The sequence below is a fragment of the Cydia amplana genome, chromosome 16 (assembly GCF_948474715.1).
Source record: "Cydia amplana chromosome 16, ilCydAmpl1.1, whole genome shotgun sequence".
Taxonomy (NCBI): domain Eukaryota; kingdom Metazoa; phylum Arthropoda; class Insecta; order Lepidoptera; family Tortricidae; genus Cydia; species Cydia amplana.
In genome coordinates, this window is record NC_086084.1 from 15,226,246 (window position 1) to 15,370,424 (window position 144,179).

General features: G+C 38.8%; 4 protein-coding genes across 5 annotated transcripts; 1 reads left to right on the forward strand and 3 right to left on the reverse strand.

Moving 5' to 3' along the window:
• Window positions 1-48,844: 48,844 nt before the first annotated feature.
• Window positions 48,845-89,721, reverse strand: LOC134655473 (nose resistant to fluoxetine protein 6-like). The gene is made up of 14 exons (XM_063510937.1): window positions 89,650-89,721; window positions 87,597-87,736; window positions 70,653-70,814; window positions 69,523-69,685; window positions 65,036-65,150; window positions 63,900-63,984; window positions 62,701-62,867; window positions 61,665-61,743; window positions 61,063-61,166; window positions 60,501-60,674; window positions 56,703-56,853; window positions 54,911-55,097; window positions 49,467-49,609; window positions 48,845-49,027 (listed from the first exon to the last, which is right to left on the reverse strand). The coding sequence occupies exons 1-14, from the start codon at window positions 89,714-89,716 to the stop codon at window positions 48,845-48,847; spliced, it is 1,920 nt and encodes a 639-aa protein (XP_063367007.1). The 5' UTR covers window positions 89,717-89,721.
• Window positions 50,847-53,260, reverse strand: LOC134655081 (uncharacterized). The gene is made up of 2 exons (XM_063510543.1): window positions 52,703-53,260; window positions 50,847-51,844 (listed from the first exon to the last, which is right to left on the reverse strand). The coding sequence occupies exons 1-2, from the start codon at window positions 53,005-53,007 to the stop codon at window positions 50,935-50,937; spliced, it is 1,215 nt and encodes a 404-aa protein (XP_063366613.1). The 5' UTR covers window positions 53,008-53,260; the 3' UTR covers window positions 50,847-50,934.
• Window positions 89,722-106,983: 17,262 nt separating the features above from the next.
• On the reverse strand, window positions 106,984-125,961 carry LOC134655066 (nose resistant to fluoxetine protein 6-like). 2 transcript variants are annotated; one of them, XM_063510529.1, is made up of 14 exons: window positions 125,888-125,961; window positions 123,035-123,174; window positions 120,195-120,376; window positions 119,138-119,283; window positions 117,770-117,887; window positions 115,169-115,256; window positions 114,771-114,890; window positions 114,319-114,365; window positions 113,633-113,818; window positions 112,343-112,516; window positions 112,112-112,265; window positions 109,505-109,691; window positions 108,229-108,371; window positions 106,984-107,140 (listed from the first exon to the last, which is right to left on the reverse strand). In XM_063510529.1, the coding sequence occupies exons 1-14, from the start codon at window positions 125,949-125,951 to the stop codon at window positions 106,985-106,987; spliced, it is 1,905 nt and encodes a 634-aa protein (XP_063366599.1). In that variant the 5' UTR covers window positions 125,952-125,961; the 3' UTR covers window position 106,984. The 2 variants fall into 2 exon arrangements, with proteins under 2 accessions (XP_063366599.1, XP_063366598.1); XM_063510528.1 differs by lacking the exon at window positions 114,319-114,365 and having other exon boundaries at window positions 114,724-114,890.
• Window positions 125,962-126,270: 309 nt separating this feature from the next.
• Window positions 126,271-135,682, forward strand: LOC134655474 (cytochrome P450 CYP12A2-like). The gene is made up of 5 exons (XM_063510938.1): window positions 126,271-126,287; window positions 133,342-133,529; window positions 134,027-134,241; window positions 134,871-135,042; window positions 135,528-135,682. Exons 1-5 carry the CDS (start codon window positions 126,271-126,273, stop codon window positions 135,680-135,682), a joined length of 747 nt encoding a protein of 248 aa, XP_063367008.1.
• Window positions 135,683-144,179: the final 8,497 nt, after the last annotated feature.

Here is a 144,179-nt window from a genome sequence, read left to right on the forward strand (position 1 = left end):
CAGGGTCTGAGCCTAGGGCGGCAAAGACTCCAAATCCGCCACTGATCGGAGGAGCCGTTGCCGACTCTTGAGAACCCTAAATACCCGCTTCTTGAAGAACCCCACATCATAACGCAAAAGAAATTACCTCCGGAGTTTAACATTCGCATTTGCGTAATTTTCGCCTTTCATTTATGGGCCCGACAGGTCCGAGTCCCGACACGAATAATGACATTACTTTTAGGTAATGTCATGATTAATTACAGTGTAGAGATTGGAATGAAGGAATGACGGTGAGTAATGATAACAACACACACTTGTTAATTTAAAAAATAAATTACCTCGGAGAAAATTCTGGAGCAAAGTACCTAGGCACATTTCACGGTAGGTGCATACCTTTATCTAGACCAGCGGTCGGCATGCGGCCCGTGAACCTGTCTCTTGCGGCCCGCGAGCCTCCCTGGCTATTTTGTATGTAATATTGACAAACGACAATGTCTGATAAAATCATAAATATTAACAAAGTGCTGCCCGCGTCTACTTTGTTAACTACTATTTGGCCCTTGGCTGCTAAAAGGTTGCCGACCGCTAGTTAAGGTTTTAAGTAACAAAAAAAGGTCGAACCTTTTTTTGCTTGATTAAAGCATGAAACTTGGCACAGTTGTTCCTTATATCAAAATAAGCCGATTAAGATCGGTAGCCCGAGGGACCCCCCGCTTAAGCCCGAGAGGGGGGGGGGTCAAGTAGCGCCCCGCCCGGCTTCATTCTAAAAATTCTAACAGGCCCCGTTTAGCTAATAGGTCATATTTGGTATCAATTTCGGATAAATCAATAACGTAGAATTCATTTCTGGTATAAAAAATTGCAATTTGTTGAAAAAAAAATAAAAAAAACACAAAAAATCTAATTTTTCAAGTGTAATTTTTGTTTTTTATTTATTGTCAAAATTAAACTGCTTGGTTTTTCTACATACAAAAAATATGACAATAAAGCCTATTTAATGCAGATTTTAAAAACATAACTTTTACTAACCTTTATTAAAAGGAAATTGCATTAAAAAAACATATATCGTCCCGCGCCGGTGAATATCTTGTTACCGACATAGGCATCGATATAGACAACATCCGAAGTACACACTCTGGAGACCGACTAAATGTGTTGTTTATTATTGTAGATCATATATTAAAGATAGAAAGCCGTACATAATATTTGATTAGAAAAAAAATGTGTCGTTCAGTGAAAAAAGGGACCTTGGAAAAATTTATCATAGAGCCTCTCTTTTGTATAGAAGCATAGTTAATTCCAACCTTCCCTACGAGGCAGCGGATCCAATCACTGGGCAACTGAGGGATCTTGCTATCTACGGCAGCCAGGTGAACACCGACCTGGTCATCGGCTGCGACGCAAATGCACACCACGTCATCTGGGGGAGCTCAGGTGTCAACAGAAGAGGGGAGAAGGTACTGGATTTTCTGGTAAGCTCCTCTTTACAAATATTAAATAAAGGCAATGAACCGACATTCGTCAATGCGAGGCGGGGTGAGGTTATTGATATAACGCTAGCGTCCAACAACGCGAGTAATAAGATCAGCTCATGGCATGTCTCTGGGGAGATTTCTTTATCGGACCACAGATATATATGCTTCAGGTATAAGACTAAAATCGAATTAGGAACTATACGCAAACGGAATCCCAGAAACACCAACTGGTTAGCGTTCAAAAGCGACCTGAAGGTGGAACTGGGAGACCCTAAAGGCAAGTTAAACTCTATTATTGACATAGAACTTGAAACAGACAGAATAGTACAAGCTGTCTGCACAGCTTGGTCAAACAACTGCCCGGAAAAGAAAATCCTGGCGAAGAAGGCGCCTTGGTGGAACCCGGAGATTGCTAAACTCCGGAGGGAAACCAGGGCTGTCTTCAATGATGCTAAAAGGACCAATGACTTTGAGCATTACGCGCAGAAACTCACGGAATACAGCAAAGCCGTGAGGAAAGCAAAAAGGAAAGCATGGATGAACCATTGCGATCAAATCAGGTCCATACCGGAAGGCATGAGACTCACAAAGGCACTAGCCGCAACGAAGTCAGTCCCACTTACTTCCATTAGAAGAAGTGACGGAGGAATGACTGAAACGGGGCTCGAAACCCTTAAAGTTATGTGTAACACACACTTCCCAGGCTCGATAATACATCAGAGCGTAACGGACGATGTAGTAAACAGTGCAATGGAACAATCCATTAGCACAACCAGGTACAACTGGGACACGTCTAAAAAGGTAGTAGATCACGATAAGATACAATGGGCACTATCCACATTTCAACCATACAAAGCCCCGGGGCCAGATGGAATCTACCCCATACTACTACAAGAGGGCGCCAATGTACTAATACCGCACTTAGGTAGATTGTACAGAGCGTGTATAGCCTTCGGACACGTGCCGCGTGTATGGAGGATGGTAAAAGTAACGTATTTGCCTAAACCAGGCAAAGCAGATTACACAGAAGCCAAATCATACAGGCCGATAAGTCTGTCATCGTTTTTCCTCAAAACACTGGAGAAACTGGTAGACAGACACATAAGGGATGGTCCTCTTAAGAGGCATCCACTGCACCAATTGCAGTGTGCGTACCAGCCGGGTAAATCGACTGAAACGGCACTACACCTGGTGACAACCAGAGCGGAACAGGCGATAGAAAACAAAGAACTATGTCTGGCTACTTTTCTAGACGTGGAGGGGGCATTCGACCGCACCACGTATCAGGCAATCAGTATTGCAGCATCTAAACATGGCATAGAGCCGACAATCTGTAGATGGATTGGTACTATGCTAAATAGCCGACTAATAACATCCTCCCTTATGGGAGACGAAATACTAGCTACGGCTACGAAAGGTTGCCCACAGGGTGGGGTTCTCTCACCAACTCTCTGGAGTCTGGTAGTTAACTCACTGTTGGAAGAACTAAACAAAGGCCCAATACATACGGTAGGGTATGCAGATGATTTAGTGATTCTTGTAAACGGAAAATTCCCGGGAACAGTATCGGAAATCATGAATAAAGCACTGAAGCAAGTGGAGAGATGGTGCAACTGTCATCAACTCTCCATAAACCCAGGCAAAACAGTGGTAATACCGTTTACCAGGAAAAAGACCCTTAATGGCATGAAGCAGCTGAAGCTTTATGGAAGGGTCCTGGAAATGTCCAATGAAGTGAAATATCTAGGCGTAACACTTGATAAAGAACTGAACTGGAGAAAGCATGTCGAACTCACAATCACCAAGGCACTTAGAGTGTTTGGAATGTGTAGATCGGCTTATGGCAAAACGTGGGGTCTAAACCCCAAGGTACTAAGATGGATCTATACCATGATGGTAAGACCAATCATCTTGTACGGATGCCTGGCATGGTGGCCAAGGACACTAAAGAGAACATGCAGGGATGCCCTTATGAAAATACAAAGAACGGCATGCATGGCTATTACTGGTGCGTTTAGAACGACGCCAACCGCGGCGATGGAGGTACTGCTAGACCTTCCACCGTTACACCTAGTGATACAATCTGAGGCGCGGAAATCGTTACACAGGTTGGCCCTAACAGGCCTCTGGAGCGATAGCAAGCCAAAGACCAAGCACACAAACATGGAATGCGACAATTTCGTGAAAAGGATTACGAACATGGGCTGCGATAAAATGCAACCCAAGTTTGTATTCCATAAGAATTTTAACGTTAAAATTCCAACAAGGGCAGAATGGACCGAAGGTCTTGAAGCACCAATCCCTGATGAAAACGACATCATATGGTACACAGATGGGTCTAAGACAGAATCTGGTACGGGAGCAGGCATTTATGCAAATGACTTTAGTAGTAGTATAAGCATGGGCAATTACGCCACTGTCTTCCAAGCTGAGACTTTCGCTATAATTGCCTGCGTGCATGAGAATATAGTTAGGCAAACCCAAGGGAAGAATATCTATATACTCAGCGACAGTCAGGCGGCACTCAAAGCGCTTGAATCGCACAGAGTGGACTCTAGACTGGTATATAATGGCGTCCAAGCTCTGAACCAGCTTGGAAGGCAAAACAGAGTGCAACTGGTATGGATCCCAGGGCACGAGGGATTCATAGGCAATGAAAATGCAGATGAACTTGCCAGAACCGGATCTGAAAGCAACTTTATAGGTCCGGAACCATTCGTGGGGCTCTCACAGGGAACCATCACAACGGCTATTAAAGACCATGCCAAGACCAAACATCAGGAAGAATGGAACAGTCTGACGGGTCTAAAGCATGCAAAGCTCTTCATGCAAGGAGTAGACTCCGGCTGGAGCAAAAAGCTTTGGAAACTTAGCAAAAGACAACTCCAAATCATAACGGGGGTGTTCACTGGTCATTACGGGGTCAAGGGAATTCTGACCAAGATGGGACATTCTGACAACACCGATTGTCGTATGTGTGGCGAAGAGGAAGAGACAGTGAAACACTTAATGTGTGAATGTCACGCCCTCGCCAGACAAAGAATGAAGGACTTTGGAGCAGGATATCTGGAACCAAAGGACTTTAAAACGCTACCCATGAGCTCCATCATCCGACACATGGATATGGTGGGAAAAGCTCTTGAGTAGCTGACGGATCTTCTCCAGGGGGTAATTGCACAAAAGATCCCTATGGGTCGAAGTGTATCCGTAAGGGCCCCCGAAAATAATAAAATAAGATAAGATAAGATAATTCCAACCACTCCATGGACTCCATGGTCCCTGTTCTCAATGAATAAGAAGTAAACTGTAAGTATTATTTAATCTACTTACTTATTACATTATAGAATAATTTGCCAGTAACTGGCCGCTTTAATAACTAGCCGCTCTAAACTAAAAATGAATTCTATTCACCTATAAACAGAATTCATTTTAGTATAAGGTTCCAAAAACTGGCCAGCTTTCAATAACTGGCCACTGGCTAGCCTAAAATGAATTTTTGGTTTTGGGTGGCCAGTTACTAAAAGTGGCCAGTTACTGGCGAATTACCCTACCACATTTTAATTTTGCGTCTTGTGTCGTAATACAGTTCCTTCCCCAGACACATAAATGCGTACATTTCATCATTCGTGTAGTTGCATCGCGTTTTTTATTCCGGGTTGCATTTACTTCTGGTCAGTTTCAACCATATTCTGACCAAAGCAGGTGTCAGACCAGTGTGGAACCCGTCGTCTGCTTCTTACTTCCATTCCCAAGAAGTCTGACGGACTGAGCAAGTTTGACGACGAACTGACGTCTGAACCTAAACATCAACCCCTCGGTACACTGTGCGTAATAGGGCATTTATATGGCTCCCTTTTGTTAGAAGTAGGTATACATTATGGAATTTAATAATAAAATAACTTAGCAGTGACTTAATCTCATAGAACAGGTATAACATTATACAACTCTTCATTTCAATATCCCGGTGTAACTTGCCTTCTTCAATATTGCACTTATTACCGATCATATAATAACATTTTAGTATTTTAGGGGAATGCTTTTAGCCACTGCTATTGCTCTATCTTGTAAGAGCTTGAATCCTTGTAGTGGTTTGGTTGAACTCTGAACAGATTCCATGCTTCGAATTCACTTTTTCTCCCCTTTCCAGTGAATGCTCGAAAGAGGGGTAAGACTTCCGCTCTTTTAGGGTAAATAAAAGATAGTTCACTTAGCTTATAGAATAGATAATTTTATTAGCTTAAAATATAATTCCCTGACCTGGATGCAATGGTGTGTCATGTGATATAATTGTGTTTTCCACTGTGTCAACGTGAGCCCACAATTCCTGTAGTTGGGGAAATATTCGTACGCATGAATCTAGTCTAGCTGCTATGACTACGTTCGTGTCTACTGTGCGTATGACTGTTTTACAGCATCTGCAACTAGGGCCATCATATTAAATGAATCGGACTTTTCATGGTTCTTGGAGTATTCGGAATCTCACGAGGAACATTACTTGTGACATGTTTCTCTACACAATTTCGCGATGGCATAAATAAGGACTTTTAACTCTTCGAAGTTTTGTCAACACAGTGTCTCAAAATGATTTACCTAGTGGTAAAGAAATGAGTTTCACTAAAAGATCAGTGGTTATAAGTGAAGCTTACCGTCATGGTTGATTAAACTCTAATTTATTTCTATCGGGCCCTGAAAAACCAGGAGTCCTCGTACGTAAGGAGTACTCGTATTCCAAGCATTCTCTCGATCGACCTTGTAATACTGTAAGCTCAATAAGACTTGTGATGTGGGTACTACATGATATATATCATATATATTTGATACATACACTCAAAACATCCATAGGTAATTCAGGAACAAGTATTCACGATAAACAGACAAATAAATGCCTTCTAGAATTTGAACCCGGGTTCCCCATTTAATATAAGGTGTATAAAAGTGAGATCTAAGCATGGACCCTTTTTAGCCTGGCCGATACAAGGATTCAAGCTCCTACAGGATGGAGCAATAGCAGTAAATAAATAGCATTCGCCAAAACTTTATTATACCTTTATATGATGATAGGTGAAATAACCTTGTAAAGCAAAGTAAAGTGATACTTACAGATAAAGCCGTTGCTAAATAATTAAAAAATGCCCGAAATAATTCTTTACATGAATCGACTACTGAAATAGAAGCAGCCTTATCAGGATAGGATTATATGTTTGGGGTCAGACTTTAGTTCCTCTTTAAACTTGCTCAGTCCGTCTTCTTGGGAATGAAAGCAAGGAGCAGACGACTGTTTCCAAACTGTTCTGACAACCCTGCTGTGGCCAGAATATGGTTGAAACTGACATATATACGTGAATGACGAAATGTACCCATTCTTGTGTCGGGGGAAGGAACTGTATTAATACACAAGACGCAAAATTAAAGTGTGGTATAATGTAATAAGCAAGTATATTAAAGAATACTTACAGTTTACTTCTTATTAATTGAGAACAGGGACCATGGAGTCCATGGAGTGGTTGGCACTAACTAAATACGAGTATGCTTCTATACAAACACGAGGCTGGCTGTGATAATTTTTTTAAGGTCCCTTTTTCACTGAACGACACATTAAAAAAAATTGTACGCTTTTCTATCTTTATAATAGAATCTACAACAATAAACAATACATTTAATCGGTCTCCAGAGTGTGCACTTCGGATGTTGTCTATATCGATGCCGATGTCGGTAAAAAGATATTCACCGGCGCGAGACGATATAAGTTTTTTTTATGCAATTTCCTTTTAATAAAGGTTAGTAAAAGTTATGTTTTTAAAATCTGCATTAAATAGGCTTTATTGTCATATTTTTTGTATGTAGAAAAACCAAGCAGTTTAATTTTGACAATAAATAAAAAACAAAAATTACACTTGAAAAATTAGATTTTTTGTGTTTTTTTTATTTTTTTTTCAACAAATTGCAATTTTTTATACCAGAAATGAATTCTACGTTATTGATTTATCCGAAATTGATACCAAATATGACCTATTAGCTAAACGGGGCCTGTTAGAATTTTTAGAATGAAGCCGGGCGGGGCGCTACTTGACCCCCCCCCCCCTCTCGGGCTTAAGCGGGGGGTCCCTCGGGCTACCGATCTTAATCGGCTTATTTTGATATAAGGAACAACTGTGTCAAGTTTCATGCTTTAATCAAGCAAAAAAAGGTCATTTCACTTAACACCCTCACTACGCTGATCTAGACTAAACAAATTAATTAAATTAATTTTTCGAGTTTTACAAATAATAAACAGCCTGGTGAGAAATTAACATAACGTGTTTGCAAAAAAACATCAGCTAACGTAACCTTGAAAATGACCATAATACTCGTATGCAATATGCACTGTCATTATGACGATCATCTTCGACTAAAGGAATTTTAAAGATAATATCCTTCAACCACCCTTCAACTAATAAACCAAACAAGGTACCATATCTAATTCCATAATCACTGTCGTATTGTAAATAGAAAAAAAAATCGGCCAAGAGCGTGTCGGGTCATGGTCAGTGAGGGGTCCCTCGTCTTGAAAGACCGCCGTACACGGCGGGAAGAAGTTGATAACTCGAGATATTTATAAAATAGGGAGTATTACTGGAATGTTCTGCCGACAGAGTGCAGCACTAGCACCCATCGTACAGAGGTTGACTGACGTAGCATGACAAATACGAACGTTTCCGAGAAAATACGATGGAAAACAATTATGCATAATACATAATTATATTAGGACATTTTTTGTGCTTAAAATTTCACATAAGTTTAACTTTTTATATTTTCGATTAGGCTCCTAACTTAAAACTATTCGGTGTGTAGATTGCAAAAGATTTACGAGTCATTTGACGCGCACGATCGTTTTTTTTTTTTTGCTTAATGATGGGCAAATAAAATTACCAAATCACACGGATAACTAGCAGGGCTGCAAAAATATTTAAATAGTTATAAACTGACGTAGATTGTTTAATTCATATAATTATACCGTTGTAGGTATTTTTGGATTTAGATGTTATATATTAAAGAAAAAGTGACGAAGCCCTCCAGTGGCGAGTGTAGTGTATAGACGTCTCGAGCGCTTACCTCATGGTGACGTCACTAACAGTTAGGGTCAGTCAATGTCATACTGCGGGCAGAGCGGGTCGTACCGGGTGATGTTTGCGTTGGCGAACCGTTGGAAATACATTACATCGTATGATTTACTGTTTTAAATACAGTACTTTACAGTGAGGGCCTGAATTCAGAGATGGGCGCCGACTCCTTAAATCGCGGCGGCGGCGCGCCGGTAAATAGAGGCGTAAAACTTTGACTTTTGTCTGTTTTTTTCCAACTCGCAGCCAAATGAGGATGCTGATTTTTTTAAGCAACTGCGCCGTTTGTTAAGGATTATTTTACAAAAAGAAACATTCAAAAAAGGTCAATCGTTTTTTTGAAATAAATTAATTGGTTCGCCCCGGAATTTCTTAACAAAAGTTAAATGTTCAAAAATTCATAACTCGAAAACTACGAAAAATCGGCTAACATACATGGGGTATACGAGGGCTGTAATAAGTACCCGTTTTCCAAATGTATTAATATCACGGGCCGAAAATATGTATACAATCGTTTTAAGCCATTTTTCAGAGGTGGGAAAATTAAAAAAAAAAAACAGCATTCTTTTGTTTTTTTCTCATTTGACAGCGATTCAGTGAAAGCGTGAACTTAAAATTGTGAGAATGGAGAAAGAGCAGTATCGGTCTGTAATTAGATTCTTGTTTTTGGAAGGAAAAACATGTGATGAAATAAAAGTAAGAATGCAAGCGGTTTACCATGAATGTGATCCTTCTATGACAACCGTCAGATACTGGTTTAACGAGTTTAAGCGGGGGAGAACAACCGTCTTTGATGAGGATCGCCCAGGCCGCCCAATTGAGGTGACTACAGACGATATGGTTAAGAAAATTGAAAATATCGTTTTAGCCGACCGCCGAATTGAACTTCGAGAAATCGTTGATGCTGTAAATGTTCCAATCGAGCGGGTACAAAACATATTAGAAGAAAAATTGGGTATGAAGACAGTATCGGCGAGGTGGGTGCCGCGTTTACTCACGGAGGAGCAAAAACGGAACCGACTGACTACTTCGGAGCAGTGTTTGGCCGTGTTCAAACGTAACCCGAAGGAGTTTCTGCGTCGTTTCGTGACCGTGGACGAAACGTGGGTCACCACTACACCCCGGAAATGAAAGGGCAGTCGAAGCAGTGGATTTTACCGGGTGAACCTGCGCGAAAGATAGCAAAAATCGTTCCATCGGCTGGAAAGGTCATGGCGATCATTTTTTGGGATTCGCAGGGTATTATACATATTGAGTTCTTAGAAAAGGGGAAAACGATAACAGGGCAGTACTATGCCAATTTATTGGATGAATTTGAGGCTGTGTTGAAGGACAAACGACCCCATTTAAAAAATAAAAAAGCACTGTTTCATCACGTCAACGCACCAGCTCATTCGTCTAGAGTTGTGATGGCTAAATTAACACAATTACGCTACGCCCTATTGCCTCACCCCCCGTATTCTCCAGATTTGACCCCATGCGATTTATTTTTGTTTCCCAACCTGAAAAAATGGCTCGGTGGTAAGCCATTTGGATCAAATGACGAAGTCATTGCCGCCACAGAGGCCTATTTTAATGACTTTCCGAAATCATACTTTTTGGATGGTTTATTGAAGCTTGAATATAGGTGGAACAAGTGTATAGAGTTAAAAGGAGACTATGAAGAAAAATAAATGCATATAAACAAAAACAACTCATATTTTTTTTTCATAAACGGGTACTTATCAAACAGCCCTCGTATTCTGATAGCCCACGATATGAGGAATCTAAAAAAACTTTTGGACGTCGAGGTTTGGACCAGCCTGTATATGTATACAGGGTGGAACGTCACGAAAGCCCTTCCCGGAAATATAGCGTCGTTTAAGTGACATAGAATAGATTAGTAAGGGCCAGAATCATGAATTAAATAAAAATTAGAAATAACAAATTCACTACTTTTTAACTATGGCGATAACCCTATACCATGGTGTGGTTAGATTAAAGGAATCGCTGTCGGGATAACTCGGCGATTATCAACGTTTATAGTACTACTTAATAAACACAAAATCTAAATATTTAATAAAATTATTTGATTTGTTCCTAAAGTTGTGTATTTAAATAAAATAAAAAAATAGTTTGATTATTGTTATTTTTGGTTAAATATGTTTTATTAATGTTCCGGTGATTTTAGGGTTCGTTACTAACAGCAACAGTGTCAGCAATGTTTTTATAGAAACTAGGTACTTACAATAATACTTGCCTGCTAGTTAAATCAGTTCCAGTTCCAGTTCGAACTATCAAAACGATTAGTACGGTTACTTCACAGACCTAGAATTTTCGGGTTACCATCAGAGCCCGTACCATGAGTCACTGACAGTGTCAAAACTGACATATTAAAGACGAATATGCGAGTGCGAGCGAGATGTATAGAAAGTAAATTACGTTCTCGACGGCGTTTATGTCAGTGACAACAGTACGGCTACCATCAGTTTGGCACTGACATAAACGCCGTCGAGAACGTAATTTACTTTCTATACATCTCGCTCGTACTCGCATATTAGTGCGAACGAGATGTATAGAAAGTAAATTACGTTCTCGATAGCGTATATGTCAGTTTTGACACTGTCAGTGACTCATGGTACGGGCTCTGATGGTAACCCGAAAATTCTAGGTCTGTGAAGTAACCGTACTAATCGTTTTGATAGTTCGAACTGGAACTGGAACTGATTTAACTAGCAGGCAAGTATTATTGTAAGTACCTAGTTTCTATAAAAACATTGCTGACACTGTTGCTGTTAGTAACGAACCCTAAAATCACCCGAACATTAATAAAACATATTTAACCAAAAATAACAATAATCAAACTATTTTTTTATTTTATTTAAATACACAATTTTAGGAACAAATCAAATAATTTTATTAAATATTTAGATTTTGTGTTTATTAAGTAGTACTATAAACGTTGATAATCGCCGAGTTATCCCGACAGCGATTCCTTTAATCTAACCACACCATGGTATAGGGTTATCGCCATAGTTAAAAAGTAGTGAATTTGTTATTTCTAATTTTTATTTAATTCATGATTCTGGCCCTTACTAATCTATTCTATGTCACTTAAACGACGCTATATTTCCGGGAAGGTCTTTCGTGACGTTCCACCCTGTATACATATACAGGCTGGTCCAAACCTCGACGTCCAAAAGTTTTTTTAGATTCCTCATATCGTGGGCTATCAGAATACGAGGGCTGTTTGATAAGTACCCGTTTATGAAAAAAATATCAGTTGTTTTTGTTTATATGCATTTATTTTTCTTCATAGTCTCCTTTTAACTCTATACACTTGTTCCACCTATATTCAAGCTTCAATAAACCATCCAAAAAGTATGATTTCGGAAAGTCATTAAAATAGGCCTCTGTGGCGGCAATGACTTCGTCATTTGATCCAAATGGCTTACCACCGAGCCATTTTTTCAGGTTGGGAATATGCGAGTGCGAGCGAGATGTATAGAAAGTAAATTACGTTCTCGACGGCGTTTATGTCAGTGACAAACTGATGGTAACCGTACAGGTATGCATATATAGTATTACTAGCTTTTGACCGCGACTTCGTCTGCGTGGAATTAGTTCCAGCAGTTAGAGTAAGTATAGCGCGTATTAGATAAAATCGAATGATAATAATTTTGAGCATAATAATTATGCTTAATTGAATTCACCTATTAACAAGCAATTCATTAATTTTCTCATTTCCACCCCCAGTTCACCCTCTTTGGGGATGACTTACGACAAAAAGACTAAAACTATCTGATATCTAAATCGGTTTAAGCGTGAAGAGGTAACAGACAGACAGATGACACACTTTCGCATTTATAATGAATACAATTATAAGTATGGATATAGTATAGTCACTATGGAATTTGTATGAACAAGTGACGTCACGGTCAGGTTAAGTCTTTATCTTTATAGATCTTTACGATTTATTAAATAAAAATTGTGTCAAAAAAAATATAACTGATGTTTTTCTTGTAATTTTCTGATGCTTTATTTCGTGCATGGTGTTTTTTAACCGACTTCAAAAAAAAAGGAGGTTCTCAGTTTGACCCGTATGTATGTATGTATGTATGTATGTATGTATGTATGTATGTATGTATGTATGTATGTATGTATATTTGTTCGCGATTATCTCGCGTTTGGCTGAACCGATTTTGATGCGGTTTTCAGAAAAGTGTTTGTTACATTCTGGAGAAGGTTTTAGTATACATAGATCTGAGCTGATGCTGAACCCTGGCTGTACCTAGTGGAACTCAGGTTTGGTACAACATAGGCCCACGCTGTTTTGGTCATCCGACACCCCTTGATGAGCACTTGGGTGAGCAGTACCCAAGATAGAGCTGATGCTGAACCCTGGATGTACCTAGTGGACCTCAGGTTTGGTGCAACATACGCACACGCTGTTTTGGTCATCCGACACCCCTTGATGAGCACTTGGGAGAGCAGTACCCAAGATAGAGCTGATGCTAAACCCTGGATGTACCTAGTGGAACTCAGGTTTGGTGCAACATAGGCCCACGCTGTTTTGGTCATCCGACACCTCTTAATGAGCACTTGGGTGAGCAGTGAAAAGCAGGTGAAATAAACATAAAGAAACAAAAAATGCCCCGGAGATTAGTGACTTAAAAATAAAGGATATAAATGAGGAAATATTTAATCAGGATATCATCACCATTACAAAGGCATTGGAAAGTTGCATGAAAGGTAACGTGTCCGAAATGGTGCAGGCCTTCAATGCGCACCTACTTTTGCTTTTTGATGTCCATGCTCCTATCAGGCGAACCTATATTAAAGATCAATCCTATCCATGGATCACCTTTACTATTAAGAAGATGATGAAATTGCGTGATGACGCGCACTCTAGGAGCAAACTGACGAAATTAGATGCGCATGTAAAATATTATAAAGATTTAAAACGAATAGTTAACGTTGCAATGCATCGCGAAAAAACGGCTTATTTTAATCGAAATATAAATTTTATGAAAAACCCTCGTATATTATGGAAAAACATAAAAAATGATATTGCAAACTTTAAAAAAAATGACTCACAGCTGCCATCCCATCTAAGTAACCCTGAAAAAATTTACGAGCACTTTCTGAACCTTCCGTGTAATAATAATGTTAGTATATTCCTTTTGACATTCTATGAATATCACAAATTTAACGACCGTATTTTCAGACTGCAGCCCGTAAGTGAAACATTAGTATTAAATATAATTAAAACAATTACAACAAACGCACAGGGTGACGACGGTCTCAATATAGGTATGATTTCGCTTACTCTGCCTGAATCTTTAGCAGCAATCACAGCTATTGTCAATAACTCATTAGAGACTGGTACATTCCCTGAGCAGTGGAAAGTGGCAGTCGTAAAACCAATTCCTAAAAACCAAAATCCCAATGACTACAAAGATCTTCGTCCCATTAGCATTCTTCCTGTCGTATCAAAAATAATGGAAAAGGTTGTTTGCATGCAGATGACTGATTACCTTGAGGCAAACAACATCCTGCCGAAAAAACAATCAGGCTTTAGGAAATCTCGTAGCACTGCAACCGCTCTCCTGGATGTTGTCGATGATATTTTGGCTGCACAGGATGCTGGTGAGGCTGCTACATTATTGGTCCTGCTTGATTTCTCGCGCGCATTTGACACCATTGACACCTCTCTCCTCCTATCCAAAATGGCTTTCTACGGATTTGACGATTTATCATTAAAATGGTTTCACAGCTATCTCTGCGGTCGTAAACAATATGTAACAATTTGTGATGATGATGGCACAGAGATGGTTTCTAGAACACTGCCGGTTACCAGAGGTGTTCCTCAAGGCTCGATCTTAGGACCCATCCTGTTTAGCTTATATAGTGCAGATGTCATCAATCACATAAAACACTGCAACTGTCATATATATGCCGATGATATACAGCTGTATGTATCGTTTAAAGTAAATGATACCGGTGTGGCTGTTCAAAACCTAAATGACGATTTGAATAACATAAACAATTGGTGTGGCCAAAATATCCTACTGTTAAACCCGTCAAAATCAAAATTCATGTTGCAGCACTTGACCCTGTAGTTTCAATAAAAGATGCTCGTCTAGAAAGAGTCGTTGAAACTCGAAACCTGGGTCTTGTGATGGATGAATGTCTAAGGTTCGAAAAACATGTTTCTGAAACGATGCGTAACTGTTTCTACCGGCTTAAAGTGCTGTACAGGATTCGCGAGTGTTTATCTGTTGATGTGCGCATTAAGTTATGTGATGCCCTTATTTTGTCAAAACTAAGTTATGCCGATGTAGTGTTCGGCGAGTGTTTACTAGCTAAGACAAAGAAAGTATTGCAGCGAGTACGAAATGCATGTGCACGGTTTTGTTTCCCTGTCCCACGACGAGCACATGTTTCGCCGTTTCTAAACAAGCACAATCTCCTAAACATGAATTCACGTAGACATCTGCACTTTGCCACATTGCTGTTTGGAGTCATGAAAAATAAAGAACCCTCATACTTATATGAAAAACTCAACTTCTCTCGGCGCGCCATAAGACACGCATCACGACTCACAATTCCTCCACATCGCACGATTGCCTTCCGTGGCAGCTTTCGTTTCGCTGCCACCAAGTGTTGGAATGATTTGCCACCACCAGTACGAAATTCTACCGTGTCCACCTTTAAAATTCACCTCCGTAAGTACATACTGACCAAACAAAAATGCAACACTTAGGCAACCGTGCACACACACACACACCAATCACATAGACATTTACATACATACACACAAACATACAGATGACTTATAGGCTAATTTCTAATTTGATTTGATTGTTAATGTTTAATTTTAGTTTTACTTAAGTTTTCCCTTATTTTTGTACATTGTGTCCATTACTGAGTGCCACCTAGTCCATCCACTGGGCCTTACTGAAAATCAGCGTCGCGGAGTGTGCCATGTGGCTCATACCGTGACACCTAGCTGAGTGAGGACCATTTAGCGCAACCTCTCATTTTGTGTTCTCTTTTGTTAGTTTTTAAATTTGTTATTGTGCTAATAAATGCTTTTTCTTTCTTTCTTTCTTTCTTTCAGTACCCAAGATAGAGCTGATGTTGAACCTTGGCTGTACCTAGTGGAACTCAGGTTTGGTGCAACATAGACACACTCTGTTTTTGTCATCCGACACCCCTTGATGAGCACTTGGGTGAGCAGTACCCAAGATAGAGCTGATGTTGAACCTTGGCTGTACCTAGTGGAACTCAGGTTTGGTGCAACATAGACACACTGTTTTTGTCATCCGACACCCCTTGATGAGCACTTGGGTGAGCAGTACCCAAGATAGAGCTGATGCTGAACCCCGACTGTACCTAGTGGAACTCAGGTTTGGTAAACCATAGGCACCTACTGTTTTGGTTAACCGGCTCGTCGTCGTGTGCCTATGTTGCAGAGTTACCTAGAGACACCTAGGTATGGGTCGATCGACTTTTTTTTTTCTAACCGCCTTAATAACTATAAACAAACTCATATTTTAGCTCAAAACCTAAAATAGATGAAGAATGAACCTATCACTAAAAAGTAAAAAATAAAAAATAAATTAAACAAAAAAATAATTAAAATTAATAAAAAAAACAACCAAAATAACATCATTTTATTTCTTTTTTAAAAAAAAGGGAACCGCCTTCAAAAAATCAACCCACTGAAAAGCACAAAATAATTTTTATATACCCCACCCCTATCCTTGTCCAGTCCCTAAGCAAATTTCTGCCAAAAAGTAGTTAATACCTAATAATAAGAAAATTAATAGCCATCCGGGTAATTACTTAGTTTTTGAAGTCGGTGCCAAACCAAAATTTTAGAGTCTTACTAACTTAGTTCTTGCACTAGGTACTAACTACTCGTTTTTTATTGTGCTTGGCAGCAAAGAATATTTTTGTTGGTTTGGCACCGCCTTCAAAAGCTAAGTAATTACCCGGATGGCTATTAATTTTCTTATTATTAGGTATTAACTACTTTTTGGCAGAAATTTGCTTAGGGACTGGACAAGGATAGGGGTGGGGTATATAAAAATTATTTTGTGCTTTTCAGTGGGTTGATTTTTTGAAGGCGGTTCCCTTTTTTTTTAAAAAGAAATAAAATGATGTTATTTTGGTTGTTTTTTTAATTAATTTTTGATTATTTTTTTGTTTAATTTATTTTTAAATACAGAAAACAACCATATATACTTATAGGTACCTATAAACTTAGATATAGGTTCATTAAAATAATAGAATAATTTATTCATTAATATGATTGTAATAAATGGATAAAACTGAGGATTCTAAATGTTTTTTTTTACATTTTTCAACCACACTGTCTTGGTTTTTTCGGGTCATATAAATAAACATATAATACACTAGTATCATTGTCAAATTTGGAACTTTTCGGCGACCCCAAGGGCCCGTTTCTCAAAAGCTTGTAACAAAAGGATGTCACTTTTTGACAGCTCTTTGGTTATGTATTACAAGTTACAAGCTTTTGAGAAACGAGCTCCAACTATAAAGAAATCCAGAGCCCGTACCATGAGTCACTGACAGTGTCAAAACTGACATATACACTATCGAGAACGTAATTTACTTTCAGGAATAGAATATCATAAGCGTTTAATTCTTTTTTCCAAAACTTTACACGTTAAATTGTAGTAAAAGTAGATTAATTTGAATGCCAAATTTCAACTCCTTACGTGAATAATATGACGTTTTATAAAGAGTCGTCAGGGCGAGTCGTTTACACATTACGAATGATTTTGTTCATGAAGTAGCCATGTAGCGGCTGGGTGTTCGTTAAATAAATAAATTTTTAACGATAAAAACATACTTAATTATTAATTACCATTCAAATAGTAAATAAACCCCGATGTCTGCTTCAGGACACACACAAAAAGCACTATTAGAATTTTCATATTCACCAATTCTATAATGTTGCAATTTTTTTTCAATTATTATCACTATAATATATTAAGAATGTTTAATAGTGTATAATATACGCATCGCGCGTAAGCTTGTACTCGTATTGCATAGAAGTGACGAGCTTCAAGCGCGGTGCAAATTATGAACAATTGGGGCATTATCCATGAAAAGGGACCTTATTGTCGATGGCGCTTACGCCGCACAGCGTGCGCGGCATTGTATTTACATCGGAGCATCGTTAATAATGGCGTAAGCGCCATCGATAATAAGGTCCCTTTTTATAGATAACGTCACAATTAAACTATAGCGAAACCGGCTAGAGTCTGTGCGGAAAGAGAAGAGTCGTGGAATGTATGGACATCACACGACTTTTCTCTTTCCGAACAGGCCGCGTATAGCCAACATGCCAATCGCTAACGCTCCGTAGCGATCGAAACGCAACTGTCCCTGTCGCACTAATATGGAAGAGTGAGACACAGAGCGTTTTGTTATCGAAGCGATAGCGATTGTCAGCTTGGCTAGACCGGCAGACTCTAGCATGACCCTACTAGTGTAAAATTATATGGCGCGACGTGACGTACGCGTTTGGCAACATTGGATTTTGAGTTTCCAAAACGTCCCGCTTGGCGCGCTGTTCAAAATCCCATACAATAGACATAACGCAAACGCGAACGCTAGTTATACGCTATCGAATGAAATTTACACTAGAGGGTTCCGTTTTGATAGGGTGTGGTTTTTTGCTGATAAATAAAATTATGTATGTTAAAATATTTCATTCATAAAAATCAAATTGAACATAAAACGACAGATTAAGGGCCACCCTAGCACATGATTGGCGCGACAGTATCTCGCGGCGAGATAGACTACCCGTCTTTTTCTAACTATGTTAATAAGAGAGGGACGGGTAGTCTATCTCGCCGCGAGATACTGTCGCGCCAATCATGTGCTAGCCCTGCTGCACCATTCACTAACCGGTTAAACCTGAAGTTACCATGTTTATCAGTACACTTTGACACTGGGTTAACGGTTTAACCGCTTAACCCCGGGTTAGTGGGATGGTACAAGTGGGCCTAAGCAAGGCAGATAGAGTCCAAGCTAAGTTGGCAGCGATTTTGATAGCACAGACTGTGTAAGTGTTATTTAACGTCGTAATTTCATAGGAGTTTGACGTTTAAAATAACACTTGCACAATCTGAGCTGCCAACTTAGCTTGTTGTAACTTTTGGTAAGAACATAATTATATATGTACCTACCTAATTAAATGTGTAAAATATTATTAAATAATAAATATCTGAGAGACCGAGCTTTGCTCGGAAGACATGTAAAAAATCAAAAATGAGCGTTTTCCCAGAGATATATAAGACTTAGCTAGATCGATTTTTCGCCCCCGAAAATCCCCATGTAGCAAATGTTATCCAAATCCTTAGAGCCGTTTCCGAGATCCCCAAAATATATATACCTACATATAAATAAATAAATAAACAATAATCACTCGTTTAAAGGTAATAGATAGATTTAAAGGTATAATTCTGAGATTAAACACTTAAAAGTAACTTTGATATAACCTCGATTTAAATGTCAACGTTTTTTTTAAGTTTTGCAACAAGTTATTAAATAGGTACATAAACAAAACTGCGGCGGTAGCACGGTCGCATTTTTATCGTTTGTCACCATGCCGTCACGTTCTAACAAGTATGTAAGTGCGAAAGTGACGGGCATAGTGACAAGCGATAAAAATGGAACCATGCTGCGCCCGTTGGACTTATTTTATTTAAGTGTTACTTTAGCCATGTTTAGTGTCTTTTTATATGAGGCATTATCTATGAAAAGGGACCTTATTGTCGATGGCGCTTATCCCGCACAGCGTTATATCGGAGCATCTTTAAGACGAAACAGGAGCTGAGATCTAAATATTTTAGGTAAATATACCCGTCTCGCTAACGAAAGCGACTCCTAAAACTAGTGCGATAAGGACAAGGCGAAAAATCCTGCGTAAAAATCTCAAAAATCGAGGTTTCGTACTCGACTGTTTCCTCCTCCAAAACTTAAGCAATCGTAACCAAATTTGGAAATCTAAATGATTATGAAATTATCTGTGTCGGACCGTTTTGCTTTTTTGGCTAATTGATATCAGTTTTGAATACCACGCCTCTCATTGCGGCATAGTCAATTAGGACATTTTAGCCATTTTTGAAGGGCTCTAGCGCCTTAAAAAACAAAAATATCAAAAAAAGCAAAACGGTCGGACACAGATATTGACAATATTAATCTGTGTTGAAGAAATCATTGCTCTAGCTTCAAAACCCACGGAGGAAACAGTCGAGTACGTTTGTATGGAGAAATGACCACTCCTGTTGGCTCTTAATACTGGCGTAACCACCATCGACAATAAGGTCTCTTTTCATAGATAACGTCACATATTTATTTATTACCCATGGATATGGAATAATATGGATACAATATACAATAAGAATTGTAAGAACATTAATTATCTACCTACCTTTACAACAGTGCTAAAATAATTGCCTATGTGAAATATGTGTAATCATATGTGATAAATACTACAAGTATTTCCTGTAAAAGAATAATGCGTTTTCCTTATAATTATTTCATCTGTTCATCGTTCAATTTTATTTTACAAAATAAATTATGGTTTTATGTTTTTAAACCAAACAAAATGTACCTACACATACCAACAATAACTCATTACTATAATACTGGTGCATTTTTTTAATACGTAACAAAGTACTAACCGGAGTAAATTACGCCAATCCCAAAAAATATACATTTTTATGGATGGATGTTGGGGTATGGGAGCCGCACTTAAATTTTTATTTTATTCTGTTTTTAGTGTTTGTTGTTATAGCGACAACAGAAATACATCATCTGTGAAAATTTCAACTGCCTAGCTATCACGGTTCATGAGATACAGCCAGATAGACAGGCAGACGGATAGACGGACAGACGGACAGACACATAGACAGATAGACAGATACACACACAGACAGACATACAGACAGACAGACGGACAGCGAAGTCTTAGTAATAGGGTCCCGGTTTTACCCTTTGTGTACGGAACCCTAAAAATGAACCTCTATCAACCTACCCATAAAAATAAAAGTATACCTACAAATATCATCATGCTAGTCTCCAATGCCAAATATGTGGTTTTTGCTACGTTTTTGAGCTAAACATTGAATTAGTACTATAATAACCATAATGACCTCTAAAGGTCAAATTTCTGATATTATTAGGTACCTATACATATAAGAGGTAAGTGTAAACCAGTTCGTTGAGAAACTATAACATTTTAAACCGATGTTGTAACTTCAATTAAATATCGTAAAACGGGGTCACCAGAAATCACGGGGTGAATAGAGAAATTATGAACTTTTTCTTTCAAGTTGTTATATTGAAAAACGTACCTACATATCTAAACTTTTTATGAGATAGGGTACCTATTATAGTATAGTAGACTGTAAAGTAAGGCCTCACCGAGGTAAGAAATGAAGCCTGTCTGAACCCTGTTCTAACGGTAAAAGTAGAGATACAAACCAAGTAAAAGTTTGCTAACCTAGTAATATTATTATGGTATCTATATTACCTAAAAATAATTTCACTAATTTTCTTTATAATTATGTTCTTTTTTGCAAAAAATAATCAACAAGCAATTTTACGTGAAAAAGGGGTCACCGGACACGCATATGGGGTGACTAGTTACGTCATAGGAGGTGATTAGATACCACAAAGGGGTGAAAAACACGTCTCAGGGGTGAAAAAAACACGAAAAAATAATTTTCTGTCAAAGAACTGTTTAACAGATATACTCGTATATACTATATGCCAATAGAGTATGAATATCATAATAACCAAATTCGATGACCACTAAAACTGTATTTTTCTATTCACCCCTTTCTTGTGCCTATCGACCCTATTTTTAAGATATGGAGAAAACAGGTAGTTTTCTTTGATTTTCTATGAACTAGGGGGTAGAAATTGATTTCATTGATGTATATTTGAAGAACTAAGCATGACTCAAATAATGTTGACAAAATTATTACTTTTATAACTTGGATTCTTAGTGAAAATCCTTGAAGTTGAAAATCGCGTCTATTCACCCCGTTTTACGATAGTTAACAATCAAAAATTAAAACTAATAACATTAATTAATTAAAAATTAAAAAACACGACTGCAGATTAAAAGCGAACTGAAAAGCTAAAAATAATTTTTAGAAAAGTTAGGTACTCAACTTAATGAATATAAAATAGAATATATAAGTGTTCAGTCAGGGTCGTAAACAGCAAACGGAAAAATTTAGGCTCATTTAGGATCGTGACTGTACTTGTATATTTTATTTCGATTGCAGTCGGGGACCTTGATATATTGAAATTTTCCCATTCACAGGTCCCCGACGATCGAAATAAAATTATACCTACAGGTACAGTCACGATCCTAAATGAGCCTAAACTTTTCCGTTTGCTGTTTACGACCCTGACTGAACACTTATATGTGACGTCCCACGGATAAAGGTACCTTATGGCACTTGGCGCTTACGCTATTATTAACGCCACTCCGCCGCCGCGCGCTATTATTATTGCGGCGCTATGCGACGTAAGCGCCAAGTGCCATAAGGTACCTTTTGCCGTGGAACGTCACATATATTCTATATATTCATTAAGTTGAGTACCTAACTTTTTTAAAAATTATTTTTAGCTTTTCAGTTCGCTTTTAAACTGCAGTCGTGTTTTTTAATTTTTAATTAATTTATTTTATTAGTTTTAATTTTTGATTGTTAACTATCGTAACACGGGGTGAATCCCACGAGAAGCTAGGGAAAAATGTGGTCAGTTTCCAGCAGAGCCCCGCTTGCCGGAACAAGGCTAAATACACCTCGAGGTCGCCCGGTATCGAGGGTCATCGTTAGCGACTGAGCTCCCCCTCAGTCAGGATGTGGGATCTATGGTGAGAGACCTAAGCTCAGAGCTAGCGTCAGCATGGGCACACAGGCCTCAATCTTCCAGGCAGAAGTCTTCGCCATCAACAAATGTGCGGAGATCAACCTGGATAGAAACCTGAGACACCAGCATATCTACATCAACTCAGACAGCCAGGCTGCTCTGCTGGCACTAGAATCTCTTGAGTCAAACTCAAAACTAGTCCAGAACTGTAAATCAAACCTAAATGCACTGGCTAACTCCAACAAAGTCATACTTAGATGGGTACCAGGGCACTCCGACATTAACGGAAACGAAGAAGCGGATGAACTTGCTAGGAAGGGCGCAGACACACCCCTGGTCGGCCCAGAACCGTTTTGTGGAATCACAAAACGGGACGCATATTCTCTGCTCAACAACATGGAAAAAGCGAGAGCAATCGATTGGTGGAAGTTCGTCAGAGGACAAGAACACTCGAAAGCTCTAATCAAAGGGTTCAACAGCAAAACTGCTAAGGAGCTTTTAGGGCTCAAAAGACACAAAACTTGCGCGGTGACTAGAATTTTGACTGGACACTGCAAGTTGAACAAACACATGTTCCGAATAGGGAAAAAACAAGATGCGACATGCAGGTTCTGTCAGGAGTCAGAGGAGACTGCTATGCACATTCTCTGTTCCTGCGGACCACTAATGTCCAAAAGAAGTACCTACCTAGGGCGACACATACTGGAACCCTATGAGGTACAGAGCATTACGGCCCAAAGAATCTGGAGCTTCCTGGATTCAACGGGCATCAGTAGTGAACTTTAAAGGGCTGTCACAATAGATCATAGCTTGGTCGAAGCGACACTCAAAGGCCCACAAAACCCCAATAATAATAATAACACGGGGTGAATAGACGCGATTTTCAACTTCAAGGATTTTCACTAAGAATCCAAGTTATAAAAGTAATAATTTTGTCAACATTATTTGAGTCATGCTTAGTTCTTCAAATATACATCAGTGAAATCAATTTCTACCCCCTAGTTCATAGAAAATCAAAGAAAACGACCTGTTTTCTGCATATCTTAAAAATAGGGTCGATAGGCACAAGAAAGGGGTGAATTGAAAAATACAGTTTTAGTGGTCATCGAATTTGGTTATTATGATATTCATACTCTATTGGCATTTAGTATATACGAGTATATCTTTTAAACAGTTCTTTGACAGAAAATTATTTTTTCGTGTTTTTTCCACCCCTGAGACGTGTTTTTCGCCCCTTTCTGGTATCTAATCACCTCCTATGGCGTAACTAGTCACCCCATATGCGTGTCCGGTGACCCCTTTTTCACGTAAAATTGCTTGTTGATTATTTTTTCCAAAAAAGAACTTAATTATAGAGAAAATTAGTGAAATTATTTTTAGGTACTATAGATACCATAATAATATTACTAGGTTAGCAAACTTTTTACTTGGTTTGTATCTCTACTTTTACCGCTAGAACAGGGTTCAGACAGGCTTCATTTCTTACCTCGGCGATGCCTTACTTTACAGTCAAAAAAGTATAAAAATCTGAGTATAAATAGTCTACTATACTATACGTATCTCAAAAAAAGTTTAGAGATGTACGTTTTTCAATATAACAACTTGAAAGAAAAATTTCATAATTTCTCTATTCACCCCGCGATTTCAGGCTGTAGAGCCCTTACACTATGCCTGTACATTTTTTTTATGTCTATGCATGTAGTCTATGGTTTAACTCTCTTCCTTTCTGTCAGCCATAGCGATAGGATCCATATTTCTCGTGTCTAGCTTTTATATAATTTATCATTTGACGCTTGCAAGTTGTACCTACTTTATTCTGAGAAATAAAAGGGCCGCTTCAATATTACGTGAGTTATAATTCCAACGCCTTCAGCCGGCCCCTCGCTCCCATCTCTGTGTCACGCGGTACAGACGCACTGCTAAGACCCAAGGATCTTCAATAGAGATGCAACGGATAGTTGTTTGGCTGGATACCGGATACCGGATATCCGGCCAGGACACTGGCCAAATATCCGGTATCCGGCCGCCGGATATTCGGCCGGCGGAACTATACCTATATTTTGAGTTTTGCAGGTGCGCGTCGTGCAGGTTTCGACCTGTTTCGTAGTGAACGTTCGCGCTCGCGCGGACACATTTCTAGGAGCGTAACGAGTTTTATCATGTCATTACGTAGTAAGTTCGTTTATAGTTACAAGTGCGCGCGCGTATTTTTGTGTAAACAAATAAGTGTATTGTGTGACATTGGTTACGTATTCATTTCTATCTACCGTGTCGTTAGCATTATGACCGTGACTGTTTTTTTAGATTCCATTTTTTACCCCAAAATGTGTTAATTTTACTAACCGGTATCCGGCCGGATAGTAAGTCACTATTCGATATCCGGCCGGATACTAAAATAACGGCCGGATAGGCTGGATACCGGATAGTAACCGGATATCCGGTGCATCTCTAATCTTCAACACGATCGTTACGGAGCGTTAGCGATTGGCATGTTAGTTATACGCGGCCAGTTCGGAAAGAGAAGAGTCGTGGAATGTATTGGGCCCTATACATTCCACGACTCTTCTCTTTCCGCACAGCCGGTTTAGCCATAGTTTAATCGCTTATTTGCACCGCATTTGACGCTCATCCCTTCTATGCAGTACAAGCTTACGCGCGGTGCGTATATTATTATGCACTACTACGTCCTCAATATAGTGATATAATTGAAAAAAATTGCAACATTATAGAACTGGTTAGTGAACATGAAAATTCTAATAGTGCTTTTTGTGTGTGTACTGAGGCAAGCGTCGGGGGTTATTTACTATTTGAATGGTAATTAAGTATGTTTTTATCTTTAAAAAAGTATTTATTTAACGAACACCCAGCCGCTACATGGCTACTTCATGAACAAAATGGGGCATTATCTATGAAAAGGGACCTTATTGTCGATGGCGCTTACGCCGCACAGCGTCGCGCGGCGTTGTATTTATATCGGAGCATCGTTAATAATGGCGTAACCGCCATTAACAATAAGGTCCCTTTTCATAGATAACGTCACAAATCATTCGTAATGTTTAAACAATTCGCCCTGATGACTCTTTATAAAACATCATATTAGGTAAGGAGTTGAAATTTGGCATTCAAGTAATCTACATTTATTACAAATTAACGTGTAAAGTTTTGGAAAATAAATTTAAACGGTTATGATATTATATTCCTGGATTTCTTTATACTTGGAGCTCGTTTCTCAAAAGCTTGTAACTTGTAATAAAAGTGGAAGTCCCATTCTAACAAAAGAGCTGTCAAAAAGTGACATCCGCTTTGTTATAAGCTTTTGAGAAACGGGCCCTTGGTATCGCCGAAAAGTTCCAAATTTGACAAAGATACTTAGTGTAAGTATTATATTATTGTTATGTTTATTGATATGACCAGAAAAAACCAAGACAGTGTGGTTGAAAAAAGTAAAAACAAAAACATTTAGAATGCTTAGTTTTATCCATTTAAGTATTACAATCATATTAAGGAATAAATTATTCTATTATTTTAATGAACCTATATCTAAGTTTAAGTTAAGTTAGTTAAGGTTAAGTTTTTTTGCAAACACGTTATGTTAATATCTCACCAGGCTGTTTATATATGACACAGTAAGATTGTGAACCCGTTAGTTTACAATCTAACGTAGGTTAGGTTAGGTTAGGTTAGTTTATAATCTCCCTACCGTCAGTTTATAATTTAACTAGCGACATTATAAACTGACGAGTGTTTACAATTTTACGGTGACATAATTATAATATACACGGTGCTCCAAACCACGACGTCCAAAAATTTTTTTTAGTTTCCTCACATCGTGGGCTATCAGAATATACCCCATATATGTTAGCCGATTTTTCGTAGTTTTCCAGTTACGAATTAAACTTTTAACTTTTGTTAAGAAATTCCGGGGCGAACCAATTTATTTATTTCAAAAAAACAATTGAACTTTTTGTAAAATTATTCTTTACAAACGGCGCAGTTGCTTAAAAACATCAGCATCCTCATTTGGCTGCGAGTTGGAAAAAAACAGACAAACGGTCAAAGTTTTACGCCTCTATTTGCCGGCGCGCCGCCGCCGCGATCTTAGGGGTCGGCGCCCATCTCGAAATTAGTCACTTTTTCTTTAATATATGACTTCTACATCAGTTTATAACTATTTAAATATTTTTGCAGCCCTGCTAATTATCCGTGTGATTTGGTAATTTTATTTGCCCATCAAAACAGAAAACCGGCCAAGTGCGAGTCGAACTCGTGCACGAAGAGTTCCGCACCATCAACAAAAAATAGAGCAAAACAAGCAAAAAAACGGTCACCCATCCAAGTACTGACCCCGCCCGACGTTGCTTAACTTCGGTCAAAAATCACGTTTGTTGTATGGGAGCCCCACTTAAATCTTTATTTTATTCTGTTTTTAGTATTTGTTGTTATAGCGGCAACAGAAATACATCATCTGTGAAAATTTCAACTGTCTAGCAATCACGGTTCGTGAGATACAGCCTGGTGACAGACGGACGGACGGACGGACGGACGGACGGACGGACGGACAGCGGAGTCTTAGTAATAGGGTCCCGTTTTTACCCTTTGGGTACGGAACCCAAAAAAAAAAAGATCGTGCGTGTCAAATGATTCGTATTTTTTTTTGCAATCTGCACACCGAATAGTTTTAAGTTAGAAGCCTAATCGAAAATATAAAAAGTTAAACTTGAGTATTTGAAATTTTAAGCACAAAAAATGACTCAACATATGTATTATGCATAATTGTTTTCTATCGTATTTTCGCGGAAACGTTCGTATTTGTCATGCTACGTCAGTCAACCTCTGTACGATGGGTGCTAGTGCTGCACTCTGTCGGCAGAACATTGCAGTAATACTCCCTATTTTATAAATATCTAGAGTTATCAACTTCTTCCCGCCGTGTACGGCGGTCTTCCAAGACGAGGGACCCCTCACTGACCATGACCCGCCACGCTCTTGGCCGATTTTTTTTTCTATTTACAATACGACAGTGATTATGGAATTAGATATACGAGTACCTTGTTTGGTTTATTAGTTGAAGGGTGGTTGAAGGATATCCTTTAGTCGAAGATGATCGTCATAATGACAGTGTATATTGCATATGGTCAGTTTCAAGGTGCCGCATTAGGTACGTTAATTGATGTTTTTTTGCAAACACGTTATGTTAATATCTCACCAGGCTGTTTATTATTAGTAAAACTCAACAAATTAATTAGAGTAAACACTAGAATAGTCTAGATAAAGGTATGTACCTACCATGAAATGTGCCTAGGTACTGCTCCAGAATGTTCTCCAAGTTTTTTTTTAAATGATATTTAGTGGTTTGTTGTTATCATTACTCACCGTCATTCCTTCATTCCAATTTCTACACTGTAATTAATCATGACATTACCTAAAAGTACAGTCATTATTCGTGTTGGGACTCGGGACTGTCGGGCCCATAAATTAATGGCGAAAATTACGCAAATGCGAATGTTAAACTCCGGAGGTAATTTCTTTTGCATTATGACGTGGGGTTCTTCAAGAAGCGGGTATTTAGGGTTCTCAAGAGTCGGCAACGGCTCCTCCGATGTTACTTATGTCTAGGGGTAACGGTGATCGCTTGCCATCAGGGGCTTAACTGGTCATTTGCTGACTCCCATAAAAAAAAGATGTGTCTGCGTGCAGATGTCCAGCAAACGCATATTATGCATCGCCCACACTGTTAACTGTACATCGGTGGACCTTAAATAAGATCCACCGATGTACAGTTAGGAGAGCGTTTGTACCAGGGATGTTGCGAACATCCGCATCCGCATCCGCAACCGCGGAACTTCCGCATTATTTTCAACATCCGCATCTGCATCCGCATCCGCATAAAATCGATGCGGAGCTTATGCGGATGCGGATGTCGAACAAGTCGGTACAGAAACGTCTTAGCGGCGGCGTAAGTGCTAGGTAATTTCGTCATTACCTATAATGAAATCGTCTAGATCCAGTAAAGTCGGCCAAGTTACTGTTTATTAAATATAACGCACCTATATTCTTGCTCAAATACTAAACGGTTCGTTTTTTTTAATACAAAAATACTAAAAATGTAATATTTGACGTTTTCTCAGTACCTAATCTTGACATCCGCATCCGCATCCGCATCCGCGGATGTGAGCCTTTAAATATCCGCATCCGCATCCGCTTCCGCGGATGTTAAAAAATCTGCATCCGCAACATCCCTGAGTTTGTACGTATAGATAGGTAGTATTACTAGCTATACACAGCAATGTTAAAGAGTATTTCTTATATTTAGTTATTACCTATCGTTTCAGAAACGGAATACGACCGTCTGCCGCCATTGTTCAAACTAGACGAGTTCTACCAGTGCCTGCGCAGGCCGGGGGACCGCTACTGCTACGTCAGTGCCAGGCTGACTGCCAATGCCAGCAACCATCTGCTTCATGTCATACAAGTTTGTCACTTGCTACCTACCGGGTCCTTGTAATGTCCCAACACTAGCGTCTTTTGAGCGTCGGAGTCTAGTCAGCGCTATGAAAAATGGCGTAAACGTTGCGAGCAGCAAACATGGAGTGGACTAGACGCCGAAGCTTGAGAGACGCTAGTGTAGGGGGTTCCTTAAGGGAGTCCTTTGGTGAATAGGAGTACAGCCTTTAGCCGCTATACTTGATGAGAACCTCGCCAGATACGTCAACGTTTAGACTAAACATAGCAAGGTTCTTCATGCGATAAGTAGGTAATTCTCTACTTAGCTCATGAACTGGCAATGTGGATTGTATACCAACGATCTGGAAAAGGTAGCATTTCCATTGGATAAATTGCTTTGCCCTATCCGGGTTCATGTACAGTCAGAAGCAAAAGTTGCTATGCGGGCGAGATTTTCAAAAACTTGGCCGGTTTTTAATCCTCGTGTACGCTGTTTCAGGAATATTCAGCCAACAACATCACACATTACGATCATACCTTAATACATTGGGGCGTCTGCGTGACGAAGACATGTCGGCAGTACCTCGGCAACCACACAGTTCACGAGGCCGTCGAGGCCTGCCTCAACTCCTCGCTCCAGCAGACCCACCAGCTCCAAGCGCGGCTGGTGGAGGACCAGGTGTACTGCACCGAGTTCGGGGCAACCATCCCCATAGACACCGGGGACATCGTTGTGGCTACAGTTTTGATTGTGATTCTTGCTTTAAACCTTCTTGGGAGTTTTTACGATTTCTGTTTTGTCCCGAACAAGTCTGTAGGTAAATATTTTTTATAATATGTAATTTGTTCCATAATTAAACTTGTGTTCAATGTAGTAGTCTTTAAGGCTTGTATTATTGTATTTTTTGACATGTGTGGAATATGACTTCATGTAAATTGTGACTGAATAAAATTAGAATGGGATTATGTAGGGATTGAAAATACTTACGGGTTCCAAAATTATATCTAATTACCTTCGTTTAAATTTGTACAAATTGTACTATATTATATATATATATATAGTTTGTCAAAGAACTGTCTCATTTCAAACATAGACAGAGATAATCATACTATCTTTGTCTTACAATAGTATTAGTACCCAAAAGAAAAGGATGAGTATAGTTTTCCTGGTTTTTTCCAGTATCCAAGAAACAATAAAAATTCTGCCAATCCGATCCGCATTCGAAAGACAACACCGACTGCATACAATTCTTTGCCTAAAAGTAAAAGATCATTAATTGCAAAAAGCAAATTAAACGCAAAATGTGACAGTTCCGAACAACTGACAGGCCGATATCGTACGGCGAACTGAGGCCCGTTTCTCAAAAGCTTAAAATCTATCTATCTAATCTAATCTATCTAATACCTTTAAACGAGCAATTCTTGTTTATTTCTATATACCTATATATATATTTCGGGGATCTCGGAAACGGCTCTAACGGTTTCGATGAAATTTGCTATATGGGGGTTTTTGGGGGCGAAAAATCGATCTAGCTAGGTCTTATCTCTGGGAAAACGCGCATTTTCGAGTTTTTTTTATTAACTTGTAATACAAGTGGAAGTCCCTTTCTAACAAAAGCTGTCAAAAGGTAGCATCCGCTTGTATTACAAGTTACAAGATTTTGTGAAACGGGCCCCTGACCATCAGTGGGCCCCCTAAGGACGTCGGTTCAAAGACTTCAAAGTTCAAAATGTTCAAATCTGATCCCGGATTGATTGAAGCTTTCATTTTGCAGTTAGAAGAGTGCTGCTATGTTTTTCTGTGAAACGCAACTGGAAGCGCCTGTGTTCGCCGTCGGGGGAAGGCCCGGAGCCGCGGCTGCGACGCCTCAAGATGTTAAACGGTGTCAAGTGAGTGGTATCAACTTCATCTTCATTAGGGTTCCGTACGGAAAGGGTAAAAAACGGGACCCTATTACTAAGACTTCGCTGTCCGTCCGTCCGTCCGTCTGTCACCAGGCTGTATCTCATGAACCGCGATAGCTAGACAGTTGAAATTTTCACAATTATGATGTATCTCTGTTGCCGCTATAACGACAAATACTAAAAATAAATATTTAAGGGGGGCTCCCATACAACAAACACAATTTTTTTTGCTCTATTTCTTGTTGATGGTGCGGAACCCTCTGTGCGCGAGTCCGACTCGCACTTGGCCGGTTTCTTTTATTAATCAGAAACGTCTGCGAACGATGCTATTAAGCTTAGAATAAATTTAAAAGTGGTAAAATTATCTTGGGTGAGACTTGAACTCTCTCGATACTCCTGCGCTATGCCATCTGAGCCACCAAGACCTCATCCATAGGTAGCAAATCTTTCCCCCATATGAAATTTTCCACTAGCGCCATCTACCGTAAGAGCGTTACACTTCTAATAATAAGACAGTAATTAAAATTTTCCACTTAAAATTATAAACTTCGTCTTAATTATTTTGTGTCATCAATTCCATTTTTTGTACAATCTATTATCGCTGACTGTACTTTTGTTTCAACAGGCAAGTAATAGTCACAGAGACAATTATAACAAACCCCAACACGATTAGGTTGCGTTTTATCACAGAGTTCCTGTGACCACCTGCGTTCATCACATATCAAATCAGCTCGATGGTACCATTATATTTTATATTGCATTGTCACGCACGTATGTATTTGAAGTTACAAAAGAAAAGAATAGGTAGGTAATTTTTAATTATACAACACAAAACTCAATCACCTTACCCAGGGCCGGATTAAGCATGTCGGGGCCCCTAGGCAGTGCAATGCTCGGGGCCCCCTTACAGTTAATTCTGCATACATAAGTTCAGTTGTTCAGTACAGGGAATTTGCGGTTTTAATTTCAACCTGTAAAGATAAAATTTAGATTAAGTACCTATTATTTAAGTAAAATGTTGCTATGCCCTAACGGGTGCATGTTGTAACCTAAGATATATAATATAAGACCTACTGTAAAGACATGTATGCAATAAATGATATGAATATGAATATGAATATGAACCTTCAGGTGTCGGTTGAGCCGATCCGAACATGCCGAACGATGTCTTTTTCGCTCTTGCGTGGACATAAAGGTTTTTATATTAGTTTTTGCCGATTCCTCCTTGCGTCCAGTGTGGGTGAGCTCTTTTTTCTCAATAAGTAGTTAAATATTTTGCGAGGCTGAACAGCGATTGTCCGACCATACGAGCCACATGATTAAAATTAACCTAATAATAAATATTTTACATGTGCTTAAATGATTATTCATTAACCAGTCGAATTAGTATGTAAGTACTGAGTAAATCGGTAAAGCAATAAAGATCGCGAGCGCAGCGAGCGCGAAATTTTTTGTGAAAAAATTGTAAAAGCGTGTTAAAAAAGCCTAAAAATCCGAAGTTACCCAGTGAGGCGAGCTTTCATGCGAGGTCAAAGCCGTGCTTCAGGATAAGCTCAGCTAGAGCACAGACGCCAACCAATGTCCATTGTATTAAAAAGCGAGACCGCAGGCCGAGCTTGGCGCAGCGAGGCCAAAGGCTAAGCTGAAGAAGAGATTTGGTAGACGAACCAAAAATTGAGGTAAAAAGTGAGACTGAAGGTCGAGCGTACTTATAACCAGCGAGGTGAGCTTTCATGCGAGGCAAAAGGCTAAGCTTCTGAAATCAATGTTTATATTTGTTAAAAAGCGACGCCGAAGGTCGAACTGTAAGAAAGCAGCGCTCTGATATGAACCAACCATCAAATGTTACTCAACATTAATATATGTGTCATACAAGAGTTACTCGGAGGGCCGAAGTTTCATTAATGAGGTTTTAGGCCCTCGGGAGCCTGAAATTCGAGCTCGATTTACAGACTTTAAAAGCTATAAAATAACATAAAATTTACATAATCATTTGATGATTGTGTGTCTGAGAAACTGATATTGGACATTAGGTATAAGTAGGTATCATAAAAAAATATTTATGAATTTTGGCCATATGAAACATAATTTTTTTGGCGCGCGCGGGGCCGCCGGGGCCCCCTAACCGAGGCGGGGCCCCCTAGCCGAGGCGGGGCCCATAGGCAGTTGCCTACTTTGCCTTAGGGTTAATCCGGCCCTGACCTTACCCTGTTATGAAATAAGTAACCGAGAAAAGATATGCACTGCCTTTTGCCATTAGTCTCGTCCTGGCGGGGGCACAGCCGTACCCCCAGAAAATTGTTTACGTACCTACTACTTTTTTTTCAGATCATTAACGACTTTTCTTGTAGTGTTGGGACACTCGCCAATGGCGGCGCTCATTACCTCAAATAACACACACTTCATAGAGTTGGTAAGAAAATACGTTAATATACTGTCATTTTGTCCCATATATATAAAGAAGAGTACAGCAAGCTGCAAATTTGCGTGGACATTTTATGAAAAAATCTAGTTTCTGTATAATTTTGGTACACAAATCCATATTGAAATTGAGACCGGTTGACGCAGACGTCATCACATTCTCTAGAAACGTTGTTGTTTTTATTACTTTTAAAAGTAACTAACCCGGGAATTAATCGCGTAAGACTTACCTACGTTTATTTATAACCTGACGTTACGTCACGAAACGTCAGGCCATAAATAAACGTTAGTCTTACGCGATTAACATATTCGGCGCACCGAACCGAATCGAATGGCGCAGCAGCGCGAAACCCAAACTTACTGCCAGTGCGTTACGAGTCATATACTTCCCGTATCGAGAAAGCCAAATTTGCGGCACGACCTACATTTTCACGTACCATGTCCTGACTTTAAAGGTTCCTACAGACCTGGAATGTTATCGATTTGAACTAAAAGTCATTCTGATCAATAGACTATATCCTTGTGTATATACAGCTGCCGTCGCCTGCGGATCTGTATAAAATTCCAAAACATATAGGCATTTTTCAATACCCTTAATTTTACGGGAATTTTAACCACCGCCGCACCGGGGGTAAGACAAGCGCAGATAGCTGCCGCATCGGCGGAAAGTCTAATACGGCCAAATGCTTCCCGTAGCGCAGCGAATGTGGTAGTTATAAAATTATGAGTGAGAACCGTGTTAGTTTAAATCCATGTTTTTTTTTTAATATATGTACCTAGAAATATACAGAGAGTTGGTCAGCAGCAACTCTCGTGAGGGGGAGCAGTACTAGTATCTATTTCAGTTTATAATTTATATACAAAAGTAGTTTGACTACTCATAAAACACTAATCAAAACATTTGATAAAAATAATTTAGTTAGTTCGGCGGTAGCACGGTCGCATTTTTATCGTTTGTCACCATGCATGTCACGTTCTAACAAGTATGCAAGTGCGAAAGAGACAGGCATAGTGATAGTCGATAAAAATGGAACCGTGCTGAGCCCGCAGATTTGTAAGGTTTCTCAGGCTGTATTTGAAGGAAGTGGTAAGTGAAACTTAATTTATTAGATAGAACAATCTATTCTGTTTAGTGACGAAGGATGAATAATCAGAATTTGTAATGTTTCTGGAAAATAACGACGTTTATTTTTTTAAATAGGGGATGGGGTAGTTTTGAAAAAAACATAGGAGGCAGTTTTGATTAGCAGTCTGTTCAAAACTACCTCAGCCATAAGAAATGTGCCCCGATATTAACTGACATGTAGGTACCTAAATTGAAACAGTACCAATAATATTTTAGTAAATGCTAATAATGCATTTACCAAAATTCCTTGAACTATACAATATTACAAAATATTAAATTAGTGTATTATAAAATTGCAGGAAATTGCAATTTATTGATTTAATCAAAATATAATAAATACTCATATAATCCGCTGTTAAAACATTATTGTGGTAGTTTTGAACAATGGTGTGTGCAAAACTGCCTCAAGGGGGTAGCTTTAGTAAGATTTCAATACTTTTCAACCACTGAGGCACCTTTGAACACTCCAAAAAACATTAATGTACAAAACTACCCCATCTTTGTTGTAACTGCAAATTATACGATTAAAATGTTAACACGATTATTTTTAGTGACAAACTGTACTAGAGTAAGACCAAAGAAAGTCTGCAGCGCTAAATTAAAAGTAGTTTTTAAAAATCAGTATGTGACAACACCACAGAAAATGGATTTAATACTCTTGATACTCTACTATATTTACCGTCTATAAAAAAATTCAGCTCTGCATTATGGTTAAATAAATTTAATTCCAACAATAGATGTCACTATTACCTAATACGTATACATTTACTAATATTGATAAATAATATTGGGACAATGTGACATTTGCTTCATCAAAATGATTGAGCTTTTGTAATATATATGTAAGAGGGCCTACCGCGAACACCGAATTTCGCAAATTGCGGGCATCTTTCTGCTGCTGGTACGTCTAAATTATAGTCCACTTAGCACGATTTCACTGGTTTTGTTTGCTGTGAAACCTTAGTCTAATCTAAACCTATATTATATTATCTACATATTACATATGGTGCAAGTATTAAAATGTTTCATTCCACTAACCCGTCATCAACTCCAAATTTTGTAAACATTGTCGTTTTTGAGCTTGAATCGCCTCGTGCTGATTTTTTACTAGTGTAAAATTATTCGTCACGCGGAAAAGTAACTCCCGCACGCCGGTTTTGTAAGGTTTCACCATGTTTTTTCCGTTCATCACAAAACACAACAAATATTTAAACCATTTTGACAAACACATACCATAGTGAATGACGTTTACTGACTGCTAAAAACATTGCCATATATAGTTTTTTAATTCGCTGTCAAATTATTGCGCTGCAGACTTTCTTTGGTCTTACTCTAAGTACAGATAAAAAACACTGATATCTCGATATTGTTGCCTTTACAGCCCATATTTCAAACCTGCCCCACGTAAGTTCAAAGCCACCCCCTCTTGGGGCAGTATTGAACATTATTCCTTGAGTTACAAAAATCTAATTTATACTATTATTTTTAGCTTTATATATATTAATAACAAAGGTTGTTGTGTAGAGGCTTAAAACTGGTTTCTGTAGGTAATATTTTGAACTATGACCATTAATGTAAAAAGTGTACTAGGCTGCCCCCCTCTCCCCTACTTATACTGAAATATACTCTATTCTATTCTATTCTATACTTACAGACGTACTACAATGCAGTATACCATATATTCCACAACGGCAACCTGATCGTGCAGAGCTTCTTCATGGTGTCGGGTTTCTTGCTCGTATTCAACCTGCTGGTGGACGAGGAGAAGGTTCAACCAACCTGGAACAGGTTCCTGAGGTGGACCATGCTGAGGTGGATGAGGTAAGATTAAAAATGTAATCTGATTGACGTAAACCGATATAGGGCCATCCACACTAGCGTCTCCCGCGCGTCGGCATCTATAGTCCGTTAAACTAATGTGGAACAAGTTCCCGAAGTGGACCATGCTGAGGTGGATGAGGTAAGATTAAAAATTTAATCTGATTGACATAAACCGATATAGCCACCCATAGTCCAGTCTAGTTGCTGCCTTATCTTTATCTTTTATTATTGCTGCAGGAAACGTCTGAAAGATTATTTTTATCGAGAAATATATTTTAAATTCTCCATTTGCGACATCCGCTTGTATTACAAATTACAAGGTTTTGAGAAACTGGCCACTGGTATTTTTATTTATTCCATTGATTCTTGATTTGCTTTTAAAAAGTGCGTCGTAATAGAAATAGTTGAATCCAAAAACGCCGTGTCATGGAATATTTCTACCAAAAACGTCACTTTTGACACAGACAGTTCGGTATCGTATCGCTGTGACATCTTATGAGCATTGTTCGAATTGGGCCGTCAGCGTGGTCCGACTATTAGAGTCGAAAATAGATTTTTTTGACCCTCTATTAAGAAAACACAAATATCTAATACACGAAGGTCGTAATATTTCTGTTACCTCAAATATTTGCAACGTGTTCGTTTTGCTAAACTCATGTTTGTTCCGATTATACTAATAACTAAAACAATTGTCAATAGTTTTTACAGTTTTATTCTGGATCAATAGTCTTAATTATTTAACTAAATTATATTTAATTTAATTTGTATAGCTGTAGTATTATATTTAATTTAAATTGTATGGCTTATAGTCTGCGCTCTCTCGAAAGGGTTTCCACGGAAGACCAGCGTCGGGGACTACAAAGGTTCCAAGCTGAGTGGAGACCATTACAGGAACGCATTATAACCAATCTATGTCAGTGTTGTTATTAGTTAAGTTTAAATTAAGTGTTTTTGAATAAAGCATCTTCTATTTGGCTGTTGCGGCCGCAATACAGTCGGCATTACTGTCGCGCTGCAGATGTCACTTTTTGACAGTTTTTGTTAGAAAGGGACTTACTTCCACTTGTATTACGGCTATTACAAGTTACAAGCTTTTGATAAACAGGGTACAGGGGCCCGTTTCTCAAAAGCTTGTAACTTGTAATACAAGCGGATGTCACTTTTTGATAGCTTTTGTTAGAAAGGGACTTCCACTTGTATTACAAGTTACAAGCTTTTGAGAAATGGACCCGGTCCAGTTTAATAAGTAACTACCACTTTATTGCACAGAACATAATTATTTGTATTTGTAGGTATTTATTTATTGTATTTAGTTATTATTATTGGTATCTAAAAAACAACGTAAAAGGCAGAGATACTACATTTAACAAAATCTTTATTGTAATCATATTTGCACCTTCGTATACTCGTTTAAGTGTATCCGTAACTACTTTTAAGTTATTTCGCTTTTACTGAAGTTTGACGCGGTGGGCAAAGTTATGTTAAGGGGCAAAGTTTTATACTTCTACGGTATTTATTATTTCAGATTGACCCCACCTTACGCCGCAGTGCTAGCTGTAGTAGCTACTTGGATGAGACGTTTTGGGAGCGGCCCCATGTGGCAGGTACGTCAGTGGAACCTTACGCTGCGTCTTACGTAAGCGAACAACTCGCGAACAAGTCTAGGGCGCGACGGGCCCACGGCGATCGGTTCGCGTTTGCAACGAGATCGTCCACGTAGGACACTTCTATGAGTATCAAAGGATTGATTCACCCCGCGCCGCATCGCTTCGCTTCGCGTTCGCGTATTGTTCGCCTACGTAGTACGCAGCATTAGGGTGTGTTCGTGTCATATTAGCACATTCGCTGCGTTACGGGAAGCATTTGGCCGTATTTGACTTTCCGCCGGTGCGGCAGCTATCTGCGCTTGTCTTACCCCTGGTGCGGCGGTGGTTAAAATTCCCGAAATATAAGGGTTTCGAAAAATGCCTATATCTTTTGGAATTTTATACAGATCCGCGGGCGACGGCAGCTGTATATACACAAGAATATAGTATAGTCTATTGATCAAAATGACTTTTAGTTCAAATCGATAACATTCCAGGTCTGTAGGAACCTTTAAAGTCAGGACATGGTACGGGAAAATGTAGGTCGTGCCGCAAATTTGGCTTTCTCAATACGGGAAGTATATGACTCGTAACGCACTGGCAGTAAGTTTGGGTTTCGCGCTGCCGTACCGAATGTGTTAGAACATTCTGACCTTTTGACCGCCAAAGACGTCTTCTGACGCTCGCGGCTACAGCCCAATATCAACCTTCGTGCATTCCGACAAGGTTCACGTTGACACGCGAGGCGTTCAAAGGTCTAAAGAAAACATAATAGGTAGGCCCTAAAATTTTAAATACAACGCCTACAACGGAGCGGGAGAACAGGGTCTAATTTTTATCGCTTGTCACCATGCATGTCACGTTCTAACAAGTAGGTAAGTGACGGGCATAGTGACAGCCGATAAAAATGGAACCATGCTGCGCCTGGTTAACGAAAAATAGTATGAGCAACGCTTACTGGCGTGAACGCGTGCGCCTGAATTCACTTAAAATGGCGCCCGCTCCGTGCACCCGCGCCGCGCCACCTAGCTCTAAAATCGATGTTGCTTTTTTCAGACCACTGTGGGCGTAGAAGTGGACGCTTGTCGTCGGGACTGGTATTACCACCTGCTGTACGTCAACGACTACGTGGATTACTCGCAGTGCATGCCACACACGTGGTTAGTTAATAAAGATTGGAGTTACTCTTGTCGGTGGAGCGACTTGAATGTATTCGGTCCTCTGCCTTCTCCTTGACAATTTTATTGTGTCGTAACAGCCCTAGTAGCACGGTCGCATTTTTATCATTTATCACCATGCCTGTCACGTTCTAACATGTAAGTGCGAAAGTGACGGGCATAGTGATAGTGGATAAAAATGGAACCGTGCTGAGCCCGCAGGTATCCAAGCATCTTTCCTCTTCTCTCCTCCTTTATTAACCATCACTATCTTGTGTATATGTGAAGTAATTAGCACTCGTAACTATGCTGCCTAATAAATATTTGACTGATAAAGCGATTGGACCATCAGTGTTCCAAAAGGTTGCGAGTTCAAGTCTCGCCTAAAGCGGTGAATTTTTCCTTCAGTTTAAAATTTAGGAAGAAGTTTAGAAGTGCCTAGTATGTTAGCAATATTTTCAGGTACCTGGCAGCTGATTTCCAACTAACCATTCTTGGTCTTCTCCTCTTCTGCGGCCTGCGAAGTTGGCGAGCCAGGAAGATTGCCATTGCCGTAACGTTCGCAGTGGGCGTCGTCACGCCCGCGGCGCACACTTACTTCCAGAACCTGAGTCCTATCCTCATACTTGCGCCTGAGTAAGCATCCTAGCCTTACCACGACTGCCTTATCAGTGTCAAACTGACTTAACCTCCTAAGCGTTCCTGAAATTTGAACCTAAACTGTAGGAAATAGAGTTGATTTTGCGTTGTTTGAAAATTGAACGAAACAAAGCAAAAGCGACTCTGTTCCAATTGAACATGGTTTAAATTACATCGAACTGAATAAGTAGGTACTACAGGTATGACCTTGGGCCTTAGGATATTCGCTTACGTCTGCGTAACTTACTTTCCATAGTCTGTGCAGAAAGAGAAGAATCGTGGAATGTCTGGGGCCCAATACATTCCATGATACTTCTCTTTCCGAACAGACTCTGATACATCCGGCTCGCACTATGCATGCGAGTACGAGCGAGATGCATAGAAAATAAGTCATGCATAGCGAATATGTCAGTGTCATGTCAGTGTCAAGCTGTCGGCAACTTTCCAAAATTATCCTTAAAATGTGTTGCCGAAGACTTTTCCAGCTATATAATATAGGCCCCAGAATTCTCATTGCTTAAAATATTCATGTCTGACAGCGGAAAGTCACTAAGCAACACCCCTAGTCAATCTCTCATGACATAACTGTGAATGCCGACCCTATGTCTCCGCACCCTCGTTGGGTTCTGGCAACCTTACTCACGGGCAGGAACACAACACTATGAGTAAGGTCTAGTGTTATTTGGCTGCGGTTTTCTGTAAGGTTGATATTGTTGATGGGTCTAACCCTACATTGGATCTATAAATGTTTCAGAGTCGCTCGCCACTATTTCGTGGAAGACCCCACCTTCAACAACCTGTACAAACGTGGCCATACTAACATCGTCTGCTACTCCATGGGCCTGGCGCTTGGCATGTGCGTCTACAATCTCATGAATATCAACTTTGACATCACCAAATATAAGGTACGTAGGCGATACGTTTTTCCACTAGTTACAACTATTTTTAATTAAGGTCAGTAATTAGGCGTTACGCCTCGGTGAAAACGCGGTTTCACTAGTTAAAACTTTCCTAAAACTATGGATGCACTTATACCTCGTTCCAGAAATACCGCATCGTCTACTGGTCCACGTTCCCCGCCGGGGTGCTGCTCATCATCTGCGGCGGCATCTTCTACATCGACGGCATCAGGGTCCCGATGGCCGTGCGCGTCGTGTACGCGCCCATCATCAAGGTCCTGTTTGGAATGGTTGCATTCATCCTGACGTTGGGGACCATTTTCAAGTTGGAAAGTAAGAACTATTTCAACCTTGGTCATTCTACAAAAATCTTATTCCCCTGGCCATACCTATTCGCAAATTCTCTGGAAGTTCCGCTTTATTAGCATCTCATTTTTGGTGACTGCGTATAACTCGTGCCAAGTTCCATCTACAGCCAAAACAGCTAAGCCGAATCTCTTGGGAATTTGCGAATAGATATAGCCAGGGGAATGAGAGTAGAATGACTGACCTAGACTTTGACAGAAAAAAGGGTAATTTTAACCTAATTGAGGCTCGTTGTTCGATAGTTGTCATTCTGATTAGTTAATAAATTATAGTTGTGTCCATTGGATGTTGTCCAATTAAAGGTTAAGCGTGATCTTGAACCAAATATGAGATGAGAGAGATGGTAACGCACTAAAGATGATTCAATCCTACCTCCAAAACAGATTTCAAATAGTCAAAATAGATAAAACCCAAAGTTCTAAATTGCCAATAACTTGCGGAATTCCTCAAGGCTCCATTTTAGGGCCTCTGCTATTTTTAATCTACATAAATAATATACACGAAATAGGCCTTAAAGGTCATGTATCATTATATGCAGACGACACATGTTTATTCTACTTTGGCTCCTCGATAGAAGATTTAATAGCAAACGCTCAAACCGATTTAAATAAATTACACTCATGGTTTCAATACAATCTCCTCACAATAAACATATTCAAAACTAGTTACGTAATCTTTAAAGCAAAAAATAAATCTATCCCACCCCACAGCCCACTGACGATAAATAATGTAGCTATTACTAATAAAAAACATGAGAAATACCTTGGTCTCCGAATGGATAGCTGTCTTACGTGGAATACTCAAATTGAACATATAAGGTCAAAACTATCATCAATCACTGGTTCTTTACGACGCATATCACGCTGTATTCCACATAAGCTACGCTATACTATATATAATTCTCTAATCAAACCGCATTTACTCTACTTGATTGAGCTGTGGGGCAGCGCAGCCAAAACCAAACTAACTTCCCTACAAATACTCCAAAATAAGATAATCAAAATTCTTTTTAACTATCACCGTCTAACACCTACCACATGTATATATGCAGAAACTGGCCTAATGAATATTAAACAATTGTATATGTATAGTACCAACATTCTAGTCAGAAAAATATTAAACAGTGCACTCCATACTAACTTAGCCTTTATGACGAAGAAGCAAATATCCAAACGAACTACTCGTCGTGCGAGTTTCATTGTATTACCAAAGATAAGAACACAATTAGGTAAAAAAATGTTTACGTATGAAGGTGCACAGCTTTATAATAAATTACCGTCTGATCTGAGAGGGGCAGGCTCATTCAATGAGTTTAAAGCTAAATTATCGCACTACATTTTAAACCACTACCCACCTTAAAAACAATAGTTGCGTGAGCGTGTACCTCTCGTCTCGAGCGACTTTGTATGCTACCGTAGATATAATTACTTTTACTTTATAACTCTGTTCTCGTGTAAGTGACTTGTATGTCTTTTATGAGAATAAATATCTTTAAACCTAAACCTAAACCTATATGATGTCATTATGATGTCAAATGTACCTACATTCGAATCGGCCTAAATGACTATTAATAATTTATTTAAAGAAAAACATTTTGGATTGTTGAATATTTGTTTATCTCCCACTTATCTCGCTGACTGGCCCTACCTATACATCACATCAGCTTACACTGAGGCATTGTTTAAGCGAGGCTTTTTGAACAACAAGCTTAAAAATGCGTAACCCTTAAATACCTTGTTTCAGCGGTGTATCGCGGCCTGCTGGAATGGCATGGCTGGACAGTATTCGGTCGCATATCCTACTGCGCTTACTTAGTCCACGTCTCCGTGATACGGTACAGCGTGGCCAACCACACGACTCTGCTGCACTCCAACTTCTTCCAAATTGTAAGTCAACTTCAGTTTGGGGTCCAAGCCTGCATCAATGCCGCAGCAGTTATGCTGCTGCAGTCGCCATCCGAACATCAACTTTAAACGACCCTCAGTGTGTAATTTACAATCATAATCGTATATTGCAGCCATGGTATTACAGTTAATTACAGCCATGTATGTTCTAAAATTAGACCTATTTCCCACTAGCTGTTGCCCGCGACTTCGTACGCGTGGATTTGTATATTAGTGGTTATAAATTCTACATTAGCTTAGAACATTATGCAGCAAAAGATAGCAGTAGGAACGGTTAATCATTTGTTAATTATTATAATACAACGCATGAGATTTGTCTTTCACAACCTGGCTCGAAGTTTCAAGCCCCTAACTGAATAAAATTGTTCTCGATATAATAATCTCTCTCAACCCCCAGAAGATTTTCAAGTCCACTATTTAAAAAAACCTATTACCTAACTACCTATTTACGAAGTTTGAAGTTCCTAGCTTTAAATAAAATTTGAACCCTATACCAACTCACACAACGGCCGGGGCCCGTAGCAGTATTAATGTATCGCGGCTGGTCGCGTATCTTAAGATCGGTTTTCCTAGGATAGCGGTGCCGTCATATAGCGGCCGTCTCCATACTAAATAATACGGCTAAATATGGATGGGATGTCGTAGTATTTGTATGGAGACGGCCGCTATATGACGGCACCGCTATCGGAGGAAACCAAAGCTTTAGCTGTATACTTTTGGTTTGTTTACCTATATGATTCTACTAGTTTAAAGTATTATTATTACTTGATTACTTAGTAGTTATTTTAATTATAATATTTTCTTACAATGTTTTAGAAAAGCACTATACAAGCCTTGGCCGGAACAGGGATTACAAGACTCGCTTATCCGGTCTCGTCTACGACTCGGCCGTCTACCGCGATCTCGTCCTGCAATCCCTTACTTCACGGCCTCTGCAGTAATGTACTATAATGTTCCCAAAATGTAATGTGCATCCGCACAAGCAAACGTTCAGAAGAGAATGACATACTTATAGTAAATGTGACAGCTGTCTTAGAAGACTACTTCTATATAGCCAGAGTTACATATAAGAACTCTATGCGTTAATTAATCGTTTTTGAATAAAGCTTTTTCTATTCTATTCTATTCTATTCTATTCTATGTAGGTATGAACTATATTAGACACACGCCAACATCACTGTTGTAATTATTAAAGTAAGTTCCAACAGATCTGATGATGAACACCGAAGGTGGCCATAGGAACTCTGTAATAAAACAACGCAACCTAAATATGTTTGGGTTTGTTAGAAGTATCTCATGTATGTACCTATACCTATTATTTTCCCATTGAAAGAAAATTACAATCAGTAATGAGAGTTGAACCAAAAAAATTCTGCAGCGGTTTTGATAGCACACGCAGTGCAATGTTATTTTAAATGTCAAACTTCTTAGACTGTACTTCTATGCTATAAAAATCGTTGCAGACTTTTCTTGGTCTAATTCTAACAGTTTTTTTTTATTATAAATGGGCTTACTCATGGCCACAGACTAGCCGAGGCGAAGACGTGGCCTACGATGGAGCGAGCCTGCCCAGAAGGTGCCTGTTCACTCTTGTTTGTTGACCTAAAACTTATAATTCCAGCTCTTGACTTACTTCGGTCTGCTGCTGGCGACCTTCGTGGTTGCGTTCCCCTGCTGGATGATGATCGAGGCTCCCTTCAACCAGCTGGTGAAGGTCTGCTTCCATCCAGCTCCCAAAGAACAAAAGGAGTACAAGGAGACGGAGCTGACAGGGACAGCGCATGTTGTGGTTATCAACAACAAATAGATGATTTTGCAGACATGTATCTTAACAAGAGGGGTACAGTACAGACAAACGGATTTACAGTTTTACCTTACACTGTAGTACATATTTTGGGAATGACAAAGTTAGAAGTGTCACGATAAACGTCAGGTACCCACCGAAAAGGATGACTCATGCTAGACCGGGCTGGGGCCCGGAGCTGCCGGCGGTTCGTTTTCTATGGAAAGCACCAGCATACGTGATCATCGATCATGCGTCATAGAAAATGACGTCGGACGCCTCGGCCCGGGCCCGGCCCGTCATAACGTGAGTCATCCGAAAATCATAGCTATAGCTTGCCGTGGCAAATATATGTTCAGAATTTGATTCTCTACCACTTTGTTTCTCTTCATTCATGCCGTAAAACGTGGAACATAGGAGATAATGATAATATTTTGAATTTGTCGCGTTTTTCAGGTTTAATTTCCAAAATATCGATTTTGGGGGAAAAAAGGTGGGAACAAAAATTGTTTAGAATTTGATTCTCTACAAGTTTAGTCCTCTTAATTTATGCCGTAAAGTTGAAAATAAACGAGATAATGATAATATTTCGCATTTGTTGTTTTTTCACATTTAATTTCCAAAATATCGATCCTAGAAGAAAAATTGTAAAAACCAAACTTGTAGAGAATCAAATTTCCTACAATTTTTGTCCTCACGGTTTTACTGTAAAATCAAAAATGGCCGAGTTATTCAAGAAAAACCGTTTTTTTTTGAAAAAAAAAAATCATTTTTAGAATATACGCAGGAGCCTGATTCAGTCTACTGTTTGAATTTACACTTCCAGTGACCCCCCTGAGGGACCTACGAAAAAAAAATCCAAGAAACTAATTATTCACGGGTCAAAATCTATAATGACTGAACTATGTGGTGAGCGTTCCGACTGAACATCTAGCGACCTTCACCAGGGAGGAGTTTTTGCCGAAGGGTGTCAAGTTTCGGCGGTTCCGCGGCCGGCTCCCCGACACGCCGGGGTTGCGTAATGCATCGCAATCATAATGTTATTTTTAGTGTTTAGTTATATTTTTATACATGATATGTAGGTATGCTAGTTTTAAGGTAATAGGGATGTTTCCTGTATTTAAAATAAATTATTTCACACCATGGACGAAATAAAGCACTAAAAAAATATTAGAAAAACCTAGACCGCAGTTATTTTTAGACACAATTTCTATTTAATAAATCCGAAAGAACTATAAAGAGTAGGTAACTTGACCGTGACGTCATTATCTTGTATTTCATAGACATTCCATAGTGGTTAATCGTTTTGACAGTTCGAAAAAAGATACTGATTTGACTAAGCAGACAACTACCCTATTCCCTATTGTGTATGGGCCACGCCACTAGTTGCCTGAAATAAAGATTTAATTTTATTTCAGTTTCATTATTTATTTATTAGCGTTTTTCATCTACGATTGTCATGTTAGCTAGGTTCCCGTATGGCAGGAAACTACTAAAACAAACAAACCTACTACAAAAGGGGTGATATGATGCCATCGGCCGCTTTCTACCACCGCACCGTTTTACCCTTAATCCTTGGGGTTTTGACTAACAAGCCAATTCGAGTTTTAGTTATTCGATCTGTTTCCGATATGTTACTGATCTGTCAGTGTCAAAAGTGAGTTTTTTGGTTTAAATCAGATCGAATAACTAAAACTCTAATTGGTCTGTTTGTCGACCATATAAAGTCGAACATTGTTCGATTGTTTCTAATTTTATTAGACGCTTGAAAACGTATCAATAAGCCAGCGTTACTAAAGACACAGAATAAGTAATTGAACGATTTTTGTTCCTGACACTCGTATCGGCGGGCGATGGGGGGGTTTGTAATACGTATAATGACTTGGCCATCGCACGGCTGCAAAATGACATAAGGATCATCGTCACCTATTAAAAATATTTCTAATTGAACATAACGCCAGCGCTAATTGCAGTTCGAGCATTACACATATTTACGAGTATTACGGTACGAGTAAAGCAATGTGCGATTGCCAAGTCATTATATGTATTACCAATTAAAGATATATATTTGATACAGTTGTAACACCCCCTGGCACTGATTAAAATAACCGACTTGGTTTCACATTACATCTCAAAACTTTTTTGTAGAGAAGCGTTGCGAGACTTGCACCTTTTTACATGTAATGTTTTTGATGGGATCTCATCTCTTTTTATAGGCAGTCCTTAATTCTTTTCGGGTACTCATACCTATACTATATGTATACACATATCATAAAGAAACACATCTTCATTCATACTCACATTGTACATCGTAGTGTACCTTTACTTTACCTACTATTTGTAGGAACTGCAACAGTAACTTTGTAATAGCTAATATTTATATGGGATTACAAACTTACTTATGCAGTTCTTAGATCTTTAAAACGTAACTGATATTGCAATATTTTTAGGTTTTCTATGGCGTGATAAGCTGAAAACTACTTATGTTTAAAATTTGAAACTTGTGGGTATACTAGAAGTACTTACCTTAGAATTATGATGATCGTAGGTGAGTGAGTGAGTGTGTCAGTGTCGAAAATAAGGAACTTTGACGTACAATAATTCTTAAACTACTAGTTCAAATTGAATGTTTTTGAGAATATGGGCCCGATTCGGATTTTGTAATAGATATCTATTAGACATCGCCAAGATACGATAACGATATGTTTAAGATCTAACCTGTCGAATTTGACATTTCCTCGATTCTGGGGATACTTTTGAACGATTTCCACAAGATATTACTTAGAGATCTAATTCACATCTAATAGATATCTAACACGATCTATCGTAAAAGTGACATTGGTTGCCCGAATTGCGCTGCAAAAGAAAACTAGTTGAAATCTAGACTATAACGTATCTAGTACGTGTCGTCTCTTGTGAATATCTCGAAGTTCGGCAGGATATACGGCAGTATATCTTAAGCATGTTTAGCCCTATATATTACTGAAAATTCAGGGTTCTAGCTTCAGCCAGCACAAAATTACAGGACGTCGAAAATGGCCTGAATCGCTTCGAGAAAAGGATGGTACGGTCGTGCCTCTTTGTTTTGCTCGACTTGGCTTGTGCCCCCAGATTAGTCTGTTGCCATGGTAAGTTGGTAACTCATACGACTGGACAGGAGCCCATTGCTCGAACGGTATTGGACTAATATTATTAGTCCACGAACTGTCAAATCGTACGGGTTGTCATGACAACACACTAATAATATTAGACTGATATCGTTCGAGAAATGGGCCCAGTTAGTGGACTAATAATATTAGTCAAAAGGGCTCATTTAGACAGCGCGCGAACTCGTATACGATTTGAGTTACATTGCGGACCATTGAGATTACATCAATTCAACCGACCGATCAAATGACGCAATGTGACGAAACTCGCATGCGAGTTCTCGCACCGTCTAAATGAGCCCTAATACCGTTCGAGAAATGGGCCTGGTCTGACGAACAAGGCATTTGCTGGCCCCAACTGGACGACAGATTCAGACAGGGAGCTCTGGAAAATCTAGAACGAAGCTTTTACCCTACATTTTTCGTGTCGCCATTGAGGGTTCTAGCTAAATTGGACATTACATAATTGGAAGGTTAATTGGAAGATATCCCATACAGGGATAAGTTCGCCTTTGTTGTATTTAATTTACTCTATAACTATGTTTCTCGTGTTTTTATTTCCATGTGCAATAAAGGTACATACATAGCGTAAGTATGAAACAACCAATTCAGCTAGGACCCTAAATGGCGTAACAAATCCCGTGTGGTGACTGTACAATCTACTATTTTGTTAAATATAAAATTATTGATACAAGCTTTTATCGCCGACTGTATTTTTCTTTCAACAGGCAACTACCTAATACTTATGGAGACTATTCTTCAATTAGTTTTATTTTATAGAGAAGTATAGATTTGAAATTAATGTAAAATGATGGTGGCCTAGCGGTAACAGCGTGCGACTTTCAATCCGGAGGTCGCGGGTTCAAACCCCAGCTCGTAGCAATAAGTTTTTCGGAACTTATGTACGAAATATCATTTGATATTTACCAGTTGCTTTTCGGTGAAGGAAAACATCGTGAGGAAACCGGAATAATCCCAATAAGGTCTAGTTTTCTGGGTTGGAAGTTGGAAGGTCAGATCAGATGGCGGTCGCTTTCGTAAAAACTAGAGCTTACGTCAATTCTTGGGATTAGTCGTCAAGCGGACCCCAGGCTCCCATGAGCCGTGGCAAAATGAACGGATTACGCGAGGAAGTAGAAGATGAAATGAGAGTAAAAGAAAAAAAAATCAGTTCTTTTATAATTTAATACAAATCTTGTCATTTTTTCCCTCGCACTGTATAGTCAATTCAGGCTTATGTTCCTTCTTCTTAGGATAGAGGCAGAGCTTCACCAGCTCGCAGAAGGGAGCTTCCACCAGCATCCACAGCGGAGCAGCGATCATGTATGACAGGCAGAGTACGCCCAGAAACCTCATCGCCTGCAAAAAAAAGTTTTTTTATTTTCCTTTTTTAGGGTTCCGTACCTCAAAATGAAAAACGGAACCCTTATAGGATCACTCGTGCGTCTGTCTGTCTGTATGTTCGACCATTCCCCCCTTTATCTCCGAAACCAGTGGGTCTAAAATTTTGAAAAAAAATACACAATAGCTCTTTAACTATAGATGACAGGAAAACCTATTAGAAATGTGCAGTCAAACGTGAATGTGCGGAACCCTTGGAACGCGAGTCCGACTCCCACTTGGCAGGGTTTTTTATACAGTACAATATACAATACAAATACTCTTTTCATCATACTCGCTCAGTAAATGTAGGATTGCACGCAGGCTTAGCGGGAGTAATAGAAAAAGTTTCTAGTACCATACACTAGAGCATGGACGGAAACTAATAGCGCAATGAAATTTGTAACTTGTAACTCACTATCTGATTGACGGAGCTGTATGTCAACACGGCATAGGCGCCAGTCACTGTTCTGATGATGCTGACATGCACCAGGAAGGCCGCATAAGACAGGCGTCCAAGAGGCTCCCAGCCACGCCATTCTAGCACGCCGCAGTACAGATCTGAATGAATGAATGAATGAAATCTTTATTCACAATGAATATACAGTATGTAACTGAACGAAAAGCAATAGGGATGTTGACATGAATCGCGAATATATAACATGTTATGTTTTTACCATAGCAGGGAATATTAGAACGCGGAAAATCATATTTTGCAAGTGTAAATATGCGTAATAAATTAATTAAAAATAATCAAAAGTATTTAAAATAATGCCCAGTATCACGTGACTGCAAACGCCAATCGGAGCGCGTGACGTAATCACAGTGGAATCACCAGTGTCTACAGATTAAGGTCTTCGCACATTATAACAACTCACCGGCGACTCGACTCTATGCTAGACATTGATATTTAAGCCCTGTGTCATATGTTCAAGGTTTAATTTCAAAAAATGATTATAAAGTAGTGTACAACGAGTGGCCTACGCATCGTACACTAAAGGTCAACCCCGACACGTTTGTCACGCAATGACCACACGTCGTCCACGCAACGACTATGCGTTTGCGACTGACGCGTGACGGGCAACCATTTGCCAGCCCACCCGTCCGCCCCGTGCCTTCCCCCCGCCCGCCATCATTCACTATAGAATCGAAGGACGGAGTGCACGTTGATAAGCGGTACACGGTGATATTTTTCGATTTCGATCTCTGATTTCGATCATGCAGAAAGAAAAGTTGATAGAAGAAGTGCGAAAATATCCGCTACTATACGACCTTAGTGATTCGAAATATAGTGACGTACATAAGAAGGAAAAGGCATGGAATGAAATCGCTATTGTATTGTCGCAACCAGGTAAGAATTTTTAACATAATTAATTTCTATTTGTGACGTTTTCAGTGTTGGTATTGAGTTATTGATTTTGCCATAATCTACAGAAATTCAGCTATCGAACCAATAAATATGTGTGATTCTAATAGATATTAAAAATAATGTTAAAACTTATAAGTCATTTCATTAAAGTACATTTTGAGAAAATTTAATTCAACCTGTTACATCCAAAAAGTAGGTATGTTATTGTACAGTTACAGTACCTACGATTTTCTACTTGGACACTCGAAAAATCTTGGTTTATCGTAAAAATTCGTTTTTTCACATACAGTAATATAAAATCCCAGAATTTACTGACATAAAATATTAAATCTACGTCATATATTTTTTATTTTTAGTTTGGGTTTCTGTATGTTATAATAAAGTGCCTTACGTTTATTTAATATAGGTAATCAGTAATAAAATCCCACCTTAGTATAGAAACTTGTTTAATATTCTTAATAAGCCAATAATATTATAACCAACTTCTTATGATTATTACATATTAATTATCCATGATCTATATTAAATGCTGCCACGGAACTCGTCCTTTGGGAGATTGAAAATAAGTTGCAAACATATCACGAGTTTCAAAAGCAGATGCCGAAGATTCACTTATATCTTCTGGAAGTGTACTTAGTAATCTCTGTTCATCATCATTATTGGCCGAACTCTGCCTTGTGTTGACTTCATCATCGGATGTTATATTATAACACCGCATGACATTGTGTAAAATACACGTCGCAAAGACCACAATATCAACATATTTTGGGTGTAAATGCAAATTCTTATTATAAATTCCAAATTTTTGATATAAGATGCCGAACGCGTTTTCAACTACTCTGCGAGCTCGCGATAAGCGATTATTGTATATTCTTTCCTTTTCTGAAATGCCACTTGAACGTGGATATGGTCGCAATAAATTCCTTTTTAAAGGAAACGCTTCGTCGGCTACAAAAACATGTGGCATTATTATTTCAGTACCAGGTAATGGTGTGTCAGTTGGAATATTAAATGTATTCATTTCAATCGCTCTTCCTAATCTTGACGATGCCAAAATTCCGCCATCACTATTCCTGCCATAGGCCCCTATATCGACAGCTATAAATCTGTATCTATCATCGACGATAGCCATGAGGACGATAGAGAAGTGTTTTTTATAATTAAAAAATAGCGAGCCGCTGCTAGGAGGGGCAATTATGTTTACATGTTTGCCGTCGATGGCACCTATACAGTTTGGAAAATTCCATTTTTTATTGAAACCATCTGCGATTCTTTTCCAGTCTTCGGTAGTAGGTGTGGGCATGAACTTCCCCTTCATTGTATTTATAATCGCATTGCACACATCTTTTAATATCGACCGGATGGTACTTTCGCCTAACCGAAAGCTTGAACTCATAGTCCTAAATGAACAGCCACTAATCAAGTACCTGAAACAACCAATTTTTCTTTATATTTATATTATTTTGTTACAGCGTCAGAATGTAAGAAGATATGGCAAAACTTAAGGGAATATCATAGAAGAGCCATTAAAAAGAAAGCAACTAAAAGTGGTCAGAGTGCTAATACTAATAAAAAATGGCAATATGAAACTGAAATGTCTTTTTTATTACCACATTATAAAGAACGGTCTACAGTGACGTCAGTGGACAACACAGATGATGGTGATGATGAAAATAGCTTATCTGCTGCGGAAATTCTTGCCAATGTGACTAATAATGAAGAATCTCAAGACTCGTCAATTACCTCGGAGCGTCCTGAATCTTCGGTGTCTATGTACGAATCATCTAGATCAGTGTTTCCTGACATTCCAAAAACGACAAAACGAAAGAAATTGCAAGAAACAAGTGCATCGGCGGTCTTAATGGAATATTTATTAAAAAACAAAAACGATGAAGATGGAAAGCAGAAAGACGAAATGGATAATTTTTTTTTAAGTATTTCTAGCACAGTAAAAAAATTATCTACCTATAATCAAGCACTTTTAAAAGTCAAGAATTTTTAATTTAGTTTCGGAAGCTGAAATACAAGAACTGCAAAATAATCGAAACTGTTACTATGAAGATTTTTTTGCACCAGGAACTTCTGGCTACACAACTCAAAACCTAAATGCAGGTACTACCGGTAGTAGCACCGCTAGCACCCAACAGCAAAATACAACGCCTATGGAAGAATCGAGGGTTGATGGTTTAACACAACTAAAGTAAAATTGCTTTGCTTTGATTTATCCTTTAACTTGATATATAAATAAATACATATAAATTATAAAAAAGTTTCTTTTTGCTTACCTTAATGTCACTGCCAGCTTTTCTTCCGGTGATACAGCTTCTCTAAATCGCGTGTTTCTTTTGTAGATGTCGTCCTCAATAATATTAAGTACATAATAAAACAAGTATCTCGGCATACGGAAATAGATATAGAATTTTTCTTCGTCATCTAGCAGACGTTTCCGGATATTCCAATATTCCCCTTCTGATTTCCTTTGTCGCAACATATCATGTACCCAATATCTTCTTTTCCTGCTGTTTCGTTCATTTTCATTATCAAGTATAATAGCTATAATCGCCAGTTCACTGAATGTAAAGTTCGACATTTCATAAGCACACGACTTCTTTGGTCAAAATTCAACCGAAAACTGAGGTTAGACGAGTTGTCTGTTGAATAACCCACTCGTTGGGACCGCGTTGTCCACTCGTTGACACCGCGTTGTCCACTCGTTGACACCGCGTTGTCCACTCGTTGACACCGCGTTGTCCACTAGTGACCATTGGGTGGATCAACTAGTTGACTACTCATCGAGAGTGTGAGTAGAGTTGCTGCCGCGTTGGCGTGGAATTGTTATAATGTGCGAAGACTTTTATCGTACCGAAACGCGATCTTGGTGCGGTGCGGCGCATGAATCGATAGTGTGTAAGGTGGTGCGTTAAGGACGCAGCTATAAGTTAGAGCGAGAAAGAAGGTCGCTGTCCGATGCGGTAGTGTGTTAAGGCTTTAAAAAAAAATTGTCAGTTGCCATATAAAGAATTAAAAAAAATGACTGACAGCAGTTTGTTTAAAACGCCGTTACGTCATCAAGGTCACGTGACAGTTTGGAGCGTTTAGGCGCGAAATTTAAACACGAAACTTATTATACATGTTTTTTTATTCAAAATTAATGAATATATTTTTTTAATATTTTTTTCTGTAATTATTACGTGTCTATCTACAAAATGAAACCAGTTCCAAAAAATTGTCAACATCCCTATTACTCAACCCCATTAATGTTTAGGTCATACTGAGCAACTTTTACTATGGGATCGACCCCGAAAACGCGGAAAAAAATTGGATGTTTCATACATTTTGCTGGTCTGATGTTGAAATTTCCTATGGGAGAGTCAATTTTTTTTTCGCGATTTCGGGGTTGGTCCCATAGTAAAAGTTGCTTAATATGACCTAAACATTAACGGGTTTGAGTAATTGCTTTTCGTTCAGTTACATACTGTAATTAAGGTTATATAAGATCTTAATTTACACGCATAGCGTCCTATGATACACAAGTACAAATAAGCAAAAATTTCATTGTTACTCCATTTAGCGTCCTAGCTAAATTGGTTGTTCCATACTTACGCTATGAACGCCCAATATAGCTAGATCCCTATATCGTGTAACAATCACGGAGCGTGACTGTATCGCGGACTTTTCTTTCCACGGGCATCTAATACTCATCGAGAATAGGGAGTATTACTGCAATGTTTGCCGCCAGAGTGCAGCACTAGCGCCTTTTATAAACCATAGAGTAACATATGTATATACTGTGCCTTAAACTGTTTTTGACAAGTTTTCACAGACACTAAAATATGACATTGATTCATCAAGGCGGTTTGTTTACAAAGGGCCTATAGTACGGCCCTTCTGAGGTGAACTTTTCGCTTCAAAACCTTAATCTTTCAAACAAAGGCCATTGTCTCTATTATCGCAAAGCGGCTAGCTCCAGACTTAGCACGTGCCAGTACAACATTCATATTGAAAAACAACCGGCAAAATAACAATGCTTGCAGCTGCATCTTTGTAAATTATTACATTTACCACCGCAAGCTGACCACATAAATGACCACGTTTCATTTTTAACACCACACTAAGTATCAAAATAATATGAGTGCCGTATCGCTTCGGGGCGGTCTATCGTCCTACACTACCAAAACGTAATATCTAGAATATCAGTGACATTAAATTTGAACCTTAATACTATGACGATACCGGTTGTTTTTCAATATGAATGTTGTACTGGCACGTGCTAACGCTCGAGCTAGCGGCTTTGCGATAATAGAGACAATGGCCTTTGTTTGAAAGATTAAGGTTTGAAGCGAAAAGTTCACCTCAGAAGGGCCGTACTATACCAGGAAACGCGAAATCGAAACTCCGTTTGCGGTAGACCCTTAGATTGTGACTTATTGTGGGAGTGGCGCCGCTACGCAGAGTTTCGCGTAATATTCCCTATTAGATGATTACCAACTTACTTTCAAACTTAAAGATCGCGCCATTCATAACCGCAGCAATAGTGAGTCCGTATACGAGTCTTAAAGCGCATGCGTACACCGCCCGCGCCGCCAGTGGAACCTCTATGCCGTCGATGTACAGGAAACTACCACTCGAAATCAGGAACACGGCGAATGGGACCAGCCCGTAGTATAAGGGAACGTATTTCTGAAATTAAGTAACCAAATAATATTTATTTAGCACAAAAATTAACAAAATATAATAACAAAGCTTCATTAAGATGAACAGCGCAGCATGGTTCCATTTTTATCGCCTGTCAACGTGACAGGCATGGTGACATGCGATAAAAATGCGACCGTGCAGCCTCAGAACATTGCGCTAAACGATCCTCACTCAGCTTGAATTAATCAATAATCATCATCATCTTCCTCGCGTTGTCCCGGCATTTTGCTGCGGCTCAGAGCCTGAGCTCCGCTTTGAAACTAATCCCAGCAATTGGCGATTGGCTTGGATTGGATTGGATTGGATTGGTTTTTACGAAAGCGACTGCCATCTGACCTTCCAACCCAGAGGGGAAAGAAAAATTGGGATTAGTCGGTCCTCACTCAGCTTGAATTAATCAATAATATTAATATTAAGCTCGGGAGTCGCTTGCGAGAGAGGGGGCTTGATCCCCGCTTAGGTTTGCCAGATGGTCGGGATTTGGCGGGATTGTCCCGATTTTTAGCTTGTGTTCCCGATTCCCGACAAAGTGATAACTTTCCCGAAAAACAGCTTCACGTTATAAAACTATAATTTCAAGTTCCAAACTGTCGTCGAGCAAGCGAGCGACCCGCGTCGACCCCATCAGCGCGCGCGCGTGGCGAGATTGGGCAGAGCAGCTGACATAGGTAGTGGTAATAATGTAAAATATCGTTGTTTTTAATACAATTACTTTAATTTGAATGTTTTTTTTTTCCCGACTTAAGTCCCAAAATCCCGAAAAATTGATATTTTTTCCCGATAATAGCGCCTTTCGATCTGGCAACCCTATCCCCGCTCCGGGTCATTTGCAAAGGTTATCTATTGCGATTCAACGCGGAAACGCAGCGAGCGTGTTGGGAACTTTTGCGCCTGGAATGACTCGGGGTGGGTTATTTGATTAGTTACCTATAGTACCTAGCTATTAGTTTTATGTAAAGTGACTTGTTTTAAATGTAGTAGTTTTTAAGGTTGATTTGTAAACTATAGTTTCTTAAAAGTATAACCAGTTAAAGTGATTGAACCATTTTTTATGCAGGGAGTGGCACGTGCCGATTTACTTAACAATTGACAAAGGATAAGCCGTTCGGGGCCAGCTTCCAATCTACGAACTATACTTACCTGACATGTAAGACTAGATTTGTCTAGATATCTAATAAATGACTTGGTATAAAAGTATAAAAAAAATATATTGAATAATTTTACGGTTTAGACTCACTTGTTTTAAGTCACTCGCGTGACATGTTTCGGAGAGCCTAGGTCTCCTTTCTCAAGCACTAACAGTACGAGCAGCGTTCACGACGGCCGTGTATCGCGTACTACGGCACGCCGCGTCGCACGCTGCGCGCGCCGAGAAAACCGGTTGTATTGGGGGAGGTCTTCCGCTGTCATTGTAGGCGGGCATATTGGTGTGTTTGGGCTTTGGTCACCTAACACTAAAAGGAGACCTAGGCTCTCCGAAACATGCCGCGCGAGTGACTTAAAACAAGTGAGTTTAAACCGTAAAATTATTCAATGTTAGTATGTCTCACAACAGTTTAAATTCGAAAAAAATTATACATTAAACCTTACCTTATACTTAGTGATGTCGAACTTTTGCTGCTGTAGGTGGTAGACCAGCATGGCCGACGCCAGCCCGACGGCGTAGTTGACTAGATTCGTGTGCCCGCGCTTGTACAGGTTGTTGAAAGTGGGGTCTGTCACGAAGATTGTACGGGCTACTCTGTGAACACGGGTTACCTAATTTGAGTACAGACCAGCTATCATGGTCGCATTTTTATCACCTGTCATGCCATGCGTGACTTTCGCACTTACATATTTGTTAGAACGTGACAGCCATGGTGACAAATGATAAAGAGCCGGCCATCTTAGCCCTACTGAGGGATTCCAAGAATTCAAAAACTGATTTGATTGATACTTTTGACTAATAATTTTTCAAAACACATTTATCGCCGATTTTAATTAAAACTCCCAAATAATTAAACACATTACGAGGGGCGTTCAATATATAATGAGAATGAGATGCAAACTCTTTAAATATTAGGAAAGTAAATACTGGCCGGTAAAGCTAATCTACCTAGCTGATTGCCCTGAAAAAAAAGTAACTGTTTTTTGTTTAAAAAAAAAATACGGCGATTTCTTTGCGATGCTATTGAGTACGTTAGCGAAAATGGAGAAAATTGAACTGCGCGCCGTTATCAAATACTGCCGTTTGAAAATTTTTTCTACGGACCAAGTCAATTTAGATTTACGGGACACTTTAAGGTCTAATGCTCCTCCGTATTCGACAGTCGCACGTTGGTGCGCCGAATTTAGACGTGGAAGAACATCGACCATGGATGACCCCCGCTCCGGACGCCCTACTACAGCAGTAACTGAAGAAATTGTGAAAAAAGTCGAAAACTTAGTTTTGGCGGATCGTCGTGTCACGGTTCGTTTTATTGCTGAAAATGTAAAGATTTCAACGAAGAGCGTGCATAATATTTTACATGAACGCTTGGGTATGAAAAAGGTATCAGCGCGTTGGGTACCCAGAATGCTTACTGACACACAAAAACAAACTAGAGTCGAGATTTGTCAAGAAGCTTTGGACCTGATACAGCAAGACCGGGAACTTTTTTTGGCGCGATTTATAACAATGGACGAAACATGGCTCCATCATTACGACCCTGAAACGAAACTGCAGTCTATGACATGGAAAAGGCCATCATCTCCAACTCCGAAGAAATTCAAGGTGGGCCCATCTGCCGGTAAGGTCATGGGCTCTGTTTTTTGGGATGGTAAAGGGGTCGTAATGATTGAGTATCTCGAGCATGGAGCCACTATTACGGGCTCTTTATATGCCAAACAAATAGCAACATTGCGCAATGAGATCCGTGAAAAACGGCGAGGTAAACTGTCGAAAATTGTGTTGTTCCATCAGAACAATGCACCGGCACACAAGTCCGCCGTTGCAATGGCTGCAATACGTGATGCTGGGTTCGATATCCTTAAGCATCCTCCGTATTCACCAGACCTCGCCCCTAGTGATTTCTACCTATTTCCGAGATTGAAGGAATGCCTAAGAGGCAAGAAATTTGAAGACGACGACGCGGTAGTCGCTGCAGTACAAGATTTTTTAAGTACTCAAGATGAAACCATTTTTAGAAATGGAATTTTAAGTTTAGAAAAAAGATATACTAAGCGTATTATGCTAAAAGGTGACTATGTCGAAAAATAAAATTACATTTAATAAAAGTTGTATATAACATACTCATTCTCACTTTTTATTGAACGCCCCTCGTAATACGGATCTAATGAGATATAACTCAAGCTAAGCTAATACGAGTAGATACTGAAGAGTGAGTTCTACTATGCATCTTTTGGCTTCATCGTCAGATCAGCATTCGTTAAGTTACGACCAGCAGCGGTATCATGGTCGCATTTTTATCACCTGTCATGTCATGCGTCACTTTCGCACTTACATACTTGTTAGAACGTGACAGGCATGGTGACAAATGATAAAGAACCGACCATCTTAGCTCTACAGGTGGTCTAGCATGAGTTGCGTTCTCGCGGGCGAGTCCATATTTGAAGCCTAATGAATATTAAACAATTGTATATGTATATAGTACCAACATTCTAGTCAGAAAAATATTAAACAGTGCACTCCATACTAACTTAGCCTTTATGACGAAGAAGCAAATATCCAAACGAACTACTCGTCGTGCGAGTTTCATTGTACCTATTACCAAAGATAAGAACACAATTAGGTAAAAAAATGTTTACGTATGAAGGTGCACAGCTTTATAATAAATTACCGTCTGATCTGAGAGGGGCAGGCTCATTCAATGAGTGAGCATGGTCTAATAAAACATGGTCTTCTCTTCCCAGAGTGTCACTTGCCTACGTCACAATAACATTGCCACTTTATTTCAACATAACATGTTACATGGGTACAATTATCTATGGTTAATAAGTTAATTTATTTCTTTATAATTTAATAATTTTCATTTATATGTATTTTATCTTAAATTTTACAATAACACGTCATTTTTAATTATTCGTTAGCAATATCTTCCGATTCACGAAAGAAATTTCAGACGTTCGGGTAATTCTGTTTACACTACTGGCAACACAGGATAGCGCTGTCACATTTGACAATCCGCCATTTTGTCCCTGTCCGACCGTCCTTGTCGAACGCGTGTTAATTGTTATTTCCTTCTCGCTCAGTGTCAGCAGTCGCAGTGTTTTCCAAACTTTTCACGTCGTAAGCTTCGTAATTAATGTTTTGTTACGAAAATGGTTGGCTGCTCTATTCGGAACTGTAAGAGTAGGAGTGAAAAGTGCAGTATAGATTTGTTTTATTTTACTATGTTTCTACATGAATAACTTAAAATTAATGCCGTTAAAATAATTTTCACTGTTGGTTAAAATTCTTCCACATTTTAAAGTTTGAGAACCTGTAAACAGCATGATGACGTAGGCAAGTGCCAGTTAGGTCATTCGCGAATCTCGGAAGAGAGTACCAGGCGGAGTATATTATTATACCATGAGTTTAAAGCTAAATTATCGCAGTACATTTTAAACCACTACCCACCTTAAAAAAAATAGTTGCGTGAGCGTGTACCTCTCGTCTCGAGCGACTTTGTATGCTACCGCAGATATAATTACTTTTACTTTATAACTCTGTTCTCGTGTAAGTGACTTGTATGTCTTTTATGAGAATAAATATCTTTAAACCTAAACCTAAGTCGCGCAGATGTATGGAGTCGCGTGCGAGAACGCAACTCATGAATTCTATAGTAATTTAAATTGCATTTCTTTTTCCTTATTTTCTCGTAATGCATGTTAATTATAAGATGTATTTTTTTTTTTAAAAGATGTGTCCCGCCGAGTTTGTTGCCGGTCCCATATTGGGATACTCTCTTCCAATTGAGGGGGGATTTAAATCTTCTCGGGGCAGAGGTGTAGGGTTGGAGCCGGTCTACCTAGCTTTATTTGACGTTCATAAGCGCATTGTAATTATGCCTACTTGAATAAACTATCTTTTATCTTTATCTTTATCTTATCTTATCATGCTAGCAGGTCAGGTAACACAAGCGTTGTACTAGGTAGGGACTAGGGACCATGCATGGACGGGTCCTTTGATTCTTCGGAAATATTATGCGTTGTCCAATCATGATGTGAAGAAATGTATAATTTTAGGCCGAATCAATAGCCAACGTGCTCGGGGTCGGGCACATATGTATATGAAACGGTTACGAACGCTATGAAGAGGTCAGCTTGGCCGCACAAACTGGAGACAAATTACATGTGGTCACAATCCTCTGCCTCATTGCCAAGAAAGAAGAAGAGAGACTGGGAAAGGGGGGTAGAAGTACTACTTACTCAGGCGAAACAAGCAGGATAGGGCTGAGGTTCTGAACGACGACATGGACCGCCGGTGTTATTATGCCAACCACGAACGCGGCGGCGACGGCCATCTTGCGGACCCTGGGGCTGGTCACGAGGCAGAACACCACCAGCCCGAAAACGCTTAGCTGCATATCCGCGCCTAAGTACCTATGGAAATAAACTATGTATGTAATACAAGCTAAACTCAAGCTACAAACTAGCCAATTGTAAAAAAATAATTAAATAAAAATCAACCTTGTTTTGATACTATGTAGTACGATTCACGATGACTCTGAACTTAAGGCTCCTATAATTACTAGTCAAAACTGAGTTTGGGTTACCGACCGATATATATTATCATGCTCTGTAAATTCACAACGTATTAGAGCGTAGTAAAGGATTTAAGTAAGTAATAGATCCTATAAAATCTGAGCTATAACCGCAAAAATTGAAGTTAGCAAATGGCGGGCATTTCTCTGTAACTCTAGCTCAGCGTACTACGTCCCGCAATTTGCAAATTTCGGTTTTCGCGGTAGCCCCTCTGATGATGAATCACCATGTGTGCGGCATGCAGTCCGAATTGTCAACGTAGTTGTTGACATACAACAAGTTGTAGAACCAGTCGCGTCTGCACTGAGCTGCTTCCTTGTGTACCAGGGACTGAAAACCATTTAAAAAGTTGTTTAGGGTTCCGTGCCCAAAGGGTAACAACGCAACCTTATTATTATTGGGGCAAGCATTTATGTAGCTATTGTGACGGCCCTTTAAAGTTCATTACTAATGCCCGTTGACAAAGAAACAAAATGCGACATGCAGGTTCTGCCAGGAGTCAGAGGAGACTGCAACGGAACCCTATCACTAAGACTGCACTGTCCGTCTGTGTGTAACCAGGCTGTATCTCATGAACCGTGAGCTAGACAGTTGAATTTTTTACAGCTGATGCATTTTTTTTGCCACTATAACAAAACATACTAAAACAGAATAAAATAAATATTTAAGTGGGGCTCCCATACAACAAACGTGATTTTTTGCCGTTTTTTTCGTAATGGTATCGGAACCTTTCGTGTGCGTGTCGCTGTTGGCCGGGTTTTTTGGGTTTTTCAAAGAACATTAAAATGTAACATTACCTACTTATGTACTTATATAATTTATATTTACCTTCCATAAAGGTCCACTTCCCAAATGCCTTTGCCACGTGGCCACGAAGGCCAGGACCACGGCGTTCACAGGAGCTAATCTAAAAAAGAAACAAAATGACTATGAAAAACTAAATTTCCACATTGTCCGATACCGGATATCGAATAGAAGTGAAAAGTATGACGGGGAAAATGCGGCTTGATGGCCTATCCTATGGCGGTGGGCGTAGTACCTCGATGTATTAACTTCACAGCTACATTAGTAGGTATGCTATACCAGTGCATGAAATAAACTTTAAGACTCGTTAACGTACTAGTACTAGTGCCTACTATATTTTCGTACTGTTTGCATACTTCTTTAAGTAAATGTACGCACTTAATTGTCTACTGTCTAACTATGTTTACCACTACATTTTGCAAATAAATATCTTTATCTTTATCTTATATCTTTAAGGATAAAAATAACTAAACCTTCTTAAAATGGAATCGGATTCAATTAAAAAAATATATAACATTTGTGTTTTTCTGTATAGGTATGGCAAAAAAAGCAAAAAGCCGGACTTCATGCAACAGGGCCCACTCCCTAACAGGTGCCTTTGTTCTCATATTATGGGCCATCCGGCATTCGGGGGGCATACAGGAACCCACTGATTAACAGTCCGCCGGTCGGCGGACCGGAAAATTTTGACAGTTCCGAACAACTGACAGGCCGATATCGTCCGGCGGACTGTTAATCAGTGGGCCCCTTACCGCGAAAACCGAAATTCGCAAATAGGGAATATTACTTAACCAAACACAGATTAAGGTACAGTATGTATAAATAAGTTACTCTATGGTTTACTAAAGGCGCTAGTGGCGGCAAAACATTGCAGTAATACTCCCTATTGGCCAATTTTGATGTAAGCATTTGAATTTGGAACTTTCTTTTATCTGAGTTCAAGACTTTAATTTTCGTAACTTGTACAAACGCGGGCACTTACTATGCTATCCAAGCATACATAGGGCCAGACAGACAGCGGGCAGCGACTTTGTTTTATACTATGTAGTGATGTCCTCACCTGAGCCACCTGGTGAGTGCACCCTTCGGCAGCATGTCCCAGCTAATTGGTCGTTTCTCCTCCATCAGCAGAATGTTATAGGCTAGAAGGAACCCGGAGATCAGGAAGAAGATCTGGACGATCAGTGTCCCGTTGAAGAAATAGGTGGCTATAGGGTTGTGGTATATCTGGAATGTGGATGTGTGCATGTTAATTATAAGATGTAATTTTTTGAAAAGATGTGTCCCGCCGAGTTTGTTGCCGGTCCCATATTGGGATACCCTCCTCCAATTGAGGGGGGATTTAAATCTTCTCGGGGCAAAGGTGTAGGGTTGGAGCCGGTGTAGCTTTATTTGACGTTCATAGCGCATTCTATTATGCCTACTTGAATAAACTATATTTTAACTTATATTCTCTTATCTTGAAATACGGTAAATCCTCCAAGTCCCAGGGCCTGTTTCTTAAAAGCTTGTAACTTGTAATACAAGTGGAAGTCCATATTAACACATTTGTAGACGGGTGTAACGCGAATTTTATTCACATACCTTTATTACCGACGTTTCGACACAGGTTTCACTGGTCATGGTCGCGGCTAACAGATGTCCCAGCAAAATGTACAGCAGACAGTCAGATCAGCAGATGCAGCAGATGTCAGCAGATGTTTTTCAATTATAAAACATTAGATACGTTATATAAGCCAACTTTGTGGCTGAGATCCCTGGGGAGATGTCTAGTAAAGTATTGTATTGTATTTCTTAATTAGGGTTCCGTACCTCAAAAGGAAAAAACGGAACCCTTATAGGATAACTACTCCGTTTGGTTATATCCTCTAAACTCTAAGCCTATGACGGTTCTCAACCAAAAATTTTTTTATACCAATCTTCACCATCTTCACCTTCTAGATGTGATATATATATATATATATGTCGGCGGCCGATCGTAAGATCAGGCATATCGTGAAATTCCTAGGCATATCGTGAAACGTGAAAATCTTTGACCCGTTCCCTGAGTCGACGGGCTATTTCTGGGCAGTTTGCCCTTTGGGCATCTAAAGCAACCTAACGAACTTATCCTACCTATATATTGGTTTAATGTCACTATCGTCAAAACATTACACAGGAACATTACGATCTACCTGATCTTACGATCGGCCGCCGACATATCTAATATATATCTTGAAGGTGAATATGGTGAAGATGACTCCTTTTGACTGAACGTACGTTTTCAAGGAACTCTGGGTTGCTGGTGGACATTGCGATGTTCATCGGAGAATGTGCCATGATCACTAACACCGTCGTGATAGTCCTATAACAGAAATAAGTTTTTGTCAGACATTTACGTTTTCTTAAAAAAAAATATTAATAAAAAATAAAAATAAAACACGACTGCAGTTTAAAAGCGAACTGAAGAGCTAAAAATAAATTTAGTTATGTACACTTATATTCTAATTTATATTCATTAAGTTGAGTAACTACAACTTAATGAATATAAATTAGAATATAAGTGTTCAGTCAGGGTCATAAACAGCAAATGCAAAAGTTTAGGCTCATTTAGGATCGTGACTATCAAAATAAAATATACAGGTACAGTCACGATCCTAAATGAGCCTAAACTTTTGCATGTTGCTGTTTATGACCCTGACTGAACACTTATATTCTAATTTACATTCATTAAGTTGAGTAACTAACATAACTAAATTATTTTTAGCTTTTCAGTTCGCTTTTAAACTGCAGTCGTGTTTTTTTTAAATTTTTAATTAATAATTTTTATTTTATACATTTTAGTGATCATACAAACTAACTACATTTTTATGATTTAATGCCTTCAAGGAGATTTCATCATGCTGATTTTTGATAAATGTTACCATGAAACGTGCTTGAAAACCTAAATAGGTCGGACCCAAAAACCAGACGTATTGAAAAGTGCTAGAGCTTACTATATCTCTGCAACTACATATTTCCTATAATATCTTTAAGACTGGTTAGATCATTTTCCCAAAATCATAATCCGATCAAAAACATTACATGTAAAAAGGTGCAAGTCTTGCAACGCTTTTACTACAAAAATGTTTTGAGATGTAATGTGAAACCAAGTCGGTTATTTTAATCAGTGCCAGGGGGTGTTAAAACCGCATCAATAAGATATCTTTAATTTGTAATATGTATAATGACTTGGCCAAATGCTAATAGTTTTAGCACAATAACAATTATAAATGCGAAATGAGTTTTATGCGTAACATTAGGTACATTTAGGACAATCAATTATTATGCGACCCAATATAGACCCTTTCCCAGCTGCAATTTTATGTCTGAAATAAATGATTGATTGATTGATTGATTGTAAGAACATGTCTTACTTGAATCCGTTGAAGCATTTCAGTCGTGCCAGCCTCGAGTCCGGGCCGTCGGCCGCCGTCTTGCGCAGGCGATCCCAGTTGCGTTTGATTGAGAAGCATAGCAGCAGTCGGCTTCCTGCGCATAGCAAAGAATTAGATAAGTACAGGCGTGTCCAGACGAGGACGATTTTACGCCCGGGGTTCCGTTGTTTCCCATAAAGTTTTAAGTCAGAATGTATTGTTTGTCATATTATCATTAGTCATAAAACTGAAACCGTTAACATTTCAGGATTTTCGTTATGTTATCCTATAGATAGGTTAGGTTAGGTTTGTTTTATGTCAATCCTGAAAAGTGACGCGTTACTGAATTAAATGAATTATGACTAACGAAAATTCGGGCAAACAATACATTATGGCTTAAAACTATTTGGGAAACAATAGAGATCCTTTTACGCCCATCTGATGAAATTGTCCGATCAAATCAGGACGTACGGACGCAAACGCCAATTTGGCTCGCTGATTTCAATCGCCGATTATGAAAAAAAAAAAAAAAAAAGTCATTTATTGTCGCAAAACACAGTAACAAAATAAAACAAAAGGAAAAAGAAAAAAGACACAATAAGCACATAATTATGACCAATATTGCCGATAAAATGGAGGTGCGGACGCAAGAATACCAATTTGTGCCTCCAGTATTCGCCTTTGGGGGCACCTTTTTTAATTTAGAACGCTCCAATATCGCCATAAAACTGAAATTGGTGATTAAATTGGAGATCGACGCCAATTTATTTTCTGATCAAATCGGTCGATTTGATCATCCCGTCTGGACCCCGGTTACCTCTACTTTCAAAAGTTTCAAAATTGCATCTACTTTTATAAGATAAGTGCGAAAGGGTTTAAATTTTGCGTCCATAAATGCCATAAATTGCAAAAGGTTTTGGCAAAATTTTCAAGTTTGGCACAAGCTTTTATCGCTGACTGTACTTTTTTTATCCACAGGAAAATAAATACTCATCGAAAACAATTATAACAACCCCAAACACAATTAGTCTGCGTTGATTTATTACAGAGTTCTCATAATAGCCACCTCCTGTCAACATTATCAGTAGCTCAAGTCATCATAATATTGCATTGTCATCCGATTTACATTATGTACGCAAATTTACAGCTCAAGAGGAAATCGGGAAGGGGGTCAAATTTAGCTTCCAAGGTTTGACCCACTCTAACAAACCAACAAACTTACATATTGACAGGGCAAATTAAATAAAAGCTTGCAAAAAAAAAGGAAAATTTGAGTGCGTCAAAACCCTCTAGTATGTCTCACGACTCACGACATATATCTTGAGAAGGTAAGTACTTAAGTAGTTCTATACATATATCAAACCAAGCGGATTCAAACTGTAATTTTTTAATTTTTTTAGTAGCCTATTAGTGTGTCCCACTGCTGGGCAAAGGCCTGCCCTCTTTCCCGCCACTTGGCTCTGTCCAATGCACACTCCCGCCACTCCACACTTAGGTACTTAACTTTTATTATTACATAATTATTCCTAAATTTAATTGAATATTAAACTGACATTGTAAGTTTTTATTACTAGTTGTAGGTTGGTATATTATGTTAAGGTCAGTTGATATTTAGGTATATTTATTAAATTTATTTTTTCCAGTTTGTAACTTATATTTTAATTGTAAATAATTGTATTACTTAGCTATATTTTAAATATCGTAAGCCGGAAAGGTACATCATAGCTGCTGCATTGAAAAAACACTAACACCTGTACTAATGTATTTACACCTATGATGACGAAATAAAATTATTGATTGATTGATTATCTGACATAAAATCAGGATTGTAGGTATCTCTGTTTGGACCTGTGTTTGACTGGTAAAGAATGCCATTTGACATTAAGTCCGCCATTTGTACATTGTTGTATATATTTTGTGCAATAAAGATGAAATAAACAAATAAAATTCAAATGACGTTTTACAATTAATTGATAACATGTTTACAACAGCGTGCCTAGTCCATAGCCTATTAGTGTGTCCCACTGCTGGGCAAAGGCCTGCCCTCTTTCCCGCCACTTGGCTCTGTCCAATGCACACTCCCGCCACTCCACACTTAGGTACTTAACTTTTATTATTACATAATTATTCCTAAATTTAATTGAATATTAAACTGACATTGTAAGTTTTTATTACTAGTTGTAGGTTGGTATATTATGTTAAGGTCAGTTGATATTTAGGTATATTTATTAAATTTATTTTTTCCAGTTTGTAACTTATATTTTAATTGTAAATAATTGTATTACTTAGCTATATTTTAAATATCGTAAGCCGGAAAGGTACATCATAGCTGCTGCATTGAAAAAACACTCTAACACCTGTACTAATGTATTTACACCTATGATGACGAAATAAAATTATTGATTGATTGATTGATTATCTGACATAAAATCAGGATTGTAGGTATCTCTGTTTGGACCTGTGTTTGACTGGTAAAGAATGCCATTTGACATTAAGTCCGCCATTTGTACATTGTTGTATATATTTTGTGCAATAAAGATGAAATAAACAAATAAAATTCAAATGACGTTTTACAATTAATTGATAACATGTTTACAACAGTTCCTTAATGACGTAAATCGATTATATTGCACCTTTACTGCGTCAATAAATAAAACAGTGGTCACTGGCCAATTTATTTAATCAATTAGCGACAACTTATTGACACATAATAATATAATTTTAGGGTTCATTAGCCAAAATGGCAACCACGGAAGCCTTAGAGTTTCGTCATCTTTTTCTGTCAATATAATATATTAAATATTGTGCCCCCTCTAACTTTTGATCGAGCATCTGATAATGGAAACAGGATGTCGCCATGGGAACTCTGTGATAAAACAACGCAAACTAATTGTGTTTATGGTTGTTATTAGTATTGTCTCGATGAGTATTAGTTGCCTGTGGAAAGAAAACTACAGTCAGCGATAAAAGCTTGACCAAAACTCTATTTTTTCAATATTTCGCCACAAACTTATTTATATATAGTTTTTTTGGGTACTCAACTTAATGTAGGTTATTTTATTGACACAGTAATATAATAAGTACGCTTCTACTTAAAATAGTACCTATTAAAAAAACATTAAAACTAAACATTAAAACGAAAATAATATTAAATAAAACTAAAAAAATATAAAAGATGTTACCTATAAAAAGAACACCCCTATATAGTTGCTTTTATCTTTTTTATGCAATCCCAGTAGGTAATATAATTTAATTTGACTTATTTTCATCCGTATGACATTGGATTCCCCAGCTTAAATATTTTTAAACTAATTTGCATACCTAACTTATGTTTAAAGTACCTACCTAAGGTACCTACTCAAGGTCGTCTATTTCAATCTGAAAAAGTAAGGTCAAAAGTTTATTTCTAGGTATCTTGAATGTGAAAAATACAGTTATTTTTTACGTTTATTTATGAAAATTCACGTGGCTAATATGCTACGATGTACCGGTGGGGTTGCAGGCATCCAACTGTGGACCCGATTCCGATTTTGAACTAGATATCTATTAGACATCACCAAGATATGTCAGTGTCAAACAAGTGTCAAAAGTGACGTGTTTGTTTGAAGAACCGTCACTATTGACACTTGTTTGACACTGACATATCCAATCCATATCGTTTCAACATCTATACGGCTACCATCAGTTTGGCACTGACATAAACGCCATCGAGAACGTAATTTACTTTACAGTACAAATGGGGCTACTTTTCCGCACTAGTGCGTAAAATAGCACTTTTCGTGCGTATGTCGAAACTTTAAAGTGCCATATGTACTGTAAAACGTTGTTCGATACACGTGCGAATAGGTAATTCGCAACTCGTGTCGATATAAAACACTCCCTTCGGTCGTGTTTTAATTTATCGCCACTCGTTTCGAATTTCCTCTTTTTCGCACTTGTATCGAAAATAACTATTCTATACATCTCGCTCGTACTCGCATATTAGTGCAAGCGAGATGTATAGAAAGTAAATTACGTTCTCGAAAGCGTTTACGTCAGTTTTGACACTGTCATTGACACAGGCCCAGCATGGTACAGGCTCTGGTATTTGACGTACCTATCTTAAGTTCGAATATGGCTATCTGTAACCACCGGGTGCACCACATGCTTGTATACTGTATCCGCCGACATGGTTGCGGTATAACCTGATAAATAGGAGGAGTTTTCTTCTCAGCGGCCAGAACACGAAACGTCAGATACGTAAATCCCGGCCGAAACCCCCCTATAATTAGTTCTGGTCAACTACACTGGACCTGCGATAGAGTTTTTAAAAGTAAATTCGGCTTTGCTAGCCATATCAGAGCTCACGCTCGTATCTAATTAGCTAGGGTCGCCGTTGCCGATTACGGCATGGATAGCTATACTATATACATACATAATAAGAATGTAATATCTAGGGATATATTTGGCTTTTTCCCAATTTGACAAACAATGGCTTACAATCTTACCTATACTCTTATTTCCAGTGCAGCCAACATAATCAATCAAACTGCAAGCCATATTGAGCAGTACTACCGCCAGTATCAGTAGTACCACGGCATAGTCGACCATGTCGTAGCCTGCAGGCTCGTCGAACTTACTGCAATACATGGAGTCTTCCGATACTTTGGTCTGAAAAATAACATTTAAAGGCTTGATGACAAATTTTCATTTATGGTATCAATCAATCAGGTTTGTTTTTACGATCAAATGTCTATATGGGACCCATTGCACGAAAGCAATACAAAAGTCAGAAATGATAGTCAAAGTCCGACAGTCGTACTTCACTCGCGAAACGGCCCTAACAAATCGCTATGTGAACGTGACGTCAAGGTCACTGAGATCGCATCTTGAAGTATGAACAAAACAAGAAAATTGCATTTTTGTCGGTGAAATATTGCGTTTATTAGTTGCTATAGATAGATAGATAGATAGATAGATAGATAAACCATTTATTAGCTTGCCACAATACACACATTGACAGAAAAAACAGAAACAATATATAACAATATCAAACTAAAACTAAAATCAGGAACAATATGTATCAATAAATAATGTGCTGTGTGCGTTGCAGCAAAACAAAAGGGTTCTGGCTCAGTAATACGCTCCACTCTTTCGGGTGAAGCACTGATAATTCTGCTAGAACCCAGATCACGGACAGATTATCGAGTAAAAATTAATAATACAAAAATACAAAAATATTTAGAAACTTGCTATACAATCTTTTTTTGGATAAAATGTGAGGAATCGAATTTCAGATGCTGTATTTTTGTATTATTTCCATATATCTTTTTAATATCTACATAATTTTAAATTGTATTAATGTTAGCTTCTGAGCAGCATAACTGTTATTATTCAGTAGTGGAAACTGTGTGGCTTGTGAATGTGTTATCTGATTTACTATGTGTGTTGTTTTTGCCTGTTTGTTTCCCAAAGGTTTAAATAAATAAATAAATAAATAAATAAATAATTGTGATAAATTGCTCATTTACTAGATTTTGTTATAAAATTCAACATGTGTCATCATCCCTATTTCAACAACATCATGAGGATTTTCGCACCAGTAAGCTATCTTAGAACTTTTTCTTCTTGTTCTTACCTGAAGTCCATGACTCTTGTAAAGCGTAGCATTGAGGCAGGCTTCGACAGCATGAGCCAGGCCTGTGGCGTTGTCGAGGTAATCACGACACGTCTGCGTGACGCACACGCCTCGGTGGACGATCGTGTGGTCGAAGTGCGTTTTGTTGTAGGCCGAGTATTCCTGCACAGAAAAAAACAAATTAGACAAGAACTAGATATGTCTCAACTGATATATTTTGCTCAATAACGGTTAAAGGATGACTCACGCTAGACCGGGGGCCCGTTTCTCATAAGCTTGTAACTTGTAATACAGGGGGAAGTCCCTTTCTAACAAAAGCTGTCAAAAAGTGAAATCCGCTTGTATTACAAGTTATAAGCTAGCCTAGCTTAACCGCGTTTCTCAAACAGAGACGTCTGCGTTGGCTAGGGCATGTGCACAGGATGGAACCCTCTCGACTACCCCGCCGTGTTCTTCTTGGTGCAGTAGCGAATGCAAAACGTAGCGTTGGGAGGCCATTGCTTCGCTTTAAAGATTGCGCAAAGAGGGACATGATTGCCTTCCATATCGACCACCGAGACTGGGAGAGGCTTGCAGAACAGCGGACGGATTGGCGCAAACGTGTTGTGGAGGGTGGCAAGTTTTGTGTTGAGACCTGGTTCGCCGCACTCGCTGACAAGAGACAAAAACGACGACAAGGCGTCTCAGTGCCGTTTTCCGGAAGTCTCTTTTGTCAGTCCTGTGATAGACCATGTCGGTCTCGCATCGGTCTATTCAGCCCAAAAAAGGTGTTTCTCCGGCGTTACACCATAAATCGTCTGGAATAGACGCAAAGGCCAATGATGATGATGAAGCTTTTGAGAAACGGGCCCCGGGCCATGCCCGAGTCGAGGCATCCGACGTGTAATTTTCCATGACGGCTGATCGGTGTACACTGTTCACTGTTGGGAGGAACGTGCGGAGATGAGACCGGAGTAGCGTCGTAACCTGCGGGAAGGTATGGCAAAGCACGACGAGCTCTGGTTGGATCAACTTAAGCAGAAGCGAATTACAGATCTTGTTCACGCGAAACGGAACGCTTAATACGATTACCGGACGAGTAGAGCGACGTCACGGACCAAGTGTCAAAAATAGCTCCACATCATCGTATACCTGTCAATACCTACTCCTATCTCTACAAGACCGTTTGCGTGTCATACACATTTTGTATTTTTTTTATAATTTTAAATTAAATAGTTGCAAGTTTGAATCACGTCTTCTTATTGTTTGTCCCATCGTGGACAAATTTGGCGACCGTACACACGACGAGAACTACAAATTCACTGTATCGGACAACGGCGAGCAGAAGGTCAATTGAAGGGCACTCGCAACTGAATTACCAGCCAAGTCTACAAAGGCCCAGTCTACCACCCTGCTCACCCTGTACCTACACACGAAGAACGATCGAGCTACGAGGCAAACATCGAGCTTATCAATTTCGGAGGACTACAAGGACTATTTGAAAGGACAACTTGGACTCACCGGGACCAGCCGGCCAGCAACGGATTACCAGCACCGCAGCATTGGTTCACCTAGATAAAAAGTGAGACTGTTCCTTTTCTCTCCTTCCCTCTAACTATTGCTTCGATCTGACTAGAATCGAGAACTTAGTTCTTTGCACTTGCTTTGGGCTGTCAAATTTACTTTCACGCAACCAGCCACTTCATTTACATTTCCAAGCATTTTAGCTATCCATTTTCGCCACTATCACTTATATAAATTCACTATTTATCGAACATTTCTAGAATTAAACACGCAAATTTAATTTATACCGTTATAGATCATAGCAAACACTAAGCGCCTATATAGCTAATCTATACGCGTACAAACGATAATTAAGCGATTTCTTATTGTAAACAATTGCACTGCTACACTTCATAACTTAATTATTTCCTTTTCGCTATATTTATAGTGGATTCAAAGTGTTATTTCACATAGTCACTCACTAAACCTGCCTTTCGCACAAACTAGGTACATAACGTATCCTAGATACTCATATATTTTCAACAATCTATTCCAGCATTACTGCACCGCTGGTTCCCTATCCTCGAGCGCTCGCGCAGCGTGCATCTCTCGTCACCGACCGCCTGCTACTAAGGGCCAGTTTCGCCTACCACAGCCTGACTGCAGCATCAGCAGATCGAGGAACGAGCGTATGCCTATTATTCATTACAAGTAAACAACTTTTTTTGCAAGTACTACTTTGTTAATATCATTGTTACTATGAGCGATTTAAGGGAATTGTTGGTAAAACGTAGTTCGATTAAAGGACGTTTAACTAAATTTAAGAATTATCTAACTACATTGCCACTGGACAATACTATTTCACCAGTGGAAATTGGCAAATTAGCTTGCAAATTAAGTAATTTTGAAGCGTTATTTAAGGACTTTGAGGCATTGCAAGATGATGTCGAAATATTAAATGAAGCTACATTAAGCACGGAGTTGACTGAACGGGATTTAATCGAACAAGATTTCTACCATTGTATTGCCGTGGCCCGGGATATTTTAGACAAATATAAGCGTAGCAACCCCGATCGTGATAGTGAGTACGACTCAACCGCGACCAACCCTCACAACGCTGACCGGGATCTTATGGGTTTTCGTCTCCCTGTTATAAAAATTCCCACTTTTGACGGAACCTATTACCGCTGGCTAGAATTCCGGGAAAGTTTCCACTCCTTAATACATAATAACGATAAAATTAAAAATATACATAAATTCTATTATTTAAATTCCTATTTAGAGGGCGAGGCAGCTCGAGTGATTTGTAATTTAGAGGTTTCTGACCAAAATTATCCCGAAGCGTGGAAATTGTTGCGCGAACGATATGACAACAAACGTCAATTAGTCAACAATCATTTAAAATCATTATTTAATTTGGAGCCTATCACGCGTGAGTCTGATAAGAGTCTTAGGTATATTGTTGACCACGTTTGTAAGAACTTGCGTGCTCTCAAGACTTTAGGTCAGCCCGTAGACCAATGGGACACGTTGATAATTTTTATGATGACGTCAAAATTGGACACCGCTACGAGTGTAAAATAGGAAGAGCACAAAAACTCTCTCGCGGACATGCCTACGCTAGATAATTTTCATTCATTTCTAAAAGGTCGTGCAGACGTCCTTGAAACCGTTCAGCGGAATAAACAGGACAAGTCATTTAAGCGCCAACCAGACGTACCTGTTTTACCGCAGCGGTCTAAACCTAGTCAGCCTAGTGTTAAAGCCTTCGTGGCTCATACCAGTGAACCTTCCGGTTCCAAACCACTTCACTGCGTGATTTGTGATGGAGAGCATCGAATTTTCGACTGTGCGTCTTTCAAGGCTAAATCACCCGAGGACAGGCTTGCTCAGGCTACTACTCTAAAATTATGTCACAACTGTCTGAGAGTAGGGCATGACGTGCGACGTTGTAGGTTGCCAGGAACCTGTCGTTCATGTAAACAACGTCACAACACACTCTTGCACAAAGAAACCGAGGCTAGTGATGATGCTATTCAAGCCAACCTTTCTAAGTTGAATGTGCCAACCCCGTCTACAGGCCTACTAGCAACGGCTTTGGTCAATTTGGTAAACCCGACTTCAAAAAAGGTAGTTACCGCGCGTTGCCTACTTGATCCCGGTAGCGAGTCGTCGTTTATCACTCAAGGCATTAAGCAAAAGTTAGGCTTGACTTCTCTCACTCCTAGCAATCTCACCCAGAAGCTTGAAGGTGTATGTGACATTGAAGTTAGTATCAAGGTAGATCGTTGTATTGTCGAAATTCAATCTCCACGAAGTTCTTACAGTGCTATATTAACATGCACTGTCTTGTCAAAGATAACTAAACCTATACCAAAAGTCAGCTTTGACATCAGCCATCTCAACTTAGCTCCCTTCGAACTTGCCGATCCTAGCTTTAATAAATCGTCCCAAATCGATATTCTCATAGGTGCTGACCTCTTTTGGGATATACTAGGAACTCAGAAAAAATCTTTAGGACGTGGCAATCCTACTTTACGGAGCACTAAATTAGGATGGATAGTCGTAGGTCCCAAGCAGCAGCAGTTTGATACTCAATCTAATTCCACGATTCGTTGCAACTTTGCTCGCACAAGCGACCTTCATGACGAACTCGCTAAATTCTGGGAATTAGAGGGCCTACCTCAGAAAAAACAACCTTTAACCGAGCAGGAACGTTTGTGCGAACAAAGTTTCGTCGCAACTACCGAACGTTCAGATGACGGGCGCTTTATTGTCAAACTTCCCCTGAAAGACGAGCCCGACTGCTTAGGTGACTCTTACAATGCAGCCAAGAAAAGATTTTTCCACTTAGAACGACGTTTTAGGAAGCAGCCAGAAGTCAAGGAACGTTATTCCAAGTTCATCCACGAATATGAGGAACTTGGCCATCTTTCTCCTTCGACCATTCCAAGGCCTACCAATGCGTTATTTCTCCCCCACCATCCTGTTATTAAGGAAAAAAGCGAGTCTACAAAACTGCGCGTTGTCTTTGATGCTTCGGCGCGCACTTCCTCTGGACTCTCTATAAATGACCTACAAATGGTAGGGCCTACAATACAAGACTCACTCTTCAACATTCTCATCCGTTTTCGGCAATATCGCTTTGTGCTTTCCGGAGACATTGAAAAAATGTACCGCCAGGTCTTGGTGCACGAGTCCCAACGCAATCTGCAGCTCATACTATGGCGTGATGACGAGTCGCAACCATTGCGAACTCTGAGACTTAATACAGTTACATATGGGTTCGCTAGCGCTAGTTTTCTTAGCACTCGGTGCATCTGGCAGCTTGGTGAGGAGTGTCAAGATCCTTTAGTAAAAACCATCCTCCAAAAGGATTTCTACGTCGACGATCTTTTGACCGGGCATGATAATGAAGAGCAACTTCGCTTTATTCAGAAGTCTGTCTCTCAAAGCTTAGCCGCAGGAGGGTTTCCTTTAAGAAAATATAGGTCCAACTTACCTTCTATACTCACTGCGGAAGCCAGCAACACCGAGGGTAATCTGATGCTCAGTGCTGCCACTGACACCCTTGGTCTTGACTGGGATCCATCAGTGGACGTTCTACGCTTCACTATTGAAATGAACCAAGTCGAAACTCTAACTAAGCGGAGTATACTTTCATCAACCTTTAAAATATTTGACCCGCTTGGTCTCGTCTCACCTTGCACAATCATACCTAAGCTTATCATTCAAGGCTTGTGGTCTTTGGGGCTAAATTGGGACGATCCTGCTCCTCAAGACATACAGTCAACTTGGCAGAAGTTTGCTGACAACATTAGTAGCATTTCTGAGTTGTCGATCCCTAGGCGAGTCTTGATTGACCACTACGTATCTGTAGAAATGCATGTCTTCTGTGACGCCTCTCAAAAGGCGTACGGTGCGGCTGTCTACCTCCGATCTATAGATGCTGAGGGTAGAGTTTTAGTGCGTCTTCTCTGCGCTAAAAGTCGCGTCGCTCCCATAAAAGTTGTCACTATTCCGCGTCTAGAGTTATGCGGCGCCCTTCTTGCACCCCAATTAAGCGTCACAGTGACTGACGCCCTCCGCTGCCAAATATCGCGTCATGTCTATTGGACTGACTCTAGCGTCGTGTTATCGTGGCTAAATACAAGCTCAAACAAATTAAAAACGTTTGTTGCTAACAGGATTAGCGAGATAGGAGAATTAACTGACGTATCTGCTTGGCGCCACGTTCCCACTTTGGAAAACCCAGCAGATCTTCTATCTCGCGGCGTTGAACCGAATCGCATCGGCGGCTGTTCCGCTTGGTGGCAAGGACCTACCTTCTTGCAAGGTCCCGAAGCATCCTGGCCTTCGCTGAGCTCCACCCCCAAGCAGGATCCGCAAGAGTTGCCCGAATTGAAGGTGCATACAGTCACAATCACGGAGCCTTTCATGCAATTCTCAATCTTTTCAAAACTTTGCCGATTACAACGAGCTTTAGCTTTTGTCTACAGGTTCATCAACAATTGCAGACAGCCTACCAACAAATTATCTGGTCCCCTCCAAGTTAATGAATTAAGTAAATCATTTGACACTCTAGTCAAATTTTCCCAAAGCGAATCCTTTGGTACCGAGATAAGGCTATTAGAGGACAAAAGGACTCTTAATCGCAAATCCAATATTATCTCTCTTGATCCCTTTCTTGATACCCAAGGAATTCTCAGAGTTGGTGGCCGTTTGGCAGGTGCTTCAGTATATACATTCGACAAAAGGCACCCTATAATTTTACATGCGAACCACCCCTTTACTAAGCTGCTCTTTCGACAAGAGCATCAGCTATTGTTTCACGCTGCACCACAGTTATTGTTAGGTGCCATAAAGGATCGCATATGGCCCATAGGTGGAAGAAACCTAGCAAGGCGTACTTACCATATTTGTTCTGTCTGTAGGCGTTTTAGAGGCAAGACTCTTACTAATAAAATGGGCAATCTGCCCGCTGAGAGAGTTACTCCTGACTACCCATTTTACACAACTGGAACTGACTTTGCTGGTCCATTCTTAATCACCGATCGTAAAGGCCGAGGATGCAAGATAACGAAGGCATATCTTTGCATCTTCATTTGCTTCCGATATAAATGCATTCATCTTGAAGCTGTCAGTCAGCTTTCTAAAGACGCCTTTAATTTGTGCCTCCAAAGGTTTATATCCCGTCGCGGAAAACCTAAACAAATCTTTTGCGACAATGGTAGGAATTTTGTTGCTACTGCAAAGGAAATCAATGAATTTTTAAAGCTTAATACGGATGGCATCATCGATTTTGCGGCCAACAAAGGTATTGAATTTCGCTTCTCTCCAGCATACGCTCCTAACTTCGGTGGGCTGTGGGAGGCCGGTGTTAAAGCCGCTAAATATCATTTAAATAGGGTCCTAGGCAATGCCCATTTAACGTTCGAAGAATTATCGTCCCTATTCAGTCAGATCGAAGCCATCCTGAATAGCCGTCCCCTTTGTCCTTTGAGCTCATCACCCCAAGATTTCGCTCCTCTTACTCCGGGACACTTTTTGATAGGTAGGCCACTCACTGCGTTACCTTCGCCGTGCCTACTAGACTCCAACACAAATCGCCTCGACAGATTCCAGCGCCTTGAACAGATTCGAGAGCATTTTTGGAAGCGCTGGAGCTCCGAATACGTCCCCGAATTGCAGCAGCGCACGAAGTGGAAGCTCAGATGCAAGGACCTTAAATCCAATGACCTTGTTCTGCTGAAGGAGGATTTCACGCCGCCGCTCAACTGGCGCCTCGGCAGGGTCGAACGAATCTTCCCAGGCACTGATGGCATCCCTCGAGTCGCCGATATTTCCACAGCTCGAGGCACAGTTCGTCGAGCCATCAACCGCATCTGTCTACTCCCGTCCCCAGATGACGCAGAGTCTTGAAAGCTTCAAGAGCTTTCAAGGGCGGGGAGAATGTTCACGCGAAACGGAACGCTTAATACGATTACCGGACGAGTAGAGCGACGTCACGGACCAAGTGTCAAAAATAGCTCCACATCATCGTATACCTGTCAATACCTACTCCTATCTCTACAAGACCGTTTGCGTGTCATACACATTTTGTATTTTTTTTATAAATTTAAATTAAATAGTTGCAAGTTTGAATCACGTCTTCTTATTGTTTGTCCCATCGTGGACAGATCTACTGGACCACCCCAGTTTCAACACATATCTGTGATCGATGCGGCAAGAAATGCCGATCGGCCATAAAGTCGTGGTGATTTCCATAGAAAAACGAAGCGCCGGAAGCTTCGGCCCGGTCTAGCGTGAGTCATCCTTAACACGTAATAGGGATAAACTTTTAGTCGAATGATACTTACGCATAAATATATACTTGCTATACGTGGCGGCATACGTCATTTAAGAGTTGTTCGAATGATTTTATTTTATTTTATCAACTAATTTAAATGACGTACATTATTCGGGAGCCGGTTCTGGCTACTTCATTTCGCATAATATTCATTTGGCAGAAGTAAATAACATGGTGCAATACAAAATTCTAATAAACAACTTTCTGCAACACATTAGTAAACCGTTTGATTGCTTGTTTTTTTTACTATATTTTCCTTAAACAAATTCAGTCAGACGTAATGTAATTAATCAACCTAATAGGTGCGCTATGCGGAGACTTTTGACCTGCGAGCTGCGCCTGCGCTTAATAGGTACATCATTATTACGTAGGTAGTACCTACTAGGTACTCGACAGTCGACACCATAACCCTGAGGTTATGGGGGTCAGGTAATATCATGGTGGCAAACGATGACTTTCAACAGTTTCAACGTCTGATGTGATCTCTCCTTGCCAGTAAAAAAAATAGTGCCACTGAAAATCCACAACATGGCGAAAACCAAATAAAATGTTGTCAAGGTGTTAGATATAATATTTCCATTTATAAATACACCTGCGACCCGCCCGGCTTCGCACGGGTTAACAAATTATACATAAACCTTTCTCTTGCATCACTCTATCTTTTTAAAAAACCTCATCAAAATCCGTTGCGTATAGTTTTAAAGATATAAGCATACATATAGACAGACAGACAGACAGCGGGAAGCGACTTTGTTTTATACTATGTAGTGATGATATGTAGTGATACTTGTGATAATTGATAAATAAATATTAGGCTTCGATCAACACGGGCTTCCGACAGGTCGGAAGGGATAGGCCCAAGCGATATCTTGACATTCAAATCATTCTGCCATTTTTCGCGGGGGGGAACGTGCACACAGTCGCACTTCTCACACACTTGCATACTAAATCCAATTTGTAATGACGACACAAATACATAGAAAATGACACCCTACATAGACAAATCTTGCACACCTCGATCTGTTTTTGTGTACGGACGAGTCACAAGTGTCACAACACGCACACTAACACATTTTCGTCAAGAGATGAGAAGTCGGATTTGTTGCTCGACCGATCCGCAATTTGTACTGGGCGAGAAAAATCGATAAAACCAGCAATTACATGAGACTAAAATATAATAATTGTGTTTAAATATAATTAAACGTATGAGTCGTATGACATGTAAAAAAAATATTACGTGTGAAATATAACACCTTCTTTTTGTAAATTTGATGTCCCCGACCTCTTTTTACAACAAAAAACCGAGCAATTAGGCATTTTTACACGACTGCCCCAAAAAAAGAGTGTCTTGTTTTCAGGGTTCATGTTTGTATGTGGGTATGTAAGTTTCTTTGTTACACCGTAACAGCTAAGTGCCTGAACCGATTTAGGTGTTTGAGATATCATTGGAATCCTTACGTCATCCCGAGTAACATAGGCTATGTGACGTTATCACAAAACCAATATGGCGGATTATGCATTGCAAATTGTGCAACCGAAACAAAAATAAAACTTATAAACCTATCGAGTTGGGTATTAAAATAAAGGATTTTGAAAGGCGATTCTAAAACTGTACACAAAATATGGTTTAAACTATTCATTTGGTAGGACAAGATTTTACAAAATATAAGTATAACGCAAAGATAAATGAATTGTCTAAATCTATTGAATGGGATATTAAAAGAAAGGATTTTTTAAGGCGATCATATGAATATATATAAGTTATATGTTTAATTGTATCGTTGGAGAGAAAATACGAAATGTTCTACATCGCGCTAATGACATTTCTCTTTGCAGCTATATACGACAACGTCATATGGGGCGCTTACGTTATTTTCAATTGCGAAAGTGTCAAATACGAAAGGAACGGTTTGAACGATTGACTAGGTGAGCATTTCTCAAATAATTTGTACATTTCGATCACATCTTAGATTTCTATAAAAATTGGTTTGCTGGTAAAGTACCTACATGAACATTTTTTCTGGTAACCAGATTTCCTTACACATTTGGTAACAAAAAAGGAATGTTTCATACAAACTTTCTTGGACATTTTGGGAAATATGGTGGAAATTGTTCAGCTTCATGTAGGTACTTTACCAGCATACCAATTTTTATAGAAATCTAAGATGTGATCGAAATGTACAAATTATTTGAGAAATGCTCAGGTACTCTGAATAAACATAATATTGTGCTGTTTATTATAAGATTTAACTTGAGACTTTGAATAGAAGACACTATTATCATGACTGTAGAAGGCAGGTCTTTGATGATGATTTTAATTTCGCACGACAAATTTTGCAAATCCCGGAGCACACGTGCTACTGTTGTGAAACAATATTTTACGAGAAGCAAAGACTGGGAGCTTAAGACAGATGGGCTCTTCCTGTGACTTCCACGAGTATTTTAATAACGAAAGCCGAAGGCCGAGCTCCGCGTAGGGCTGAAGGCCCGAAGCGTAAGAAAGGTGCACGCTTTTTGCAGTTTCCCCAAGTTTCTTAATTGTAAATACCGAAGGCTGAGCTTCGCGTAGGGCCGGAGTCTCGGAGCGTAAGAGAGGTGCATGCCTTCTGCAGCTTCCCCAAGTATCTTAATTGCGAAGGCCGAAGGTTCGCGTAGGGCCGAAGGCCCGGAGCGTAAGAAAGGTGCACGTTTTTTGCAGCTTCCCCAAGAATCTTAATTGCGAAGGCCGAATGCCGAGCTTCGCATAGGGCCGAAGGCCCGGAGCGTAAGAAAGGTGTACGCTTTCTGCAGCTTCCCCAAGTATCTTAATTGCGAAGGCCGAAGGCCGAGCTTCGCGTAGGGCCGAAGGCCCGGAGCGTAAGAAAGGTGCACGCTTTCTGCAGCTTTTCCAAGTTTCTTAACTGCGAAGGCCGAAGGCCGACCTTCGCGTAGGGCCGAAGGCCCGGAGCGTAAGAAAGGTGCACGCTTTCTGTAGCTTCCACAAGAATCTTAATTACGAAGGCCGAAGGCCGAGTTTCGCGTAGGGCCGAAGGCCCGGAGCATAAGAAAGGTGCACGCTTTCTGCAGCTCGAAGTATCTTAATTGTGAAGGCCGAAGGCCCGGAGCGTAAGAAAGGTGCACGCTTTCTGCAGCTTTTCCAAGTTTCTTAATTGCGAAGGCCGAAGGCCGACCTTCGCGTAGGGCAGAAGGCCCAGAGCGTAAGAAAGATGCACGTTTTCTGTAGCTTCCCCAAGATTCTTAATTGCAAAGGCCGAAGGCCGAGCTTCGCGTAGGACCGAAGGCCCGGAACGTAAGAAAGGTGCATGTTTTCTGCAGCTTCCCTAAGTATCTTAATTGCGAAGCCCGAAAGCCAACTAATGGGAAATAATTATGTAGTTGCAGAGATATTAAGCCATATCACTTTTCAATACATCTGGTTTTTGGGTCCGACCTATTTAGGTTTTTAAGCACGTTTTATGCTAACATATCAAATATCAACATGATGAAAGCTCCTTGAAGCAACTTAAGTGCCTTAAATCATATAAAAAATGTGGTTGGTTTGTATGGTCACTAAAATGTATAAAATAAAATAAATTAATTAAAAATTAAAAAGCACGACTGCAGTTTAAGAGCGAACTGAAAAGCTAAAAATAATTTTTAGTTGTGTTAGGTACTCAACTTAATGAATGTAAAATATAATATATAGGTAAGTGTTCTTTCAGGGTCGTAAACAGCAAACGGAAAAGTTTAGGCTCATTTAGGGTCGTGACTGTACCTGTATATTTTATTTCGATGCAGTCGGGGACCTGTGAATGGGAAAAATTCAATATATCAAGGTCCCCGACTGCAATCGAAATAAAATATGCAGGTACAGTCACGATCCTAAATGAGCCTAAACTTTTCCGTTTGCTGTTTACGACCCTGAAAGAACACTTACCTATATATTATATTTTACATTCATTAAGTTGAGTACCTAACACAACTAAAAATTATTTTTAGCTTTTCAGTTCGCTCTTAAACTGCAGTCGTGCTTTTTAATTTTTAATTAATTTATTTTATTTCTGCTGCTGTGTTCACTCGCGCGTCTGGACTCGGTCTAGTTAAAAATCCGAGCGCAACTAGTTTTATTACCCGCGCTAGATCAGTTGATCTTGTACCTAGGCAGAGGGGAAATAGTGCGAATGCCGCATCCCTTCCGTGTTGATCGAAGATATTAGGGGACATCTTACACAGATCAACCTTAGTCCCAAACTAAGCAAGCTTGTACTAGGCGACGATATACATACTTATATTATACACACAGGATACACCCGTGACTCAGGAACAAATATTTGTGCTCATCAGTCTCATCACACAAATAAATGCCCTTACCGGGATCGAACCCAGGACCATCGGCTTCACAGGCAGGGGCTGTGTTTTGTGGGACTGTGGAACAGAGCTGACAACCATCAAAAGTTTGTAGGTAAAGAATAATAAAAAAAAAACAACGCGTTGCACTCCGGGAGTGCCGGCAGAAGTAAAAACTCAATGACTATAGTGAAAAATGTCTGTATAATTGAGGTTAACGCCATCTAGCGTTATTTCGTCGCATTACTTGAAACCCCTAAGCACATCACTGTTAGTACTCGCGTTATATTAATACCAGTTAGAGCGAAACTCACTAGATGGCATTTAAATCAGTAAAGAAAAACTCAATGACATTGAAGTAACAGTTTTTCGATCAGGTCACATGTCCGTCTTACGCCTTACGGTCACGTGACACCTGTTACGAGTTTAACATTTTTTCCCCACCTCAAAAAGTGCACAGCGCCGCTAAGGAAGTTTTTACTTCAATTATGGCTTCGCCTTATAACCTTGCATATACTAAATACACTTATTAACATGTAGATATTATAAATTAACGAACCTGTCCTATAATTTTTATATATTTTTGCTAGCGAAAAACCGGCTAAGTGCGAGTCGGACTCGCGTTCCAAGGGTACATTACATAATTTTTAACAATGTATTTTTTATGTGAGTGAAATGTCTATTAAAAACCCGTAGGGGTCAGATCAAAAACTAAGTAATTAAGTCCGACTCACGCTTGACTGTGAGTTTCTAATAGATTTTCCTGTCATCTGTAGGTAAAGAGCTATTATGTGTAATTTTTTCAAAATTTTAGACCCAGTAGTTTCGGAGATAAGGGGGGAATGGTCATTTTTTGCGTATTTTCTTAAATAACTTCTAAACTACCTATTTATTTTAAAATTATGAAAAAAATATATCTGAGATTCTTACAATGAGCCCTTTCATTTGATATATAACAAGATATAGTTTTCAAAACTTTTTTTTCTATTTTCAGTAACCCCCCCCCCCCCAAAAGTGACCCCTTTATTTAAATTTCTATTATTTACTTTACATGTATGTCTTTGGGTTACATACTTACATGTGTGTACCAAATTTCAACTTAATTGGTCCACTAGTTTCGGAGAAAATAGGCTGTGACAGACGGACAGCCAGACACACGAGTGATCCTATACCTAAGGGTTCCGTTTTTTCCTTTCGAGGTACGGAACCCTAAAAATCGTCAAATCAAGTTTGAGACCTGTTAGAATTGACCTTATGAATTTAATAATTTCGGAACTGGTTTTTTTAAAGCTTATTAACCAAATAAATGCACACGTCATGAATTTATTAACCAAATTGTTTATAGGAAAAGGTCACTTTTGTGGACAATACTATAAAACAAAAATTAACGACTCGGGTACATATACAGGGTGACACATAAGACGTAATACAAAATATGTTATTCGAAGTCATTTTCCTGGTGTTATAAGCCCCTGCTAGGTCTCCTGTTGTTAAAGTAATCATTAACATTAAAATCATTAGTTTAATTTTATCTGTAATGTTTAGGCTCAGTATGGTTACCCTACCTAATTAATTTGGAGAAAAAAGTTTGTAACCACTTTCGTAGTAAACACTCACCTTTTTTGATTATCTCGACCAATAATTTTATGAATAAAATGCAGTTTGACACATTATTGAAGTCCGCACCGTACTCCGCGATGTAAAGTACATTTCTGCCATGACAACTCGCTGGATATTTGTAAATGGATATGGAGGAAGCATTATTCATTTAATAACACAAGTTCGCTACAATGACAGGCTAACCAAAATTTGTTATGACAAGCGATTTCAATAATGTGTCAAACTGCATTTTATTCATAAATTATCGGTCGAGATAATCAAAAAAGGTGAGTGTTTACTACGAAAGTGGTTACAAACTTTTTTTCCATTTTAATTAGGTAGGTAGGGTAACCATACTGAGCCTAAAAATTAGAGATAAACTTAAACCAATGATGTTAATGTTAATGATTAACAACAGGAGACCTAGCAGGGGCTTATAACACCAGGAAAATGAGTTCGAAAAACATATTTTGTATTACGTCTTAAGTGTCAACCTGTATATATGTCACGTTTTTCATAATGTCAATTTGACTAATCCCGTCATAGGGGCAGAATTCAGAAATATGATATCAGAATTCAGAAATCAGTATTCAAAAATTAGAATTCAGAATTCAGATAGAGTCTGTGCGGAAAGAGAAGAGTCGTGGCAGAAACGGGAACTAACAATTTCAATTTCATATGGCAATCAAACCTTTGACACCTGTCTTGTAAAAAGTAAACAAACTTCTGTCATTGTATGTTTTTATTAACAAAAACCGCAAGTTTTATGTATAAAATATTTTCAAAACACGATAAAACAGTGCATAAAACCACAAGAAAAATTATATTTAACATTGTTCGGTTTTGTCAGCGGGAAAAAAACAGTTAAAAGCCGACTATTGACTTACAAAAAGTCGCGGAACATGTTTCCGCTATTCACGGGTTGATACAACTATTTAATATTACATAATTACCTATTTAATAAGCCCCCTAATTAATTTGTCTCCGGTACATAATCGGTAAGTATATTCATTCAAAATATATTCATTTTAATAAATATGCAGGTCATTCATGATCTTTAAAATAACTGACAAATAGTGTTGATACTTGCCATTTTATGCATATTTATATGTAACTAGCTTTTGCCCGCGACTTCGTACGCGTGGATTTGTATATTGGTGGATATATATTCTACATTAGCTTAGAACATTATGCAGCAAAAGATAGCAGTAGGGACTTTTAATCATTTGTTAATTATTGTACACAACCGGGCTACGAAGTTTCAAGCCCCTAACTGAATAAAATTGTTCTCGATATAATCCCTCTCAACCCCCAGCATATTTTCAAGTCCACTATTTAGTAAAACCTACTACCTAACTACCTATTTACGAAGTTTGAAGTTCCTAGCTTTAAATAAAATTTGAACTCTCTACCAACTTTCAACCCCTTCTTAAACCTTTTAGAGGATGCAGTTTTAAAAAAGCTGAAATTACTTTTCATTTATTCTAATAATATGCCTTTATACAACGATTCAAGTCCCGCACTCAAATAAATGTTTGACTTCCATACAAATTTTCAACCCCTTTTTTACCAACTTCGAGGAGTTGGTGGCCGGACCCAATATCATCGGCGAAACGAAATCCCACAGACTTCGCTGGTTCGGGCACCTATTGAGAATGGGAGAGGACCGAGCTGCCAAGAGGGCGTACCTGGGAAGACCGACTGGTGGCCGCCCGGTAGGTCGGCCCAGATACCGCTGGGGAGACTGTGTGGAAGCGGATCTGCGTCAGCTTCAAGCCGATATTTGGCAGGAAACGGCGCAGGATCGGGAAAAATGGTGTGCTCTCGTTTCGGAGGCCACAAGATCCTCTTTGGGTCGCTGAGCCGTAATAGTTAGTTAGTTAGTTTTTTACCAACTTGAGGAATGAATTTTCAAAAATGCCGAAATTATTTTTCTTCTATTCTAATAATATGCCTTTATACAAAGATTCAAGTCCCGCACGCAAAAAAATGTTTGATCTCCATACAAACTTTCAACCCCTATTTAACCCTTTTAAGGGATGCATTTTTAAAAACGCTAAAGTCACTTTTCTTGTATTCTTATAATATGCCCTTATACAAAGATTCAAGTCCCGCACTCAAATTTTTTTTCGATCGCCATACAAAATTTCAATTCTTTTTCACCACCTTAGGGGATGAATTTGCAAAAAAGCTGAAACCTGTTTTCTTGTATTTTTATAATATATCTTTTTACGAAGTTTAAAATTCCTAGCTTAAAATAAAACTTGAACCCCATATAAAATTTCATCCCCTTTTTAACCCCCTTAGGGGCCGGCCAAGCCACATATTTTGACTAAGGTGTAGAATTTGTGAAGTTAGGGCTTGTAGAGTTAGAAGCTTGGCTCTACAAGAGATCTGATAACTTTTTGTCAGTGCGAGCCTTATGGTTTCGTCTTGGCAACATTTTACATGAAAATGTTTTTGGTGGGATTTCACTTCTTTTTGTAAGTTGCTTCCATCCCCTAATTTAAAGGGTTGCGCGTGTGATTTAAGGTACTATTAAAAATCCTGAAATACGTACCTCGGGGCATCTTTTATACAATCTGCTTTTTATTGATTCCCCATACAAACTTCAACCCTCCTTTTCCCCTAACGCCTTTTCCACCCCCTTTTCACCCTTACGGGGTGATTTTGGGGTTGAAAACTATTCAATGCCATTCCCCATTACAAAAACTATCTACATACCAAATTTCAACTAAATCGGTTCAGCGGTTATTGATTTCCCATACAAATTTCCACCCCCCTTTTCCCCCCCTTAGGGGCAAAAACTTTCAAGTTTTTGAATTATTTTGTTGTTTGTGTACTAGTACTATCTTACATACCAAATTTCAGCTTCCTAGGACTTCAGGAAGTACACTAGAGGTTTTGATGATCAACAGTGAGTGAGTGAGTATTTTAGACATGAATAAAATCTTAAGTATAAGAGCTATGCAATTGAAATTTTTTACGTTTAATAAGTCCACTATTGACATCATATCCAGAGAATTTTGTTTATCTGGCATAATCCAAACCCAAGTTATGAGGGTTCAAAAAAACGACGAAGCGCTTCGAGAAAAGGTAGGTAGTGCCCTTGCGCTTCGCTTTGCTCGTCTTGGCGGGGGCACTACCGTGCCCCCAGATTTGTATTTGTATTTATTCTGTGACGGTACCTGTATGACAGTGAACAGCTGATTCGTTTCATTGGTCACAAGCCTAGCGTCCACGTAGCAGTACGTGTCACCAGGAGCCAGGAGACAGTTGTGGTAGTTGTCCAAGAAGAACAGCTCGGGAAGACGCGCGTACTCCGAGGCTGAAATAGTTATTTGTTTTACAAGGGGGCAAAGTTGTAAATATTTAATAACATTTATTCGGGGGCAAATTTTGTTTAACCCTCGTGCTTTGAAACCCTCGTCGCAACGCTCAATATTCCATTTTTCGAACCACTTTTGGAATCTTTCGCTTACTCGGGTACCTATCAATATTAGCACGAGCGGTTAAACAAAATTTGCCCCCGAGTGAAACACAACATTTTTCACCACACCAACCCGAAGCAAATATTAAATGTAAAAAATCAAACAAAATCAAACCAAATCAAATCCAAATGAATGTTATTACATATTTATCATCCAAAATCATCATTTAAAAGTCAATTCTACCAGCAAACTTAAGAAAACAACTCAAAATTTGCATTTGATTACTTTGCCTCACATGTGAATAAAATGCAACTTTGCTATCAGTTTTTGAAGTGCAAAGTAAGCCTTTCCGAGCTGGTGTGGTGAAAACGTAATTTTTTGAAAAGATGTGTCCCGCCGAGTTTGTTGCCGGTCCCATATTGGGATATCCTCCTCCAATTGAGGGGGGATTTAAATCTTCTCGAGGCAGAGGTGTAGGGTTGGAGCCGGTGTAGCTTTATTTGACGTTCATTATGCGCATTGTAATATGCCTACCTACTTGAATTAACTATCTTTTATCTTATCTTATGTAATCCAGTGGTCGTGGGTTCAAGTCCTACCCAAGACAGTACATATTTCCACTTTTAATTTAATTTCTAAGCTGAAAACATGGTTACTTCATTGTATTCATCCTACACGTGGTATATGCCAGCCAACTGGTTAAATACGCCAGCTAATTAATCGCCTAACCCGTTCATTAAACGCCGGCATCTAATTAAATGGCTCAAGTTACTAATAACTAACACTAACTGATATAATTCCAATATCATTATAATATCTGTTTCATGTCAGTGCACGTTCGAATTGGCCTGTAATAGGGTAAATCGCCAGTAACTGGCCACCTGTTAGTAGCTGGCCACCCTAAACTAAAAATTGATTCTATTCACCTATAAACAGAATTCATTTTAGTTATTGAAGGCTGGCCAGTTATTGAAACCTTAATACTAAAACGAATTATGTTTATAGGTAAATAGAATTCATTTTTAGTTTAGGTTGGCCAGTTATTGGCCGGTGGCCAGTTACCGGCGAATTACCTTACTTGTGCGGACAAATTGGAGTGAAATTAACGCACGAATGACTCCGAAAAACTCATTGGTACGACTCGTACGAGCCAGGATTTGAACCCACGACCTCCTGTTTGGAAGGCTATTATACCAGGTGACCTCCGCTTTTAAGCTTTTAACCCTTAAATGCAAGATTTATTCTTTTTGCCCAATACGCGTCACGTAATTGTTTACTGATCCTGGGAAAAATAGTTAATAAAATTAACACATCGATTTTCACAGCTAAATCAGTTTTAGAAGGTACATAGGGTAAATCATAATTTATTGAATATACAATTATTGATAAAAGATATATGAAACAAATCATACTACCATCACAAAACACTATTTGTGATATATATGTACCTATCATAAAGTTTTTAAATATACTTAAAATAATTGCAAACCCCAAAAACACCGTTTAATTCACATACCATACCAAATGACATTTTACAAAATTTCCATTATCTTAGACCCGTGTCTCAAAAGCTTGTAACTTGTAATACAAGTGGATGTCCCTTTCTAACAAAAGCTGTCAAAAAGTGACATCCGCTTGTATTATAAGTTACAAGCTTTTGAGAAACCGGCCCACAAATGTAAATTTTTAAAACTAAAATACTGGCCAAACTTGAATACAAAATGGGAAAATTTATCAATTTACCATCAAAATCATTTAAGGGTCAATATTAAAATGACATTAATTAAATTAAATTCCATAAAAAACATACCATTTAAACGATAAATAACTCCTGAAGTTTGTTGCGCAAGTAAAACACAAATCACTAAAGCTTTCATTTTTAAAACTAGATAAAATTTAGTTTAAAAATTTACTGAAACATTTCTAAGTAAATATATTTTATTTACAATGCTAAGAGTCGCAGATTGCTCAATCGTCCTCGGGAGGTCGTTATTAAATAACTCACGATAGCGAACTAGACGATATAACCATCGGTGTGATACTAATTGACTCGACGGACAACATGTTTAGGGTAGATCGGGTAGAAGTGACCTTGTCATTTAAATTCACGTACTTACCGTAAAACGGGGTGAGTATTAGGTTTCGCGGGGAGAGGTGGGTTATGAATGGGGAGAGAAGGTTTGAGAGGGGGGTGAGAAGGGATTTTAAGGCTACTGCTACAAAAATAATGTATTCCAATTTAAAATGGAGCTATAGTAATACGCATAATAAAAAAAATCGATCCAACAATCTTCCAAAATCATCTTTGTATGAAAACCCCTCTCACCCCAAATTTATATGAGGCACTACGGGGTGAGGTGGGTTTTCCTCCTTATCGTCAAAGTTATGAAATGGAACTACCCAAAATAAAATAAAAACTAAAATACAAACGTCCGGAACACTTATTATATACAGTTATACACCATTCAGTTTTCATATGTAAAAATAAAATGTTATCGAGGTTTGAATTTCAGTTTTAACCCTACTCACCCCATTTTACGGTACTTATAAAAATTGTCATTTAAAATAAAAAAAATTTAAATAGAGTCTGCGCGGAAAGAGAAGAGTCGTGGAATGTATGGGGCCCAATACATTCCACGACACATCTCTTTCCGAACAGACTCTATTATGTTTGTGTAACAACGAACTACCTAGAACAATAGAATTTAAATTTTTAAATAACAAATAATTTAAATAACAAAATAAATAAATCATAAATCTAAACCTAAATTAGCCTGAGACATTGTTCTCAGGACGCTGGCCGCGTTCCCCCTCTGCACAGTGAGGCTGAGTTTGTGAGCAAAAATGCGCCAGGCTGGCGCCGCCAGCTCGTAGGTCGCCAGACACCCAGACTAGTTTGGTAGAAATTTATTTTACTATTTTTTTGGTGTCTGACGACCATGGACCGAGAGTTTCAATTGCAAGTGCCACAAATTCATAATTAGTATTCAGGAATGCATATTTGTGACACTTGGCAATTTGGATGGCGTCTGCTGCCGTCCCTGGCTTCCTGGCAGAGCGCCAGACGTGAGATACCTAACTATCCTCTGGGCTTCTTCTAAAATAAATATCGAAAACCCGATTCTTTCAAATCTGGACATTCTGGGGCTCATTCTACTCAGAATCGACAGCACTCTCCATCCTACCATTAAAAAAAGATGTCCCAAAATGTCCATTCCATTACGTCACGTTTTTAGTATGAGAAAAATTTTCACTTGTATGTAACGTGACAAAATTTTGGGACAAATTTTTTTATCATCAGGATTGAATATGCTAGTGATTCTGAGTTGAAAGAACCCAAAAACACCAGGATCTGTGAGAATCGGGTTTTCAATATTTATTTTAGAAAACGCCCCTCTAGCTGCACAGACGTCAAAACTTGCCAAGAAAAATGCAATTTTAGATACAGCGAGGAAATGCTGCCAGTATCTACGGCACCATTCCGCAGGGGGATATTTTGTAATTATTTATTTTAAGTTTAGTTTTATTTATTTTTACACGACTGCCCCAAAAAAAGAGTGTATTGTTTTCAGGGTTCATGTTTGTATGTGGGTATGTAAGTTTCTTTGTTACACCGTAACAGCTAAGTGCCTGAACCGATTTAGGTGTTTGAGATATCATTGGAATCCTTACGTCATCCCGAGTAACATAGGCTATGTGACGTCATCACAAAACCAATATGGCGGATTATGCACTGCAAATTGTGCAACCGAAACAAAAATAAAACTTATAAACCTATCGAGTTGGGTATTAAAATAAAGGATTTTGAAAGACGATTCTAAAACTGTACACAAAATATGGTTTAAACTATTCATTTGGTAGAACAAGATTTTACAAAATATAAGTATAACGCAGAGATAAATGAATTGTCTAAATCTATTGAGTGGGATATTAAAAGAAAGGATTTTTTAAGGCGATCATACGAATATATATAAGTTATATATTTAATTGTATTGTTGGAGAGAAAATACGAAATGTTCTACATCGCGCTAATGACATTTCTCTTTGCAGCTATATACGACAACGTCATACGTGGCGCTTACGTTATTTTCAATTGCGAAAGTGTCAAATACGAAAGGAACGGTTTGAACGATTGACTAGATACATACTCTGAATAAACATATTGTGTTGTTTATTATAAGATTTAACTTGAGACTTTGAATAGAATGTAACAGTTTTCTATGGAAAATGGCTCTTTTGAATAAAACAAGTAGGGCACGTAAAGCTTTCGATAAACGTATGAATGAATCGCCGCGTTCTCGCAAAAATAGGCTAGACAGCGTGAAAGAAAGCATGTCTAAACATTATTCTCAACTGTCTAACGAACCAAAGCAGAGTATTTCCAAAAAATCTGCCCAAAATAGGTATTCCCTAGTAAGGCGTGAAACAGACAACCAAAAAGAAGCAAGTTTAGCTACAAATCGCTCACAAATGTCACAAAGACGACAAGAGGAATCCTTGTCTGCGCGTTCTACAAGGCTGACTCAGATGAGCCTACACGCTTCATTAATGCGTGAGCATGAGTCTCCCAAATCTCGTGATAAGCGTTTGGCACAGAAGCGAGAGTATGCTTCAATGATGAGGGAGATAGAGTCTCCTGCTCCACACGAGGCAAGACTTACTCAGATGCGTGAACACGCATCACTTGTCCGGGAGCTATATAGAGTCTCCCACTGCACGTGACACTAGGTTGACGCAAAGTCGCGAGTACTCGGCGTCAGCACGTGCACAAGAGATACCTTAATTCTTCTCGTGAAGAAAGTCTCTCAGGTATGCGACACTAATATTACCATGACTGTAGAAGGCAGGTCTTTGATGATGATTTTAATTTTGCAAATCCCGGTGCACACGTGCTACTGTTGTGAAACAATATTTTACGAGAAGCAAAGACTGGTAGCTTAAGACAGATGGGCTCTTCCTGCAAATTCCCCGAGTATTTTAATAACGAAAGCCGAAGGCTGAACTCCGCATAGGGTCGACGCTCCGAAGCGTAAGGCAGGTGCGTGCTTCCTGTAAATTCCCCAAGTATCTTAATTGCGAAGGCCGAAGGCCGAGCTCCGCGTAGGGCCGAAGGCCCGGAGCGTAAGAAAGGTGCACGCTTTTTGCAATTTCCCCAAGTTTCTTAATTGTAAATACCGAAGGCGGAGCTTCGCGTAGGGCCGAAGGCCCGGAGCGTAAGAGAGATGCATGCTTTCTGCAGCTTCCCCAAGAATCTTAATTGCGAAGGCCGAAGGCCGAGCTTCGCGTAGGGCCGAAGGCCCGGAGCGTAAGAAAGGTGCACGGTTTCTTGCAGCTCGAAGTATCTTAATTGCTTAGGCCGAAGGCCGAGCTTCGCGTAGGGCCGAAGGCCCGAAGCGTAAGAAAGGTGCACGCTTTCTGCAGCTTTTCCAAGTTTCTTAATTGCGAAGGCCGAAGGCCGACCTTCGCGTACGGCCGAAGGCCCAGAGCGTAAGAAAGGTGCACGCTTTCTTTAGCTTCCCCAAGATTCTTAATTGCAAAGGCCGAAGGCCGAGCTTCGTGTAGGGCCGAAGGCCCGGAACGTAAGAAAGGTGCACGCTTTCTGCAGCTTCCTCAAGTATCTTAATTGCGAAGGCCGAAAGCCAACTAATGGGAAATAATTATGTAGTTGCAGAGATATTAAAGCCATAGCACTTTTCAATACGCCTGGTTTTTGGGTCCGACCTATTTAGGTTTTTAAGCACGTTTTATGCTAGCATATCAAATATCAACATGATGAAAGCTCTTTGAAGCAACTTAAGTGCCTTAAATCATATAAAAAATGTGGTTGGTTTGTATGGTCACTAAAATGTATAAAATAAAATAAATTAATTAAAAATTAAAAAACACGACTGCAGTTTAAAAGCGAACTGAAAAGCTAGAAATAATTTTTAGTTAAGTTAGGTACTCAACTTAATGAATGTAAAATAGAATATATAAGTGTTCAGTCAGGGTCGTAAACAGCAAACGGAATAGTTTAGGCTCATTTAGGATCGTGACTGTACTTTGTATATTTTATTTCGATTGCAGTCGGGGACCTTGATATATTGAAATTTTCCCATTCACAGGTCCCCGACTGCATCGAAATATACAGGTACAGTCACGATCCTAAATGAGCCTAAACTTTTCCGTTTGCTGTTTACGACCCTGACTGAACACTTATATATTCTATTTTACATTCATTAATAAGTTGAGTACCTAACTTAACTAAAAATTATTTCTAGCTTTTCAGTTCGCTTTTAAACTGCAGTCGTGTTTTTTAATTTTTAATTAATTTATTTTTTAGATTTAGTTTTTAAGTTTTGTAGGTTAGTTATTTAATTATGTTTTTTTTCCTAGTTATGTATATTAAGTTTGTATGCACTAATAAATTATTATATTTTGGATTGTCATAACTAAGATTCAAATTAGAATGGAACAGGAGACCTTTTTATAGGTCTCTGAGCGGCTAGAGGCTATTATATAGAAGTCTGACTAGCCGCGACTAGCCGCGAGAACTGGAATTGTGACGCAAGCGACTCAACTGGGCTATAACCGCGAAAATCGAAGTTCGCAAATTGCGGGCATTTTTCTCTGTCACTCTAATTACGCCTTCATTGGAGTAAAAGAGAAAGATCCCCGCAATTTGTGAATTTCGGTTTTCGCGGTAACTCCTCGTACAGTTGTAGTGCATAGTTATTTATCCATCGTATTTTTACGGAAACATAGGAACGTGTCTTGCTATTTCAGTCAGTCTCGGTACAAAAAGTACTGAGGTTGACTGAAGTAGCATGACAAATACGAATGTTTCCGAGAAAGCACGATGGAAAACAATTATACTTCGTAATTTGATAATAACGTAAAATGTTGTAAGTAATTCCGTGCCGCGCAAGAAATTTGACATACTTAAGTATATTATTTTAATTTATTCAACTTTTTTTTAATAGTGAGAAGTTTTCAGTCATATGGCCATAAATAAATAAATAAATTCATTTATTTAAGGACCATCAGGGATCATTTTTTTTGTTAGTACTTACGACTATGCCTATGCATAGGTATATGGTTTTTCGAAGAAATTAAGCTTTCATGCGCACAACGCGATTTGACACCAAACGAGTAAGTATGTTCGGTCGGAATTATATGAACGGGCCTATCTTTACTTTTGAACTCTTTGTTATGCCTACGTCCTGTATTTGATTTGCCGATTGTTTACGAGATCACAAAAAAGGCGAAATTTTTCTACCTTGACATATTTCAAGCATAAAACATTAGCTTTACATATTTTAATCGTCAAGCATAATAAGTAGGTATACAGAAAATAAATCATTAATAATAATTAAAATACAAAAGCATAAGACACACAATGGGACGCTTAGAGGTCATTCTATTAAACAAAGGAAGGTAATTAATTTATGAGAATAGGCAGGCTTTTTCCGACTTTTTTTTTAAGTTGTCTGGTGCCATCTTCTCGTTTTTTTATCACCGCACCTCCCGCCAAAGGAGGAAAGTTCATCCTCACTACTTAGCCTTAACAACGCAAAATCAACTCTACCCATTTCCTACAATTTAGGTTCAAATTTCACTGGCAAATTTTGGATGTTTTGTTTGTATGGCTGGGCCTAATGAGATACATGGCACACCCATGGCCGTCTTAAACTATGCTGGTGCCCCTGGGCACATAAGAATTTGGGTCCCTTTTGGAAAGTAAAGAAAGCTAATTAAATTAACATTTGTCTACTATGGTCTATCTTCTATTTATTATGGGTAATCAAATATACTGTTACTGTCTGTCTTTGGGGGTCCGCTGAGGATAGGGGCCCTGGGCATGGGCCCCGTGTGCCCTTTTGGTAAAGACGGTACTGGGCACACCAAGAATAAGCGCACATCTTGCTCGTTTCTTCCCAGAACGTGCAGAATGTGGGATGAGTTGCCTCCTGAGGTATTTCCTTTGCGCTACGACATGGGGTTCTTCAAGAAGCGGGTATTTAGGGTTCTCAATTTAAGGGTCGGCAATACTTAAGTGGGTCCTGTGATGTTGCTTATGTCCATGGGCGACGATGACCGCTTCCCATCAGGCGGCTCGTCTGCTCGTTTGCTGACTATCACATAAAAAAAGATTAGTAAGTTTTTTATTCGCTTGTCATTTGTTGACCGAGCGAGCGATAGCGAAGATCGCCGTTTCAGCTTGGGCAAAATGCTTTTGTATGGCTACCACCAGTGTGGCTACCACTAGTTTGGCACTGACTTAAACGCTAGCGTGAACGTAACTTACTTTCTATGCATCTCGCTCGTACTATTAGTGCGAGCGAGATGCATAGAAAGTAAATTACGTACCTACCTAGACGTTAGCTTACCTATATGTATTATGATTTGTATGTAAGTATTATGTTTGTACGGGCCAAATCTTGCTAGTTAAATTTGACCCACTTCCCGACTTCCAATGACGCTGAAAATTTGCATACATATGTAAGTCTGGTGACAATGCAATATTATGGTACCATCGAGCTGATCTGATGATGGAGACAGGAGGTGGCCATAGGAACTCTGTAATAAAACAAGGCAATCTAATTGTGTTTGGGGTTTTTAGAATCATCCCGATGAGTATTAGTTGCCGCAGGCGCGGCTCGCCGTAAGGAGCGCTTGTGCGGTGCACTCCCATAAATAATCAAAATGAAATTATACCACCTATTTAATATATTACTATTTAAGATCTATCGTAAAAAACTCAATACCAATCAAATAATAACCTTTATTTATTCATTATAAGTTTATTTTATAGACAGCTCACCACTACCTACCTACTCGGCGTAATTTCATAGAAATCAAAGGTAACGCGCGAAGCGGAGCGCTTTGGATTGCGCTCCTATGGGAAAAGATTTAGTACATTCGATCAATAGGAAATTCAATAAGAGCGAAAGAGAAGTTTCCCCACAGCTCCGGACAAGAAACAGAAAATTTTCTATGAGGGAACAGGCAAAATCGAAGCGGCGCTCCGAGCCCGGTTGACCTTGCGCGCGCATCCCGCGCGCCATGTTGACGTTATTGTTGTCACTTGTTTCTAAACAGACCTTAGTCAATTTTAAAAGCGGGAATGAAATTTTGGCTTTTTTTTCATAATAAATAATGAAACAATGAATTTTAATGTTTCAATTTTAATTTATTACAATAATTAGTAGATAGCGTTTTATGTAAAATTTGCACGTCGTTTTGTGCGGCTGAATACTGTACACCACTTAACAAAACAACATCTATGTATTTTAGAATTAAGTATTCTTGCAAATAAAATATCTTTATCTTTAGTTTAAACAGTGAAAGCACATAATTTGTTTGTTCTGAAGTGTTTAAAAATTAATGAATTTAACGTGAGAATGTGAAAAAGTTTACAAAATCGACTCGAGTTAAATTATGGACGACCTTGAACTTTCGTAACAATGTTAGTCAAAAACAAAGACTTATATATTTTTAAATCAGATCAATATGCAAAAACACCATGGTTGTGTTGTGTGAATGTGATAAAAGTAATTAGCTTATTTTGTTTTTCGTGTTACTTAAGTATATTATTATGTTTTGTGTTTGGCTCGGGCGCGGGCGACGTGCGGTGAGTTTGTTTGGACCGAAATAGGTGTGTTAACAATTTAGCACATCTTTCCATAAAATTTAAATAAAAAAAACATTATATCCATTTGTAAAATGAACTGCAGTTGGCGTCTATCGGTCGTCAAGATATCCGTAATACCGAAAATCTATGAGAGAGTTCAATGACCGGGTGGACGGAAACCGACATCTAGGTACTTTGCGACGGTTAATTGAATGTGTAGGTTTAGTTTTTGTTTTTTATTGTGAGTGAACACCCATAACACATAGCTACCAGCTGCCCCTGGTTGCCTGTGGAAAGAAAAGTACAGTCAGCGATAAAAGCTTGTACCGAAAATGATTTTTTTGTCAAAAACTTATTAGGATTTATGACAGTTTGAAAATTTTGAGGCCCACATTGTTACAATTTTAACCCCAAAAATAACTGGCACGCTCAATATTTGCAAATATATTATAAACCGACCATTAAGGATGATTCACGTTAGACCGGGCCGAGTCCGGGCCGGAGCTTCCCTCTCTTACTTTTCTATGACAATGACAGGTGATCACGTGATGCTTTCCATAGAAAACGAAGCGCCGGCAGCTCCGGCCCGGATACGGCCCGGTCTAACGTGAGTCATCCTTTAGTAGTTCCGTAATCAAAGTCAAACTAGGAACGTCAATAAAACAAGTAAAAATATGTAGTTTTTATTACCATATGTAATTCATAGCATAATATGTATACCTACTAACTAGATTTATATTAATTAATTAATTTTCTTAGGGATACGGGGTGGGAACAATATATGTGCCCTTCGGCGGTCTAGCATGAGTTGCGTTCTCGCGCGCGAGTCCATACTCGTACTTGAAACAGCGCGCGAGAACGCAACTCATGCTAGACCGCCAGGTAAATAATTCATTAATATAACTATGTAGTTATTTAATTTCTCAAAAGATTTTTTGGCAAAATTTACAGTCGGCGATACAGTTCTAATTTAAGCCAAAGTTAGTGCATTGTCTTGAATATTTTTACTTAGGTACTTAACATTTTAATACAATTCAGCTTTCTGCAGCCAACTCTTCAATGGGCTGCCATAATATAACTAATATAATCACCTCAGGGCTATAACCGCGAAAATCGAAGTTCGCAAATTGCGGGCTTCTTTATCTGTCACTCTAATTAAGCTTTCATTAGAGTTAAAGAGAATGGTCCCGGCAATTTGCGAATTTCGCGGTAGCCCCCCCAGTTAGGGCGTAAGAAAAACTCAATGACATTACATGAAAAACTGTTACATGTAATGTCATTGAGTTTTTCTTTATTGATTTAAATGCCATCTAGTGAGTTTCCCTCTAACTGGTACTAACATAACTCGAGTACTAACAGTGATGTGCTTATGGGTTTCAAGTAATGCGACGAAATAACGCTAGATGGCGTTAACCTCAATAGGGATGATGACACATGTTGAATTTTATAACAAAATCTAGGAAAATAAATAGCAAACGAGCAATTTATCACAATAATGTGGATATTAAAATAAAATATTGAAAAATTACCAAAATACAGGACCTGAAAGTTTCAAAATTTAAGTTTTTTTTAACTTCCAAAAACGATAAAAGTAAGGGTACAAGATGGGCTCCCAGAGACCTTGACGTCACGTTCCCTTGCCGTTTTGTATAGGGCGTTTCGCGAGTGAAGTGTGACTGTCGGCCTTTGACTACAATTTCTGACTTTTGTGTTACTTTAATGCAATGGGTCCCATATAGACATTTGATCCTAAAAACAAACCCGATCGATTGATACTATAAATGAAAATTAGTCATGTAGCCTATTATATATAGTGCTGCAGACATTTTGCACTAGTCATTGAGTTTTTTTTCGTTAACCCGCTCACCCGCTCTGTGCAACCGCGCCGCTAATAGCGGACGCCCTTAAACGGTAGATCTTTAATTTTTCACAAACGTATTGAACCATGTAATTTACATATGTTTCTAAATAATCTATATCTTAGTATCCTGGACCCGAGGTCTAGGTTTCATTGCTGCTGAGATCAACTCCTTGGCCGGCGCCTCTACGCACGGCCACAAAATGGCCGCCGCAGGGAAAGATAAGACTATGGTGGCGGCGAGAACGACAAACTGAAACATATGTAAATTACATAACATGTAAGTACTTATAGGTACTTAGGTTTTCATAATGTAATTTTTGTTCTAACTGACAGGCCGATACCGTCCGGCGGACTGTTAATCAGTGGGCCCCTTTAGGGTCGGCATAATCGGCAGGCGATTTTCTATTGATATACTTAGTATTATTTAGCAACTCTCACCGAAATTGCAGGGATTTTATAATTTTGTTTTTGTAAACTTGTTTATCTTATTTCTTCAAGAAAAAAAATTTAAACATACCTGTGGTATCCGGTTTCTTAAAGACATCATAGAAAGTTCCCAATGAATTAAGCATAATCACAGCCAAGAGCACCCCAACGAAGGTATAGTCACTAACATCGTAAGTAACCGTGTCTTCCTCCCTTTGACACTCTTTCAGAGCAAGCACCCTCACTTCTAACTTATACTCCTTCCATATCGTGTGGTTGAGGCAGATTTCCAAGATGGCTGACACGTCATCTTCATTCTCGATGTCTCGATGACCGATGTAAGATTTACATGTGTGTGTGAGGCATACAGCTTTGTGCAGTTGTGTGTGGTTGTAGTGTTTTTTGTTACTTCTGAATAACCCTGGAAACAATGATATGTATTAAAAGACGAAGTGTGGAAATACCTTAAAACCTAATTTTTACTCTTTCAAAATAAAAAGTTAGTTGAATAAACAAGTCAACCGAGTTACTGGGTCAAGTTCAATTGCTGACATTGGTCTTAATTCCCTGCATGGATTTTTCTCTTAGATAATGAACTGATAGATAGTTGTTAGTCAGGTTACTTATGTTATGTAAAACTGTTTTGGTGTCCAAGGCTAAGGCCTTCATTATATTGCTGATGGTAAAATTTGACCCGAGTTTTTGCATATAACAGGAAAAAAATTGCAGATTAAAGAAATCGGGTATTCGATAGTTGACCGAGCGACGACGAAGCATGCGCGAAGCTTTATTTCAGCTTGGGCAATAGTTATTTGTACAACAAGAGATCAAAGTTTGATATTTCTTCGAGTGCTTATTTTGAGTCCCGTGCAAGCGAAAGATTCTATACTAATTTAGAATCTTGAGCGTAGTAAGGGACTCAAAAGCGCACGAGATGTAAATAACTTTGATGTCGTGTAGTTCACAAAACTTTTCACCTCAGCAGTGAGAACATATTAGAGGCCCGAAAAATGTATTCCTTCTTCATTACTTACCTCTATTCACTAATGTTTTCTTAAGATATACCAACAATTAAGTTTTCACCTCAGCAGCTCAAACAAGGGTACTTTGCTATTTAAAAACAGTGAGCAAAAGCGCATTTTGCTCACTGTTTTTAAGTAGCAAAGTACCCTTGTTCGAGCTGCTGAGGTGAAAAATAGTATTTTTTTACAAGGGGGCAAAGTTGTTGTTTAACCGCTCGTGCTAATTGATATCCGAGCAAGCGAAAGAATCCAAAATTGAACCACGAGCGTAGCGAGTGTTTCGAAAAATGGAATCATGAGCGTTGCGAAGGTTAAGCAAATTTTCCCACCTAGAGAAACACAAAATATTTCACCACACCAACGCAAGGAAAATACTAATACTACAGCAATAGTACCATAAAAACGAGTGCCACTCCATTTCTGGGATTAGTTGGCAAGCGGACCCCAGGCTCCCATGAGCCGTGGCAAAATGCCGGGACAACGCGAGGAAGATGATGTTCACAATACTTGCAAGGATCATCTTCATGAGGTCCGACTCCTGGTCAGAGAACAGGTCCAGGTCCACAATGCAGTATGTTCCCCTGGCTCCATGCAGTCCTGGTACTCGTCCATCGTGAACAGAGGGGCCATTTTTCTGTACTCCGTATCTGTGATCAATTTAATCCATTGCCTGTATTAGCTGTGGAAAGTCTAACCTGAGACTCAGAAGCAATAGGGAATATTACGCGAAACTCTGCGTAGGGGGCGCCACTACCACAATTACTCACAAATCTCACAATCTGAGGGTCTACCGTAAACGAGATTCTGATTCTGAACCGAAAACTAAGTAATATTTCTACTGAAAACTTATGAAATGACAAAATAATAATATGTATTTGTAGTATATCTAAATAATAGGTAAATAATATTATCCTTTCCTTGAGTTATCTATAGTAACTACATCCGTCAATTTACGTGTTTTATTAGCACAATAATAAGCAAATATAACAGTAATCTTGTAGTGTTAATTAATTCAGAAGACACAATTGTACCTATAAATGATGATGTCACACGCCTAATCTCGCAGTAAGGATAATATAACCATTTATTGAGAAAGATTGTTTGAAAATATGCGAGTTACTAACCTAATGATTTGTTTATGTATTGTACGAGTATGACATGATCTGTATGTAATTGTTTTATTTTATTATATGTATCTCCTTGGATATCACGGGCCTATAATCCCGGTTTTTTTATAGGCTTGCGTGGGGACACAGATCCAACACGTAGAGGCCCCTTGGAGAGCTTTTATGTCATATAGAACGCCTGCTGGAACCCGTTCACAGGTGCAACAATAGACACCCATGAACCGGTCTCAGCAGGCATTGGGACTATTGTAGAAAAAGAGAACAGTATACCGGTCTATGGATTGAAGTTTGGGTGGACTATTAAATAATACTATTAATAGGCCAATCAAATTAGATTCATAAAAAGGGTTTTCAGGAATTAATTTCCAAACTGGAAATTATTTTAATACCTTCATTTGGTCCTTAAATTCGTAAATGCGTGTAATCCGAGTTGTCGCAATTCTTGTGCAATGTAAGTTCTGCCATCTTGTGGGCTACATTGGAAGCTTAAACTTGACATTAAGGCACACCTCACGCCAACAAACAGGGGGCTCCTGTGTTGCCTCCTACAGTCCATGCGTGACCTCATCTAGGTATATACCTAGGTAGCGTCTAGACACTCTAGCTCATAGACTAGGAATCCTCTAGACGGAGTTTAGAGCAATTATTTCATGAAACCGATGCTGCCAAAAATACGGGGGTGCGGGTACGAGGTGAGCGAATCCCGTGCCGTGATTGACTCTAAGATGGAGTAAAACTACCGTATAAGTGGCAGAGGGGGTAGCGTTACTATGCTCAGTCTAGAGGATGTCTTGTCTGTGCTCTAGCTAGACGCTGACGCTCGGGAGGCGCTAGTGTGGTGTGGCCCTAAGTTTTTGCCGTTAGATTTTTGTTGTACAACATTATGTTCAATAATTTGGTCTTATAATTAAACATGTTGTGGAACAGTATGTATGTTTTGCCAGTAGGCGTACTTTTAGAACTTTCATAAAGTAGGTTTTACTTACTTACTGTACCTATTTATTTGCTTTGAGACATGGTAAGATTGGTAAGTATAGCTTATTAACTTACCTTACATGCATGAATTAGTAAGCTTTTTAAAAACTTAACTTATTCTGTCATTTGTCCAGCGGGCTCAGCACGGTTCCATTTTTATCGACTATCACTATGCCCGTCACTACTACTACTACGTACTTGTTAGAACGTGACAGGCATGGTGATAAACGATAAAAATGCTACCGTGCTACTAGGACAGAGCGTTGGTATATTCTTATAATACTCGTACCAGTCGTACCTATACAGCTACCATCAGTTTGGTATTGACATAAACGCTATTGAGAACGTAATTTACTTTCTATACATCTCGCTCGTACTCGCATATTAGTGCAAGCGAGATGTAGAAAGTAAATTACGTTCTCGATAGCGTATATGTCAGTTTTGACACTGTCAGTGACTCACGGTACGGGTTCTGATAGCGCTTTGACGTCAATAGACGTTAACAGGTTTATTGAAGAAAAATAATAAACCTGTATTATTGGACTATCTACCTATGGGGCTATTCATAAATTACGTCATTTCAAATTAGGGGGGGGGGGGTCTAGACATCGGATGATGGTAGCATGACGGAGGAGGAAACGGGGTCATTCGATCGAAGCATGATTTTTGGATGATTTTAGGGGGGAGGAAATCGTCAAAAATAGATGACGTAATTTATGAACAGCCCCTATGGTCAAAGGTAAAAATCGTCTTTTAAGAGGATACACAAACGTAGTCCCCATTTTCCTTTCTGGATTATGGAAAATGCTTTAAATAACATAATTTGAAGTACTTAAGTATGTTAAGTATGCCCCTATGTTTGACATTTAGAATTTTAACTCTTACAAGCGACCCGCTCCGGCTACTTACGGGTTAACAAATTATACATAAATCTTTTTCTTGAATCACTCTCTCTCTAAAAAAAACCGCATCAAAATCCGTTGCCTAGTTTTAAAGATCTAAGCCATTCTAAGCATACATAGGGACAGACACACAGCGGGAAGCGACTTTGTTTGATACTACCTATGTATAACTCTCACTGTAATCTAATAGTTCTAATACCTTTAAACGTAGTTACAATTCTCGTATATTTATATATTTATTTATTTATATGTATATGTATTTCGGCGATCTCGGAAACGGCTCTAACGATTTCGATGAAATTTGGTATATGGGGGTTTTCGGGGGCAAAAAATCGATCTAGCTAGGTCTTATCTGTGGGAAAACGCTAATTCTTGAGTTTTTATATGTTTACCGAGCAAAGCTCGGTCTCCCAGATATTAATTTTAATTCGAAAAAAAAACAACAAACGGTGTCCAAATATTTAAAAAAATGTTAATACGAGTATCCTGGGTCCCACAGGATGAATCTCTGCGCGTTGCCAAACCTAACTCCCGGCAACCTTTTTGAACTCTGGCAACCTTACTCACCGGCAGGAACACAACATTTAAATGGAATAGAATAGAATAGAAGAAATTTATTCTGAAAACGCTTAAATTTAGGTATTACATGAGACAACAGAACTAATTTATTGTTAAGCGTCACTGAAAAGGTCTCCACTCAGCGTACCTAATGTCAAGATACCATCTAAGGATCTCGACGCTGGTCTTCCGTGGAAACCCTTCCGAGGAAGCGCAACTACACGCTAAGCTACAAATTTTATATAAGTGCAAAAGTTTCAAGTAAATTTAATAAGGCTATAAGGCTATAATTATTATTCAATTAATAACTAAAATAATAAACTACGGTACCTAAACAGTCATTAATCTGGTTTATCTGGCATACAAGGTGAAATAAATTATTTAGCAGGCGTTTGTTCTAGTAGGGATATATGGCACAGGAGTATACCCAATAACTATATGTTTTGTAAGGTTAAAATGTGTTTTTAAATTAAATTTAAATAGGGTCTAGTGTTATTTGGCTGCGGTTTTGCGTACGAAGTCACATAGTCATTTACATACATTAGTAGAAAATGTCAGCACATTATAATAAGTAGCATAAATATACGTCATTTACTCGTAAAGATAGGTACGATAATTTATTTAGAAGCTATGGTTATCTGATTTGGGTGTTTAATTTGTCAATATTTCTATTGAATAGTTGCTTTATATTTTTCTAATTCTTTCAAATTTGTACTGTATTTTCCCCATTCCTTTTTGTGTAATATATATATGTTTTTCCTATAAATTTTGTATGTATTTATATCCTTTATCTTTTTGGTACCTTGTTGTACATTTTGCTGCATTCGTCACCCTCTTTTCACTTTCTCCTCTCATCTACTCAAAGGTTAACTGGAAGAGATCCCTCATAGGGATAAGTTCGCCTTTGTACTTCTCACTACTTGTATGTTATTTTTAATAGGTATGTCTTTTTGTACAATAAAGAGTTTACTACTACTACTACTTATTTAAATCATGCATTAGTATAGTATGGCTCTTCTGAGGTGAACTTTTCGCTTCGAACCTTAATCTTTCAAACAAGGGCCATTGTCTCTATTATCACAAAACCGCTTGCTCCCGACTTAGCACGTGCCAGTACAACATTCATATTGAAAAACAACCGGTATCGTCATAGTATTAAGGTTCAAATTTAATGTCACTGATATTCTAGATATTACGTTTTGGTTACATGGGAGGTGAATTCGTAAATGCTCCAGAACGCAGGTGTTTGTGGCCCGAACCGAAGGCGATCTGGGGCTTTACGAATTACCGCCCGTGGTTTGTCTAAAGTTTTACGTCTTGCCTTGGCCAGGAAGTGAGATTTTCTTCTCGCGTAGCGGGGAGAAAATCCTACTTACGGGCCTAGAGTGACGTAAAAGTTATTTTTATTTCCTAAACTTTCCATAAAGCTATTTAAAACTTGTTAATAGCCTACCGTTTTTAATTGGCGAAAAAACAAGTTGTGACCTATGACCTAACAGCATACAATACCCTTAGTTTTTATATTTACCTAGTTATAAGTTTGTAAATTTCTGTACCTAATAAATGGATTTATAGTTGTAAGTTATAAACTGAAATAGATGTCATATTATTATATTAAAGAAAAGCCCAGCCCGGATTGCTAAAAACGGCGTCCGGCCTTCACAACAGACCCCCGTCCACCACCACCGTAGACCACCGTCTAGCCAAGGGGAAAATCGCTGGCGCTACGCCATCGCTTGCGAATGGCTTAAACTGAGTATGGCGGGCAGGATGAGGCTAGCGTTGGTGTGGTGATAAACCCGACGGAGTATCGGAGGTCTACAATTGAGTTCCCGAAACCCCGCCTACAAAGAGCGCGGCGGAACACCCCAGGGGGTTTAGTCCGTGGAAGTCGGACATACAGGCAGGGGCGTATTTTGAAATTTGGCGCCCCGGGCCAATACGTTTCGCCGCCCCAGTCAAGGAAGAAAAACAAAATGCAATCCGCTAGGGGCGGCATATGCCGCCCCATGCCGCCCCTGAGGGTTGGCGCCCCGGGCCATGGCCCGGATGGCCCTAGGGTAAATACGCCCCTGCATACAGGGCTTCTCACGGGCCAGTGGGATCCATAAGGGATTCCCCCCTGGGTCATAAAAAAATATGGTGTGGTGATAAATGATTCCTTTCACTCGGGAAAAAAAAATGTTGTGCCCCATGTAAAACCAATAGCTATTAGGTAGGTAGGTATACGTATGTATGGAATAAAACAACTTTAATAACTTTTATTAATTTTATTTTTATTTTTATTAATATATTTAAAACAAAACAAAATAATAAATAATAAGAAATAGCAACAGTTAATTCCCCAAATACATTAGGTTTAGTTGTTTTGTCACAGAGATCCTATGGCCACCTCCTGTCTCCATCATCAGATCAGCTCGATGGTACCATAATATTGCATTGTCATCCGCATCCGACTTACATATTGATGCAAAATTTCAGCTTCATTGGAAGTCGGAAAGTGGGTCAAAAGCTTGCAAGATTTGACCCGTACAAACATAGTTAACTACATATTTACATACATAGGTACATTGCAAGTTAAATAGAAGCTTGTGAAAAAAATATATACATATTTTATGTCATCTATAACAGTGGCGATTTTCGCGGAGTTGTATGGGGAGCTCAGACTTTAGAAGTGACCTCTTCATTCGGTTCCACCTTCTCTCGTCGTGGCGCGAGGGCCGCTTTAGACACCTGAGCGAGCGGAGACTCCACAGTGATCCACAGAAGCGCACCCAGCCCGTATGAAAGGAAGATGGTCGACGCGAGGATTGTCATCTGTTGGAAATAATAAGGCCATTGTTATCAAATTGATTAAGTATTTAGGCTATTCAGTTTTGAATTTGAAGAAACCTTTTCTAATACCTACTCGTATAGTTGGCAAACACAACTTATCAGTCAATAAGAACACAGTCAGTGCTAGTACTAGCGTAAAACAAAGTTTGGTCTGACTCTATAGTTCGTCTCTTCTAGCATATTCTGATCGCTAGCCGCTGCGCCGATCGCTATAACCGTAGTATTGTGCTCTAAGGACCACCCCACACTAGCGTCTTCCAAGCGTCGGCGTCTAGTCAGCGCTCTATGGCTGCCGCTTGACGCACAACTGCGCAACGACGCCATTTTCCATAGGGCTGACTAGACGCCGACGCTTAGAGGACGCTAGTAAGGGGTTTCCATGTTTCCTTTAAGGGGTATGAATTATCTGAGATGATTTTTTCGGGCTCGGGCCCTAGTCTATTAAACAAAAGGTATTGTTTCCTTTATGCAGTGCTTACACCTGTTTACTGCTAATAGACCCTACTTAAGTAACGGGAACAAACCCGTTTAAAAAGCAAATTTATCATTCTATTTATATGGTTCAAATTCATGAAACAACCCATTTGGAGATAACACGTTTTGTTATCTCCAAAGAAAAGACCACCCTGATTGTTCTCAGAATGAGCTGTCACATAAATTTGAACCTTAATACTATCACGATAGTTGCTTTTTAAACGACATGGTTACTTTGGCACGTGCTGAAGACCGCTCTTAAAAGAAACAAAGGCTTTTGTTTAACAGATTAGTGCTCGAGCCCGAAAACATCATCTGAGATAATTCATACTATAATTCTCCGAGAATATGTCTGCAGCTGCGTCTAATTGCCACGACTCTTTTAATACATTCTGTATGAAAATATATGGGTCGCGGCAATCAGACCTGTTTGCCTGTACAGTACGTACCACGTAATAGTCAGACATAAATGTAGACTGTCGCCCCGCACCAATGCCGCGCTGTAGCGACCCGTGCACTAAGAAAGCGCTGTACGTGGCCTAGCTACAGCGTATGTTGTAGTATAGCGTCTCTAGAAGTTCTAGAACAGTACGTACCACATAAAAGTCAGACATAAATGCAGGCTGTCGCCCCGCACCAATCAGGCCGCGCTGTAGCGACCCGTGCACTAAGAAAGCGCTGTACGTGCAACGGGCCATCCATGAAAAACCACGCCACTCGATGATGCCGCGGTACGTATCTAAAAAAAAAGTCAACACAGTTTAGTGTAAGGTTTTTTGGCAAATTTCGATACAAACTTTTATCACTGAGAACCAATTTTAACAAGACAATTCAAACAAATCCCAAAACAATAAGGTTACGATTAGTGATGTACCGACTATGGTTTTGGCCGACTAGCCGACTAGCCGACTAATCGGCGCTCGGATGGCCGATTAGTCGGCTAGTCGGCAAAGTTCATATCGTTGCTTCTCGATAAAGATTACATTCGTATGGCAACTGTAGTAGCTATATTCAAGCTCGGATGCATTAGAAAAAATTTTTTTTTGCTCTTTGCGTCGTCGCGCTTTCAATATCAACTGAAAGATGTTCTGTGCTACTGCGACGATAGAGCCACATAATTAGCTATACACGAATTTAATATGAACAGAAGCTCATTTTGTATCTTAAATACGTATTTCAGTAGAATGGGCATGTAACATTTGATTAATATTGGCTTTTTATTTTTTTATGTGCTGCTTTTTGTAATTAATAATAGGCCGACTAATCGGCCTTTTTTGCCGACTATTCGCCGACTAATCGCCGACTACAAATGTGGCCGAATAGCCTTGAATAGCCTAAATAATCGGCCTTTTTTGCCGACTAATCGCCGACTAATCGCCGACTACAAATGTGGCCGGATAGTCGGCTTTCCCGACTAGTTGGCGACTAGTCGGTACATCCCTAGTTACGATGTTTTATCACAGACCTCCTATGGTAACCTTCTGTGTCCATCATCAGGTCAGCTCGATGATACATATAGTTTGTCAAAGGACTATCTCATTTCAAACATAGACAGAGAGAATTATACTATGTATCTTTGTCTTTACACTAGTAGTAGCTCCCAAAAGAAAAGGATGAGAGTATAGTTTTCCTGGTTCTTACTGACTGACAAATTGGTTTGACCAACTATAATTATTGCATCGTAACAGAACTTACAAATGTATGTGAAGTTTCAATTATAGATTTTACTCTGCAAAGAAATCTAAGGTTTCATTTCAAAAAAAAACATAATACTGTCCTATTTTAAAGATTCGAAGTTCGCAAGAGGCAAGACGTTTTCTTTACATTTTGCCCTATTTCTGACATCTTGTATTAAGACTTGCTTAAACTTACTTTCAACCCTGAATATGCAGGCCAATATTATTATAATGATCACCACTTGGAAGATAGGTTTGTAGAGGCACGCGTACAGAACCCGGAGCAGGGTGGAGGGTTCAAAGCCGTCAATATAAAAGACACCACCCGTCAGGATCATGCCCACACCGGTGGGGAACATCAACCACTGCACCCAGGCGAATTTCTGAAACATATTTTTAGATTAAATCTTCTTCTTTCTCCGTGCCTGGCAAACAAGTGTCATTGTGAAGGATGAGGAATTGGAATTAGTTGATAGTACAGTTTTTCTTGGTATAACTTTAGATTCTAAACTCCAGTGGGGTCCCCATATTGCTACTCTTTCGAATAGACTGAGTTCTGCAGCTTTTGCAGTGAGCAAATCCGTCAGTTAACTGATGTGAAAACAGCTCGATTAGTATATTTTAGTTACTTCCATAGCATTATGGCATATGGTATTTTACTGTGGGGTGGTGCTTCAGAGATAAATACCATTTTTGTTCTGCAGAAGAGGGCTATTCGAGCAATATACCAAATGAACCATAGAGATTCACTAAGAGATAAATTTAAGGAAATTGACATAATGACAGTGCACTGTCAATACATTTATGAGAATATTCTGTATGTACATAAAAATATTGTAAATTTTAGAAAAAAATTGTGAAATTCATAATATTAATACTAGAAATAAACATAAGCTCGCAGTTCCCTTCACTCGGCTCCATAAAATTAAAAAATCATTCATGGGTAATTGTGTGAGATTTTATAACAAACTTTCAAACCATATTACTGAATAATCTATTAATAAATTTAAGAATTATGTAAAGCGTAAACTTATTTCTAAAGCGTATTATACCACACAAGACTACATGAATGATAAAACAACGTGGGATTAATTGTTATTCGAAATGATATTTTTTTTAGGTATATTTGATTAATGATGAGGAAATTGATATTCCGATGTACATACTTCTTTTGTGTTTTTTATTTATTTATTTGACATTTCGATTTTATTCTAGAAACATTCTACACTAGTATTTTTTATACTATTTTTTTTTCATGTTTGACGATCCTTTTGTGAAATTCTTAATTTATTTTAATTTGTGTTTAATTTGATTTGTATAATAATCCAATATTCTTATGGAATAATAACATCAATAAATTGCTCTGATAATTAGCTTAAGATAATTTATAAGTATGTTACGATTCTTATGTGCTTGTTGCTAGGCCTACATGAATATGAATAAAGTATATTTTGACTATTGACTATTGACTATTGACTATTGTGCCTTCATTCAGTAGGAAAAAAAAAAAGCGGCCAAGTGCGAGTCGGACTCGCCCATGAAGGGTTCCGGGTTGGACTGTAGCAAAGGGGGGGCTGGGACTTAGATTTTTTTTTGACAAAGTGGTGTCATTATGACACTATTTTTAAATGATTGTAATGTGTATATCACGTCAAAATAAGCATCTTTTATTGGAAAAACTTTTCTCTAAAATAAAAAATGGCCGAGTTAGACGCCTCCAAAGATTGATATTTTTAAAGGGAGCTGGGACTTAGAAAATTTTCATTGAGAGTGGTGTCATTATGACATATATTTTAAATGATTTTAATGTATAGAACACATCGAAATAAGCAACTTTTACTTGGAAAACTTTTTACTAAAACTGAAAATGGCGGAGATAGAGCTTAAGGCAGGCCAGGCTTTTAAGGTCGGAGTAGGTACGACGACGAGCGAAGCGAGGAGGAGTGTTAGGTAGAACTGCGACCATACAGTGCGCGAGCCGAGCGAGCGAAGCGAGCGTGCCGCGGCAGCGGCCGGCGAAGCGCCAGAACCGACGTTTTTATAATAATACAATTTTACAAGTCCCAGCTCCCTTTAAAAACATCAATCTTTGGTCGCGTCTAACTCGGCCATTTTTTATTTTAGAGAAAAGTTTTTCCAATAAAAGATGCTTATTTTGACGTGATCTACACATTACAATCATTTAAAAATAGTGTCATAATGATACCACTTTGTCAAAAAAAAATAAGTCCCAGCCCCCCCTTTCGTACAGTCTGACCGGGTTCCGTATTTAGGCGATTTAAGACGTATAAAAAAAAACTACTTACTAGATCTCGTTCAAACCAATTTTCGGTGGAAGTTTACATGGTAATGTACATCATATATTTTTTTTAGTTTTATCATTCTCTTATTTTAGAAGTTACAGGGGGGGGGACACACATTTTACCACTTTGGAAGTGTCTCTCGCGCAAACTATTCAGTTGAGAAAAAAATTATATTAGAAACCTCAATATCATTTTTAAAGACCTATCCATAGATACCCCACACGTATGGGTTTGATGAAAAAAAAATTTTTGAGTTTCAGTTCGAAGTATGGGGAACCCCAAAAATTTATTGTTTTTTTTCTATTTTTGTGTGAAAATCTTAATGCGGTTTACAGAATACATCTACTTACCAAGTTTCAACAGTATAGTTCTTATAGTTTCGGAGAAAAGTGGCTGTGACATACGGACGGACAGACAGACGGACAGACAGACATGACGAATCTATAAGGGTTCCGTTTTTTGCCATTTGGCTACGGAACCCTAAAAACACAGGCACTAACCTGTAGACGTGCAGAGATTTTCTGGTCCTTCTTCAACCAGTGGTAGGTCAGAAGCCCGCCGGCGATGCCCAAAGTGTATGTCGACAGGTTCGTGTGTCCGCGCACAAACACCAGCCGGTAAGTGTCATCGGTGCGATAGATACTACGTAAGGCCCTGAATCCAATGAGAATGTTTATTAGCAAAGCTTGGTCTCCCAGATATTTATTAAAAAAACAAGAAGGATTACTAACTCTGGACTCTGTAAGACCACCGGGTCCAGATCTTGGAAGTAGGTGTGGGCTGCTGGAATTAGGATGGATATGATCAGCATGACGCTGAACGCGAGGAGCTGCGGACGCCATTTCCGGAAGAGGATACACAGCAGCAAACCGACGCCGAACAACTGCGTGTCTGCTGCCAGGTACCTGACAGGAACATTATGATTTGATAAGCCATACAGGGCGTTTTTTCAACAACTAGCCATATTGTGCAAGGTGTTTAGGTTGGTCATACTGAACAACTTTTTCTATGGGACCAACCCCGAAATCTCAAAAAAAAAATTTTTGCCTACCCATAGAAAACGTCGACATCCACTCGACCAGAATGTAAACGGGCAAATTTTTTTTGTGATTTCGGAGTTGGTCCCATAGAAAAAGTTGTTCAGTATGGCCTACATAATCACCTCGCACAATATGGCTACCTAGTTGTTGAAAAAACGCCCTGTAAGGTAACATTTAAAACTTTCGCGTTTCATGTCGGACTCATCATCATCTTTCTCGCGTTGTCCCGGCATTTTGCCACGGCTAATGGGAGCCTAGGGGTCCGCTTGGCAACTAATCCCAAGAATTGGCGATTTACGAAAGCGAGTGCCATCTGACCTTCCATCCCAGAGGATAAACTAGGCCTTATTGGGTAATCCCAACTACTAATGTCCGGTTTCCTCACGATGATTTCCTTCACCGAAAAGCGTCTGGTAAATATCAAATGATATTTTGTACATAAGTTTCTAAAAACCGAGCCGGGGTTTGAACCCGCGACCTCCGGATTGCAAGTCGCACGTTCTTAGCGCTAGGCCAGCAGCGTTACGTGTCGGACTATTCGCAATAATTAACATAATATGTAACGTTTTAAGCAACACCTACTCTTTAACTAAATGATTTGTTTCCGCTACCCAAAGGTTGTCTGGAAGAAATCGTTGTCTACTCGTAGCTCTATCCTTAATCAATTGTTTCTGTAAGCTGTATATTTTACTCAGGTGTCCCAATAAAGAGTGTTCTATCTATCTATATGTCTGTGGAGGGTGGTTTGAAATTGTGATGTCTTTTTCGTAGATTTTTCGTCGGAAACACAAAAATATGTAAATCCATCCCTTATTCGAGGATTACAACATACCAATTGAGGGGGGATTTAAATCTTCTCGAGGCAGTGTAGGGTTGGAGCCGGTGTAGCTTTATTTGACGTTCATGAGCGCATTGTAATGCCTACTTGAATAATAAACTATCTTTATTATTTTATCATACTTAAAACAAATAGCAACTCACCAGCTCTGCGGGAAACAATGCGAATCGTCATAGATGTAGTTGTTGATATAAAGCAAGTGCGCCCACCAGTACTGGTTGCAGGCCGGCGCTTCGCTGGTTACCAGCAGGTGCCAGAGCGGCCCGTCTCCCAAGTGCCGCATCAAGGTCATGGTCGTGAATATTATGAGGGCGTACGTTGGGGTCAATCTGGAGATAATGGAATGATGAATGTAGTTTCTTCCATGTTTGAAATAAAACACTAAGTACAAAATTATTTAAATCATATCAGAGGATGAGAGAGTATATTATATACTCTATTGCCTCATCTATTTGATTTTAAAGGACGTTTAAAGGTAGGTAATTTTACGTAACACGTGATTATGTACATACGAGTAATATTTTCGTAAGCCCTTCTTGGCTTCCATTGATTCAGTAAAAGAAAAAGTTCCTAAACGTTGTGTCTTGTCAGACGGTCTAAGAATGCTCCACCGACAAGAGCCCAACACTTAATTATTATCTTATCTTAAATCTTTCAGTATTTTAAAGTAAGCTCTTCAACTATGACCTTACCTCAGCCATCGCATCAGCATGCCCTTGGGCCAGTCCCACAGGGTAAGTAACTCAGTGCTTCTCGGCATGCAGCTCGAAGTTGAACGATAGTAAGAACCAGGACACTTGTCAACTACCCTATCTGACTATGAGCTTACCTCAGCCATCGCATCAGCATGCCCTTGGGCCAATACCACAGGGTAACCTCGGTGCATCTCGGCATGCAGTTCGAAGTTGAACGATAGTAAGAACCAGGACACTTGTCAACTATCCAACCTTATGACCTTACCTCAGCCATCGCATCAGCATGCCTTTGGGCCAGTCCCACATCAGTGTAACTCGGCGTTTCTTTGCATCTAGCTTTAAAGGAGAACGAAAGTAAGAACCAGGACAGTTGTCAACTATCCAACCTGACTATGACCTTACCTCAGCCATCGCATCAGCATGCCCTTGGGCCAGTCCCACATCAGTGTAAATCGGCGTTTCTATGCATCTAGCTTTAAAGGTGAACGAAAGTAAGAACCAGGACAGTTGTCAACTATCCAACCTGACTATGAGCTTACCTTAGCCATCGCATCAGCATGCCCTTGGGCCAATCCCACAGGGTAACTCGGTGCTTCTCGGCATGCAGCTCGAAGTTGAGTGCCAACAGGAATCCGGACATGACAAAGAACGTGTACGTCACTAGGGTCCCGTTGAAGAGGATAAATTTTCCGGGATCCTCGTATGACTGGAATTAAGATGTTTTATTAAACCAATGTAGGTTATTTTCAAAGGAAAATATATGATTTTACCACAATAAATGCCAAAAAAGATTATCAGAAGATGCCAGAAAAAATAATATTAGGTATGTTAATTAGAATAAAATATATGCATTCTACAAACGAGATATTAGTGCGAGAAAAATGTATAGAAAGTAAGTTAGCGAATACGTCAGTTTGAAACTGCTAAGGCAGTCGTGGTAAGTCTGTCTGTCTGGCTTTAGGGAACATTAAAATAAAATCTTACCGTCTCGATATAGTAGGGATTTTTAAGGTATGAGAAGACCATTATAAGCGCGGTGTGCGAGAAGAACACGCATATCATTGTCATAGCCCTGTCGACATATAAGAAGATAAATATTAGCATTCAAAATAAGTTAAGAACGATTTTCAGTATTCAAATAAAAATTTAAATTACTATAAACTTCAAAAAAAGCGCTGGTGGCCTAGCGGTAAGAGCGTGCGACTTGCAATCCGGAGGTCGCGGGTTCGAACCCCGGCTCGTACCAATGAGTTTTTCGGAACTTATGTACGAAATATCATTTGATATTTACCAGTCGCTTTTCGGTGAAGGAAAACATCGTGAGGAAACCGGACTAATCCCAATACGGGCCTAGTTTACCCTCTGGGTTGGAAGGTCAGATGGCAGTCGCTTTCGTAAAAACTAGTGCCCACGCCAATTACTGGGATTAGTTGCCAAGCGGACCCCAGGCTCCTATGAGCCGTGGCAAAATGCCGGGACAACGCGAGGAAGATGATGATAAACTTCAAAACATTTTTAGTCATGTTTACTGACGATTTATGGACTTATAATTAGTTCATTAAAGCCCACTTGCACCATTCCACTAATCCGGGGTTAACCGGTTAAACCTGAAGTTACCATGGTTACCAGTACAATTTGACACTAGGTTAAGGGTTTAACCGCTCAACCCCGGGTTAGTAGGATGGGGCGTAAGTAAAATAACTTTGTAACTTTATTTCGGAAGTCAAAAATTCATATTTATTTTTTTACTTTTACTCTTATTGAGCACCCCCTCAGACAGCAGCTAAAAAGGACAGTTATAATTATGTACTAGAGACAAACCAAAGAAAGTCTGCAGCGCAATAATTTGACATCGAATTAAAAAACTACATATGGCAATGTTTTTTAAGCAGTCAGTAAACGTCATGCACTATGGTATGTGTTTGTCAAAATCGTTTAAATATTCATTGTGTTTTGTGATGAACGGAATAAACATGGTGAAACCTTACAAAACCGGCGTGCGGGAGTTACTTTTCCGCGTGACGAATAATTTTACACTTGTAAAAAGTCAGCACGAGGCGATTCAAGCTGAAAAACGACAATGTTTACAAAATTTGGAGTTGATGACGGGTAAGTGGAATGAAACATCTTAATACTTCACCATATGTACCTACTTAGATAATATAATATTGGTTTAGACTAAGGTTTCACAGCAAATTGAACACACCTAATAGGTATAGGCATACTTATGAACTTCCTCTAACATTTCGAGAAACTCATTGGTACTAGCCGGGTTTTGAGCTCGAACCCACAACCTCCATGCTTATGCTCACGGCATGGGTACCTACTAGTTAAAGCTAAAATTAATTTTTAATATACAGGGTGTCCCAAGAAGTAGTGATATACTGAAGCTGGGAGGTAGAGGACCTAGAGGGCTATCTGAATCACCCCCATGTATGTTCCGCGATTTTTCGTATTTTCGGAGTTATGATTTTTTTTAATTTTTCACCTATCGCCGAGTACGATGAGATTTTTATTTATGGTGACGTGAATTATTGCGGTAGATGCTTGATTTTTTTTGTGTGCTAAGCTGATAGATAGGCCAATTCAGTATGGTAACATTTACTATCGTTAGATCTTTAAATGGAATTAAAAAAAAATTAATGCCAAGAAAGATAAAATTACCCAGTATGTTCACAACTTCAAGGGCGCTTAGAAAAATAAAACATTCAGTATATCACTACTTCTTGGGACACCTTGTATGTTTATTGTTTTAATGGTTTATTTCGTTTTTCCGAAAACTTTAGTTCGCAAATTGCTGGCAATTTCTCTGTCAATCTAATTACGCCTTAATGGAAGTAAAAGAGAAAGATGCTCGCATATTGAGAACTTCGGTGTTCGCGGTAGGCCCTCTGTACCTATTTACCACCGTCGCGGATATTACAAAAGCTTATTAATTTTGATGAAGCCAAATGTCACATTCTCCCAATATTATTTATCAATATTAGTATATGTCTACATATTAATAGTGACATCTATTGTTGGAATGAAATTTATTTTACCATAAAAATTAAGCTGTGCATACAGCTAAATTTTTTCATAGACGGTAAATATGGTAGAAATTTCACAAGTATCAAGACTATTTAATCCATTTTCTGTGGTGTTGTCGCATACTGATTTTTAAAAACTACTTTTAATCTAGCGCTGCAGACTTTCTTTGGTTTGTCTCTAGTAATTTATAAAAAATTAGGGGTACCCCAAAAATTCTGGTGAAAGTTTAACGTTACGTAATTAATTTAATTATGTTCTTGCAACGAAATATTGATTGATTGATTGAAAATTTGTTTTTATTGAATCACTCTTACTGAACCGAGAGAGTTAAAGTACGAGCCACCCCACACTACCGTCTTTTTGAGCGTCGGCGTCTAGTCAGCGCTATTATATAGAAAATGGCGTCGCTGCGTAGTTGCGTCAACGTTGCGTCGAGCAGCAGCCATAGAGTTGACTAGACGCTGACGCTCGGTGCTAGTGTGGGGTGGCTCTAAGCCTATTTAGCCAAGGGTCACCAGTCACCACAGAGGCTCACACCACACTAGAGATAATTACCTGAGCCCGTTAAATACGGTGAGTCGGTTTAGCCGAGGGTCTAGTCCCACGCCGCTTATTGGCGCCACCAGCTTACGCCAGTTCTTGCGTATGGAAAACGCCAGGAGATACGTATTTTCTGAAAAACATTTATAGCGATCATTATCATTTAATATCAAGGTTTTGTTGACTATCAGGTCGTAAGTTCTTATTTAATTGTTGCTCGGGAGGAAACCGGACTTCGTGAGGATTGAAGGAGGTTGGAAGGTCAGATGTATTTAGATTCCGATGTATGTGCTTCTTTTGTTTTTTTATTTTTTTTTTATTTGACATTTAGTTTTTATTCTAGAAACATTCTAGACTAGTATTTTTTTATACAATTATTTTTTTCATGTTTCGATCCTTTTGTGAAATTCTTAAATTTGTGTTAAATTTGATTTGTACAATAATCCAATATTATTATGGAATAATAACATGAATAAATTGCTCTGATAATTAGCTTAAGATAATATTTATGTTAACGATTCATAAGTGCTTGTCGCTAGGCCTACATGAATAAAGTATATTTTGAGTTTGAGTTTGAGATGACAGTCGCTTTCGTAAAAACTAGTGCCTACGCCAATTTTTGGGATAGTTGCCAAGCGGACCCCTGGCTCCCATGAGCCGTGGCAAAATGCCGGGACAACGCAAGGAAGATGATTATGATCAAGGTTTTGTTGACTATAAGGTCATAGGTTCTTATTAAATAAATATTCCTGATAGAGATCTCGGACTCCCAACAAGCTATAAAAGAGCAGGTTAGATCGTTCGAATATGTAAAGGGGAGGGATTTTAAGATTCTCGGGCCTAGAAGATGGGTATGGCCGTAGTGATCGAGGATGGAATGCTGCAATAATTTCGAATTCTGACGACTACAAAAGTTGAAAAGAGAAAACAATTAATGATTTTACACTTAAACACACCCAACTTGTCTGTAGTAGGTAATAGGTGCGAAATTCAAATTTTCTATGAGAGACGGAGATCCACCCATCGCGCCTACATTTTTTAAATTTGCCGACCTTTCTACTGACAAAATGGCTTTCATCATCATCATCATTTTAGCCTTCGGTCGCCCACTGCTGAGCATAGGCCTCTCTTCTTGTACGCCACTTGTCCCGGTCCTGTGCTAGTTTCATCCAAAAGTGCCCCGCGATACTTCGAACGTCATCCACCCAACGAGCCAACGGACGCCAGGCGCTTCTTTCATCCGTAAGCTTTGCCAGAGTTTAAGTATCTTATAAACAAAGCCTTCTACCTTGCTATCGAATGTATAAAAGCCATCTTAAAGTTAAAAATTAAAGACAATTTATTCCTTTTTGCACTACAAACATAATATATAAAATCATTTACTTGCATTTTCGCCTTTAAGCAGGTCATAGGCGGTGCCAACTGCGTTGATGGCGACTAGCGATAAGTACACAATTCCCATAATGTAGTCTCCAGCGCCGAGTGCTCTGTTCTGTCCATGTCTCTTGCAATAATTTATTTCTTTTAACCTGCAAAAAACATTATAGAAATAGTAATCCCACCAAAAACATTTACATGTAAAATGTTGCCAAGACGAAACCATAAGGCTCGCACCGCCAAAAAGTTATCAGATCTCTTGAAGAGCCAAGCTTCTAACTCTACAAGCCCTAACTTCACAAACTATACACCTTAGTCAAAATATGTGGCTTGGCCGTTTCGTTACTACAGGAGCTATTGTATAATGGCAGATAAGGGACAAATAAATACCGATACCGATACGTCCTATTATTAACTGGAAGAGATCCCTTATAGATAAGTTCGCCGTTGTACCAATGACGAATGTTATTTTTCATGTTTTGTTTTGATTTTTGTACAATAAAGTGTTTTACTACTACTGTTATAACGCCCTCGTCACCTCTCTACGCGTACCTATTTATATACATAATTCATCATTGGCCTTAGCGTCTAATGCAGGAAATGAAAATTAAAGAAACGCAGGGATGCCCAGCACCTGCATTACCCTCTCGGCTTCACTGTCTTATCCCACAGGAAAGGCGAGCCAATACGTGTGGAGACAGGTCAGCTGCAGGAATCTGCTGCTTATTTCAGGTTGGACCCTACTCGCGCCTTACGGAAACTCCATTCCGGGTTTTATTTGGAGTATCCTTCTCCTAGATGGATTGCAAACCAATGCTAAGAGGACGACCATCTCCCCTGTAACGAAATACCTTCTTGCTTCGTTTGTGGACTTAGTCGCCTCGTACGACACCCTTATCCTATGTGAGGGTTGGCGCTATTCTAAAGCCGGCCACCACACGGCTAATGTACATAATTATATGCTATCGATTTTATCATGACTCTTACCTTAACCACGTGTGTTGTTATAAATATGAATAACGTAGCACAATTATTTATACTGTAAAGTTATTCATGACCATACCTGGCATTAAGCTTGTATTCCTTCCACATAGAGTCGTCGATGCATTCCTCAAGGATCAATCCTAGGTCCGTATCGTTTTCTAAACTCCTATTCTTTATGAATTTCTTGCAGGTTTCTTGGACGCACACCGCTCTGTGTACCACGGTGTGGTTAAAATGCTTTTTCGTGTATTCTGAGTATTCCTGAAATAAATAATAAATACGAAATAATCATTTGCGTATGAGGTTTTTTAGATACTGACGAACAAACTTTTTAACTCAAACCGGCACATTTCATCTCAGAGCGGAGATATGCAATTCTATTTGTGGATTTTTATCTCTATCACTGCTCCGTTGCCTTGGTACAGTCTGAATCCGAACGTTACCTTAACAACTTACGCAAAACTGGGGGCAGAGGCTAGTATTCATTGCAAAATTATCCTAAGTCAGAGCAGCCAAAGCCAAAGAGTCCTATCATTACAGCGGTATTTAACCTATAATAACGGCAATTACTTGGTGGCTTGATCGTGAACTTGATATCACACTTTATGTCTAAGTTTATTCATTAAATTTGTTCTTGGAATCATGTAATAGCGTAATAATTTGCGGAAGTTGTCGATCTGTTTTGAAAATAATAAACAAATCTTTTAGATTTACGGTTTAAAAAAAACTGCATCATACCATTCATACCTGAAGTTTGTCAAAGGACTATCTCATTTCAAACATAGACAGTAAGAATCATACTATCTTTTTCTTACACTAGTACTAGCACTCAAAAGAGAAGGTTAGGATTTTTTTTTGTTTTTGTTTACTGACAAATTGGTTTGACCAACTATAGGTACCTAGTAGCTGATGGGACTCCGCGTCAAAAGTAATTGTCAACTCTACGCGACAACATTTCCATGTTCACCATTTAGATGGTTGCCAGTCCTCAACTGTGCGTTTCTCCAGAAACTTCCTTCATCGCACAGCTAAACTGTGAAATGAACTGTCGCCCGTGGTAATTGTGCCTCATATGTACAGGTTGTCCCAGAACTACCACGTCACAGTGACACCGAAGGTAGCTAGGTCAACTCAAGAGGAACCTAACCAGCTTAACATGAATTTCAACTAGCCTAATACCCTAATACCCACCACCAACCTAGAACGTCACGAGCGGCCGTTTTACTGGTTCCCAGGCACAGTTCCGCTACTTTCAGGGGGAGTTTTCGGCACCGTGCAAGTAAATGCTGGAACAATATTTCCCCACCGATCCGTAGCTTACGAAACAAACTTACAATTCAAAAACAAATATCGTCTACACCTTTTAAAAGAACAAAAAGAAGAAAAAGGCTGAAACTCCCTTGTCTTCGTTTTTGATGTTTCTTTAAAATTAAATATTGTAAAAATGTACTTATGTTACTATGTTACTTTCACGTAAAAATAATAATACAGATAACACAATTTAAAAAATATTGCCGCGACTCGTATATACATATAGGTACACAATTACAATACTAGATCGCACTAACTCAACACACAAATACTACATAAACATAAGGTACGTCATAAAGCGTTGCACAAACTTTTATGTAAGGTCCTGGCAGAATATCAGCGATGTGGCTTGCCGCATCATCATGCTGAGCCAGCGCCTATTCTCTGCCACGACACATGGTTATGTCCTTTTATGTTTTCTTGTTCATAATCAATAAGAGAACTGTCAGCCGCGAGACCCGAGGTCACAGCCTACGAATTGTTCGCACTCCCACTACTACTAAAGCTGCATATCATTCCTTGTCCAACCGTGTCGTGGCGGCTTGGAACCGTTTACCGGATAGTGTTGTGACTGCCCCCTCGGTCAATGTGTTTAAAAACAGATTGGACAATTGGCTTTTAAGCAATAAGTTAGACTGATGATTACTAGTGAAGTGATATGACTATACAAACTTTGAACTATATAACACTGGACACTGTGTGACATAGGCTCATCAGCTCAATAGCTGCTCGCCTATAATTATATAATAATAATAATAATAATATATTTCAGCGAACGGTCTAATAGCGAAGAGTCTCGATCAACATCTTGAGAGACTCTCGCTAGGTGGTTGGATCAAGGGCCAGATGCAGAAGGCGGTGATCTTGGACACGGCGCGGATAGTCCGCCGGTTCCTCTCTCTGCGGCCCTGACCACCGGTAGCTTGGGCCCTGCCCCGCTGCCGGCGGCACCCTAGGTTAGGTTTTTTTATAATGTGTTTATATGTATTTTTTATTGTTTTGTAAGTGTTTTTATATTTTACTTTTATATTCATATTGTAAAAAACCCTAGCTTAGAGAAGATAAATAAATAAAGGAATAATAATAATATCGTGTAATTATATTACTTTTTCTATGCTTTTTCTTTCAATTTAAGCTGCATGCCAATGTTTAATAATTTTGTAATCACCATGTACGTTGTAGAAATGAATAAAGTGTTTATCTATCTATCTATCTCAGCGGTCGGCAACCTTTTAGCAGCCAAGGGCCACATAGTAGTTAACGAAGTGGACGCGGGTCGTAATTTGTTAATATTTATGACTTATCAGACAATGTCGTTGGTCAATATTACATACAAAATAGCCAGGGAGGCTAGCGGGCCGCAAGTGACAGGTTCACGGGCCGCATGCGGCCCCCGGGCCGCAGGTTGCCTACCGCTGATCTATCTAACTGAAGGGGAACATTCTAATTTTTTTTCGGTAATAAAATTACTCGAAATCCGTGCAACTTTTACTGAGGTCATGTTAGGCTGGGTATAGGTTCTTCTTGAGTTGACCTACCTCCTCCGGTGTCACTGTGACGCGGTAGTTCTGGGACACCCTGTATATCATAAAAAAGTAAGAACCTCACCAGTATCATCTGCATCAGCTCGGAGTCACCCTTGGAGTACAGGACTGCGTCGGCCAGGCAATAAGTCCCTCCCGGCTGCGCCACACATTTGTCATAATCGTCCATTAGGAACAGATCAGGCATTTTGCTGAACTCTGTGACTGGAACAAACATCATTGTCAACTTATCATCACCTATTTTGCACCTTTGACCAGCAAACATTAATCACATTTAAGTAAGTAATTCGTGATCAGCAATGCAGGCTTCGTTTATTAAGGAATTTATAATTTTGACGTTCCCTGCAGTGATGCAGTCGATTACAGCAGTATTGCAGCACGACATTACTGCCGACTGAATTATTGCCGCAAATGTCAGTATCGATGTTGCTGCCCTGAGTTTTGACATTGGCGGCAGCAATGTCGCGCTGCAAAAGGTGCTACAGCAGTAATGCCAGTGCAGTCTAAAATGTCTAAATCCTCAAAAGCTTGTAAAATTGCAAAACTAGTAAGTACATGGAAAAAAATCGGAAATTTCTTATATTTATGTCTGGGGATGGAAGTTTCCTTTATTTCTTGTTAAATATTCCTGAAATTTCCGAGAATTTTTCTAACTTTTTAAAAACTGTCCGCAACTTTTACTTTTTTTTAGTTTTTATAAAATTGAGTAACCGTAAAATGGGGTGAGTAGGGTCATAACTGAAATTCAAACCTCGATAACATTTTATTTTTACATATGAAAACTGAATGGTGTATATAATAAGTGTTCCGGACGTTTGTAACTTTGTATTTTAGTTTTTATTTTATTTTGGGTAGTTCCATTTCATAACTTTGACGATAAAGAGGAAAACCCACTTCACCCCGTAGTGCCTCGTATTTGGGGTGAGAGGGGTTTTCATACAAAGATGATTTTGGAAGATTGTTGCATCGATTTTTTTTATTATGCGTATTACTATAGCTCCATTTTAAATTGGAATACATTATTTTTGTAGTAGTAACCTTAAAATCCCTTCTCGCTCCCCTCTCAAACCTTCTCTCCCTATTCATAACCCACCTCTCCCCGCGAAACCTACTCACCCCGTTTTACGGTATAACTTGAAGTTGGAAACCACAATTAGCTATAGCTAGAGCACCTAGAGCCTGAGGTGCGGATAGAGAAGAGTCGTGATGATGAATGTATGGGGCCCAATACACTCCGCACAGGCTCTAGTACTAAATTCAGTTACGTTTTCAACCTTAATAATGTTAGCCGCCGTGCAGGCCAGGATTTCGACGACTCAAATAAAAAGCTTAAATTCTTAGTGAACTGATATAATTTTCCAAAGTACTGGTTTACAAGGGTCCTTGAGTAAACGGTTAAATACAGAAGTGGTGTGGTTATTGTATGGAGACTGATGAAAGAGTGATTCGCAATATTTGATCCGTAGAAAAGGTGGTTTAAACTTGGGTGCCTCTAATTGGCCGCGATACAGAGTGGAGCGCTCCTATTGGTGCTTTAGAAAAAGCTTCGAAACAAAAAAAAAAGAAAAAGCTTGCGTTCGCAACAATAATAGATATTTTTAAAAGACTTGTTTTACCGGCTAGATGCCGTCATTATACAAAATTGTGCACTTGGAACTGTTTTGGCGATAGTCTATTATTGAGATGACTATTTAACCTTCAAACGTTTTACTGCTCACCTACTTACATAAAAGTAAATAACATAAATTGAAGTCTATAATAAATTTTAAAAATATATTGCAGAAACATCTGCAAATCATACTACGAATACAAAGCTGACGAAAAGCTTTCTAAGATACATAGATCTTAGAAACTTGGTCGTATTACGATACAAGTGCGTAAAGTAGGAAATCCGCAACGAGTGGCGATAAATTGAAATACGACCGAAGGGATTGTTTTAAATCGACACGAGTTGCGAATTAGCTTTTCGCACGTGTATTGTACAACGTTTTACAGTACACATGGCTCTTAAATTTTTCGACATACGCACGTCTTGTGCTAGTTACCGCACTAGGGCGGTAAAATAGCACTATATGTACCTACTGTAAAAATATTTAGGACTTAACAGACTTTTACAGTACATATGGTGCTACTTTCCCGAACTAGTACGGGAAATAACACTTTTCGTGCGATGTCGAAACTTTAAAGTGCCATATGTACTGTAAAACGTTGTTCGATACACGTGCGAATAGGTAATTCGCAACTCGTGTCGATTTAAAACACTCCCTTCGGTCGTGTTTTAATTTATCGCCACTCGTTTCGAATTTCCTCTTTTTCGCACTAGTATCGGAAATAACTATTTTTGGTACATTTTAAAGCAAAAAAACTGGTCATGATTAAATAATATTTCAATGTAGAGCAGCCATTCTCAAAGTTGTTCCGCGACAACCCTGCAGGGGTTCCGCAAGAATTTAGAATAATTTAGAATAATAAAATAAGCATAATTATTATGCTTATTAATAAAAAAATACACTTCTAAAAACTATTGTTTTATTGTAGGGTTCCATCAAGTATTTCGCTTTCCAAAAGGGTTCCGTCAAAAAAAAATTGAGAACCGCTGATGTAGAGAATGCCACAGCCAAGCATTAAGTCCGTCATTTGTATCTTTTTCTGCTGTGCAATAAAGTTTAAATAAATAAATGTAGGTAGGTGTTAATAATAATTATGATTTATTAATTATTTCGTGCGCATCGGATATGTTTAAAAACGATTATAGTTCAAAACAATCTGCCTCTACTCACTATTTATTTGTAATGAAGAAAGAGGGGGGGATGCCTTTGCCTGTGTTATATTAAAATACATTAATAAAAACCGTAATGTATGTAACTTAGTGTTATTTTAATATACCTACATTAATAAAAAGTGTAATGTAACTTACAATTTAATTTATATATAATAGCCGCACTCTGGTGCACTAAAAATAAAAGCAAAAACAACTTCATTGTTATAATCACTAGTGACACTAGTCAATCATCCAATCACTAAAAAACACGACAGGCTTACACTCGCGCGACACGGTATGTAACTGGAAGAAAAATCTTAGGGGTATCGAGATCTCGTAGCATAGACTGTCTCCGGCAGACTTCGCATAATTACAATACCAGCCATATATTCAAACTATAAGGTCCGTTAAATTTAGATATAAGTATGTAGAAACAAACAAGTGTCAAAAGTGACGATATATCCGTCGAATAATCCGATCCATATCGTTTCTATATCGTTTCTATAATATTAGTATTTGACGTATCTAAAGTTCTAATAATGGCTGACAGTGTCAGGTATAGTTATTTAGTTATTTACGATACAAGTGTTAAGTGCGGAAAAGAGGAAATTCGAAACGAGTGGCGATAAATTAAAGCACGACCGAAGGGAGTGTTTTAAATCGACACGAGTTGCGAATTACCTATTCGCACGTGTATCGTACAACGCTTTACAGTAGGTACATAATTACATATGGCACTTTAAACTTTCGACATACCCACGGAAAGTGCTATTTCCCGTACTAGTTCGGGAAAGTAGCACCATGTGTACTGTAAAATATATAAGTAGGTATGATAAATTGGATGGTGTTTAGCAATAATGTGTCAACCCACATTAATTACGCAATAAGATGTCAACTCAAAAAAATGACGCTTAAAGTTGACATTTTATTGCAAAATGAATATGGGTTGACACATTTTTGCTAAACACTATCCTATTTGTATTATTCTTGTTTCTTCTTAGTTTATTACAATAATTTAGTTTCTAGGTTCAAGTTTAGTTTTAATGTTGTTATGTATTTTAAAGTGGATGAAAAGTGTTTAGAGTAAAATCTGTAAGAATACTTTGTAAAAATAGTGTCAAAGAACTTACATAATTAATTTAAAAAACAATTTTTTTTTGCGAAATTGACCTAAACTAATATTAATTTTTTTCTTCTGTGTTATGTTACGTTCTAGTCTTTCGGGTTCCTCATGAGCACCGTGTCATTACTTATTCTGTGACCGTGTATAATTATGCTCTATCTTGTCGTAAGAAATCTATCCTTCGAAGTCTAGTTGGTGAACTTGATTGTTGAATTAATTCTTATAATACATTTAAGATTAGAATACATTTTAAAAGTGGAAAAATTACTGTCTTGGGTGAGACAGAGGCCGTGGGCCCGATTCGGATTTCGGATTCGGACATCTTATATCTTATATGTTTAAGATCTAACCTGTCAAGTTTTACATTTGCGCGATTATGGAGATACTCTTGAACGATTTCCACAGGATATGACTTAGAGATCCAATTCACATCTAATAGATATCTAACGTAAAAGTGACATTGGTTGCCCGAATTGCGTGCAAAAGAGAACTGTAGTTGAAATCTAAACTATAATGTATCTAGAATGGATCTAGTACGTGTCGTCTCTTTTGAATACTTATCTTGAAGTTCGAATACGGCAGCGTGAGTTCGAGTCTCACAGACAGTAATTTTTCCACTTTTAAAATTTATTATAAGCTTAATAGCATCGGTCGCAGACGTTTCTGCTTGTTAAAAATTAAAAAGAAAAAACGTTGACCCTGTCGAAACGTTTTAGATAATATTATTGAATGAAAAACGAGAGGAATTCCTACTATAAAACTTGTTTTGTTTGCCTAACGATTATAATAGTTACGACACACTTACTATTATATTATTTTATTACTAAATATCTGGGAGACCGAGAACACACAAAACACACACACTCGGAAAACATTCAAAAACTCAAAAATGCGCGTTTTTCCAGAGATAAAACCAAGCTAGATCGATTTTTCGCCCCTAAAAATCCCCATATAGCAAATTTCATCGAAATCGTTAGAGCCGTTCCCGAGATCCCCGAAATATATAGGGTTAGTTGTTGATCACTGAAACACTAAAAGTTCAAGCCTTCCTATCTCTGGTGTTTTTAAAGTTATGAGTGTAATATTTCGTATCAAGATAAACAATTTATTTGGCTATCATATGGCGTTCTTGGTTTTTACTTATTTTTAACAGTTTCTGTATTATAAAGCTTTTTTTGAAAAATGAGTTTCGTTTCATTGTGTACTTGTGCATGTTTTCAATGAAACACTCTAATTTTTACAGTGAAACAGATATAATATATATATAGTCTACCATGAAACATCCTTAATAAACATTGAAACGTTGTAATAAATAAGTTACATTAATACATACATCCTTTCAATCAATTAATGAGAAAGGAAAGGAGAAAATAGTGGTAGGCTGAAATTTGTTATTTAAAAGGTTTACGAAATATGGTATCGTTATAAGATTGCTGAAATATCTAAAAGCGAAAGACTTGTTTCATTATACGCACACCTAAGTTTCATTGTGAATCGAAAATCTGGTCGGCACTTACGGCATGCTGCGAGAAAGGCGCCTTTTATGTCCACGGAGCATGATTGCCAACAAGGTGGACGCGGGAGGTTTTTAAGCATCTCCATGCTTGATATCATACACTTTCTTGCAACATAGTGTTTATAAACGACTGTTTCAATGTTAGACATGTGACCTTAACCTTGCCATCAATGAAACATTCAACATATAAACTATCCTATCTCAGCCATTTCTAAAGTTAAGTATCTTATATTTTGTCATATGATAGACAAATTATTATCAATCTTCATGGTATTTTAGTTTCACAAATTTCGCACATAGTCTTTAATTAATTAAAAAATAATGAGTTTGTTTCATTGTGTACTAATACTGGTGTTCAGTGAACATCATGTTTCATTGTTTACTACATAAAAATGTTTCATTGTGAGACTAGGGGGTGTTTTTTGAAACATTAAAAAAAAACTGCACCAAAAAGTGAAGGAAATTTAAAAAGATTTAGCTCCAAAGTAACTTTAATACACATAGAACACAACAAAAAATTAAATAGCGCCAAACTAGACTCTATATTTTGGTAAAAAATTGCGAAACATAAATAAAAAATATTACTTTTGTCGCACGAATTCACAATAACGCTCGTAGCAACGTACTCCTTCTCCGAGGCGCGCTCGGGTATTGGGGAGGTGCTGGGGGTCCCTGAGCCTGCCCTTGCTTGACAGACGGCACTAGCTGATAACACCTAGTTTCCGAGATATCGCAAAGTTTCATTGTGTACGATTGTTTCAATGTTCGACAAGTGACCCTATACATTTAAATAAATAAATAGGTATATAAATAAATAAATATGCAAGAATTGCTCGTTTAAAGATATAAGATATGACGCTAGAATAATCTAGACGATTTCCAATAATTGTATAATAGGTATACAAAAATAATGTTATTTTAGAACTGCCTTTCGAAAAAACTGATGTAAGTAATTATTTGAGATTCACTAAAAACTAATTTCTGGCTTAAAGCCATTACCAAACCAAATTCTATAATAGTATTTTATGCAACCGTTGTTTAAGAGAGGTCAAAAAAGGCGAGTGGCGTGAGTACGTACATGTCTATGGATCAATCATCTGTCAGAGATGACAATTAAAATTAGGTTGGCAACAATGTATTTCCTACAATATTTTTTAAGTGGTTTACACGAAGTATCGTAAAAGTGCCAAAAAGATACTGCGTGTATGCACCACTGACCATCCAGCCTCTAGACATAGCATAGTCGCGCTACCCCCTCTGCCACACATACGGTAGCGTTACTCCATCTTCGAGTCACGCCTACACCGCTTACTTCAGTCGGCGGACCGGGCTCGGTCTAGAAACTTCGGTAGCTCGAAGAAGTTTTTGCTATCAAAAATGCATTATTGTTGTGTCAAATTGTGTGGCAAGAACACTAAAAACTCTGGTGTACAAAAAAATGGCATTTCATTTCACAGGTAAGCCGATTTTTTAGAGATTTGGATAAAAAATATTTTAATTTAAGCGTCTCATCAAATTTGACAGCGCTTGAAACTCGATGACGTCTTTTAAGAAAGTCTCTTTCTATCGCGCTGCATCCGTATACATCCTTTCTTGTCTTTTATTACGTGACATTCCTAAGCCCAAACTAGTGATGTCCATATCCATAGAATGTGATTGTTTACTATTGACAAGGTAATTCAATTCAAATCGCATAGGTATTTGCGAAAAATTCACTATAAAACAAATAAATAATATGAGAATTACACTTACGGTCAGGTACCAATTTTCCCTTGAACATAAACGATATTGTCAATTCAGCACTACATAGGTACTCGTATTACTTTTAGCGATTATAAAAACATTGCAAATTTAAATTAATCACAAGACCAATTTTATACAAAAACACACGGTTGCAATTTAAAATGCATTATTTTGATTCCATTTTTGTTGAGAATAGTGGGCGTCGGTTTAACTTTTTAATTTTTGCTTTTTTTCTGTGTACGACTGCCAACATGGCAATGATACTTGAACATTCGGCCAAATAATTTAAACTTCATTTAGTTAGATTGTGTTAAATAACATTTCATTTACATAATAACAAATAAATATTTGATTTAAACCATGTAATAACTCTTAATAGAATTATACAAGGTGTTTTTAATGGGTGGGTATAGTAGGATACCGCGAATACAGGGTGGATTTTCTTTTTGGCTCAGTGAGGGCAGCTACCAGATCCCGTACTGCTACGAGAAAACGGTCTTAAGAGACCTTCCCTCGATTTCAAATTAATGAAGATTGGCATTTACAGATTTTGGAAAAAACATACAGGATACGAGAAAAAGGTCATTTTTGACAAACTTTTTTTTTTATGCCAATCGATCCCATTCCTATTGAGGATCAAAAGCTTGTATGGAAGCAAAAAAAAATTTCCGGCTAGAAAAGCCACAAATCGAGGAAAACTTTTCCCATAATATTTGGCCAATCAGTCCTGTCCTGTTACATTTAAGAACCATAATACTGTATGAAGACATTGCTGTACGAATGATGGGCGAGGTAGAAAATTGTGAATAAAATTTCACATTTTCTCCATAGTAAATGTATGGAAAAAGTTTTTATTAATTTGTGGCTTTTTAGTACATTACCGTAAGTCGACCCCTAGGAAACTATTGATACTGGATAGGAATGGAATCGATTGGCATACAAAAATAGCATGTGAAAAATAAAAGTTTTCATTTTCATTCAAATATTATGGGAAAAGTTTTCCTCGATTTGTGGCTTTTCTAGCCGGAATTTTTTTTTGCTTCCATACAAGCTTTTGATCCTCAATAGGAATGGGATCTAATTTGAAATCGAGGGAAGGTCTCCTAAGACCGTTTTCTCGTAGCAGTACGGGATCTGGTAGCTGCCCTCACTGAGCCAAAAAGAAAATCCACCCTGTATATAAAGCCGCAACCCGACTGATTAATTGACATAATTGCTCTCCCAGAAGGGGGTTCCTGGGGTATTTGACTTTGATACGGTCGTATAGAGGGGGTGGTTTGGTGACTTCCAGAAAAATCCGACTTTTGGTCTACCGGATTATCCGACTTTTGGTCACTAAACGGTGACAGATACGTGGGAGATGCTCGACCAAATGTCATAGAGGGACGCTGACAGTTTCTGAAGCCGCCATAATTTTTTCAAAATGGCGATCATTTTTCAAAATGCTCCCAGCGCGCTAAAATTTTGGTCACGAAAACTCGGGGTCACCTAGCTGTATTCCTATGGATTTTTTTTTTAATAAAACCAATATGGCGGTAAAAATGGCCACTTATTTTTTATGAAAAGCTTCAAAGGTGAGAGATAGGTGGGGGGTGCTCGACCAAATGCCATAGAGGGCCCGAGACAACACAAATTGCATTTAAAAAGTTTCAAAATGTACTAACTAACTTATGAACCCCTTGTAATACCATGGTTGCAATAAATAATTATGATTATGATATGATTTTTTTTTTCAAGTTGGTCTGAGCGCGTTGAGATTTGGCATGCGGCGAGCTTGGGGGCCCAAGATTAGTATGTGAATTATTTTTTATTAACACTCAAAATGGCGGCGGACACGGGCAAAGTAAAATTTCCAAGTAGGTTAAGCGAACCCGAAGGGCGAATATCAGGCTGGGAGGCCGAAGGCTGACCCGCCGAAGGCCCGAAGCCTTCACCCCGACTTCCAAGCGTGCAACCCTCAGTAATTTAAAGCGAGGCCGAAGGGCGAGCTGCGTGAATGAAGTGCTTCCAAGCAGGGATGTTGCGAATATCCGTATCCGCATCTCGTCTCGTCTCGCGCTTCTCTAAATCCCATAAGACGCCTTTTTACCAATAGTTTATTTTTAAATTAATTATATAAAGCAGATACACCTGCTAACGAAACCACAACGTTATGGGTTAATGTTTTCGAACGAATCAACATAGCATTCAAAACATGATTGCATATTATTACTGTTATTACATTATTGACCGTGATTGACAATGTTATTATTCAACGTGTCACATCACTAGCGCCCGGCAGATATTTCTGTCTGACGCCCACGTGTGTTTGAACGGACCAATCACGGCACGGGACTCGCTCACCTCGTCCCCCGCACCCCTGTATTTTTGGCAGCATCGGTTTCATGAAAGAATTGGCCTAAGTTGAGTCTAGAGGCTGGATGGTCAGTGGTATGCACAAATACTTTTTTGGGGAATAGACTAAAGACTTGTCGTGACACCTATAAGATAGGGGTTTAAAGGTGTGTGTACGACCCTTTAAATGACAAATAAAAGTACGGGAGTATAAAAAATAATTATTGACGTCCACAAGCAGTGACGTTTTACAAGAATTGAAATGAAAATGTCACCGCCTATCCAACTTCAATAGCAATGTTGACAACAAAAAGATAGCTAGCTTCTTATGGATAGGGTTATTTAATATATTTCATATTCATATTCTAGGCGGCATAAATGCGAAATCTCAAAAAAAACTCTACGTTTCCATCAAACCCGTAGCAACGCTCAAGATTCCACTTGTCATCTTTCACTTGCTCGGATATCAATATTAGCACGAGGTGTTAAACAAGACAGTCATAACAACTTTGCCCCTTTTGTGACGTTATCTATGAAAAGGGACCTTATTGTCGATGGCGCTTACCTACGCCACTATTAACAATGATCCGATACAAATACAAATACAATGTCGCCTGACGCTGTGCGGCGTAAGCGCCATCGAAAATAAGGTCCCTTTTCATAGATAATGCCCTAATTTAACATCGTTCGATGCAAAACAGTCAATTCAGAACCCGAGTGTAAATTTCATTCGTTAGCGTGACGAGCGTTCGCGTTTGCGTTGTTTGTTTTTGTATGGGATTTTGAACAGCGCGTCAAGCGGGACGTTTTGGAAACAAAATCCCATACAAAATGACACTTAACGCAAACGCGTACGTGTTAGACGGACTATTGAAAGAAAATAAATTTAATTAGTAATTACCATTTCAGATTAACAAAATATTTTATTGATCAAGCAATTAAAAAAATAGAGGAATCAAAAAAGAATTCAGCAGACACTGGAAGTTCTGAAAAGCCTATTTTGGAGAAATTGTTAGAAATCGATGTTGAAACAGCACGTGTCATGGCTTCTGATATGCTGATGGCAGGAATTGATACGGTTTGTTTCATTTTTCAACAAAAATTTTACACCAACGCGTGGAAATACTAAAGGGCCCACTGATTATCAATCCGCCGGACGATATCAGCCTGTCAGTTAGAAGAAAAAGTTGACAGTTCCGAACAACTGACAGGCCGATATCGTCCGGCGGGCTGGTAATCAGTGGGCCCCTTAACTCTAAAACATTAGATACAAATCAAATATCATTCTAAATCATCACTTTGAAGTTAATTCTACCAACGAAACAACTCGAAATTTTCATCGGATTCCTTGGCCTGTTGTGGATAAAATTAAAATATTTCATCAGTTTTTGAAGTAACATCTCTAGAGTTGCATGCGTCCATAGGCTACGGTGACTGCTTACCATCAAGCTGGTCGTATGCTTTTTTGTCACCAACGTGATATAAAAAAATATATGTAGGCTCTCCTTTACGAGCTGGTTGGGTTGGTTCGGCCTGGAAGTGACTATTGACTTGCAAGACTGTTAATTTTCATTCCCAGGCATCAAACACGCGGTCCTCGCTACATTGTACCTCCTCGCAACAAATCCAGCAAAACAGAAGAAGCTTAGAGAAGAAGTGCTGAGCAAGCAGACAAGGAAACCTTACCTCAGGGCGTGCATCAAGGAATCCAGAAGGATGCTGCCTGTAGTCATTGGGAATGTGAGGCTGGTAGCCAAAGAATACAATCTGCTTGGATACCATATTCCGAAAAACGTAAGTTTACATCTTTGTAAGGCTGATTTACATCTTCCTTGTCGTATCCTCATGGCTGAGGGACGTGACGACTGTGGACACTCTTCACCAGTGCTTTCCAAGCTCTTATGGGCCCAGTGCATGTTAGCCTGCAATGTTGCATTTTTCTCTGAGGTTATTCTGTCCGCCAACCGCGTGGCCATACTTCCATCCCTACGCTTCCTTGCCATGCATAACGATCAAGAAAGAAATAGGAAACAAGCATCCGTAAAGTAGTTATGATGTGACGACGATAAAACTTTGAATCATCACGTAAAAGTTTATTTAATGTAGGTGTATACTTTAACGTTAAAAAATGTTTTGTAAACTAAGTTTTGTACGAAACACATGTAGACAGATAGTACGAGGAAAAGTGATGCAATCTGTTCAAACATCATCATCATCATATCAGCCTTTTATCTCCCACTGCTGAGCATAGGCCTCTCTTCGAGTACGCCACTTATCCCGGTCCTGAGCCAATCTCATCCAGAAGTGACCCGCAATCTTACGAATATCGTTCACCCAACGAGCCAACGGACGCCAGGCACTCCTTTCAAACATACCGTAGGTAATCCAAGTAGTTATTGACTACAATACAACTTTATTTTCAGAGTCTAGTATTATTCGCGCACCAATACATGTCGAGCATGAGCGAGCATTATCCGAAACCAGATGAGTTCCTCCCAGAAAGATGGCTTACGGGCAAGGACGACCCTATACACCATGGCAACACCCATCCCTTTGTCACAGCCACTTTTGGATTCGGAGTTAGAATGTGCATAGGTAAGACATGTTATGTAAGTACCCGAATTCTGAGAAATACTTTCTGCAAAGAAGACCGTAAAAGACCCACGGTTAACTGATAATTCGTAAGCCTTATTGCAAAAACAGCCAACTCAGAGCGCTCTGCTAAATAGCTGTTTTTCCACGAAATGCCTTTGTTGCCTAGGGCACGATATTATCCTTCACCAAAAATAGTTGACAACAAATGATATATCGTACATAGTTAAGGTCCTAAATATTCATAGTACCAAGTGTACCAACCCGAATTGAAAGTCACACGCTTTTACCGCTATAGGCTATCGATCAATGCATCATAAATTAAATTAAATTTAAATTTAAGTAATTAAATTTCTTTATTCAAGACTACATAATATGGTCCATAAATTTGTTAGTTATAGCTTATCATCTATGTTAGTTACAGCTTATCATCTACTAGCGACCCGCCCCGGCTTCGCACGGGTTAACAGATTATAATTTGGTTCCAGGTCGCCGCATCGCTCAGTTAGAGATGGAAACCGTCGTGTCCAAGGTTATCGAAAACTTCCAGTTGGAGTGGACGAGCGACGAGCCGCTACATATGGCCCCGACTTCTCTCAACTATATTACAGAACCTTTTCATTTCGTTTTCAAGGACCTGTAGGCTACTCTCATGCTTTCTTTACTTTCAATAATATAAGTATGATGCATTTTTAAATAGTGACCCCCTAGTGTAAATTTCATTCGATAGCGTGACGACTTGACGAGCGTTCGCGTTTGCGTTTATGACTATTTTTGTATTCAAAAATTTGTACCTACGGAATTTGTTATTCGCTCCTTACTTTTATAATGATCACAAAATCCGAAAAGAGTCATACGAAGAGGCATACATACATACATACATACATACATAGAGGGATATACATCAAATCGCGTAAAAATATTGACTATAATGTCAGAACCTCTAGTGTAAATTTCATTCGATAGCGTGACGAGCGTTCACGTTTGTGTTATGACTATTTTTGAATGGGATTTTGATCAGCGCCCCAAGCGGGACGTTTTGGAAACTCAAATCCCCATACAAAATGAAACTTAACGCAAACGCGTACGTCACGTGACGCTATCGAATGAAATTTAGACTAGAGCCCGTACCATGAGTCACTGACAGTGTCAAAACTGACATATACGCTATCGAGAACAAAATTTACTTTCGATACATCTCGTTTCCATTTATGCGAGTACGAGCGAGATGTATAGAAAGTTCTCGATGGCGTTTATGTCAGTGCCAAACTGATGGTAGCCATACAGGGGTACAGTGCACTCAGCTCACATTCACTTATTATTTCCTAAATTATTCCAAGAATGTCAAATTACAATGATTTAAGATCATTGTTAAGAATTGCATCAGTTCAACGATCCAATTCGAACAATGCTTATAAGATATCACAGCGATATGATACCGATCCGTCAGTGTCTAAAGTAACAATTCTTCAACCAAAAACGTTACTTTTGATAGGTAATGACAGATCAGTATCGTATCGCTGTAACATCTTATAAGAATTGTACGAATTGGACCGCAAGTCTATTATCCGTTGTTCCGGAGCATGTGCTCTACATCCTATCGCAAAGATCATCTAAGAATGCCTTTCAAATTAAAAACAACTCTAACACAATTACTTAAAGTTTATTATTTTAAAACGCTTGCAAATTCCTTTTTAAGAACGAACCGTGCAAAGAAAATTAAACTCTAATGAATTAAGTTAAGGTCAGATTTAGAATGAGAACAGTGAGAAGGATAATAAGAAATGGTAATTGCTAACAACTGAAACGTGCGCTTTTTGGCACCGAAATCGTTATTTTGAGGCATTGAACTATGAAAGAATAGATGCGGCAGGTGAAACTATGTCAGTAACTGACAAACACAATGTATATTTGTATGTATGTATAAGGAAATTATATTTAAATTGTAAATTGAAATGGGTACATCTTTTCTCCCTAACCATTTTCTTCGATATCTTTGATTTTCCACTAAAAGTTGTAATGTCGCAACTATTAACCATTAGTTTGAGAACTTACAAGACCTATGTACATATTTGACACTGATATTCCGACAGAATAATTTCCAAAGTTGTTAAATAATCGTTATGGAAAAAAACAGAAAATTTTCTTTAAGTATTTCATGTAAAATCTTCAAATATCCCATAATAAAAGTTGTTCAGAATGACCTATAATAGTAGTTTATGCAACAGTGATATAATAAGGGTTCTTAAAATTCAAGGGTCGAAGTTACAAAACGAGACGTAGTCGAGTTTTATAAAAAAAGACCCGAGAATTTTAAGAACCAATTATGAGCTGTTGCATACATTACTTTTTCTATGACAGCTGCAGCAAAAAAAAAAGAGTTATTATTAAAAAAAAAGAGTTATTATTTAAAAAAAATTGAGTTATTATTTAAAAAAAAAAGAGTTATTATTGTAAATGAAAACATACCTCTTTCAATCAAGATGATCGGAACTTGTATCTTTAAAAAAAATAAAGCAGTTGTATTATACTCATAAGATGACTGCTAGCAGTCATCTTATGAGCCTATAGACAAATCATTCAAATGACATTGCTTTAGATATCACTGTCAGTCATTTAATTGACACATTTAAGTGCTGGAGTAGAAAAATTCACTATGCAGAGTATGGCTGTTAAAATATAACCCTGTATTAACTTTTTTTAACTTTTTTGTAACTATGCACAACTTGCACATTTGTAATGCCAAAGGCACCGTGACACAACTTACATATTTTAATTAAGTAAGGCTATAATCGTAATTCGGATTAACGTCAAGAGAGAGAAAGGGAGATATAACACAAAAGCAAAGAGAAAGGTATACCAAATATTAACGTTATTTCTAGGGCAAATGCATTACTCAATGATCTAATCAATAATCCGCTAGCTGTCACGCAAACGTGACCAAGTGGAATACTCGTACTCGTAACATATTCTAAGGTCAAGAAAGCTGTCAATACTGCAACATTATAGGGTGCCTGGCCAAGGTGACAATCGATTGCGCTAACAACGAAACGCTTGTGTCTATCGCTCTTCCATATTAGTGCGACAGTGACAATTACGTTTCGTTCGCTACGGAGCGTATAAGATTGGTATGTTGGCTACGCACCCAGTTCATTTAGCGTTGATGGCCTAGTGGTAAGGTATGCGACTTTCGATCCTAAAGGCGTGGGTTCGATACCCGTCTCATACCAATTACCAATGAGTTTATCGGGCCTTCAACTATCTATTTCTTATTGTTAACTAGGACTCGCCCCGGCTTCGCACGGGTTAACAAATTATACATAAACTTTCCTCTTGAATCACTCTATCTATTGAAAAAAACCGCATCAAAATCCGTTGCGACGTTTTAAAGATCTAAGCATACATAGGGACAGACAGACAGCGGGAAGAAACTTTGTTTCATACTATGTAGTGATCTGTCCCATCAGCCAGGGGACAAAAGTAGCACAATTTGTTTGAAAAAATAAATAAGGTAAGTAAGCTTAATATATTAAATTATCAAAAAATATTTGCCATAGTGTCAATATCCAGAGAGGAAAATGGAGACCACGTTTGTATGGAGAAGCGGCTGTCCCCTTTCAACTACCACAAAAAAACGAGTATGGTGATATAAAGAGTGACCCAGAAGAACGTAACCATGGCAACGAGTGAGAAGAAAAAGTTAATTCACCGATAGGGGGTATTACTGCAATGTTCTGCCGCCAGAGTGCAGCACTAGCACCCATCGTAACCCATAGAGTAACTTATACATACAGTGCCTTAAGCTGTTTTTTGTCAAGTTTTCACAGACATAAAAATATGACATTGATACATCAACGCGGTTTGTTTACAAAGGGTCTACTGGGAAACCCAAAAATCGAAACTGAGCTATCTGCCTCTTTATCGCTCGAATATGCAAGAGTGATAGAAAGGTTAGATAAAAAAATGACGACTCTCTCGTTTGCGGTAGACCCTCTGATTGTGATGGACTGTGGAAGTGGTGCCCTCTACGCAGAGTTTCCCGTAATATTCCCTATATACCTCAATTGAACCAGAAAATATTTCTAATGCCTTTTTGCCGTATCTAATCTTTTCTCATTCAAAACGCGACGAGTGGTGACATTTGGATCGTGTCTCGCTCTAAGGTCGGTATTTCGGAACTATTCGTTAACTAAATGTACCTTTAAATTCAAAAAATAAGGCAAAAATTTAATTTTTGGTACAAGCTTTTATCGCTGACTGTACTTTTCTTACGACAGACAACTAATACTCACCGAGACAATTCTAAAAACCCCTAACACAATTAGGTTGCGTTGTTTCATCACAGAGTTTCTATGGCCACCTCCTGTCTCCATCATCAGATCAGTTCGACAGTACCATATTATTGTATTGTCATCAGAACTACATACAGCTTCCAATTTTCATGACGATCCTTGGAAGATGGTTAAATTAGTTACCTTAGATTCCATTACATAGTTGCATACAGGTCGACCTAATAAAAAGCTTGTTAATTAGCAGGTGCCTAGCCAAGTTAGATAGATAGATAGAATACTCTTTACACTGAAAGAAATAATCAGTAAATCTTAATGAAATATCAGTAAACTTAACTGAAAAAAGCAGTTAAAATGGAGCCAACTGTAAAAACCAGTTACTTTAACTGTAACAAAACAGTAAGGGTAAAACAGTAAATTTTACTGAATAAGTCAGTTAATTGACTATTGACTAAAACAGTAAAAAAATAAAACAGTTAAGGAAAACAGTTAAAGAAAACAGTTAATGGAAACAGTAACTTTATACACCTAATTTAACTGAATAAATCAGTTAAGGAAAACAGTTAAAGAAAACAGTTAATGGAAACAGTAACTTTATTCACCTAATTTAACTGAATAAATCAGTTAAGGAAAACAGTTAAAGAAAACAGTTAAGGAAAACAGTTAATGGAAACATTAATTGCTACTGTTCCACAACAGTAGATCTTACTGATTGGTTACGGTTGCTACTACTGTTTGGGAACAGTACCAGCTACTGTTAGGTATGTAGTTGCTACTGTTCCACAACAGTAGATGTTACTGATTGGCTACGGTTGGTGCTACTGTTCGGGAACAGTACCAGCTACTGTTAGGTATGTGGTTCCTACTGTTCTACAACAGTAGATCTTACTGATTGGCTACGGTTGCTGCTACTGTTCGGGTACAGTACCAGCTACTGTTGGGTATGTAATTGCTACTGTTCCACAACAGTAGATGTTACTGATTGGCTACGGTTGCTGCTACTGTTTGGGAACAGTACCAGTTACTGTTGGGTATGTAGTTGCTACTGTTCCACAACAGTAGATGTTACTGATTGGCTACGGTTGCTGCTACTGTTTGGGAACAGTACCAGCTACTGTTGGGTATGTAGTTGCTACTGTTCCACAACAGTAGATGTTACTGATTGGCTACGGTTGCTGCTACTGTTTGGGAACAGTACCAGCTACTGTTAGGTATGTAGTTGCTACTGTTCCACAACAGTAGATGTTACTGATTGGCTACGGTTGCTGCTACTGTTTGGGAACAGTACCAGTTACTGTTGGGTATGTAGTTGCTACTGTTCCACAACAGTAGATGTTACTGATTGGCTACAGTTGCTGCTACTGTTTGGGAACAGTACCAGCTACTGTTGGGTATGTAGTTGCTACTGTTCCACAACAGTAGATGTTACTGATTGGCTACGGTTGCTGCTACTGTTCGGGAACAGTACCAGCTACTGTTGGGTATGTAGTTGCTACTGTTCCACAACAGTAGATGTTACTGATTGGCTACGGTTGCTGCTACTGTTCGGGAACAGTACCAGCTACTGTTGGGTATGTAGTTGCTACTGTTCCACAACAGTAGATGTTACTGATTGGCTACGGTTGCTGCTACTGTTTGGGAACAGTACCAGCTACTGTTAGGTATGTAGTTGCTACTGTTCCACAACAGTAGATGTTACTGATTGGCTACGGTTGCTGCTACTGTTTGGGAACAGTACCAGTTACTGTTGGGTATGTAGTTGCTACTGTTCCACAACAGTAGATGTTACTGATTGGCTACAGTTGCTGCTACTGTTTGGGAACAGTACCAGCTACTGTTGGGTATGTAGTTGCTACTGTTCCACAACAGTAGATGTTACTGATTGGCTACGGTTGCTGCTACTGTTCGGGAACAGTACCAGCTACTGTTGGGTATGTAGTTGCTACTGTTCCACAACAGTAGATGTTACTGATTGGCTACGGTTGCTGCTACTGTTCGGGAACAGTACCAGCTACTGTTGGGTATGTAGTTGCTACTGACCCACTACAGTAATATCTACTGTAGTAGAACAGTAGCAACTAAATACCTAACAGTAGCTGGTACTGTTCCTAAACAGTAGCAGCAACCGTAGCCATCAGTAACATCTACTGTTGTGGAACAGTAGCAACTACATACCTAAGAGTAGCTGGTACTATTGCCTAACAGTAGCAGACACTGCAGCTGAGCTACAGGGGCCCGTTTCTCAAAAGCTTGTAACTTGTAATACAAGCGGATGTCACTTTTTGACAGCTTTTGTTAGAAAGGGACTTCCACTTGTATTACAATTTACAAGCTTTGGAGAAACAGGGCCCTGGTCTTGCTATTGTTGAGGAACAGTGAAGAAATAAATACAAGTGTATATTACAAAGTAAAAATCATATTTATTGATGGAACTCACATCAAATTACACACAATAAACAAGGATGTTACAAAGTAAACATTATTCATTGATACTTTGATAGAACTAAATCCATGTAAGTACCTACATCAATCCAATCCAAATAAACACGAGTGTTACAATAGTAGTTTGTGTTACAAGGGATCAAAATGGTATATTTCCGTCAAGGGCGTACATTGAATCCTGAATGAAGCGATGGATTCTAAAGTAGAATCCTGAGCGTAATGAGGGATTCAAGTGTTAACGCCCAAGACGAAATAATTTTGATACCGTGTGACACATACTGCTTTTCACATCAACTATGAGGAAAATAAAGAAATCTTAGTGTTGACACAATTATTATGTTTCAAAATATTATTCAAGCTAAAAAAAGAATGCAAAAAATAACAAAAACAGTGTCCTAGAACAGAAAAGTGCCACTTTGACCCCCCCTAGCAGGGAGGAAAAGTGCCACTTTGATCCCTCCTAGCGGGGAAGAAAAAGCCCTTTTACGAAAAGGTTATGTGAAAAATAAACATTTTTTAATAATGATACCTACAACTAAATCCATTGCAATCACCATTACGCCTGCTAGTAAGGGCTAAGGGTACTTTGCGATGCAGTAATAATTCCTGGCCTTTGACTACGAAAATTATTTTTCACATCACCTATTCGAAAAAGGGCTTTTTCTTCCCCGCTACGAGGGATCAAAGTTGTACTTTTCTGTTCTAGGACACGATTTTTTCTTTCTTGCATACTATTTTTTTTGGTCAAATAATACATATTTATTTGGATTCAATGTACGCCCTTGACAGAAATATATCATTTTGATCCCTTGTAACACAATATTAGTTTGTGTTACAAGGGATCAAAATGATATATTTCCGTCAAGGGCGTACATTGAATCCTGAATGAAGCGATGGATTCTACAATAGAATCCAGTACAGTACAGTAGAATCCTGAGCGTAATGAGGGATTCAAGTGTTAACGCCCAAGACGAAATAATTTTGATACCGTGTGACACATACTGCTTTTCACATCAACTATGAGGAAAATAAAAAAATCTTAGTGTTGACACAATCTGATGCTTAAACAGATTATTTAAGCTAAAAAAATAATGTGCAAAAAAATTTAAAAATAGTGTGCTAGAACAGAAAAATGTTACTTCCTAGCAGGGAAGAATAAGCTCTTTTCCGAATAATTGGTGTGAAAACTACTATTTTCACATCACCTATTCGGAAAAGGGCTTTTTCTTCCCCGCTAGGAGGGATCAAAGTGGCACTTTTCCTCCCTGCCTTGACGGAAATGTATCATTTTGATCCCTTGTAACACAAACTACTATTAATACCTTGCTAGCACGCAAGGTGATGATTGCAATAGATTTAATGTATGCTGTTTGGGAGCTAACCTGTACAACACATCTTATACTATCTTATCTTATTATTTTAGTATTATAAATTACACATTTGTAATAAGTACCAATAATTTAGTCAGTAGGTAACAATCATAAATTTTCCATCAAGTGTAACATTTTTTTTTTGTTGAAACGTTTATCAACTCAGGGGCCAATTCTATGTGGGCTTAGTATGTGTGTGTATGTTTGTACATAACTATATATACCTTTGTCGGTTTGTCTCTCTGTGCAATACAAACCAAATGTTTTTATAGGTATGTATTCTGCTCTATGTGATTTATTTTAGAAGTCGGTATCATATCAAGTAAGGTAATTGTGCTAGTTTTTGTCCACTTATCGATTTTGCCAGCTTCCTACTTAAATGTATTATACAGGGTGTTTGGTACATCTTTTGCCAAATAAAAACGGCAGCAGTAATTTGCTATCTTGTTATGCCTAGAAAAGAAATTGCTCACGTTTTTTTTTTCATCTCTATGATAATCTTTTTGCATCACAAAGCTGGCAAAATCGATAAGTGGACAAAAACTAGCACAATTGCCCTACTTGATATGATACCGACTTCGAAAATAAATCACATAGAGCAGAATTCATACCTATAAAATCATTTGGTTTGTATTGCACGGAGAGACTAACCGACATAGGTACACATCAGTGGCGGCGCGTCCATAAAAGCCGATTCACACCGGCTTGCCTCTTTTTGGAAGTTTGAACAAAGTTGTAAAGGAAATATGTAAGCCAAATTAGCCCCGGCTTGCCTATGGATATATGTTTGATGCGCCGCCACTGGTACATATACATACATACACATAAGAAATTTGACACATCTGTTTACTAAGCCCACATATAGACTAACATACCTATATGAATATTGTGCAATTCAAAAACCTTATATTTATTTCTGGGAAGATCTTATTAATGCAAAAAATGTAGTATACATGCATAATAAAACTAATAAATGTTGAGTCGATGAATAGAGCAAATAATAATTACTTTTAGATACCTGGGAACTAGTAGTAGATTT

What these genes read in the sequence shown, in the direction of transcription:
- LOC134655081 (XM_063510543.1), bottom strand. Translation starts at nt 53,007, where the DNA reads ATGTCGAACTTTACATTCAGTGAACTGGCGATTATAGCTATTATACTT. An exon ending in AAGCTGGCAGTGACATTAAG is followed by an intron (nt 51,845 to 52,702) that starts GTAAGCAAAAAG and finishes TGGTTGTTTCAG; the next exon opens with GTACTTGATTAGTGGCTGTT.
- LOC134655473 (XM_063510937.1), bottom strand. Translation starts at nt 89,716, where the DNA reads ATGAAAGCTTTAGTGATTTGTGTTTTACTTGCGCAACAAACTTCAGGA. An exon ending in ATCCTGCTTGTTTCGCCTGA is followed by an intron (nt 56,854 to 60,500) that starts GTAAGTAGTACT and finishes CCGTGTTCACAG; the next exon opens with AGTAGCCCGTACAATCTTCG. An exon ending in TCGACATCACTAAGTATAAG is followed by an intron (nt 55,098 to 56,702) that starts GTAAGGTTTAAT and finishes ACTTAATTTCAG; the next exon opens with AAATACGTTCCCTTATACTA.
- LOC134655066 (XM_063510529.1), bottom strand. Translation starts at nt 125,951, where the DNA reads ATGAAGTTGTTTTTGCTTTTATTTTTAGTGCACCAGAGTGCGGCTATT. An exon ending in TGCATGCCGAGAAGCACCGA is followed by an intron (nt 114,366 to 114,770) that starts GTTACCCTGTGG and finishes AGATGCACCGAG; the next exon opens with GTTACCCTGTGGTATTGGCC. An exon ending in TTATGTCTGACTTTTATGTG is followed by an intron (nt 107,141 to 108,228) that starts GTACGTACTGTT and finishes TATTTCCAACAG; the next exon opens with ATGACAATCCTCGCGTCGAC.
- LOC134655474 (XM_063510938.1), top strand. An exon ending in GATACCATATTCCGAAAAAC is followed by an intron (nt 134,242 to 134,870) that starts GTAAGTTTACAT and finishes CTTTATTTTCAG; the next exon opens with AGTCTAGTATTATTCGCGCA. An exon ending in CGGAGTTAGAATGTGCATAG is followed by an intron (nt 135,043 to 135,527) that starts GTAAGACATGTT and finishes ATTTGGTTCCAG; the next exon opens with GTCGCCGCATCGCTCAGTTA.